This window comes from Hemiscyllium ocellatum, chromosome 27 (genome assembly GCF_020745735.1).
Source record: "Hemiscyllium ocellatum isolate sHemOce1 chromosome 27, sHemOce1.pat.X.cur, whole genome shotgun sequence".
Classification (NCBI taxonomy): Eukaryota; Metazoa; Chordata; class Chondrichthyes; order Orectolobiformes; family Hemiscylliidae; genus Hemiscyllium; species Hemiscyllium ocellatum.
The window spans coordinates 582,234-726,412 of record NC_083427.1 but is presented as its reverse complement, the minus strand read 5'-3'; the positions used below and the strand labels follow the sequence as shown (position 1 = coordinate 726,412).

At 46.9% G+C, this 144,179-nt stretch overlaps 3 protein-coding genes across 6 annotated transcripts; 2 read left to right on the top strand and 1 right to left on the bottom strand.

Moving 5' to 3' along the window:
- Positions 1–26,540: 26,540 nt before the first annotated feature.
- On the top strand, positions 26,541–54,502 carry LOC132828673 (zinc finger protein 239-like). Of its 2 annotated transcripts, XR_009646139.1 has the most exons (3): positions 26,541–26,627; positions 27,710–30,528; positions 54,478–54,502. XR_009646139.1 is itself a non-coding variant. In XM_060845737.1 (2 exons), exon 2 carries the CDS (start codon positions 27,838–27,840, stop codon positions 28,771–28,773), a length of 936 nt encoding a protein of 311 aa, XP_060701720.1. In that variant the 5' UTR covers positions 26,541–26,627; positions 27,710–27,837; the 3' UTR covers positions 28,774–31,787. The 2 variants fall into 2 exon arrangements, 1 of the variants encoding a protein (XP_060701720.1); XM_060845737.1 differs by lacking the exon at positions 54,478–54,502 and having other exon boundaries at positions 27,710–31,787.
- On the bottom strand, positions 45,366–48,515 carry LOC132828672 (zinc finger protein OZF-like). The gene has a single exon (XM_060845736.1). The coding sequence runs from the start codon at positions 48,411–48,413 to the stop codon at positions 46,995–46,997; it is 1,419 nt and encodes a 472-aa protein (XP_060701719.1). The 5' UTR covers positions 48,414–48,515; the 3' UTR covers positions 45,366–46,994.
- A 15,236-nt stretch (positions 54,503–69,738) lies between the features above and the next one.
- On the top strand, positions 69,739–143,236 carry LOC132828674 (zinc finger protein 154-like). Of its 3 annotated transcripts, XM_060845739.1 has the most exons (3): positions 69,739–69,773; positions 84,949–85,656; positions 140,552–143,236. In XM_060845739.1, the coding sequence occupies exon 3, from the start codon at positions 140,858–140,860 to the stop codon at positions 141,530–141,532; it is 675 nt and encodes a 224-aa protein (XP_060701722.1). In that variant the 5' UTR covers positions 69,739–69,773; positions 84,949–85,656; positions 140,552–140,857; the 3' UTR covers positions 141,533–143,236. The 3 variants fall into 3 exon arrangements, with proteins under 3 accessions (XP_060701722.1, XP_060701723.1, XP_060701724.1); XM_060845740.1 differs by lacking the exons at positions 69,739–69,773; positions 84,949–85,656 and adding an exon at positions 130,462–130,503; XM_060845741.1 differs by lacking the exons at positions 69,739–69,773; positions 84,949–85,656 and adding an exon at positions 130,781–130,867.
- Positions 143,237–144,179: the final 943 nt, after the last annotated feature.

Sequence of the window (144,179 nt, the reverse complement as noted above, 5' to 3'; positions counted from 1 at the left end):
TAACATCAGTTTTCATGGTGGAAGTCATGAGTAATATTCTAAAAATTCAAGAGGGTCGGGTGCAGAGCTGAATATGGTGGTCACCACCAAGGAGAAGGTGCTAGAAAGACGGGAGGGTCTGAAACTGGATAAATCACCTGAACCAGAAGCACTAAAGGATAGATAGTGAAGAGATAGTGGAGGAATCACTAGAGTGAGGGACGGTCCCAGAGGACTGGAAAATTGTTAACGTGACTCTGCTGTTTAAAAAGGGAGTAAGTTGAAAGATAGAAAATTACATGCTGATTCATCTAACCTCCATCAGGGTAAATTTTTAGAGTCTATTGTGAAGGATAAGATTTCTGAAGACTTGGAAGTGTATGGTAAATAGGGCAAAGTCAGCATGGCTCCATCAAGGGGAAGTCATGCCTGACAAGTCTTCTAGAATGCTTTCAGGGATGTACAAAGCAGGTTAGACCAAGAAGAGCCAATAGATAATATCTACCTGGGCTTCAAGAAGGCCTTGACAAGTTGCCTCCGTGACAAGGAGGCTGCTGAGTAAGATAAGGGCCCATGATGTTAGAGACAAAGTATTCCATGAATAGAAGATTGGCTGTCTGGCAGAAAGCAGAGCCTGGTTTTGGATGGCAGCTGCTGACAAGTACTGTTCCGCAAGGGTCACAACTTTTCAATTTATACATTAATAATCTAGATGAAGGAACTGAGGGCATTCTGGCTAAGGTTGCAGATGACACAATGATAGGTGGAGGCACAGGCAGCATCGAGGAGGGGGCGGGAGGCTGCAGAAGGTTTTGAACAGGTCAGGTGAGTGGCTAAAAAAGTGGCAGATGGAGTACAATGTGAGAAAGTGCGAAGTCATGCACCTTGGTAAGAAGAATAGAGGCGTGGACCATTTTCTAAATGGTGAGAAAATTCAGAAGTCTGAAGTGCAGAGACTTGGGAATTCTAGTCCAGGATTCTCTCAAGGTCAACTTACAGGTTGAGTCAGTAGTTCAGAAGGCAAATGCAATGTTGGCATTTATTTTGAGAGGATTTGAGTATAAAAGCAGGGACGTATTTCCAAGGCTCTAAAAGACTCTGGTCAGGCCACATTTTGGGAATTGTGCGCAGTTTGGAGCCCCATATCTCTGGAAGAATATATTGGCCCTGGAGCAGAGGAGGTTCACCAGAATAATCCCAAGAAATGAAAAGTTCAACATGTGAGCAACATTTGAGGACTTTGGGACTATATTCGATGGAGTTAGAATGATGGGGGTAATCTAATTGAAACCTACTGAATACTGAATGGCCTGGACAAAGTGGACGTTGGGAAGGGGTTTCCATTGGTTGGAGAGACTAGAACCCGAGGGCACAGCCTTAGAATAAAGGGAAGACCATTTAGAACAGAGATGAAGAGAAGCTTCTTCAGCCAGAGAGCGGTGAATCTATGGAATTCACGGCCACAGAAGGCTGCGGAGGCCAGGTCATTGAGGATATTTAAGACAGAGATAGATACGTTTTTGATTGTCAAGGGGATCAAAGGTTATGGAGAGAAAACAGGAGCATGGGGTTGAAAAACTTATCAGCCATGATTGAATGGTGGAACGGACTCGACTGGCTGAATGGCCTAATTTCTGCTCCTATGTCTTATGGTTTTGTGATAGGGTGAATAGCTAAAGTCTTTATCCTAGGGTAAGGGAGTCCATAACTCGAGGACATTGGTTTAAGCTGAGAGGGGTAAGATCTAAAAGGGACCTAAGGGGCAACGTTTCCACACAGAGAGTGTTGCATATATGTAATTAGTTGCCTGAGAAAGTGATGGAGCCTGGTAGAATTACAAAATGTAAAAAGCATCCGGATGGGTACATGATTAGAAAGGATTTAGAAATATACGGGCCAAATGCTGGCAAATGAGTCTAGATTAATTTATGATAATTGGGTGGAATGGATGAGTTGGACTGTTTCCTTGCTATTCAACTCGATGACGCTATTTCAAAATAAAATGAGTCACACCTCCAATCAGTCACTTCGGAATATTGGAATTTTCCACCCCATAGAATTCTGATGCTCTGTCGTTGAGTACATTCAAGACAGAGGTTAACAATGCTTGGATACTGTCAGAAATAAGAAATATGAGGCTGATGCAAAAAAATTGGTGCTGAGATACCCAGATCAGCGATTGTTGCACTGAATCATGGAGAATGTTAGAGGTGTTGAATGATCCATACTGTCCCTATTCCTTATATTCTTACTTTCTTGATTAAAGATTTTCAACATGAATGAGGGAGGAAGGCAACTATGTTTATGGAATTATGTGGAACATGCTGCAGTAGGGTGGCATTTAGGGAACACTGATCATGATATCATCAGGTACTACAGTGCCAGAAGAATGTGAATGAGAAGCTCAAGCCTTAAGATACTTAATCCAAGAGGGCTAACAGTGGTGAACTGGAAACAGGTCTTACCTGAGAGAATCAGAATGAATAATTTGGAGGCAAAACCATAATTAGACAGTAAAAGCTCTTCAAAGAGGAGATTTTTCAGCTAAATAGTAGGACAATCACCTGATGAAGGAGCGGCGCTCCAAGACCTAGTGTGCTTCCAATTAAACCTGTTGGACTATAACCTGGCATTGTGTGATTTTTAACTTTAAGGAAGAGGATGACAACCAAGTCTGGTAATCACCAGATAGCCAAAGGGATGCAGTGAAAAATAAGAAAGATACTAATGTTCAAAAAAAACGCAGAATGCAGTGGGGAATCGAACTGAATGCAGAAAAGAAGTGGAGATCTTCAAATCTTTGACTAACTCGATTTTAATTGTGTGTAAGGACAGAATCGGAGGACTGAAAAAAAACAGATGCATTTTATTGAAGGACATCAGGAAATTTCACAAGTTCCAAATCAAGGGGAAAACCAACACTTGTAATGAATGAAAGGAAAATACTGATTGTTTGGCTACGGGACTTTGACTGATCGATGCAGACAATACACACACTGATGGCGATTGACAGTTAAAGGACAGGCTTTGCTAAATTTCAAACCAGACCAGTTGACTCTGATCATTGAGGCCATTGCCCTCAGCAATGAACAAGCAAATGGCTGTCTCTTCTGTCGAATTGAAACACATTCAGTGCATCCATGTGTCCTTTTTGTCTGCAACGAACAGCTATCTGTGTGTTATTTTACAGACCATCCAGCACACCCATTTGCATTAGACAGTGAACCCAACTGTTCCTTAATTGGTTGTCAACATAATTCCTCATACACTCAGATATCTCTTGAGCTGTTTATAATAAACAAGGTAAAGTACTCAACCAGCCAGTGCTTGTGAAACTTGAAATACTGTTGTTGGCATCAGATGTCATTCTGCAACTTGACAGCGTTTTCTGGACATGAGAATGTGAGAAGAATTACACTGACAGCCAAGTTAGCATTGAATTCCATGAAATGAAGAAGACAGTGCCAGCAGTTACATTAAATGGCTGAAAGAACAGAAAACAGAAAGATTGCTGGATAAGCTCAACAGGTTCTGGGAGTAAATGTGGGAGAAAACGCTGATTCAAAGTTTCGAGTACAAGGTGGAAATGTGATGGCACTTATGCTGAAAAGGGTGAGTGCATGTGAAAAGAAATGCAAGGTCAAGGAAAGGTCATTTAGTGAAGGGAATTATAGATCAAAGTTGGTGTAGAACAAAGTCAAAGGGAATGATAATGGCTGTGGACAAGGAATAAACTATTGATCGAAAGTAGGTGTTAATAATCGAACTAATTCCCTCAGTTATGCTCTCACGCCTTCTTCTCCCTCCCACAGTACTGATACGGTCCCCTTGGTCCTCACTTCCCATCCACCAGCATCCGAATTGGGAAGATCAGAAGCCAGCATTTCTACAACTTCCAACTGGGTGCTAACATCAGACACTCTTCCCTTCCCTCCCAGTCAGCCTTCTGCAAGGATCTTTCCCTCCTGGGTACCCTAGCCCACTCAAACCCCACTCCCAACATCTTCCCACAACCCTGCGGTACCGTCCCTTGCAATCTCAAAAGATGAAGTACCTCACCTTTTACATCTATCCTCTACACGTTTACGTTGATCAACTTACGTTCTTGGAAGTATTTTGTTGAACGTTTTCAAGATCACTTTGCACACTGTAGATGAATGCATTCTAAAAACTTGATCAACTTATTATTTTGGCTTTAAACAAATGTGTCCTTTTGGGGAGCACACTCTCTTTGTAAATCCTTCGATAGGATAACTAGTTTTCCTCTATTTTGTATCTCAGTGTGCACACATCTTCTACAGTTCTCCACCCTTTATTGGTTTACGTCTTTTATCAACGTATCTTGCAACTTGTTCATTGCTGATAAATGTCACAATCACGGGTGGAGAATGCATGAGCTTCAGACAAATCAAAAGTAAGATGTTGACCTAGTGAAGCTAAGAAACATCTCTCATGCCAAACAGCATAAGCAGCAAGAGGTAGACAGGGCTAAGCAATTCCACAACTAATAGACTAAAGTTAAGATCTTCAGTGCTGCCACGTCCACCAGTGAGTGGTGATAGACAATTGTCACAAAGCTAGTCCCTTTTTTCCTAAAAGCTGTCTCCTTTTAGAGATTCTGTCCTTGATTTTTCCCAGAGGGGCAATAAACCGGGCCATACTCTGATCAGTCTGGGTTGGTACAGAGATAAAAAGGACTTCGACAGGCCTTTTGTTTATATGTAAACAGATCAGACTTCAGGCCAAAGTGGTCATGTTTTAGAAGTGACCTGTATAATGACAGAGGAGTGGTCAGTTTTCTAGCTAGCTGAGCTGAGCTGTTTTTAGTTGAGTCTTGAACTGGGGTGTTTAACAGGGAGCTGTGTGGAAACTCTCTCTCTTTTCTACCCTTCAACCTTAACCTGTCAGCATGTATTCCATTTATACTGTTTTGTAAAGGGATTTTGCTTATTAGGACTGTTGTGTATATTTGGAACAACATAATCAAGTCTAGTTGGATAGGTTGAGTTCTGCAGGAGTTCTTTATTCTGTTCTTTCTGTTCCATTGTGTAATTTTGTGAATAACTTTTTTGCCTGTTTTAAAATCTAGTAGTCAACCTAGCTATCTTACTATGGGTAATTTTCATTGTACACTTACTGAAACAAATTGCAAAGTTAGATCTAGGGCTGCCTGCTTAAGAATGTTTTGAATGGTCTGGCCTAGTCCATAATACAGTCAATCAGTTTTGGAGAAGGCTCCAAATATCGTTACCCTCAATAATAGAAGAGTCAATTACATCAGTGCACACAATAAGGCTGATGCATTTGTAATTCTATCTCAGCCTCTTCCTGAGATCCATGATATCACAGATGCCAGTCCACAACAAATTCACTTCACTCCACACTGAAAGTTGTATGTGCCCTGACACCAGTATTACTGAAGATGTGCATCTCAGAAGTGGCTGCTCCCCCTCGCAAGGCTGTTCCAATACAGATCCTGATATTTCCCTGAAACTGTAGAAGATTGTCCAAGTAGGTCCTGTACACAAAAGATAAAATCTCAGGACAAATCCAATCTGCCCATTTTGCGACCTGCGTGTCAACCTTCCATCATCTGTAAAGTGATAGAATGTGTCATCAAAGGTGCAATAAAGCAGTGATACAACAAGTGAGTCGTAGAGGTTAATAGCACAGAAATAGACCCTCCAGCCCAACTCGCTCATGCTAACCAGCTTTCCTAAACTTTAATAACCCTCTGCTCCGGTGTTTGCCCCACATCCCTACCAACTTTTCCAATCTATGTGTGTGTCCAAATGTCTTTCAAATGTTGCAATTGCACCCGTCCCTACCACTTACTCAGGTAGATTCTTGCATTTACAGATCACCCTTCATGTGAAAAGTTGCTACTCAGATTACTTTTATATCTTTCTCCTCACATCATGAAACTATGTTCTCTAATTGTAGATTCCCCTAGCCTGGGAAAAACGCCTTAACTAGTCACCTTATCTACGCCCCTCATATTTATAACTCTCTGTAAGGTCATCCCTCGACCTCTTGTGCTCCAAGAAGGAAGATACCAGCCTATCCAACCTCTCCTTATAACTCAAAACCTTCCATTCCGGTAATGTCCTAGTAAATTTTTGTTGCACTCTTTGAAGTTTAATAGCATCTTTCCTATAAGCAGGGCAACCAGCTTTGCACGCAGTACTCCAAACGTGGCTTGACCAATGTCTTGTACAGCTATACCATAACATCCCAACTCTATACTCAATTCTTTGACTAATGAAGGCAAATTTGCGAAACAATTTCTTCACCAGCCTCTCTACCTGTGACGCCACTTTCAAGGAACTATAAACCTGCACCCCCTAGGTCTCTGTGTTCGACAGCACTCCTTAGGGCTCTATCGTTACCTATGCAAGCCCAGCCCTAGCTTGTCTTACCAAAGTCTTATTGCCTGTCCTGACTGTTTGACTCGCTTCTGTTCTCAATAGTATCAGTCTCATATTGACCTCTTTGCTCACTATCTCCCTGCGTTCCACCCCTAGCTTACTAGTCTAAATCCTCCAGAACAGCTCCAGCAAATCTCCCTGCCAGTATATTAGTCCCCTTCCAATTTAGGTGCAAGTCATCCTTCTTGTACAGGTCACTTCTACCCCAAAAGAAATTCTAATGATCCAAAACTCCTTCTTCCATACACCAGCTCCTCAGTCTTGATTTCATCTGCTGTATCCTCCTATTCTTGCCCTCATTGGCTCGTAGCACCGGGAGTAATCCAGATATTACTATTCTCGAGGATCTCCTTTTTAAATTCCTGCCTAACTCTCTATAATCTCCTACAGACTCTCAATCTTGTCCCTTCTTATGTCGTTGGTTCCAATATCGACAATGACCCCTTGCTGTCCCCCCTCCCCCGTGAGAACATTCTGCACCCTCTCTGAGACATCCTTGATCCTGGCACCAGGGAAGCAACACATCATTCTGATCTTTCGCTGCTGGCCACAGAAACGTCTGTCTATACCTCGAACAAGACAATCCCCGAACACAATTGATCTCTTGGAACCCGACGTTCCTCTCGTTGCATTAGAGCCAGTCTCAATACCAGAAACTTGACTGTTCATGCTACATTCCCCTGAGAATCCGTCCCCCCGCCCCCTACATTTTCCAAAGCAGCGTACTTGTTTGAAATGGGTATAGCCACAAAGCTCCTGCACCAGCTGCCTATCTCTCTTACCTTTCCTGGAATTAACCCATCTATGTGACTGTATCTGAGGCTTTCCCCCATTCGTATAACTGCCATCCATCACATAATGTTGTTGTTTCAAATTCCTCATTGCTTCTAACTGTCTCTCCAACCGATCCATTCGATCTGATAAGATTTGCAACCAACAGCATTTATGGCACATACAATCCGCAGTAACCCTTAAACTCTCTTCAAACTCCCACATTTGACAAGAAGCACATTTTACTCTACTAAAGGCCATTTTTTGCTTCTTCACAATTTACAGACCCAGAAACTAACACCGTCTTATTCCTCTACAAACACTACCCCAGGTTAAATTAATAGTTTTGGCTTATATTTTAAGTTTAATCAAGAGACATATCTCCAAAAACATATAATCAAGAAAGAACTCACTCTACTCACTACTGCAGCCTTTCTGTAGGTCACACTTAAAATAACAATACACTTATCTGTTTCTGTGCTGTGAACTTCACCCAACAGTTCCTGCAAGATCAGTTGTGAATTTCAACGTTTGCTCATTTTCCCAGATGCACTCCGATGTCCAGCGATCCATGAATTCAAACAGCAAAGGCAGTGTCAGTTTCTTTCTTTCTCTCTCTCTCCTGCACTGACCTCAGCACGTGCTTCTTTTGTCTGTTCTTCTCCCTTTCAAAACTGCTGTTGTGTTGAATTTTTTTCCAAAGTTCCAAAACAATGCAACAGCATATAAAACAGTAAGTGCTGCTCCTGGAATTCGAGGAAATCACCTCCAGCACCTAAAATACCTCCAAAAAGGGAGCAGTTGTTACAGCCAGAAATTCTTCCCGTCCTCCATATTGGATTACCCACAATCCTTTATCAATGCAAGGGGCCTAGCAGGGAAGGCAGATGAACTCAATGCATGGTTAGGAACATGTGACTGGGGTATCACAGCAATTACAGAAACATGGCTCAGGGATGGGCAGGACTGGCAACTTAATGTTCCAGGATACAAATGCTACAGGAAGGATAGAAAGGGAGGCAAGAGAGGAGGGAGAGTGTCGTTTTTTATAAGGGATAGCATTACAGCAGTGCTGAGGGTGGATATTCCTGGAAATACATCCAGTGGAGTTATTTGGGTGGAACTGAGAAATAAGAAAGGGATGATCACCTTATTGGAATTGTATGAAAGACCCCCGAAAAGTCAAAGGGAAATTGAGAAACAAATTTGTAAGGAGAGCTCAGCTATCTGTTGAATAGTAGGGTGACTATGGTAGGGGATTTTAACTTTCCAAACTGGGACTGCCATAATGCTAAGGATTTAGATGGAGAGGAATTTGTTAAGTGTGTACAAGAAAATGTTCTGATTCAGTATGTGGATGTACCTACCAGAGAAGGTGCAAAACTTGGAGGAGAAAGTGAGGACTGCAGATGCTGGAGATCAGAGCTGAAAATGAAGGACGGCTCATGCCCGAAACGTCGATTCTCCTGCTCCTTGGATGCTGCCTGACCTGCTGCACTTTTCCAGCAACACATTTTCAGCCAAGGTGGAAAACTTGACCTACTCTTGGGAAATAAGGCAGGGCAGGTGACTGAGGTGTCAGTGGGGGGAGCACTTTGGGGTCCGCGACAATAATTGTAATACATTTAAAATAATGATGGGAAAGGATAGACCAGATCTAAAAATTGAAGTTCTAAATTGGAGAAAGGCCAATTTTGACGGTATTAGGCAAGAACTTTCGAAAGCTGATTGGAGGCAGATGTTCGCAGGTAAAGGGACGGCTGGAAAATGGGAAGCCTTCAGAAATGAGATAACGAGAATCCAGTGAAAGTATATTCCTGTTAGGGTGAAAGAAAAGGCTGGGACTTATGGGAAATGCTGGATGTCTAAAGAAATTGAGGGTTTAGTTAAGAAATAGAAGGAAGCATATATAAGGTATAGACAAGATAGATCGAGTGAATCCTTGGAACAGTATAAAGACAGTAGGAGTATACTTGAGAGGGAAATCAGGAGGGCAAAAAGGGGACATGAGATAGCTTTGGCAAATAGAGTTAAGGAGAATCCAAAGGGTTTTTATAAATATGTTAAGGACAAAAGGGTAACTAGGGAGAGAATAGGGCCCCTCAAGGCGGCCTTTATGCGCAGCTGCAGAAAATGGGGGAGATACTAAACGAGTATTTTGCATCAGTATTTACTGTGGAAAGTGATATGGAAGATATAGAATGTAGGGAAATAGATGGTGACACCTTGCAAAATGTCCAAATTACAGGGTAGAAAGTGCTGGATGTCTTGAAACGCATAAAGGTGAATAAATGCCCAGGACCTGATCAGGTGTACCCAAGAACTCCGTGGGAAGCTAGAGAAATGATTGCTGGGCCTCTTGCTGAGATATTTGTATCATCGATAGTCACAGGTGAGGTGCCGGAAGACTGGAGGTTGGTTAAATGATGCCACTGTTTAAGAAGGGCAGTAAGGACAAGCCAGGGAACTATAAACCGGTGAGCCTGACGTCAATGGTGGGCAAGTTGTTGGAGGGAATCCTGAGGGACAGGATGTACATGTATTTGGAAAGGCAAGGATTGATTAGGGATAGTCAATATGGCTTTGTGCGTGGGAAATCATGTCTCACAAACTTGATTGAGTTTTTCAAAGAAGTAAAAAAGAGAATTGGTGAGGGCAGGTTAGATTGATTAGCAAGGTTAGGTCTCACGAAATACAGGGAGAGCTAGCCATTTGGATACGGAACTAGCTCAAAGGTAGAAGACAGAGGATGGTGGTGGAGGGTTGTTTTTCAGATTGGATGCCTGTGACCAGTGGAGTGCCACAAGGATTGATGCTGGGTCCTCTACTTCTTGTCATTTACATAAATGATTTGGATGTGAGCATAAGAGGTACAGTCAGTAAGTTTGCAGATGATACCAAAATTGGAGGTGTAGTGGACAGCGAAGAGGGTTACCTCAGATTACAACAGGATCTGGACCAGATGGGCCAATGGGCTGAGGAGTGGCAGATGGAGTTTAATTCAGATAAATGCGAGGTGCTGCATTTTGGGAAAGTAAATATTAGCAGGATTTAATGATAAGGTCCTAGGGAGTGTTGCTGAACAAAGAGACCTTGGAGTGCAGGTTCATAGCTCCTTGAAAGTGGAGTCACAGGTGGATAGGATAGAGAATAAAGCGTTTGGTATGCTTTCCTTTATTAGTCAGAGTATTGAGTACAGGAGTTGGGAGGTCATGTTGTGGCTGTACAGGACATTATTTAGGCCACTGTTGGAATAATGCGTGCAATTCTGGTCTCCTTCCTATCAGAAAGATATTGTGAAACTTGAAAGAGTTCAGTAAAGTTTTACAAGGATGTTGCCAGGGTTGGAGGGTTTGAGCTATAGGGAGAGGCTGAACAGGCTGGGGCTGTTTTCCCAGGAGCATCGAAGGCTGAGGGGAGACCTTATAGAGGTTTACAAAATTATGGAGGGGCATGGATAGGGTAAATAGACAAAGTCTTTTCCCTGGGGTTGGGGAGTCCAAAACTAGAGGGCATAGGTTTAGGGTGAGAGGAGAAAGATATAAAAGAGACCTAAGGGGTAATTATTTCACACAGAGGGTGGTACGTGTATGGACTGAGCGGCCAGAAAAAGTGGTGGAGGCTGGTGCAATTGCAACATTTAAGAGGCATCTGGATGGGTATATGAATAGAGGAGTTTGGAGGGATATAGGCTGGATGCTGGCAGGTGGGACTAGATTGGGTTGGGATATCTGGTCGGCGTGGACAGGTTGGACCAAAGGGTCTCCATGCTGTACATCTCTGTGATTCTATAACTCTAATTCTATCTGCTATCCACCAGCCCACTGGCCCAGGTGATCAAGGTCCCATTGTACTCTAAGATGACCTTCTTCCCTATTTCCTATACCATCACTTTTGCTGTTAGTGGCACACGTACTATGTCTTCTATATTGTAACCTGTTCGGTGAAGCTCAGTTTGGGTTTCACAGGGATTATTCAATTTCTGACCTCAGTACAGCCTGCGCTAAAATATAGACAAAAGTGTTCAACTCCAGAGGCGATGTGAAGGTGACTTCCCTTGATGTTAAGAAAGCTTTAGATCTAAAGTGACATCCAGGCCTCCAGCAAACTAGAGAGTCAATTGGGAAAACTCGTCGCATGTTGGAGTCAACCAAGCACAAAAGAAGATGGTTGTTAAGAGATTGGGCAAAATCTTGGCAGATGTAACGTAATGTGGGAAAACATTATGTTATGTTATGTGATTTGGCCGGAAGAATAGAAGATATTAATGTGAGTTAAACGAAGAAATCTGCAACACAGAGCGATTTGGGGCCTTCCAAGTTCATTGGGAAGTTTCACTTTTATCCTTCAGGGGAGGAAGTGTGCTATCCTTACTTGGCCTGACCAATACGTGACTGCAGACCCACAGCAACGTGGCTGACTCTGAACTACCCTCTGAAATGGCCGAAGAAAAACATTCAGTTGTATCAATCGCTACTATGTCTCCAAGAAGACATGAAGTTGGATGGACCACCTGGCATCGACCAATGAATTAGCAAAGACAATTTAAGAGCCTTCAAAGTCCTTCTTATAAACATTTACAGGTTAGTGCCAAAATGACAGAGTTGTTTCACAGACTACTCGAGCAGCAGGCTGACATAGGCACACTCACGGAATCGTACCATACAGACAATGTGCCAGACACTACCATCACCATTCGTGAACATGTCCTGCCCCATCGGAGGGACAAACCACACTTTGGCTTGCAGTCGAGAAGGGGTGCTCTACATTGGACTCTCGACCCCTTGAAATCTCATGGCTTCAGGTTAAATAAGGAATAGTCCTGATGATTACCACATACTGTCCTTCCTCAGCAGAAGAATCAGTACTTCTCCATGATGAAGAAAACTTGGAGGTAGAACTGAGGGTGTCAATGGCGTAAAATATACTCTGGGTGCGGGATTTCAAAGCAGCAACACCAATAGTGGTTGGGCAGCAACAGGACTCATCAAGCTGTTTGGGCCCTCAAGGACAGAGCTGTTTGACTGGGTCTGTGGCAGGTGATGAAGTAATAATATACATTTGACCAGATTCCTACTAATCTGCATTGACAAGAGTGACTATCATGACCATCAAGTTCCATCTTCACATTGACAGGACACTCCATAGACTTGTGAGCTACTAATACCACGTGAATGACCAGATTTCGAACAGATCTAGCAGCTCAAGTCTGGCCGTCTGGGAGCTGCTGTTGGCAATTAATAACTGCACAATCGTACTTCACCACAATGTGCAAACTCATGGCCCAGCATATCGCCCACTCACATATTACCACAAGAAGCAGCACTGGGCATGCTAGAAAATGAGGTGTCAACCTGGGGAAGCCACCAACTACTTCCGTGCCCAATGGCATGAACACCAAATGACAGACAAAGTTAAGGGACCCCACAGCCAATGGGTCAAATCTAAGCTCTTGCCCCATCCATTTCTCAATGGCGATGGGCAATTAAATAAGTCGCTGGAGCAAGATGCTTCACAAATATCCCGGTTTTTAATGATGGAACTGCCCAGCAAATCAGTGCAAAAGATAAGGCTGAAGCAGACATGATATGGTTAATGTAATTTCTGCAGTTTCATGCATTCACACACACACACACACACACACACACACACACACACACACACACACACACACACACACACACACACACACACACCTCACACATAAGCCACACACATACACACACCTACACACACACACACACATACACATACACACACACACACACACACACTCACACACATACATACACACACACTCACTCACACACCTACACACACACTCACTGTACTAAAACTGAGGTTTAATGAATAAAAGCTAAATTATGAAACTAATGATCGACTAGGCCATAATGAAGCATGAACTAGAAGTCACCTCTGTTATGCCAGGAACATGGTAACCTTGGGCAAGAAACCAAGGAATGCTTCAGTTAGACACAGAGGGCAAAATACAATGAAAGCTCTTTTCATGACATCAATAAATGTTATAACTAGTAGCAGAAATTGTAAAATAATATAACATTTTAATTAAAGAAATTGGCAGAGAAAAGCGTGAAATGCTTTAACCAATGGAATTGTCATTAATGATTTTTAATGTAAGAAAAATCCATAGCGTGAGATGTTTAAACCAATGAAATTATCACCAATGTATTTGAATGGAAAAATAATGTATAAGTATTAGTGCTGTAAAATCTCCCGTTGCGACTTCCGAAGTCCTTTTTGGAACTCGCCCAATCTTCGAAGATTGAATAAACATCTGTTGCTCTGTTTGTGTGTGTCTCGCAGTATTTCGATTTGCCACGGGAGAAGTGATAGCTGGTGGGGATAAGGGCTGATACCAGTCAACTTGGAGTTCGCCTTTTTGAACTTAACCTTGCGGACAGTCTCCCTTGATACAAGGGTTAAAGGACAGTCCGCGGTTGGCAGAGTTCGGAGGCAGGACCCGGTTGTTCTGAATCAGATCCCTAGAGTTAGAATAGTTAGCCAAGTGTCAGGAACTATTCTCCGGAGATTCAGAAAGCCTAGACAGAAATCACTTATAACAGACATTAGGGAGGTTTAAGCGGTTCTTGGATAGGCACATGGAAGTGAGTATAATGAAGGATATGTAGGTTAGTCTGATCTCAGAGTAGGATAAAAGGCTGGTACAACATCGAGGGCCGAAGGGCCTGTACTGTGCTGTATTGTCCAATGTTCTATGTTCACACGTGGCAATCTTCAGCTGGAAGTGTCAAGTGGAAAATTCATCCAGCGGTCCTCAGTGTCACAGCCTTCAGCCAATTCGATTCACCCCATGCGAAATCAAGAAATGGTTGGACGCTCTGCATACGGCAAAGAGTTTGGACCCCTGGCAAGATTTCAGCAATAATACTGAAGACTTGTGCTCCAGAGCCTGCATCTCTTCTCGCCAAGCCATTCCATGGCAGCTACAACTGACATCTGCAGGACAACGTGAACAATGGCCCAGGTATGTCCTGTACACAAAAAACAGACGAATTTAATCCAGTCTATTATGGAATTACAAATCAGCAGCAAAGTGATGGAAGGTATCAGCAGTGCCAACGAGCAGCACCCGCTCAGCAATAACTTGGTCACTGACACCGCATTTTGGGTCTGCCAGTCCACACAGTTCCTGACCTCATTCCAGACTTGGTTCAAACATGGTCAAATGAGTTGAATTATAGAGGTGAGATGAGGGTGCTGGCCTTTGACATCAGACTGTATTCAACCAAACGTAGCATCAAGGAGCAAAACTGAAGTCAGTGGGAAATGAGGAGGCAAACTACTGGGAGTTAAATCTAGCACATAGGAAGGTGGTTATGGTTGCTGGATTCGATCATCTACAGGTTCCAGGATATCTCAGCAGGAGTTCCTGAAGCTCAATCATCTTCAGCTTCTTCACAAATGACCTTTCACCATCATAAGGCTAGAAGTATGGATGCTCACCAATAATTGCATTGCATTCAGGATCTTTGGGAAGATTTCACATGCTAAAGCTGTACATGTTCAAATACAACAAATCCTCGCCAATATCCAGGCTTGGGTTGACAAGGTGACAAGTAACATATGCGTCACACAAATGCAAGGCTATGACCATCTGTAATAAGAGACAATCTAGCCAGTGTCCCTTGGCACTCAACTGTGTTACCAAAACTGAATCCCTCAATATCAATATCCTGGGCATGACCATTGATCAGAAACTAAATTTAGAATAGCCCTATAATTACAATGGCTACAAAAGTAGATCAGAGGCAACGAGTACTTCAGCAAAAACTTCACCTTCTGAACTCTCAAAGCCTGTCTTAGAGTCATGGAATCCTACAGCATGGAGACAGAGTCTTTGGACAAAACTGGTCCATGCCAACCAAACTGTTCATCCACACTTACCCCATTCCCGACACTAGCCCCATATCCTTCTCATCCTTTCCTATCCAAGTATGTGTCCAATGGCCTTTTAAGCGTTGTTAATGTGCCCACATCTCCGCTGGCAGCTCATTCCAGGTGGGCAGCACCCTCTGTGCAAAACAGTTGCCCCTCAGGTTGCCTTTTAATCATTCCCCATTCATCAGGAGTGAGAAGGAATACTCTCTCCTTCCCTAAAGCTTCACACCATCCAGGCCAAAGCAGCCCACTTCATTGGCACCACAGCCACATGCAACTGTTCCTTCTACTACTGATACTCAGTAGTATCAGATAGTAATATCTGCAAGACATGAAACAGATATTTACCAAAGATCCTTAGACTCTTTCCAAATCCACGACCATTTCCATCTAGAAGGACAAGCGTGCAGCATTTATATGGGAACATCACCATCTGCATGATCCCTTCTGAGCACCATTCTGGCTTGGAAATATAGTGCCTTCAATGTCACTGGATCAAAAGTATGGAATTCATTCGCTTCTAGGATTGAGAGTCCCTACGCCTACTTCATGTACATGAAGTACGCCTACATGAGTCCTCCTCATCGGATTCTTACATATGCCCTTATACTACAGTAAAAAAATCTTTCAACTGCATCTATGCTCCGGAGCCAGATAGCTTACTCACCTATCCTGCTACTCAAGGACTTCTTCATTTTTTCATCTATTTTGGGGCACATCAAAATCCACATCAGCTGGATTTGATTCCTCGCTCAATAACTAACGCCTGTTTCTCCCGTTCTTTCTCTCTTATGTAATGCAGTTTCAACATGTTCACATGACAGACCCAATACCATTTCTTTTTCTATCTGGCATCATTACTAAGTAGTTCACCCGACTCAACTTTTTCTAAATTTGATAGGGACCACAAAACCTGGCTTTGAAGGGATCTCCTATCACTTGTACCAGTACTAACACGTCATCCCTTCAGGAAAACGTCAGAGTCTCCGAATTTTTATCTGTCACCTGCTTCATTCTACACTGTGCTCTCTTTAGGTGCTGTTTAGCTAACTCACCTACTCGATTTAGTCTCTCCCTCGCCTTCAATACAAAATCTAAGTGTGAGCTCTCCGACTTTGGTCCGGTCAATTTTTCTTTAATTAATTTCAAAGGGGCGCTCATGACCGAAAATTAACTCAAAGGGAGTGAACTAAGTAGATTCATCTGGGGTGCCTCTAATGACAAACAATACGAATGGGATAACTTTATCCCAACCATTCAGGTAGTGCTGACAATGTGCTCTCAACATGGTCTTCAAGATCTGATGCCACCATCTTTCGAAAGCTCCCTGGGATTCAGAATGATACGCACTGGATTCAAAGTGCTGTATACCTAAGCTATCCATAACCTCCTTAAACAGCCTAGCAGTAAAATGTGACCCTTGGTCCGACTGAATCTCTCTGGGTAGCCCATACCGTGTGAAGAAAGCTACTAAATTCTTTACTACCCTTTTTGCCTTGCTACTGCGTAATGGAATTGCCTCCGGAAATCTGGTAGACGCATCCATTATAGTTAACAAGTACTGGTTCCCACTTTTAGTTCTCGGGAGAGTACCTGTACAATCAATTATAACCTGTGTGACAGCTTCTTCAAATGCAGGAATTGGCCACAAAGGGGCTGGTTTTAATACCGCCTGTGGCTTATCTACCATTGGCATGTATAACACATACAGCAAATGTGAATGACATCCTTGTGCATTCCAGGCCAATAAAAACGTTTTTGTACCTTAGCCCGAGTTTTTTTATACCTCTAGGTGACCTCACGTACTACCCATAACACTTCCTATCTCTATGCTGCTGGCAACACAATCTGGTGCACTTCTGCCCATTTCTTTTCCGCACTAACCTGCTGTGGTCTCCATTTCTGCCTTAGGATTCTATCTTTCAATAACAACCCTCCTGAATGTTGTGGACTTTTTTTTCAAAATACGCATCCACTTACTTACATTCACTAAAAAATATAAATCTTTTATTGTCTTCTCTTGCTGTTGCAAGTCCCTCAGCCTTTCAGGAGTAAACATTACTGTCTGACCCTCTGCCTTTTCAGGTTTTTCCTATACCATTACGCTAAACAGGGTATCCGCTAACTGAACCTCAACCCCTTCATCTTTCTCTTTACGTTTCACTTCGTGCCATGACTTATGACAGTGGGATCTGGTTACCACGCAGTTTCTTGGTCTTCCTTTGGCTTCTCCACAACAAAGGGTGTCACTCCCACCTTGTATCCTGCCAAATCATTCCCAAGAACAAACTGAATCTCTGAAACTGACACTCTGTCGATCACTCCCATTGTAACTTCCCCAGTCTTAAGTTGGCACTCCAACCTGATCTTACGTAGGGGAACGCTAAATTTATCCCACAAATATCTATCTCACAAATCACCACACTCTGGGGTAACAGATCAGAAAGAGAGCATATTTGGTCATCTCTTACTATCAGCGACTGGTGAGATGCTGTATCTCTCAAAATTATAACTCTGTGTCCTTCTCCCCCTGTAAATGTTACCCACAGGGGTGAATTCTTTGTAGAGATCAGGTACTAACTCCATACCCAGCCCCTGCCTAGGCTGTGCATTCTCCTGCAGCTTCTCAGCTCTTTTTGGGGTCTCCTTTACTACCTTCACTAATTGGCTGATCTTCTTTTACCACATCTTTTTCCTACAGCACCTTTCTTTAACGATGAGCGCTGTGACTTTACGTGTCCCACCTTCTGGCAGTAAAAACACCTTTTGCCAGTGCCCTTCTGAAACCAGCAGCACTGTAATTTTCTGTGTCCCACTCCATTACAGTGAAAACACCCGAGGCCTTTCACCTCCTTTCCACCCTCTTCTTTTTTTTTACATATAGCCATTTAATTTATTAAGATGTAGTGATGATTTCTGCCTCGACCACTTTTATCATGCCATGAATTCAAGACCTCAACCACTCTGACTGAGTAAGGTTCTCAATTCTTCTCTCATCCTTCTACCATTTAGTTAAAATGTAACTCTCTGCTTAATGAGTTTCCCCTTCCTATCCACTCTATCTAAAGGGGGAATGTGTGTGGATGTCAGAAGAGGTCAGGGTAATGGCTAGTGGAGAACAAGTATAAATATGATGGGTCAAACGGCCTTCGTCTGGACTGTCATGATGCAGACTTCTAATTTTATGTACCACAATTAAATCCTCCTGCAATCTTTGCTATTCTAAAGAAAACAGCCTCTGCCTACTATAAGGGAATGGAATTAATGTTCTTTGTTTTAAGATTAGATTCCCTACAGCGTGGAAACAGGCCTTTCAGCCCAAGCAGTCCACACCGACCCTCTGAAGAGTAACCCCCCCAGACCCATTTCCCTCTGACTAATGCACCTAACACTATGGGCAATTTAGCATGGTCAATTCACCTGACCTGCACATCTTTGGACTGTGGGAGGAAACCCACACAGAAACAGGGAGAATGTGCAACCTCCACACAGACACTCTTCTTTTTTTTATCCTGCGGTAAATCCTTACCAGTGCTCTCAACTCTTGGTTTAGGATCTCCCCTTCTCCCAACTTCTATCCCTCACAGGATGGAATTCTGGCCGGAAGCTTGTCTTATGCAGCAGCATGTACTCATCTGCTAATTCTGCTGCCCTTCTCACTTCCTGAACCCTGTGTTCCTCCGCGTGAATTCTTACCATCCTCTGGAAGTGAGTTTTTAAACTCCTCCAGCAGAATAATGTCTCTTCGAACCTCAACGGCCTTATCTATTTTCAAACCACGTACCCATTGATCAAAATGACTGTGTTGAATTCTTTAAAACTCAACATATGTCTGACCTGGCTCCTTCTTTGTGTCTGAACCGCTGTCTGTATGTTTATAAACACATAAATCAGCTTGTTTTACCTCTTCATAATCCCTTAACACTTCATCTGACGTGCAGCAAATACCTCACTAGCAAAAACAATGACTGCAGATGCTGGAAACCAGATATCTGGATTAGTGGTGCTGGAAGAGCACAGCAATTCAGGCAGCATCGGAGGAGCAGTAAACTCGACATTTCGGGCAAAAGTCCTTCATCAGGAATAAAGCTGCCTACTAGTTTAGTTTGAACTCACATTACCATAAATCCTCGGACCACACCATCTGCCTAGGCAATTTTTCAAATTAAATAAAGAAGGCATCAGCATCTTTCTCATCAAAATGTGGCGGCATTTTGACATATTTATACATAAAACATATATCACTATCTTCTTTTTTAATTTCCGTCCTGTTAACTTGACTTTGCTGACTAAGTCGCAACTTCTCAAGTTGAAATTCTCTCCGTTTTGGCTCAGCTAAGAACTTTCTCTCTCTTTCTTTTTCCTCTCTCTCTCTTTCTCTCTCCTCTCTTTTCTCTCTCCCTTTCTTCTCTCTCTCTTTACTCTGCCAAAAACATTCTCTCTCTCTTTTTCCTTCTTCTCCCTCTGTTCTCACTCTTTCTCTTTCTCTCTCCCTCTCTCTCTCTCTCTGTTTATCTTCTAACTCCATTTTCATCAATTGTAATTTAAGTTTTTCTACCTCAACTACACTTGTCTGTTTCTCTGACACACCTAAGCGTTTGAGTAATTTCCTGACAATTTCAGTTTTACTTTTGTCCTTGATTAAACCCAAATCTAACTTATTTGCTGATTCTAAAAGTATGGCCTTTATCTTTCCTTCTAAACTTTCTTGGCAAATTTGAGATACATCTTCAAATCCCAGAACCTCCTGAGCAATTTTAAGAGCCATTTCTCTCACTTTTAATTTACTCAACCACAAGTCACCGAAAGTCAATAAATTGCCTCACCTATATTTTATTTAAAGATCTATGACACTAACCTGCAAGGGTATAAAATGCTGGGATTTTTCGTACCCCCAAATCTATTCAATTCTGTCTAAACCTGGTCAAATGATGGTGCCGAAATCCCCCCCCCCCCCCCCCAAACTGTAATGACGTGGGATAAACTCTCCTGCTTAATTTAAAACCAGCAACACAGAAAAGATTTGTCCCATGCAGTAATCGGTCATGAACTAGTTATAGTAAAAATTAACAACTTTACAAGTATAACAGAGAATAAGTAACTAACCACTATCTACAATTGCTTCATCTACGTTATCTTTTACCTTCCCTTCTATAATTCTAGTCCAATAAAACTCCCAATTAAGATTTACAAAACAACACTTATCTCAAAATCAGGCAGCTTTCGCTTCTCCTCTGCATTTCGGTCTTCTTTTCTTCTGCATGGGGATTCTGCTTCACAGTTACTTATCGATAAAGGTACCTTTTAAGAGAGCTATTTTTCTGGGAAGTGTGCAGATGCTGCTGGCTCGGCAGTTCTCCTCTCAACTGTTCAAATTTTCCCCAGTCTTATACCCCCTAAAGCATCGGATTGTGTCATTAGCTTTTAAGATTATCAATATGTTAAATTCAAACTGATTTGGAGTTTGGTATTTTTCGGGGTATAATTTAACCTGATTGGCCTAATTTGAATTTTTTTTTGATTCCAGGTAACCAGCGATCCCAGTAGCTGGAGCACATGTTACATTGCATCTTCTTGAGAACACTGGGTGCTGCAACTGCTAGCTTTTACTCTCTTAAAGGTACAATACACCCACATCTTCATACCAGGCTCGGGAAGGCAGCTCAACAGTCCCTTCTCAAGCAGTAGCTAGGGATGTGCCATAAATGCTGGCCCAGTCAGCCATGTCCATGAGTGAATAGAATGAAAGGCAAATGAACAGGTAGCATTTATTTCAATGGGAATGGATCATAAAGATGGAGAGGTTTTGCTAAACTGAGTCAAGGCAATAGTCAGACCACAGCTGGAATACTGTGTGCAGGTTTGGTCACTTTCTAGAGAATGATATACAGACATTGGAGGCAGTAGAAAGAAGGTTCTATTGGCGGATCCAGTGTGCGGAGTGTGAGAATGCAAACTTCATAACTTCACTAACTGTTCATGGATTGGAGAAATCAACAAAGTTAAACTATTGCACGCGGATTGAAAGAATCAGCAATAACACTTTTGCCAGTGAACTGTTTCTTGAGGTGAAAGGGGTAATGAGAAACTGTCACACAGGACTTCCAGCAACATGTGAAGTTACCACTTCCTGGGAGAGTGGGAGGGAACACTGCTTGATAATCTGCTGCCTCATGACAAATGGACAATTAAGACCTGCCTGCAGAAGCAATGTTCTGAGGTAAAGGGGTTTAATTGCAGGGGAAAGCTGTGTTTAAAACAGGCAACTAACACCGAATGCAAGAAGGATCAAAGGAGTGATACCGGACGAGAAGACAAGTTACAGATTTGAGGTCTCCAAAGGTGTAACCAACATTGGGGATGAAAGGAACTACTGGATCGTCAATAATGTCACACTGCAGTCTTGAAAAAGAGAAAATTGTGTAAGAATCCAACAGCAGAATAACTCAACACCAGAACAAAACTGCACAAAAACTGAGCACTGGGCATTTCCAGAGACAGATCACCGTCGGTTGAAATCACTATGAATCAGATAATAGCTACGTTGGCTTGCAGGTTTATACTTACTTACTTGAGGAGTCTGAAAAAAAATACTTTACGTCAGTGTTTCAGTGCTTGATTGTCTGTGAGAATCCTTAATAAGTCGGCAAATTAAAGGTAACTTGTGGTGATTCACCCACAACAGGAAGGATCATCATACGAGAAAAGGTTGGGTAGGCTATGCCTCTACTTATTGGAGTTGAGAAGCCTGAAAGATGGCTTTATTAAACCGGGTGGATGTGAAAAGGGTGTTTCCTCTTATGGGAGAGTCTAGGTCCAGGGGCATCATCTCAGAGTAAGCAATTGCTGATTTAAAACAGAGATGAGGAGGAATTGCTTCTCTCAGAGGATGGTAATTCATTGGAAATCTTTACCACAGGGTGCCATCAAGACTGGGTTGCTCAGTACATACAAGGCTGGGATTGGCTGATTTTTAAATGGTCAAGGGTTATGGGGCAGAAGCAGGAAAGTCAAGTTAATGATTATACAATCGACTATGATCTCATTGAATGGTGGAGGCCGGAGGGACCGAATGGCCCAGTTCTATTCCTGTCCCTAATTGGCCAGAGGACAGTTAAGAGTCAATCACTTTGCTGTGGGTCTGGAGTCACATGTAGGCCAGACCAGGTAAGCTTGGCAGCTTCCTTCCCTAAAGGGCATTCATGACCCACATGTTCTTTTTTCAACAATGGATTCAAGGTCATCATTAAACTTTCAATTTCAGATGTTTTTCATAGAATTCAAATTCCAACATCTGCTGTGGTGAGATTCGAACAAAGGTCTCCAGCAGGTTATCTGGGTCGCTGCATTAACAGTCTGGTGAAAACGCCGCTAGGCATGCCATCTGCCAGACCTTTCCCCACTCACTTTACCTCTCCTAGTACCATTCACGTGTTTTGCATGCTCCTCACCACTCATGTGCCTACCTCATTTTGTGTCATCTGCAAACTTCGAAATGCTACATTTGAACTCCACATCCATACCATTATTACATGTTATGAATAACTGGGAATCCTTGCAATATCCAACTCGTCAGATCATGCCTATTTAAAACTGATTGATTTATTGCTACTTCCTGTGTTCTGTCTGTTAATAAATTGTCAATTCATGCTAGAATATTTCTCATGGTCCTATGTACTCATAATTTGCTTCTTAATCTACTGCATGGAAATTTATCAAAAGGTTTCTGAACATTTCAGTATACCAGATCCTTCTATTTTTCCTTACATATATAGCACATTTACACCCACAATAAAATATGATTATGAAAGAACCGAAACCAACATGGTCATTCTAAACGCTGAGAGACTTAACAAAAAATTCAGGTCTTTTTCAATATATAATTTCAGTTACATCACGCTGTATACTTTTGCTATGAATTCTGTGTCTTACAATCTTATTCTCTACAACTTCCTGATGAAGAAGCAGTGCTCCAAAAGCTAGTGCTTCCAAATAAACCTGTTGGACTATATAACCTGGTGTTGTGTGATTTTTTTAACACAATGAAATAAATATATCAAACATGCATTTCTTTATGTATATTATACAGAGAGAGAGTTGACTCTACCCAGTCCTGTTCTTATTTTTCCATTGTCCTGCTATTGCTTCTTATATGATAGATTCTAACATCTCTCTATGAATAACATTAGTGAACAGTTCTGCAGTTGCCCATTTTATTTCCTCCTCCTTTCTTTAACAATGTGATTACATTTGCCACCTTTTAATCTGCAAAAACCATTCCACGGTTTGTCGAGTGAAGATAGGGAGTAGAGTTTTGAATTCAAATTTATAGAGGGTGCAATGTGCCAGTCTGACTCGGAGTATGTTAAAATGGTTGTGATATTAAAGGTTTCAATGAGGTTTCCAGCAGGAACTGGAAAGTGGCAATGACATCTGGTCAGAAGCTTTCAAGTTCGCCGTGACAGCAAGATACCAATCAGTTGGCTTCAACACTGGAGAGTTGCCATGGCCATTTCTTCATCAAGAACAGTCTAATCTTGACTATCTTTTCCTTATAATGAAACGCCCTCATCCCAGAAGATATCTGAGTTTTGGCAGGGTGGAAATTTCATTGGATCAATAATCTGGAAAACCAAGTGACAGTTTTGGGCTTGGATTTCACAATGGTGAATGGTGAAGCTTGACCTCAATTTATTAAGGTAATCTGGACGAAATAGCCAGCCTAATGGCATCTGTGTAACCACTGCTGATTGCTGTAACAACCCATATGATTTGCCTGCCTTCCAGAGAAGGGAAATCTGCCATCTTCAACTATTTCGCCTACACTTGGCTCCAGACAAACAGCAATGCAGTTTTACTCCTAAGTGCCCTCTAAATAATGAGGGATGGGCATAACAAAAAGAAGGGTGAGAGGGGAAAGATATAAAAGAGACCTCGGGGCAACATTTTCACACAGAGGGTGGTACGTGTATGGAATGAGCTGCCAGAGGAAGTGGTGGAGGCTGGTACAATTGCAACATTTAAATGGAATTTGGATTGGTATATGAACAGGAAGGGTTTGGAGGGATATGGGCCAGGTGTTGGCAAGTGCAACTAGATTGGGTTGGGATATCTGGTCAGCATGGACGAGTTGGACCAAAGGGTCTGTTTCCGTGCTGTACATCTCTATGACTCTATATACACCCAACAACTTAATATCTTCCTCCTTATATAGAGAAAATAAAATGGCAGAGACCAAACTAGTGATTTATAAAGCTTTGGTATGAACTCTTGACTTTAATATTTTATTAAGACACCAGTAAACCCAGATACATTTTTGACCACCATATCAACTTCCTTGAAATATTTAAGGCTTAGTGTATATAAATACTAAGATTGCACTGCATGTCTGTGTGAAATCATTTCAGTTAGAAGATCTTTTTAATCTAATTTCTCCCACTTACTACCGATATTTACCACTTCACCAAATGTTAGATTACCTGCAATCTTTGGTGTGCCGTTTCCTATCTTAGTGGAGGCCATTCATAAAAAAATATTTCAAAGACTATTGAATAAAGAAACAAATCACCACAAGATCAAAAGACATAAGAACAGAAGTAGGTCATTCAGTCCATTGGTCTGCTGTACCATTCCTTTAGACTATAGCTGATATAATAACCCCACTCCACTTTCCTACCTTTTCCCTCTAACCATTATATGTTAAAAACAATCTATCTCTCTATGCCTTGAATATGCTGAATGATGCATCTTCGACAGCCCTCTGTAGTAGAGAATTTCACAGATTCATTACCTTCTGAGAGAAGAAATTGCTCATTATCTCCGCCTTAACTGGGTGAGTCCTTATTCTGAAATAATGGCATCTGGTTCTACACTCCCCAAACGGGCAGCACAGTGGCTCAATGGTTAGTACTGCTGCTTCACAGTGCCAGGCACTTGGGTCTGATTTCAGCCTTGGGCGATTGTCTGGAGTTTGCAATTCTCTCTCTCCATGTTGGAGCGGGTTTCATCCCACATTCCAAAAATGTGCAGATTAGGTGGATTGGCGATGTTACATTGGCCCAAGATGCAGGGAAGTATACGTTAGGTTAGCTAGTCATGGAAATGTAGAGCAATAGGGTAAGGGAATGGGGCTGCATGGGATACTCTTTGGAGGGTCTGTGTGGACTTATTGTGCCAAAATGGCATGTTTCCATGCCGAAGGGATTCTGTAAGTCATATGGGGAAACAACCTTTCTGCATTTACCCTGTCAAACCCTTTAACAATTTTGTATGTTGCAATGAGGTCACATCTCGTTCTTCTATATTGCAAAGAGGAGTCAATCTGCTCAACCTCAAACTCACGTTACCACTACCATGCATCTGCGACCGCTCTGCTTCCAGACGCTGACATCTATCCCACAGGTTTCCTCGCTCCCAAGTTGCACAAGTTAGTCATGGGAAAGTGACAGACCCGTCCTTTGCTGCCTGAAGGAGCAGTGTTCTGACAGCTCGTACTTCCAAATAAATCTGTTGGACTAAAACCTGGTGCTGTCTGATTTTTAACTTTGCAACATGGTTAAAGGATGGGAGTGGGGGGGGGGGTTGTAGGCGGGGAGAGGGGCGGAGGTGGATTAAGGGAGCAAGGAGGGATCCAGAGCAATTTAGTTCTGTGTTTCATGTATTGCATTTCCACCAGCAGCACAGTGGCTCAGTGGTTAGCACCGCTGCCTCACAGCGACATGGACCCGGGTTCCATTCAGATGATTGTCTGTATGGAGTTTGCATATTCTCCCCATGTCTGTGTGGGTTTCCTCCGGGTTCTCAGGTTTCCTCCCACAATGCAAAGATGTGCAGGTTAGGGTGAATAGGCCGTGCTAAATTTGCCATAGTGGCCAGGGATGTGTAGATTAGTGGATTCGTCAGGGGTAAATATAGGAAAAGAGGGTCTCTCTGTGTTGGATTAGGTGGATTGGCGATGTTACATCGCCCCATGTTCAGGGATGTGTAGGTTGGGTGAGTTAGTCACGGAAATGTACAGCAATAGGGTAGGGGAATGGGACTGGGTGGGATACACTTTGGAGGGTCAGTGTGGACTTTTTGGGCCGAAGGGCATGTTTCCACACTGTAGGGATTCTGTGATTCTGTGCTTTCAACCTCAATGGATTTTTTTTTTCAGATAAAACAAAATCCAGAAAGCCTGTCGCATCTTTCAATGCCAAACACTTGACTCAGAGTCTCTCCAGAAGTGGCAAAGTGCTCTATCAATGACAACAGGCGCCCAGTGCGCCTGCGCCGGCTCTGGCCGCCTTCTCCGCATGCGCGGGCCTGGCCGTCGGGGCGGCCTAAGCAAGAAGCGGTGAGTCGGGAAGTTGTCGGCGTTTGTGAGAGGAGGGGCGGGAGCGGACCGATTGCACGGTGCCGAAGGGGGTTTATGAAGATCATCTCGACCTGAATTTTCGAGTGACGGCCGACGGGACTCGTCTCCGTCACCGCCGTGGCCAGGCCTGGTTCGCCGCCGGCCGTGACCGAGGGTGACCTGTCGCCATCTTGGTAAGGGAATGACGGGTGCGGGGGCAGCCATCTTGGTAAAGGGAGCAGACCTGTCCCATTCGTGCCCTTGTCGTAATGGGCAGGTCCTTGGAATGGAACCCAGCCAGAGGACAGTGGGAGACAACAGATAAGCAGCACTGGCAGCATTGGTGGAGCAGGAAACATAACTTAAGGTTTAATCCAATATCACCGACAAGTCCACTGTTGCAAAGGACTGCCATCATCTCACTCAAAACGTCAACGATGTTCCTCTCTTGATGGATGCTGCCGAGTTTCTCCACCACTTTCAGATCATAATTCAGGTTTCCGCCACCTGCACTATTTTGCGTTAAGTGTCATATAGTCATAGAGATGTACAGCACAGAAGCAGACCCTTCGGACCAACTCATGGGCAGCACGGTGGCACAGTGGTTAGCACTGCTGCCTTACAGCGCCAGAGACCCGGGTTCATTTCCCACCTCATGGGGACTGACTGTGTGGAGTTTGCACATTCTCCCTGCGTCTGCGTGGGTTTCCTCCGGGTGCTCCGGTTTCCTCCCACAGTCCAAAAACGTGCAGGTTAGGTGAATTGGCCATGCTAAATTGCCCGTAGTGTTAGGTGTAGGGGAATGCATCTGGGTGGGTTGTGCTTTGGCAGGTCGGTGTGGACTTGTTGGGCCAAAGGGCCTGTTTCCACACTGTAAGTAATCTAATCATCCACGCCGACCAGATATCCTAAATTTATCTGGTCCTATTTGTCAGCACTTGGTACTTATCCCTCTGAACCCTTCTATTCATGTACCCATCTAGACACCTTTTAAATGTTGTAACTGTACTAGCCTCCACCACTTCCTCTGGCAGCTCATTCCATACATGCACCACACTCTGCGTGAAACAAGTTGCCCCTTAGGTTTCTTTTAAATCTTTCCTTCTCATCCTAAACCTATGCCCTCTAGTTCTGGACTCCCCAATCCCAGGGAAAAGACATTGTTCAAGAAAAGGTGGAGATGGTGCCACGGTTCAGATTTCATGGTGGGGAGGGGTGTGGGTGATGGGATTTACAGCTCTGCATATGAACAGTGATGACTTTTGTCTTTTCACAGAGTACCAGAAAGAGCTTTAACCTGTTAACACATCCTGGAAAGAAATCACAGCAAGGAGAGGCCATACATGTGTTCCATATGTGGACAGGGCTTACGTTGGTCATCAAACCTCCAGAGAACACGCGCACATGCTCACCATGGAGAAACCGTGTAAATGTGGTGATTGCGGGAAGGGATTCAGTTACCCATCCCAACTAGAAACTCATCGACGCAGTCACACAGGGGAGAGGCCGTTTACCTGTACCCTGTGTAGGAAAGGATTTGCTTTATCATCCAGCCTGCAGTTACACCAGCGAGTTCACAGCGATGAGCGACCTTTCAGATGCACTTACTGTGGGGACTGCTTTAAAATCTCTGCCGACCTCATTAAACACCAGCTCGTTCACACCGACGAGAGGCCATTTGGGTGCTCTTACTGCGAGAAGAGATTCAGACAGTCATCTCACCTCATTCAGCACCAGCGGGTTCACACAGGCGAGAGGCCTTACACCTGCTCCGTGTGCGGGAAGGGATTCACCCACGCCTCGAACCTCCGGACGCACCAGCGGGTTCACACCGGGGAGAAGCTGTTCACTTGCTCGGTGTGCGGGAAGGGATTCACGCAATCGTCCAACCTCCGGACCCACCAGCGGGTTCACACAGGGGAAAGGCCGTACACCTGCTCGCGGTGTGGGAAAGGGTTCACTAATTCATCCCACCTTCTGACGCACCAACTCGTTCACTTCGACAAGAGAGCCTTCAAGTGCCCCGACTGCGAGAAGAGCTTCAAAAGCAAAAAGGATCTGCTGATACACCAGCGGATTCACACCGGGGAGAGGCCGTTTATGTGCTCGGTGTGCGGAAAAGGATTCACTCTGTCGTCCAACCTTCTGACCCACCAGCGCACCCACAGCGGGGAGAAGCCGTTCACCTGCTCCATGTGTGGGAAGGGATTCAACCGATCGTCGAACTTGCTGAGACATCACCGGGTCCACACCAGCGAGAGGCCATTCAACTGCTCGGTGTGTGGGAAGGGATTCACTCGATCGTCTCACCTGCTCAGGCACCAGCAAGTCCATGAATGACTTTAGAATGTTATAATCTGTTCTGAATTATATTCTTGATTTCCTTTTTGTTATTCCTTCATGGGATGTGCATGTTACTGGCTAGGCCAGCACTTATTGCCCATCCCGTGTTGTCCTGGAGAAGCTGCCTTTTTATGAACCATGTGCTGCAGGAACACCTACGATACCGTTATGGAGGGAGTTGCGGTTTCTGAGCGACAACACTGAGGGAGCCACAATGCGGGCAGTGATGTAGAGGAAAACTTGCAGAGGGTGGTGTTCGCTTGTAGATGCTCGTCTTGTCTATCTAGCTGGAAGTGGTCATGGATTTGGAAAGTACTGTCTATGGCACTTCTGCAGTGCGCCTTGTATATGGTACATACTTTTGCTACTGCACATTGGTAGTGGAGGAACTGGCACCTGTTGGGTACCTGGGTATTGCACATGAGTATCAGTGGTGGAGGGTGTGATGTCAAGCGGGCTGCTTTGTAGATAGAGATAGAGGGCATGGAACAGACCCTTCAGTTGAGCTCATCCATGCCAACCAGATATCCTCTATATATCTAGTCCCATCTCCCTCTAAACCTTTCCTATTAATATACCAATGCAGATGCCTTTCAAATGTTGTAACTGTACCAGACCGAGCTCCTCGAGTGTTGTTGGAGCTGCGCTCATCCAGACAGGAGTGGAGTATCTCACCACTCTCCTGAACTGTGTCGTTTAGAAGCTGAACAGGTTTTGAGGAGTCAGGAGCTGAGTCACTCACTGCAGGATTCCAAGTCTCTGACCTGCCCTTCGAGCTGCAGTGTTTCTATGGCTGGTCCAGTTCAGTGTGATTCTGTTCAATGCTAACCCCAAAGCTATTGATGGTGGGACATTCAGTGATGGGTGGTGCCACTCAAGGTCAAGAGGTGAGGGTTAGATTCTATCTAGTCGACTAACATGTGTGTGGCCCAAAGATTATTTGCCGCTTCTCAACTCAAGCCTGGATTTGATCCAAGTCTTGCTGCATTTGTCCATGGACTGCTCCAGCCATCCGAGGATATCCAAAAGGTGCTGAGTACTTTTCGATCATCAGCAAACATCCCCATTTCTGACCACCTGATGGAGGCAAGGTCATTGATGAAGCAGCTTAAGATTGTTGGGCCGAGGACACCGGCCTGAGTTTCTGCTGGATTTGTTAACCACGGTAACGGGACTGCAGTTCAAAATCCACGGCCAGGCAGGTGGTCTGTTGGGCGTGCGGCACGTGGGAGTTTGTAGAGAACATGGTGATCGTCGACAACATATCTGTGGTGACTGTCTACAGTTCGAGGAACATCGGCTCCGCATGCAGTGGGCTGATCAGGAGTTCCTGATGAAGAGCTTATGCCCAAAAATGTCGATTCTCCTGCTCCTTGGATGCCGCCTGAGCGGCTGTGCTTTTCTCCAGCGCCACACTTTTCGACCCTGATACTCCAGCATCTACAGTCCTCGCTTTCTCCTGGGTATAACTTCAGAAATGGCAGATGGTTAGGGACACATCGCAGTCTCTAAAAGAAATTAGTTTTACTGCAAGCACAACGTTGTAATGTTTTGGAGCTCTCCCAAGTTAATCGGTGTGCTGTTGCTTCATCTTAGGGCCCTTTCTTGGGATATGGACATCGCTGGTGAAGCCAGTGTTTGGGACCCATCTCTAATTGCCTTTAAACTGAATGGCTTGCTGTGCTACCTCAGAGAGCAGTTAAGAATCCACCCCATTGCTGTGGGTCTGGAGTCAAACATAGCTCAGATCAGGTAAGGACAACAGATTTCTTTTTCGAAGTGAGCCTGAATGATTGTTAGAGCAATCAACGTTCACTGAGACAATTTTTATAATTCCAGATTTTATTACTGGAGTTTAAATCCCACCAGCAAGATGGCTAGGGCTTGAACCCATGTCCCACAGGCGTAAGTCACAGACTCAAACAGTACTGAAACGGACCCTTCAGTTCAACTCATCCGTGCTGACCAGACATTTCAATCTGACCTCCTCCTACTTGTCAGCAATTTGCCCGTATTGCTCTAACCCCTTCCCATTTATATTCCTATCCACATCGCTTTTAAATGTAATCGTTCCCACTTCTGCCACTTTCTCTGGTAATTCGTTCTCTGAAACAGTTACCTCTCGAGTCCTTTTTAAATCTTTCCGCACTCACCTCAAACCCACGCCCTGCAGTTTTGGACTTCCCCATCGTGGGGAAAAGACCTGTCTCAAAGTTGCCACCCATGTTGATCGGGTTGTTCAGAAGGCATATGGTGTGCTGGCTTTTATTAGCAGGGGGATGGAGTTTAAGAGCCCACAAAGTAATGCTGCAACTCTGTAAAGTCCTGGTTAGCCCACGCTTGGAAGAAAGTGTTCCGTTCTTTATTTTTTAGATTACTTACAGTGTGGAAACAGGCCCTTCGGCCCAACAAGTCCACACCGACCCGCCGAAGCGCAACCCACCTCTACCCCTACACCTAACACCATGGGCAATTTAGCATGGCCAATTCACCTCACCTGCACATCTTTGGACTGTGGGAGGAAACCGGAGCACCCGGAGGAAACCCACGCAGACACGGGGAGAATGTGCAAACTCCACACAGTCAGTCGCCTGAGGCGGGAATTGAACCCGGGTCTCAGGCGCTGTGAGGCAGCAGTGCTAACCACTGTGCCACCATGCCGCCCACAAGTGTTCCGTTCTAGTCGCCTCATTATAGGAAGGATGTGGAAGCTTTGGAGAGGGTGCAAATGAGATTTACCAGGACGCTGCCTGGACTGAAGGGCATGTCTTATGAAGAAAGGTTGAGGGAGCTAGGGCTTTTCTCATTAGAGTGAAGGAGGATGAGAGGTGACTGGATAGATGATGATGATGAGAGGCATTGATAGGGTAGACAGCCCGAGACTTTTTCCCAGGGTGGAAATGTCTGTCACAAGGGGACATAATTTTAAGGTGATTGGAGGAAGGTTTAGAGGAGATGTCAGAGGGAGATTATTTACACAGAGAGTACTGGATGTGTGGAACGCAGTGGTAGTAGAGTCAGATACATTAGGGTCGAGAGTGTGGTGCTGGAAAAGCGCAGCAGGTCAGACAGCATCCGAGGAGCAGGAGAATCAGAAGGGCTATCGCCCGAAACATCGATTCTCCTGCTCCTCGGATGCTGTCTAACCTGCTGCGCTTTTCCAGCACCACACTCTCGACTGTAATCTCCAGCATCTGCAGTCCTCACCATTGTTTCAGATACATTCGGGACCTTTAAGCGACTCTTGGATAGGCACATGGATGATAGTAAAAAAAAGGTATATAGGTTAGTCTGATCTTAAAAGTAGGTTAAAAGGTCAGAACAACACGGAGGGCCAAAGGGCTGTGCTCTACTGTTCTATTCGCCCTATCCCTCAATGTAATAAACTTCCAGAAGATCACCCCCTCTGCCTCCTGCCCTGAAGGGAAACCTTCCCAGGCCTATTCAGTCTCCCCCTATAACTCAAACCCACCCCCCCCAGTCCCAGCAACATCCTTATCAACTTTTTCTGCACCCTCTCAAGTGTAACAACATCATTCCTACAGAAGGCAACCAAAATTGTATGCAGTACTCCAAATGTGGCCTTACCAATGTTGTGTACACCTGCAACGCGACATCCCAACTCCTATTCTCAACTACTGAAGGCAAGCATGCCAAATGCCTTCTTCGCCACCCTGTCCACTCCACTTTCAAGGAACTGTGCACCTGCACCCCTCAGTCTCTTAGTTCAGCAACACTTCCCAGCGCCCTAACATTAACTGTCCAAGTCCCGCCCTGGTTTGTCTCACTGAAATGCAACACCTCACATTTATCTAAATTAAACTCCATCTGCCACTCCTATATCCATTGGTCCATCTGATCCAGGTCCTCTGTGACAATCATCTTCACTACGCACAGCACCACATATTTTGGTGTCATCAGCAACCTTCCTAACCATACCTCATAAATTCACAGCCAAATCATTTATATAAATGAGAGAAAGCAGCAGACCCAGCACCAATCCTTGTGGTACAGCGCTGGTCACAGGCCGCAACGATATCACCCCACACCCTAGCTCGCCCCCTGGTGCTCCCCTTTCTAACTCCAGATTATTTCCATTTTAAAGACGTTTGTTCACCCTCATGGACGAGTCTCAGCTCCCTCTACTGTTCAGCCTTGGGAGCTGGGGAAGGTGTTGTGATCAAACCGGAGATTATGAAACACAAAGTCATGGCTGTTTATCAGACTCAATGACTAGACTCAGGGCGAGTCCCACTGCGTCTCTCCCACCTTTGACGTGTGAATAGAACATCCTGCCTGCAAGCCTGTAATTCCATTCAGTCCATACACGAGGAGGTTGATAAGTCTGGTACCTGGAGTCAGTGAATCATAAAATCCCTACAGTGTGCACACAGGCCCTTCAGCCTGGCAAGTCCACACCGACCCTCTGAAGATTATCCCACCCAGGCCCATTCCCCTATTACGCTCCATTTCCTCTGACTAATGCTCCTAACCTTCACATCCCTGAACACTATAGACAGTTTAGCACAGCCAATCCATCCCAATCTGTACATCTTTGGACTGTGGGAGCAAATCCATGCAGACACGGGCAGAATGTGCAAACTCCACACAGACAGTCGCCCGAGGCAGGAATCGAACCCGGGTTCCTGGTGCTGTGAGGCAGCAGTGCTAACCGCTGTGGTGACCTATTAGGGTAGATAGGGTATAGAATGCTTTGTCTGGAAATGATGAAGGCAGGTTCAGTTGAGGCATTCAGACTGTGATGGTAGATCACAGCACCCCGTACAGTGTGTGATACAGGCCATTTGGCCCAACAAGTCCACACCAACCCTCCAAAGAGTATCCCACCATTCTCCTACCACTCTAATTTTCCCTGACTAATGCACTTAACCTACACACCCCTGAGTACAATGGGGCAATTTAGCATGGCCACTCCGCCCTAACCTGCAAATCCTTTGGACTGTGGGAGGAAACCGGAGCGCCCGGAGGAAACCCACACACACAAGGGGGAGGGGAATGTGCAAACTCCACACTCTCCAAACTCCCGGGTCTCTGGCGCTGTGAGGTAGTAGTGCTAACCGCTGAGCCACCGTGCCACCCTGGTGAGTTGGGTGATGTGGCTGGGTTGGACAGACTGGGTCTGTTTCCACTGGAGCCTCGGAGGGGGAGGGGTGACTCGACGGAGGTCTGCGAGGTTTGGGACAAAAGGGTAAGAACGGAAGTGAACTCCCTCCGAGGGGTGTGCATCTTTGCACCTCGCTGCCTCAGGGAGGTGGTGGAATCATCGAACACCTTTAAAGACAGAGGAGTACAAATTCTTGTGGGGGGGGGGGGTGAGCACAGGTTTATCGGGGGGGAATTGGAACGTGGAATTCGAAACGCAGATACATCAGCCAAAATCTGATCGGATTGGCAGAGCCGAATGGTCTACTGATCCTATTTAATGTGTCTGTGTGAGACAAAGTGGTCAGTGAGACCAGTGTCAGTTTGCTGCTGTAACGCACTGCCAGCCTGTTTCATTGGGTCACGGTCTCATCTGGACCGAGAGATTGTGGAGGGGTGTCCCACTCCAGATTCAGGGGTGCAAAGACCCTCCAGTGCAGGACTGAAGGAGTATTGTATCTCCATAGGTGCCCTCTTTAATGTATGACATTATACCAAGACCCGATCCATCGCTCTGGTGGATGTGATTCACCCCCTAGCCATTATTTAAAAGAGCAATGCCGTGATCTCCACCACCCTGGTAAATATTTATCCCTCAATCACCAACGTGCGCACCTAATCATTGCTGCTTGTTGTGCCTTGCTGTGCACAAATTGGCCGCTGCATTTCTTCGGGTAAAAAGTGAGGTCTGCAGATGCTGGAGATCACAGCTGAAAATGTGTTGCTGGTTAAAGCACAGGCTGATGAAGGGCTTATGCCTGAAACGTCGAATTTCCTATTCCTTGGATGCTGCCTGACCTGCTGTGCTTTAACCAGCAACACATTTTCCGCTGCATTTCTTGCAGTCTGACAGTGACTTTATTTCAAAAGTACCTAATCGTCGTAGAACACTTGGGGGTGTCCCAAAGTTGTGAAAGGTGCTCTGTCAATTCGAAACCCTCTTATTCTGAGTATTTCGACCACGATGAGAAAGCTCTGACGCTTTCTCCAAGTGGGACCTGTAGGTGTTATGAAATGTGGGTGTAGATTAACCAATCTCATGTCTTTGCTCACTGTACGGGAAGGGGATGTGGAATGGACTGATCTGTGGAGAAGGGTAACAAATAATTGTGTGCGAGAGAGACAGCCTTGTGGCTGACATCAGAACATTGTACAGATATCCTTGTGGTTATGATTAGAGAGGGCCAGATCACAAACATAATGAACAAATTAAACATAAAACTCTCTACTGCAGCCACAGTCTGTTAAAAGTGTCTTCTCGTCCCTGATCTGAATCCATTGAATTATCTGTGTTCTCTCATTGGGTAATTATCCTCTCTCTGTGTTATTAACAGCGCTCAGAATTCACTGTATAATCCCTGTTCACTGGAGGGGGGAGCAATGCTGTCTCTCATTACAGAGCCCAAAGCTCTGAATCCCCTGTATTATCCCCGTTCCCTGGCTGGGTAACTGTCCTCTATTATTGTGTTGCTGTTAATAAAGTCAGTAAAAGACAGTCTGTTGTTGGGAGTTTGATTATCTGGTGTGTGAAACCACAAGATTCAACGTTTCGAGTCAAAAAGACGAAGAATGAAACACATCACGGCCCAACTCGATACTCTCAGGAGAGAGTCTGTTGTCTAACACCTCGAGAGGACAGAATAGAGGAAGGTCCCTGATTCCGTCCACAGTCACTGTGGCTTCTTAGACAGCACCTTCCAAAGTCGAGACCTCCACCTACCTGTAAATAAGAGGCTTCAGACATACGAGAGCGTCACAACTTTCAAACCACGCGCCATCCTAACTTGGAAGGCTATCACTGTTACTTCACTGTGCTGCAACTGCTCAGTAGTACTGAGTGTGTAACTACACCACATGGAGTGCAGGGGTTCAAAAGGGTGACTCATCTCAACACTGCTCTCTTGAGGGCAACGAGGAAGAGGCAACAAACACTCAAATCTCAGGTGCGAGCAGGTATCCGCCGACCGAGCAGGTGTACTTTGTCCTCCAACCAATGCGAGTGCCTGTTGGTTGGGCGGGGATGTGTAGGGAGCTGGGCCCTGAGGTCCCTCTGTCTGATCTTACCTGCATCAACATGAACCTGATTGGTGTCAAATGCCAGGAGGAAACTGGACCTGCTTGTGGATTGAAACAGAGGAAATCTGTCGTGGTTATAATGCAGCCAGCCAGGTCGCCCTCATACAGTATTAGTCTCCTGACTGGGGCTGTTAATCTGGTCCAAACAGGGAGCCCCAGATCTAAACAGGCGTTCTGTTCACCCTGAGAGCTGACTCTAAGGGAGCTCGATCAATGTCAAGGTCGGTCCACCTGTAAGTAAAGGACAACTAGGTGACGGGACTCTGGACCGGGTCACCATGAACACTGGAGACGCCAGCCAAATGTGTCAGTGGACAAGCAAATGCACAGAACCGAGAGTTCACCAACTTTGGATCCAAGAAAGTTAGATCAGAATGCAGGTACACTATACTCAAAACGAGCTGCTTCAGAGTTGAGGCCATGCCATACCTTGAGTTCTGATTGATTTGTTTCAGTCAGGTACATTGGACCAGGGGCCAATCAGGGGTGGGTGAGGTCACAGCTCACTTGAAGCACAGGATTAGACCAAGACCCAACTAGTGAAATAAATAACAAGTCAGACGCTCAGCAAGATCTACCCAAATAGTCCAGCTAAGTTCATTTTAATTGAGTTAATTGTACGCACTTTGATACATGTACAAACGATGCAGTTTTAGGGTCACTCTAGATTTTACACAGCCAACTTGACAGAGTGTGCCTACATTCTCCAAATGTGGAGCTTTGAAACGAGAGTGGTCAGTGATGAGTATCAAGGTCGAAATATGGTAGTCAGTAAAATCCAGTGCAGAAGCATCAAAACTATTGAACAGAACAGTAAATCAACTGTTGAACATTCTCTCCATGACCTGGAGAACAAAGGAAGTTGATGTCTTTGTCCAGAATGTTCAGTAGAGGGGCATTGCACTCGGAAAGAATATGTTAGCCTTGGAGTGGATGCAGAACAGATTCAACAGTATGGAGCCAAATGTATAATAGGGTCAGTTACGGAGATGGTTTGCATAGTCTTGAATTTAATGGGGCAATCTAATCAAAGGGTTGCATGCAACTGGGAGTAGGAGTAAGCCTCTTCTGGGCTCCACCACTCCCTCAAATTATTTGATGAGTTCTGATTGCAGCCAGGACTCCACTTTCCTGCGAACCTCAGGAAGCTCTCGACTCCCCCCCCCCCCCCCATGACTTGGTCAAAAGGGAGCTGATGATGATCAGGGCAGTTTGAAAGGTAGACTAATGCTTGGGGCATTGACAACAACTTTACAACTGGAGTCCGGTGGTTCAAAGGTCAAAGCAAAGTAGATGATCAGTCAGAATCTGAAATTCTAATTCCCCTCAAAGCTGCTGAAGCAAGGGATTACAGAACCAAGTCAAGGTGATGATGCAGTGATCCAACTTGATGGTGACATTAGCTCCAGGGATGACATGCTTCTCCACCTCTTTGTGTTTCCAGTGTCACGAGCAGATATTTTCCTTAAAGATTCCAATTGAAATAGTAAGTATAAAAATGTCCACAGATGTGGCTTGTATTTATTTCCAGAAGGTATTTGATATTTGTTATCCACAAGAGACTCCCAGTTTAAATGAAATTAGATTTAAGGAAAAGCTGGATAAGTTCAGATTGTTTTCTTTGGAGCAAAACAGGCTGGGGGGATGTGATCGAGATGTACAAGATTATTAGGGCCACGGACAGAATGGATAGAAAGCAGCTTAAATTGAAGGAATCACTATCAAAGAGACGTAACTGTGGCACAATGGCTCGGTGCTTAGCACTCATACCTCACAGCATCAGGGACCCGTGTTTGACGCCACCCTTGGGTGACTGTACAGAGATTGCACGTTCTTCCCATGCGTGTGTGGGTTTCCTCTGGGTGCTCCAGTTTCCTCCCACAGTCCAAAGGAGTGCAGGTGAGGTGGTCTGTGTATGTTAGGTTGTTCAGGGTTGTAGCGGTTAGGTGGATTAGCCGTGGGAAGTGCAGGGTGACAGAGATAGTGTAGGGACCTGGGTCTTGGCGTGATGCTCTTCGGAGGATGAATGGCCTGCTATAATTTTAAGGTGAAAGGCAGGAGGTTTAGAGAGGGGTTGAGGAAATTATAATCCCCCGAGGGAGTTGGCAATCTGGAATGCACTGCCTGGGAGGTTGGCTGAGGCAGGAATCTCACAACCTTAAAAAAGGTACCTGAATGTTATATCATTTCAAGTGCTCAGTCAAGGCTATGGGAGTTGTGGTGGAGGGCGGGACGAGTGTAGTTTTGGTAGGACAGACAAGATGGGGCAAAGGGTCTTTTCTGTGCTCGATAACTCAATGATTCTATGACAGTCATAGAAATGAGAGCATGATATTGGTGTACTGGAGATGTAATTGGACTCATAATGCAAAACCCCAGGCTAAAAAGGGAGGGGCACGGATTCAAATCCCACCATGGCAGATGCTGGAACTCAAATTCAAGAAAAATATGGAATAGAAAAGATAGCCATGCAACCACTGTTTGTTCCCATTGAAAACCAATTGGGTTCACTCATGCCCTTGAGTGAAGGACATCTGCTATCCCTACCTGGCCTATACATGACTCTCAGCAATGTGGTTAACTCTGAACTGTCCTGAGCAATGACGGATAGGCAATTAATGCTGCCCCAGTCAACAAAATTCCATGACTGAATTGCTAAAAACAAATACCCAGATTGCATTGATTGTGGTTTAGTGCTGGGCCAAGACTAGAGTCAGGGAACTTGACTGGTGTCTGAGAAGCTACCAGGTCACATACGGGCCTATCTCCTCCAAACTGTCAACTCGCTGGTGTGTCAGAGGGCTCAGATACATCAGTCAGTCTTTGCCCACACGAAGAGCATGCAAAGGGCCTCTTCCCCAGTTGCCCCAGAAACTGAGAAAGCTGAATAAATCCCTGCCCATGCAGGAAACAGGTCCACAGTTCCTCAACAATCTGCACAGTCTGATGTTTGAACAGAGATGATCATCAATAAGTTACAACGATAGAAAGGACATTGCAGCTGGGGGAGCTCACAGAGATATTGGAGGTTCAGTATGCGTGAAGACACAACACAGATGTTGGACGGTTCCAGGGCTCAAAGACATTAGAGAAAATTACATGCGACAACCCACATTGCCTCCAGTGACACACTCACCGTAACTCACTCCCGTTTCCTTCATTGACACACGCTCCCTGACCCACTCCCCACGTTTCCTCCACTGACACACGCTCCCTGACCCACTCCCCACGTTTCCTCCATTGGCACACTCTCCCTGACCCACTCCCCACATTTCCTCCATTGACACCTACTCCCTGACCCACTCCCCACATTTCCTCCATTCACACCTATTCCCTGACCCACTCCCCACATTTCCTCCATTGACACACGCTCCCTGACCCACTCCCCACATTTCCTCCATTGACACACGCTCCCTGACCGACCCTAACACAGCCCATCCACCAGGGCGTCTCCCGCTCGTTTGGCCTCTGGGGAGGGGAAAGGGAAAACGCTCCCCTTCCAGTCAGGTGGATGGTGGCCACTGTCTCGTTCGCACTCAGGACCATGTCCCCACTCGGCAGTTGTAATCTGTGCACAAACCCACCTCGTTCCGGCACTGACCCTTACCTGGCTCCACTGCACCTGAGGCCATGAATTGAGCATGCGCCTCGATCTTCCCCCGGCGAATGAACGGTGCGGGGCTGGAGGACCAATTGCGGGGAGAGGCGGGTACGGGTGTTGAAAGAGACGGCTGCAAATGTGTTGCTGGTCAAAGCACAGCAGGTTAGGCAGCATCTCAGGAATAGAGAATTCGACGTTTCGAGCATAAGCCCTTCATCAGGCTTATGCTCGAAACGTCGAATTCTCTATTCCTGAGATGCTGCCTAACCTGCTGTGCTTTGACCAGCAACACATTTGCAGCTGTGATCTCCAGCATCTGCAGACCTCATTTTTTAGTTGAAAGAGACGGAGCTGGAGGACCAGGCTGGTCCGACCAATGGAAATGAATGAGAAGGAGCTGGAGGACCAATCTGGTCCTCCAACCAATGGGAGTGAAAGAGAGGGAGCTGGAGGACGGAGCTGGTCCTCCAACCAATGGGAGTGAATGAGACGGAGCTGGAGGACGGAGCTGGTCCTCCAACCAATGGGAGTGAAAGAGAGGGAGCTGGAGGACCAAGCTGGTCCTCCAACCAATGGGAGTGAACGAGACGGAGCTGGAGGACCAATCAATGGGAGTGAAAGAGAGGGAGCTGGAGGACCGAGCTGGTCCTCCAACCAATGGGAGTGAGTGAGACGGAGCTAGAGGACCAATCTGGTCCTCCAACCAATGGGAGTGAAAGAGACGGAGCTGGAGGACCAAGCTGGTCCTCCAACCAATGGTTGTGAAAGAGACGGAGCTGGATGACCAAACTGGTCCTCCAACCAATGGTTGTGAAAGAGACGGAGCTAGATGACCAAGCTGGTCCTCCAACCAATGGGAGTGAAAGAGACGGAGCTGGAGGACTGAAATGGTCCTCCAACCAATGGGAGTGAAAGAGAGGGCGCTGGAGGTCCGAAATGGTCCTCCAACCAATGGGGGTGCAGGACGGGGAGCTGGAGGACAGAGCTGGTCCTCCAACCAATGAGAGTGAAAGCGACGGATCTGGATGACCAAAATGGTCCTCCAACCAATGGCAGTGAAAGAGAGTGAGCTGGAGGACTGAAATGGTCCTCCAACCAATGGCAGTGAAAGAGAGTGAGCTGGACGACTGAAATGGTCCTTCAACCAATGGGAGTGAAAGAGATGGAACTGGAGGACCGAAATGGTCCTCCAACCATTGGGAGTGAAGAGAGGGAGCTGGAGGACAGAGCTGGTCCTCCAACCAATGGGAGTGAAGAGAGGGAGCTGGAGGACAGAGGTGGTCCTCCAGCCAATGGTAGTGAAAGAGACGGATCTGGATGACCAAAATGGTCCTCCAACCAATGGCAGTGAAAGAGAGTGAGCTGGAGGACTGAAATGGTCCTCCAACCAATGGGAGTGCAAGAAATGGAGCTGGAGGACCGATCTGGTCCTCCAATCAATGGGAGTGAAAGAGATGGATCTGGAAGACCGAAATGGTCCTCCAACCAATGGGAGTGAAAGAGAGGGAGCTGGAGGACGAAAAATGATCCTCCAACCAATGGGAACGAACGTGGGGCAGAGCTAATCCTGGAACTCCTTCATTGTCTGAGAGTCTGCTTCATTGAGAGAAAGTGGAAAGGCGTAGATTAGATTAGGTTAGATTACTTACAGTGTGGAAACAGGCCCTTCGGCCCAACAAGTCCACACCGACCCGCCGAAGCGCAACCCACCCATACCCCTACAGTTACCCCTTACCTAACACTACGGGCAATTTAGCATGGCCAATTCACCTGACCCGCACATCTTTGGACTGTGGGAGGAAACCGGAGCACCCGGAGGAAATCCACGCAGACACGGGGAGAACATGCAAACTCCACACAGTCAGTCGCCTGAGTCGCGAATTGAACCCGGGTCTCAGGCGCAGTGAGGCAGCAGTGCTAACCACAGTGCCACCATGCCGCCCATGTACTTTTCTGTTTCTGGGTTCATCCAGAGGAAACCGTGTCGGGCTGGAGCAAAAATATCAGAAACATCTGTAACTGAGATACATTATTTTATGACATATTGGAGGAATTGTCTGATGGAGCCCTTCATCAGAAACATCGATTTTCCTGCTTCTCGGATGCTGCCTGACCTGCTGTGCTTTTCCAGCAACACACTCTCAACTCTGATCTCCAGCATCTGCAGACCTCACTGTCTCCTCCCTGATAGAATAGCACAGTCTTGTGATTGCTTCCCTTGTAGAGAATTACTGAATGAGCACAGTATACTATAGGTACAAAATCAGTGTCTGTGGAGAGAAAGCAGACAGCGGATCCGAAACGTTAACTTTATTTTCTGTCCACAAGTGCTGCCTGACCTGCTGCGTTTCTGATTTTGTTTCTGATGTGCAGCATCCACAGTTCTTTATTTTCCCAAAGTACTGAAGGTGGCCGCTCAGCCCAATGCCTGTGCTGACTCCCCAAAGGATCAGTTCACTTCAGCCTATTCACCCGTCTTGTCCCCCTAACTCTACACATTGCTCATTTCAGATAATTATTCAATCCCCTCTTGACTGCTGAGGGGTAATCTTATGCAGGTTTATAAAATCCATGAGGGGCATGGATAGGATGAATAGCCAAGGTTTTCTTCCCAGAATAGAAGAGTCCTAAACTAGATGGCATAGGTTTAAGGTGGGAGGAGAAGGATTTAGCAGGAACCTAAGGGTCACGTTTTTCACACAGAGGGTGGTGTGTGTATGGAACGAGCTACCAGAGGAAATGGTGGAGGCTGGTGCAATTACAACATTTAAAAGGATGGGTATATGAACAGTACTGATTTAGAGAGATATGGGCCAAATGCTGGCAAATGAGTCCAAGTCAGATTGAGAAGTCTGATCAGCATGGACGAGATGGACCAAAGGACGTTCTGTGCTGTATAACTGTGTGACTCCATTTCATTCACAGTTAACAGATTTCAAATCCTTTCAACTCACTGCATGAGAAAGAGTTTTTCATCACGTTGCCATTTCTTATTTTGCCAATTCCTCTCAATCTGTTCCTAACTGACTCCAACGCTGGTTGGAAAGATGGTGCCGGAGGATCAGCGATGTTCACATTTGTTGGGTCTGGCAGGATGGTGTGGTTCTGAGCTGGCTCAGAGCTTGAACATAGATGGACTTCTCTTTAAGCTGTATTTTTTTCATTTTCTCTTATTCTCAAACTAACAATATGGTGCTGGATTATGACAACAAATGAAAGTTTTTCGCTGTATTTTATTGTATTTCACTATAAAATATACTTATAAGTAAAGCCATTCATTCATAATTTTTCTCGATCTTTGTACTAATGGGAACAAAATCTCCCCTATCTGTTCCATCCAGAACCCCCCATTAATATTAAATGTATTTTGTTTTATTCATTTCTGGAACATGGGTGTCATTGGCTGCACAACATAATTAGCCTTCATCAAGCTCAATATTATTGTTTGTAAATAATTGACACCCAGCACCAAATCTTGTGGCATTCCACTCATTACAGCTTGATAAACCAAAAAAAAAGCTACTCACTGTTTCATGTTAGCCAACTAATTCTTTGCCTCCACTAATGTGTTAGCCCTCTGCATTGTGTGCTCTTATGTTGTAGCCTTTCATGTAACTGTTTATCAAATGCCTTTTGCGACGCCCCGTACACTTCATCTACAGGTTTAACTTTATCCACTATTTCCTCAAGAACTCTAATAAACCCCAATTAGTCAAATATGATTATGATTTACTAAGTATTCTGCAATAACCTGCTTAATGATGTTAGAATACCAAACTGACAGTTTTCTGCTTTCTATCTCCCTCTTTTCTTGATAAAACATATTACATTTGTCACTTGTCAATCTGCTGAAATCTCTCCTAAATCTAAGTGATTTTATAACATATAACCAATGCCCCTAGTATGTTTGCAGTCACTTGCTTAAAGATCCTAGGATGCAGGCCACCTGGTCCTAAGGTCCCCACACTGGACTCAAAATGTAAACTCTTTCACTACAGATGCTGTCAGACCTGCTGTGTTCTCTAGCATTTTTTTTTGTGTGTTTGGAGCTGCTCCTGGTGACTTGTCAGCATTTACATCTTTCCTAGCCCCTTCCTGGTCATGGTGACTACGATATGTTCTTTCTCTTTCATTTCTTGACACTCAGGTATCTTTGGACAGTTTTTCAAGCCTGCTGCAATGAAAACAGAAACAAAATACCTGTTTAAAAAATGTGCTTGTTCTATATTATCAGGTCGCAAGTCTCACTCTCTAGAGAACCAACACTAGCTTCAGTTCCTATTTTCCTACCTCAATGTTTGCAGAAATGCTTACTGTTATTATAGCTAGCCAGCCTTCTCTCATACTCTGCTTCCTGCCTCTCTCTGTCCTGTCATTCTTCACTGTCTCTTCAAATCCAACCAGTAATCTGTGCAAATTTGTAAAGTGTTTAACACTAGCATAATTTCCTTAGTCATTCTCAAAAGATTCTTTCTTCTTCTTACTGGGCTAAATGTTTGCTAAGTTATGAAATGTCTCCGAAATGCTGTGCTGCCTTATGAAGCCACAGATGGAACATTTGTCTTATGAAGAGAGATTGAACAGTTTAGGCCTTTTCTCTCTGGGATTTAGAAGAGTGAGAGGTATATAAGAAACCAATTAGCAAAGTAGCTATAAAGATGATGTTTATATCATGTGAGACAATCTGGATGCAGGATTTAAAACAGAGCCAAGGAGAAATTACATCCCGCAAATGGTAGTCAATCTGTGTAACTCATTTGCCCAGACTATGATGGATGCTGAGACGCTGAATAAATTTAAGGAGAAGATAGGCAAATTTATAATTTGTACTGATTTTAAGGGTTTTGGAGAGCAGGCAGGAAAGTGGAGTTGAAGCTGAGATGAGATCAACTATCATTGTATCATGTGGCAGAGCAAGATGGAGTTGCTGAATTGCCCACTTGTGCTCCAATCAGTGACCTCTCACCTTTATTATCTTATTTCTACCCAAACAGATTCTACATCTTGTTGTTGTGAAGTCAGGCCATCTTTTCCTATTATGCTCAATCTTAATTATGAGAGTTATGTCACCAATTTTTCCTAGCTTCTTGGCTTTTCAGAATGTCTGAAAATGCTTGAATCTCCAGGTCTTAGCTTTGGTCACCTTGCAACCAAGTTCCCATAATAGCCATCAAGTCATACTCATTTATATCCATCTCTGATAACAGGTGCCTTTTCATGATGAATGCTGAATGCATTGCTCAGAGACAGAAAAGTGGGCAGGACTGAGGACATCTTTATGGGATTGCCTTGCATCTCTTCTGTGGATTTTCTTTTTCTGCATTCAGATGTCCCTGCTGAGAAAGCTTTAAGGTCCCCTACAACCACTGAACATCAGAGGCAGCACATTTGGGAAAGTTAGTATGACAATGTTTCATTTGCAGTTTTAGTGTTATTCATTTTAGTTTATTGAGGAGACACCATTCAAAGTGGGGCCACTAATACATACTTCTGTTGAAAAGAAACAAAGAGGCAAATGGGAAAGCTGTGTGAAAACAATTTGAAGAACAGCAACTGCATAAGCCCTGAGATGCTCACACCCAAATGACTGTTCCACTGGACCAAGAGATGGAATGTTTAATTAGGCTAATGATTCTCTTTAGGCTAGTCCAGAAACAACGGGCCCAAAGGACTATATTTCCACGATTTCAATGAGGCTAGTGCCAGGATTAAAGATTACAGGCAATCAAGCTCACAAGAACAGGATTTATTTAGAATATTTGGAAGTACACTGTATTCATACACACTTAGAGTCATAGAGTCACAGAGATGTGCTGCACAGAAACAGATCCTTCGGTCCAACCAGTCCATGCCGACCAGATATCCCAACCCAATCTAGTCCCACTTGCCAGCACCTGGCCCATTTCTCTCCAAACCCTTCCTATTCATATAACCATCCAGATGCCTTTTAAATGTTGCGATTGTACTAGCCTCCTCTAGCAGCTCATTCCATACACACATTACCTCTCTGCGTGAAAATATTGCCCCTTAGGTCCCTTTTATATCGTTCCCCTCTCACCCTAAACCTATGCCCTCTAGTTCTGGACTCCCCCACCCCAGGGAAAAGACTATGTCAACTTATCCTATCCATGCCCTTCATGTCTCGAGTCTGTTTCAGTTGATCAGAGCTGAAGTGGACTGTTCTGATGAAAAAGCTCAGACCCGGCTCAAAACATGGGAGTATTTGGGCTCATCTGTTGCCTACCATCTGTGGTCATGTTCTTTTTTTTAAGGGGTGGAGAAGGAAGGGGGTGGTTGTAAAATTTCATCTCGGTCTGGGATTATAACTACGAGCCTATCCAGTTGACACAGCTACGCAGTCTGCAAGATCATTGTTGGGTTTGCACTCATATATTGAATCTGTAATTGTCTGGCACGTTGCCCGTGAATACAAATACGCTTCAGTGTCAGAAAAAGAACTACTGAAACACACTGGTCAGCTCCACAGAATCTCATTAGGTGAGATTCTAGGTGAAAATGTGTAGAACATGCTATCCCAGGGAGTGGTGCAGAGGTTAACATAGTTGGGTTTGAGGAGGAAGGAGGGAGTGAAATGAATAAGAAGATGTAATGATGGATTGAAGTTGGCGGGGGGAGGGTGGAGGCTTTTTTTGCAGCATGAACAGGGAATTTCAAGGATATTGCCAGGGCTGGAGAGTTTTAATAATGAAGAGAGGTTAAATAGACTAGAGTTGCTTTCTTTGGAGTACAGCAGAATGAGAGGGGACATGACTGAGATGTATACAATTGTGACAGACATAGACAGGCAGACAAGAAGAAACTTCTTCACGAGGTGGAGGGATCAATGTCTGGGGTACAGATTTAACGTCAGGAAAAGAAGGTTTCGAGGTGATGATTTGGAGATGCTGGTGTTGGACTGGGGTGTACAAAGTTACAAATCACGCAACACCAGGTTATCATCCAACAGGTTTAATTGGAAGCACACTATCTTTCGGAGCGCCGCTCTTGTGATTTTCACCCAGAGGTTGGGAGGAATCTTGAACTCAGTGCCTGTAAAGGGTGGGAGAGGCAGAAACATTTGAAGAACTATTTAGATGTACACTTGCAAAGCCAAGGCAGACAAGGCGATGGGCCAAGTGCTGAACAAAAGGATTCAAACAGTTAGGCGCTTGATTTTGACTGGTGCATACTCAATCGACTGAAGGGCCTTCTTCTGCACTGGAGACCACTTAGGACTCGAATTCAGTTGGGTCAAACCTCCTCTTTCAATGTTATATATTTGAACTACTTCATTGATCAACAAGCAAGGATCAAATAAAGGAAATCATCAGCACAACAGTGTGACAGTTTAAGCAGCAGCACACGATACCGAAAGCCTTCACTTCATTCCAGACATCGGTCTGTGTGCAGTGTGAGATAACTGATGCTTTACCAGGTTTCTGGCTCTTTTAAAGCTCTTACCACAATCAGAACACTTGAATGGCGTAGTCATGTGAACACGCCGGTGGCTCTGCAGGGTCGATGACTGAGCGAAGCCTTTCCCACACAAGGTGCAAATGAATGGCCTCTCACCCGAGTGAACCCGCTGGTGTGTCACCAACAGCCACTGCCTTTTAAAGCCCTTCCCACAGTCCGGGCATTTGAACGGTCTTTCGGCCGTGTGAACCCGTTGGTGCATCAGCAGGTTAGACGACCGAGCAAACACCTTCCCGCACTCAGAGCAGCTGAACGGCTTCTCCCCAGTGTGGACCCGCTGGTGTGTCCGCAGGTTGGACGACTGCGTGAATCCCTTCCCGCACACAGAGCAGGTGAATGGCCTCTCCCCGGTGTGAACTCGCTGGTGTATCATCAGAGGTGTTGACTGAGCAAATCCCTTCCCACACTCGGGGCATGTGAACGGGCTTTTGCCTGTGTGACTATGTTGGTGCCTTTTCAAACACTTGAAGGTTCTGAACGTCTCCCCACATTCGGAACACTTAAAGGGTCTCTCATCCAGGTGAACTCGCTGGTGTGTCAGCAGAGCGGATGATCGTGTGAACCCCTTCCCGCACACAGAGCAGATGAATGTCTGTTCTCCGGTGTGCTCACGCTGGTGCCCCTTCAACTTCTGGGAGCTATTAAAGCTCATCCCACAGTCAGAGCATCTAAGAGGTCTCTCTTCACTGTGGATTTGCTTATGCTTCACCAGGTGGGTTAGCCGACTGTAGCCCTTCCCACAAATGGAGCAGATGAACGGCTTCTCCCCGGTGTGAACTCTCTGGTGTGCCAGCAGGTTGAAGGACCGAGCGAATGCTTTCCCACACACGGAGCAAGTGAACGGCCTCAGCCCACTGTGCAGGTGCCGGTGTCGCCGCAGTTCCTGGAAGCTTTTAAAACACTTGCCACAGTCAGAACATTGAAATGGCCTCTCCTCCGTGTGAGCCATCTTATGCCTCATCAGATCCCGGGAGCTTTTAAAGGTCTTCCTACAGTCGGAACACTGAAATGGTCTTTCCTCTGAGTGAACAAGCTGGTGTGCCTGCAAATGGGACAGATAAGCAAATACCTTTCCACATACGGAGCAGGTGAATGGGCTACTCTTGGTTGGACTGTGCTGATGAACCCCCAAAGATGGCAGGGAACTGCAGCTCTTCCCATCACTTCCAATTTCACCATGGGCCTCTTCATTGTAACAATCCACATGATTCCCTGAGACGGGGATACAGCTGAAGGAGAGGCCATATGCAGAAAGCATCTTTGCCTGGTCCACCGTACGATCACTGTTTTCTTCTTCCATCAGCAAGGTCAACGACAGCATTCAAGATCCTGATAAAGCCAGCTGACCTATCCAAGGTGCAGAACGCTTGAGATGTTGGGAGTAAGTGACTTCCTGCTGTTCCCTGCGACGTGATCCCACCCCCCTCCCCACCCCCCGCCAACTTTTGGCCTTCCTCACCAACTTGAACTGAAAAAAAGAAAGGCTTCCGGGTCCAGGATAAAAGCAGAGTAACACTGACGAGAATGCAAATCCTGAGACTGAAAAGGGAAATGCTGGATGTGAGCGGTGGAATCTGTGGAGACAGGGAGTGACAAAGAAAGAAAACAAAATAGAATTAACAATAGAGCAGGAGCGATCCTCACCACGGCGAGTTCGGGGGGGGTCAAGGCTGACCGGACCTCCCAGTCACCGCCTATTTTAATTCCCCTTCCACTCCCTTTCCAACATGACCATCCTTGGCCTCCTCCCTTGCCACAATGAACCAAACTGCAAATCGGAGGAACAACACCTCATATTCTGCCTGGGCAGCCTACAGCCCGGAGGACTCAACATTGAGTTTTCCAATTTCAAATAACCTCGCTCCCTCTTCCCTTACTCCCTACCCAGCCCCTCTCCCTCCCTTCCACTCCTCCCAGCCACCTACCAGACTCATTCCTCCCATTGACCAACCAGGTCGTACCCTCATCCTGTCTTCACCCATCTCCACTTCACCACCCTGCCCCCGAGACTCCCTTTGTCTGCCACTTCCCATACACCCACTCCCAATCCTGAAGAAGGGTTACACCCGATACGTCGACTTCTCCATCTCCTGATGCTGCCTGGGTTGCTGTGTTCTTCCAGCTTCCTCCTTGTCAAGCTTGGGACAAATGGCATCTGTCCTTACCCAGAGTGCTCAGCGCGCTAGAAACCGCTCTATATCGGACAGCGCCCAGCGTTGGCGGCACCGGCAGAAAGCGAGCTCGGTGACGAGCTGGGCGGCGAAAAATAAAATGAATGCATCCAACCCAGAGCACCCGAGAGATCCTGCGCTCATCCCACACCTTCCATAGTCAACAGAGCCTCCACTCCCCTTTCCGCAGCCGCGACTGGGACAGTAATGGCGACCGCAGCGATGATTGACGAGCGCAGCGACCAATAGGAAAGCTTAGAGGTCTCAGGGCATCATGGGTCCTCCAACCAATAGAGGAAGTTGGAGGACCTGGCGGCAATGGGTCCTCCAACCAATGGGAAGTCTTGGAGTCAGAAGGCGGGTGTTGTGGGTGTATCAGCATAAGGAGGCTGGAATGGGACTGAACAGAGAGGCTTGGAATTCTCAGCATTGACCCTGGATCCCAAATGTCTCTTGGCTTCAGGTTAAACATGGGTCCTAGTGATTACCACCCCTACCGTCGTCCATTGGCTGATAAGACAGTACTAGGCAAAAGTGAGGACTGCAGATGCTGGAAACCAGAGTCTAGATCAGAGTTTTGCTGGAAAAGCACGGCAGGGGGTCAGGCAGCATCCGAGGAGCAGGAAAAATCGACGTTTTGGGCAAAAGCCCTTTATCAGGAATAAGACAGTGCTGTTCCATGTTGAGCACCTCATGGAGGAAGCACCTTTGGTTGGTGAGGTTGCAGATGTAGGTACTCTGGTGTGGGAGATTTCAATATCCATCATCTAGAGCAGCTGGACGACAGTACGGGTGGTTCGATCCTGAAGGTAATTTATTTTGATAGGACTTGAATATAAAAGTAGGCATATACTTCTGAGGCTTCACATCTGCGCACACACACACACACACCATGGGTGCTGGGGAAAAATAAGCACTACCGCAGTTAGGCGGTAGTGTGGGGGTTAATTTAAAGAAAAAAGAAAAATAAATAAATAAAATGGTGCCCTTTGATGTAAAAAATATATACTTCTGAGGCATGAGATTGATAGATTCTTGATTGCCAAAGGTTAAGGGGAAAGGTAAGAGAATGGAGATGAGAAACGTATCAGCCATGATTGAATAATGGAGCAGACTCAATGGGCTGAATGGCCTAACTTATGCTGCTATGTCTTATGGTAATAGATGCCAGGATGGGTCTGCTGTAGGTGATGAAGAAACGTGAAGAGAAAAGCATCCTTGACATCTTCCTGACCAATCTGCCTAATGCTGATGCATCTGTACATGATAGTATCGTTAAGAGTGACCACTGCTCAGTCAGTCATTGTGGAGACAAATTCATTGAAAATGTTGTCCATCGGGTTACATAGCAACAGGAGTAGGCCAGTCAGCCCTTCGAGGCTGTTCCACCAGTCGGTGAGATCATAGCTAATCTTCAGCCTGACTCCACATATCTGCCTTAACAGGTATAAAATTAACAGCTGATCCAGAACACACTGCCATTTGTAGAAGAGAGTTCCAAATCGCTACCATCGCCTGTATGAAGAAATGCTTCCTAAAATCTCTGCTGAACAGTCTGCACCTAATTCTCAGACTATGCCCACTTGTTCTAGAATCCCCAAATAGCGGAAATAGATTACCTTTATCTAGCTTGTCCTCTACTGTTCATTTCTTGAAGACTTCAGTCTGATCATCCTTTAACCTTCTGAGTTCTCGATAAAAATGGCCAACTTTATGTAATCTCTCATAACTTTACACCGAAAGTCCAGGTGTCATTCTTGTAACCGTACAGTGCAGTCCCTCCAAGGCCAGTATATCCTTCCTAAGGTGTGGTGCCGGTATGCCCACAGAACTCCAAGTGGGGCCTAACCTGGGATTTGTATAACAGCAGCATAACATCTGAATCATTGCCCTTAAATGGAACATGAAGCTGTTTAGTCCTATGCTTACTGGACAGTAACAGTGATCTCACTGAAACATATATTGTTCCGATGGGTACTGAAAGGCTTGTCAGGGAATCTAGAAAATAAAATGCAGCATTGTTTGAAAATAAAGTTTCCTTTTAAGAGGCATTTCTTCTTGCTCGTGTTTGGAATTCTCTCCTCCAGCGAGCTATGATATCTGGGTCATTGAATACAAATCAGGGCTAAGTTAAACAACTGTTGACAACAAGGGAGCTAAAGATTATGATAGACAGGCAGACAAGTGCATTTCATAGAATCGTCAAATCCCTAGTGTGGAAACAGGCCATTTGGCCCAACAAGTCAACAACCCTCCGAAGAGTATCCCACCCAGATCCATTCCCCTACCTTATTGCATGCATTTCCCCTGATTAATGCACCTAACCAACATATCCCTGAACACTGTGGGGCAATCTAGCATGGTCAGCTCACCTAACCTGAACACTATGGGCAATTTAGCACGGCCAATCCACCCTAACCAGTACATCTTTGGACTGTGGGAGGAAACCGGAGCACCCGGAGGAAACCCATGCGGACACGGGTGGAACGTGCAAACTCTACACAGACGGTCGTCCGAGGGTAAGTCTGAGAACCACACGTCAACAGTGGGCAGGGGAGAATCACGAGTACACTTTGTGAGAAACCAGCAGTATAAGGATACATGGAAGAGCTGTTCTCCTTCCATCACCATTTAGGGGGGGGCAATGACCAAGTGGTATTATTATAACTGTCCACATCCAGAGATGGTGGAATTTAAGTTCAATAAGACTCTGGAATTAAGAGTTTAAATGATAACTATGAGTCCATTGTTCATTGGGAAGAAAAGCCCATCAGGTTAATAAGATATAGGAGCAGACCTAGGCCATTTGGCCAATGGGGTGGCATGATGGCTCAGTGGTTAGCACTGCTGCTTCACAGCACTAGGGTCCCGGATTTGATTCCTGCCTTGGGTGACTGTCTGTGTGGAGTTTGCACATTCTCCCCGTGTCTGCGTGGGTTTCCTCCGGGTGCTCCAGTTTCCTCCCACAGTCACAAAGATGTGCAGGTGAGGGTGAATTGGCCGTGTTAAATTGCCCATAGTGTTAGGTGCATTAGTCAGAGGGAAATGGGTCTGGGTGGGTTACTCTTCGGAGGGACGGTGTGGACTTGTTGGGCCAAAGGGCCTGTTTCCACACTAGGAAATCTAAAGTAAAGAGTCTGATACGCTCCTCACCCCTATTTTCATGCCTTCTCTCCACATGCCCTCAAACTGTGACCAACTGAAAAATCCAACTCCTCCTCAAATTTACTCACTGTCTCAGCATCCACTCTACTGTGGGGTCGCGAATCGTACAGATTCACAACCCTTTGGGGGAAGTAGTTTCTCCTCAACTCTCTTTTTAAATTTGCTGTCCCTTATCCTGAGGTTATGACCTTTCGTCTAGAATGCCCTACAACAGGAAGCAACCGCTCCTCATCCTTTTTTCCACACCCTTTTACCATCTTGAATCTCACCTCATTCTTCTAAATTGCAGAGGGTATAGGCCTGAACTGTTCATTCTCTCTGCAGACGCTCATCTCTAGCAGCAATCTGGTGGGCCTCCTCTGAATATCGTTTAGGAAGTCATCTGCCATCCGTTACCTGGTCCACCCTTGCCTACCTGCGACTGCAGACCCACACAACACAGTTGACTTTAACTGCTCTCTGGGCAATTAGTGACAGGGCAATGAATGCTGGGCCTGCCCAGTGACACCCTCATTCCCATGAATGAACGATTTTTTTTTTAAAAGCCTGCTAGCTGTTGGCAGAACAGGCTCAAAGGGCCTACTCCCACTCCTAGTATCTATGTTTCTGAATGCAGTTGTGTGCAAGGTTTCCGTGCTTTTGGCAACAGCCTGTCAAACCCCCATGTGCAGACTGACTGCAGTCATACCATAAATAGATAAATAATCCATGCAGTCTGTTCTCAACGTATGCATTTCAGTAAAAAGTGTTGAAATGTTTGTTCCAGCCCCACAGTTTCCTTCGTTTAAAAGTCACAATCAGAAAGATCCAGTTTTTCCTATAGTTTGAAACGAATGACTCAATCGATTAGACTCTCATGATGGAGGAGACGCCGGTGTTGGACAGGGGTTGGACAGAGTTAAAAATCACAAACCTGTTGCACCATAACCTGGTGTATGTGGAAGCACTAGCTTTCAGAGCGCTGCTCCTTCATCCTGATGGGGCAGGATCATAAGACATAGGATTTATAGCAAAAGATCACAGTGTCATGCAACTGAAACGATAAACTGTGATCTTTTGCTATAAATTCTGCATCTTATGATCCTGCCCCACCAGTTACCTGATGAAGGAGCAGTGCTCTGAAAGCTAGTGCTTCCAAATAAACCTGTTGCACCATAAGCTGATGTTGTGATTTTGTTTTAAGATTAGACACAGATTATGGGTTGGGGGGGTGGAGTTCTGGGATCAGCCCCACCCCTCATTCATTCCCATTGGTTGGAGGACCACCCGCCTCAGCTCAGTCCTCCAGCCCCGCCCACTCACCTCCTATTGACCCAAAGGCGCCGTCAATCAACGCCTCCCCAAGCCATGATCTGAGCATACTCAGACGACCAGGGGGCAAATGAAGGGAGAGGTTAAAAAATACTTGGAAGAAGCCCAGAGGAGGAGGTGAAGAGAGGGACTCGACAGAGGCACAGAGACAGGAAATATGATCTTGGTGCAGGAATGAGGGCAGGTTCAGGGAGCGTCTGTCAATTGGAGCAGAAATTGGGCTTGAGTAAGGGAGCGTCTGCAAATGGAATAGGAATGGGTTCAGAAAGCACCTAGGCGAAAGGACTGCAGATGTTGGCGATCAGAGTGGTGCTGGAAAAGTACAGCAGGTCAGGCAGCATCTGAGGAGCAGGGAATCGACGCAAAAGCCCTTCGTCAGAAAGCATCTGTCAGCTGAAGGGAAAATGTGAGCCACTTCTCTGAATGGAGGATAAATAATTGAGCTTTTTTTTCCCCCCATGAATGAAATATGTATAGATTTCAATGAGACTTTGTTCCCCCATCCCGAGCAACTGTTGCAAAATACTGGGGTAGTTCCCCATTGCTAGTTGCCCCGATTGGAAATGATCTACCAGATAAATGGCCTCATGCTGTGTTTGTCAGGGGGTGCTAACAAAATGTCGAATACCTGCCACAATGGGTAGGGAGCCTGTGTCTGAAACTCAGCACCCAGAACGGTCTTCTGAATGTCAATACCGTTCTAGCGGCGTTGATTTTTTTTGTAATTCCATTTTACAGGGTGACAGAAGGGAGATTTGCAATCACCACATTCGAAACAAGCATCACTTCAAGAACGTCATATGATTTATCAAGCGCTGGATGTGGAATGGGAAGATTTTGTCTGCACTGTCCTGAAGAAGGGTTACACCCGAAACGTTGACTTCTCCACCTCCTGATGCTGCCTGGCTTGCTGTGTTCTTCTAGCCTCCTGCCTGCCTGAGAGAAATGCACACAGACTCAGGTGAACAATCCTGTGAATTGACTGTGGGAAGACCTTTTACCGAGTTACACAGACTGGGTGAGAGTGTTCCATGAATTGATGGTGGAGAGAGCTTTAACCGGTCACACAACCTGAAGGGTTTTGGATTAGTGGTGCTGGCAGAGCACAGCAGTTCAGGCAGCATCCAGTCTGGAGAAAGTGGGAGGATTTGAAGGAGAAATTGTTATGGGTGAGGACCAGTTCAGCCAAACGAATGAGAGTATCGGTGGAAGGGTACTGCTGGGGACGTCGGGAGAGGAAAAAACAGAGGGCTTGGAGGCCCTGGCCATGGTGAATGGAAGTGTAGAGGGATTGGATATCCATGGTGAAGATGAGGCATTGGGGTCTGGGTAAACGGAAGTCTTGGAGGAAGTGGAAGGCGTGGGTGGTGTCTCGAACATACATGGGGAGTTCCTGGGCTGAGGGGATAGGACAGTGTTGAGGTAGGTAGAGATGAGTTCAGTGGGGCAGGAGCATGCTGAGACAATGGGTCGGCCAGGGTGGTCAGGCTTGTGGATCTTGGGAAGGAGGTAGAACTGGGCAGTGCGGGGTTCCTGGACTATGAGGTCGGAAGCTGTGGGTGGGAGATCTCATTGCATCATTCACAGTGGGATGAAACCGAATGCGCGTTTTTCTGTCTGAGAGTGATGGCTAACAAACTAAACCACAGGATTGTTACAAGTGCGAGTCAGGCCTGCACGCAGATTGCACCCCAGAGGACACATAACGCATGGAGAAACCCTGTAAGTGCTCCAACTGAGGGAAGGAATACAATTACCCGTCACACTGGGGAGAGGCTGTTCGCCTGCCCCGTCTGCAGGAACATTAGGCCTGTGGCTGCACCAGAGGGTCCACACGGACGAGAGGCCGTTCGTCTGCTCACAGTGCGGCAAGAAATTCTGGCAGTCACCCACCCTGGCCGAGCACCGGCGCACCCACACCAGGGAAAGGCCCTTCCCCAGCCCGGTGTGTGGGAAGGGGTTCACCTCGTCCCCCCACCTCACCACCCACAAGCGGGTGCACACCCGCGAGCGACCTGTCGTCCGCTCGGTGTGCAGCAAGGACTTCACATCATCCTCCAGCCTGCTGCGGCAGGCCTACGTGTGTTCGTCCCAGCTCACCGTCCACTGACTCGTCCGCTCTGACAAAAGGCCCTTTCGATGTTCAGAATGCCAGAAGGGTTTCAAAAGGACGTAGTCACACTGGGGAGAGGCCGTACGACGACTCCGCGCGCGGGAAGCGATTCGCTTTCTCGTCCCACCTGATCGCACACCAGCGGGTTCACAACTGACGCCCCAGGATTGTCGGGGTGGGATGGGACTCACCTTTGCAGATCGTATCGGCACCAGCTGTTTCTATGGGGGTGGCTCAACCGGATTGCAATGCAGAGTGACACTAATAGAACGGGTTCAATTCCCGCACCGGCTGAGGTTACCGTGTCCTTCTCAACCTCTTCCCCCATCTGTGATGGGGTAGACCTCAGGTTAACTTCACCATTAGTCATCGCTCTGATGAGAAAGCAACCCTAAAGTCCTCTGGAACTACGCTGATTTTACTTAAGTGTGTAGCCACTTTTAATGTGTGCGTTAATCCAAGACTAGGTGGGAAGGTGGATTTCAGGCATCCTCTTAACCTGCAGGATTCTGACAGAGTTAAATATTCAGCAATTTTGTAACGGTGAAGAGTGTTAACAGCAGCAGTCACTTGTTTGTCGCTTTGTAAATTCTCAAGTCATAGAGCAATGCTCTTTTTGATGGACACTCTGTCAAAGGCACTATTCAGTCCTGAAAATTAATAACCTCAACAGAACCTCAATGTGTCCTCCACGACTTTTCTGTACCCTATGTTTGAATAGAACGTGAATCTGCAAACCTGAGTGTTTAAAAAAAAAAGCCCACCAAACATATTAAACCAAAGATGTACATGTGAACAGTTCATGGCACGGTTTCTTTTTAAAGCTGAAAATGTGCTGCTGGAAAAGCGCAGCAGGTCAGGCAGCATCCAAGGAGCAAGAGAATCGATGTTTCGGGCATGAGCCCTTCTTCAGGAATGAGGAAAGTGTGCCAAGTAGTTTCATTTTAAGCCTAGATTAGATTCCCCAGATTGTGGGAAGAACAAACCACCCAGACCCACTCCCCTACTTTTACCCCTTTGTCTGATTTGACAGGAGAAAGCCATAATGACATTGATTCTGTGACTGGAGGATGAGCCTATATAAACCATAAATGGTTGTAGTCACAATGAGACTTGAACTACTCAGAAGAACAGTGAAAAGGCACCTGGATGGGTAAATGAATAAGAGGAATATGGGTCGGGTGCTGGCAGGTGGGACAAGATTGGATTGGGATATCTGCATGGCGTGGACAAGTTGGACTGAAGGCTCTGTTTCCGTGCTGTACATCTTAGATTAGATTACTTACTTAGATTACTTACAGTGTGGAAACAGGCCCTTCGGCCCAACAAGTCCACACCGACCCGCCGAAGCGCAACCCACCCATTCCCCTACATTTACCCCCTTACCTAACACTACGAGCAATTTACCATGGCCAATTCACCTGACCTGCACATCTTTGGACTGTGGGAGGAAACCGGAGCATCCGGAGGAAACCCATGCAGACACGGGGAGAACGTGCAAACTCCACACAGACAGTCGCCTGAGTAGGGAATCTCTCGGACTCTGAGTCAATTCAAAGTTACAAACATATCAGCTATCAATCAAATTGTCCACAAAGTAATCACACGTCAATAACCTTTAACTCTAGTCCTTGTTGTATTTATTGTCAGATAGTGGCTGAGAAGCACTTAAGTCAGTCCAGGACCAGAGCAATTTATTCAAGGGAGAGAGAGAGGTTCATTTTGAAGGGAAGTGAATTTAGTTAGAGAGGGGACATGGAGAAGAAAAAGTGATGACATAAAATAAACTAACTTTTTTGGAATTCATTGGAAAAGTAACAAAGAATGAATGAAAGTAGTAGATGTAACATATGGATTGTTTTTAAATATATTAGGTAAGTACCACTACGTAATGGACTCATGATTAAGACGTGGGGTCAGATGACAAGCAGAACAGATAGCAAGCTGGCTACACTGGAAAATAGAGTGAGAGTCAGGGCAAAGGATATCAACTTGATTGGCGTAGGGTGGCAAGTAGAGATCATCAGGCATCAGTGCTAGGACTACTGTTGTTTACCATTTCCTTTGACAACGTGGAGGTGGAAATCCTCCACAAAATTGGAGTCTCAGCTAACAATGAGGAAGAGAGGTGTTAATAAAGTGTACGGGCCAGGTTGCGTAAATTGCAAATTAATTTCAAAACGTTTAAGTGTGAAGTGGTGCATTTTGATGGGAAGAACGAGGAAGCTTGATTTCAGTCTTTGGACTTTACCTGGGTAAGGTATCTGTCCAAGGAGTGGCCTACGGTTAACCGAAAAGATTGCTTGTGAGCACAGGGATGGGAAGCTCATCGGGTCATAGAGATGTACAGCACGGAAACAGACCCTTCGGTCCAACCCGTCCATGCCGACCAGATATCCTGACCCAATCTAGTCCCACATCCCTCCAAACCCTTCCTATTCATATACCCATCCAAATGCCTTTTAGATGTTGCAATTGTACCAGCCTCCACCACATCCTCTGGCAGCTCATTCCATACACATACCACCCTCTGCATGAAAAAATTACCCCGTAGGTCTCTTTTACATCTTTCCCCTGTCACCCTAAACCTATGCCCTCTAGTTCTGGACTCCCCCACCCCAGGGAAAAGACTTTGTCTACTAACCCTATCCGTGCCCCTCAATTTTGTAAACCTCTGTAAGGTCACCCCTCAGCCTGAGGCTCCAGGGAAAACAGCCCCAGCCTGTTCAGCCTCTCCCTGTAGCTCAGATCCTCCAACCCTGGCAACATCCTTGTAAATATTTTCTGAACCCTTTCAAGTTTCACAACATCTTTCCAATAGGAAGGAGACCAGAATTGCATGCAATATTCCAACAGTGGCCTAACCAATGTCCTGTACAGCTGCAACATGACCTCCCAACTCCTGTACTCAATACGCTGACCAATAAAGGAAAGCATGCCAAGCGCCTTCTTCACTATCCTATCTACATGCAACTCCACTTTCAAGGAGCTATAAACCTGCACTCCAAGGTCTCTTTGTTCAGCAACACTCCCTAAGACCGTACCATTAAGTGTATAAGTCTTACTAAGATTTGCTTTCCCAAAATGCAACACCTCACATTTATCTGAATTAAACTCCATCTGCCACTTCTCAGCCCATTGGCCCATCTGGTCCAGATCCTGTTGTAATCTGAGGTAACCCTCTTCGCTGTCCACTATACCTCCAATTTTGGTGTCATCTGCAAACTTGCTAACTGTACCTCTTATGCTCACATCCAAATCATTTATATAAATGACAAAAAGTAGTGGACAAACTGGAAACATATTCCTGGAGACCTTCTGCAAGGTTGCCAATATGGAGGCCTCAAACGATTGCAAGTCCATGTAGATACCCAGTAATAGAACATAGAAAAATACAGCGCAGTACAGGCCCTTTGGCCCTCGATGTTGCGCCAATCGAAGCCCACCTAACCTACACTAGCCCACTTTCCTCCATATGCCTATCCAATGCCCGTTTAAATGCCCATAAAGAGGGAGAGTCCACCACTGCTACTGGCAGGGCATTCCATGAACTCACGACTCGCTGAGTAAAGAATCTACCCCTAACATCTGTCCTATATCTACCACCCCTTAATTTAAAGCCATGCCCCCTCGTAATAGCTGACTCCATATGTGGAAAAAGGTTCTCATGTTCAACCCTATCTAAACCCCTAATCATCTTGTACACCTCTATCAAGTCACCCCTACCCTTCTTTTCTTCAATGAAAACAGCCCCAAGTGCCTCAGCCTTTCCTCAGACGATCTTCCTACTATACCAGGCAACATCCTGGTAAACCTCCTCTGCACCCGTTCCAGTGCCTCCACATCCTTCCTATAGTATGGCGACCAAAACTGCACACAATACTCCAGATGAGGCCACACCAGAGTCTTGTACAACTGAAACATGACCTCAGGACTCCGGAACTCAATTCCTCTACCAATAAAAACCAGTACGCCATATGCCTTCTTCACAGCACTATTTACCTGGGTGGCAACTTTCAGAGATCTGTGTACATGGACACCAAGATCCCTCTGCTCATCCACACTACCAAGTATCCGACCATTAGCCCAGTACCCCATCTTCTTGTTACTCTTACCAAAGTGAATCACTTCACACTTACCTACATTGAACTCCGTTTGCCAAATTTCTGCCCAGCTCTGCAGCTTATCTATATCCCACTGTAACCTGCCACATCCTTCCTCACTGTCAACAACTCCACCGACTTTTGTATCATCCGCAAACTTGCTCACCCAACCTTCTAGCCCCTCCTCCAGGTCATTTATAAAAATGACAAACAGAAATGGTCCAAAAACAGATCCTGAGGTAATGTTTTGTTGCAGCAGTCAGGGCAAGCAAAAGAGTGGGAAACGCAAAGAGAACTTGTTATTCCCACCACAATTACAAGACATGTCAGTAAGATTGAGCAGAGCTTGACAGAAACTTAAGTACAAGACACTGTTAAAGTACAGGTTTGAGACGGCCCAGGGAATCCCTTGTGGACTCGAACCAAGAGAGAGGCTTTACAGGTCTGTCTCGGAAATTGTACTCTTTGGAAATCTGGAATAAAAACCTCTTACAGACAGTTTAATATAATTTTAGTCATCCCCTTTATTCACTAATAGCATCACTGTTACAATATAACACTGACACCTATACGCTAAACTAGCTAGGTTCTAATAACCTAGGAGAGTAGGGTACCGGTCCTCAGTGCCCCAACAGACTACTCCGATGTACTGATACTAAGTGGCTTCCTTTATACAAAGTTCACAAAAACATTGTACGTTCTTAATTAGACAGAGAACAGTGAAAGACAATAATTCGCAAGGAAGAAAAGTTAACTGACAGATCTGTGCGCGCTTGACAGATCACTCCTACAGGCCTTGAGCTATCCATCAGGTGGGAAAAACATACCCAGCTTGCTAGCGAGATAAACTCCTATCATAAAGAGGTCCAGTCTGAGCTAATTGGAGAGCTCATAGTCACCTTGCACAGCTCACATGTCTGATATCATTGTTTTATGAAATGGTTTCTGAGCAAGGAGGGCAAACTTTCGACAATAAAATGGCTTCCTGACAGATTGTTCAGAATCTCTTCAATGTTAGGTTCAGAATATTTTTAAGCTTGGAGCAGATTCCTGCTTTTTATCTTAAGCACAGAATCATTCTGTACCTGAGGCTGAAATGCTACTGCGAGGTTGTATTTCAAATGATTAATTAGTCTTGAATTAAACATGCCTTCCTATCAAGTTTGTGATTCAAATTCAAGTAAGACATAAGATCTGGCGAGTTAGAATTTACAGTGGGGCAGTCTTGGTCTGTAAAAACAGCAAGTTGTTTTTCTCTCTCTCTGTGTCTGCCTCACTTACAAGGAGTAATGAGAGTCCATGATAGTGAACATGATCCAACCGTTATTTACAAAGCTTTTGATACCACAGAGTTTCGTTTCAGGGTCAGATTCAAACACTGTCATTAATTTCACAAGGGAATGGCTGTGAATGTTATCACTTGGTGTCCTGTTCACACAGGTTCACCGATGCTGAGGCAAACCTTCTTCATGGTTTTACAGCATCCATTATCACTTGGTGAGCCCAAGTGTCCCAATCTTTAAGTTCCCCCTCTTTTTCTGAGCCTTCCTGCCAGTCTATTTTCTAGTGCAGTAAATGTGTTCTATAATTCAGCGTTACATTTTAGTCTGAATGTTTAAAGGCAAGTTTTAAGGCTATAGACTTTCAAGACCAGAACCCAATGGATTGTTAATTCTTAACGTCCAGGATTTGGACGGTGTTAAACTTTCAGAAGTCATTTTACGAGGGCAAAGGGTGTATTCACAATAAGAAAACTTACCCTTACGCTAACAGGATAAGACCTGTATGCCCCAGAGGCCTGGACAATACGTAAAGAAGCGTGGAATAAAATAGTGACCTTTGAAGTGTAAATGTTGAGATGTATGCTAAAAATTCCACGTGCAGGTGATGTATTTGAAATTGCTGGGGCGTAGTGAACTCTAAATGGTGACGTCCAGGAGAGAAAATGTCAATATCTTGGCCATTCGGTCAGAGCAACCTGGAAGGGGAGATCTGCAGGAATAGGGGTCTGCGTGGTTATATTTTGATTTTGGCTGTCACAAAATGATTGCAGATGCGCCGCAGCGGATATTTGAAAACGGTGAAAGACAGGCGAGAGTGGAAGACCCATGGTCCTGAGCAGTTTGCGAAACAAGAACAGCCGTCCACCTGAGCTTGGACTTCACGACTGATCTGACAATTGTGTGCTCTTTTAATCTGCGTAAACTCACAACAAAACCCAACGGCGACAAATTTGGTCTAATTTGACGCTCCCTAGAAGGAGAAGGTGTGACTGCAAGACTGGGAAGGTGAACACTTCCTGCAGAGTCTGGGATGGGTGAAGGAGGAGATGTCTTGCGCCTCTTTGCTCACAGGGAGTTCAGTAAAAAGCTGTTAGCTGCTGTGCGAGCAGTTGCACCTCCATTTTGCTGCTGAGCTTCCCAAACCAGGCCAAGCAACCACTGCTCCATTTCAACCAGGCGACACTGACAGCCTGATTGACATATAGGACATCCTCACTTACAATCCAGGTTGCAGTCTGAAGAAGTGCAACTTTCAGCGAGACAGCTATGCCAGTCACACTGCTCCTATTACATCCAATGGAAAAGCTGTATTTAGGTTCTGGAGTTCCTTCCTTGTCAGAAAGTGAAATGAATATCACAATGCCCTATATGGGGCAGCTCAGTGGCTAGCACTCGCCTCAACTCCCGGGATCTGGGTTCCATTCCACCTGTCTGTGTGGAGACTGCACGATCGCCCCATTCTTCGAGGTGAACCAGTTTCCAGCCACAGTCCAAAGAATATGTTGGTTGGGTGGATCAGCCATCCATAGTGCCCAGGCGAGGTGGATTAGCTGTGGGAAATGTAGGGTTATGAGGATAGGCGGTGGGTCTGGGTCTGGATGGGATGTTCAGTTGGTGCTCGGTGTGGACTCGATGGGTCAAATTGTCTGTATCTGCTCTGGAGGGGTTCTATGATACATTGAAATACCTTACACAGCAAAATTAGATTACATTAGATTCCCTACAGTGTGGAAACAGGCCCTTCGGCCCAACCAGTCCACACCGACCCTCTGAAGAGTAAACCACCCAGTCCCATTTGCCTCTAACTAATGCACCTAACACTATGGGCAATTTAGCATGGCTAATTCACCCTGAGCTGCACATCTTTGGGTGGGATGTTCTTCAGTGATCGGTGTGGACTCGATAAGTCGAATTGCCTGTTTCCGCGTTTATAGGGTTTCGATGATACACCTTACATGGCTAAATTACTGTATTGGTAATTTTTTTGTATTCATTCATGGATTATTACCCATTTGTAATTGCCCTGGAGAAGATAGTAATGAGCTTCCTTCTACAAACAAAGTAACCACTGTACTGTTGGAGAGGGACTTTGGGTTTTGACCCAGCCATAGTGAAGGACCAGTGATACATTACCAAGTCAGGATGGCGTGTGTTTTTAAGGTGAATTTCATGCTGATGGCATTTCCATGCACCTGCTGCCCTTGACTTCCTGGATGGTAGTGGTCGTGGCTTTGAAAGATGCTGTCTGAGGGACCCTTGACAATTTCTCCAATGCAATATGGTAAATGGTACACACTGCTGCAACCGGGCAAACTCGGTGAGAGACAAAAGAACAGCAGACTCAGGAATACAAAGTAGACAAGCAGGAGGCTGGGCGAACGCAGTAGGCCAAGCAGCACCAGGAGGTGGAGAAGTCGACATTTCAGGTGGAGTCAGTCTTCAGGACTGTGGGTGGGTGTAAGGGGGAGCTGCAGATAAAGGGTGTGCTGGGGGCAGGGTGGTGAAATGGGGATAGGTGAAGGGTACAACCTGGCTGGTCAACGGAGGAATGAATCCAGTTGGGGGCCAGGAGCAATGGTGGTGGTGGGGTAGCTGGGAAGGGAGTCAGGGGGATGGGGGAGGGGGGGGGGGTGGGGGAGGGTTATTTGAAATTGGAGAACTCAGTGTGGGTTCCTCTGGGCTGTAAGCTGCCCAGGGGGAAGGTGAGGTGTTGTTCCTCTGATTTGCGGTGTTGTTTGTTGTGGCAACAGAGGAGGCCAAGGATGGTCATGTCAGAAAGGGAGTGGGAAGGGGAATTAAAATAGGCGGTGACTGGCTAAGATGCATGGCAATATGAACCACCCCCTAAGTTTACATCCGTTTCGCCGACGTACAGAAGACCACCATTGGGAATGCCTGATGCAATAAACTAGGTTGGAAGACAGGCTGGTGAATTTCTGTTTCACCTGGAAGGACTGTTTGGACCCTGGATGGATGAGAGTGGGGTGGGGTGCCAGCAAGTTTTGCATCTTTCCTGGTTGGAGGAAGGTACCTGTGGAAGGCGGGGGTTTGGTGGTGAAAGCGGTACAAACCAAAGTCTGTCGGAGGAAACGGTCCTTGTGGAAGCCAGAGAGGGGTGTGGAGGGAGAGACGTTCTTCATGGCGGGGTCCAATTGGAGTTGGTACAAGTGTTTGAGGATGATGCATTGGATGCGGAGATAGGTGCGGCATTAGGTGAGGACAAGGGGTCCCCGTCTTTATTCCATTCGGAGGGGGTGGGGTATAAATCAGTGGAATGGGGAATGAAGATGGTGCAGTGGAGGGCTGTCTGGATGACAGAGGAGGTAAAAGCATGTTTGAAATAGGTGCACATCAGGGATGCTTGGGAGTGGAATGTCTCCTCGTCCAAGCAGATGTGGCAGAGGAATTAGGAAAACAGGATGGCGTTCTTGCAGGATATTGGGTGGGAGGTGGGAGTCTCTGGATTTGTAATAAAGGTCCGTCTGGAGACTGTCGCCGGGGATGGAAATGGCGAGGTCGCATAATGGCAGGGACGTGTCCGAGATGGGCCCAAGTGAATGAGGGCAGTTGAGGGTGAAGTCGATGAACCGCTCCAGTTCAGCCTGGGTGCAGGACGCTACACCGATGCAGTCATCGACATAACAGCGGAAGAGTTGGGACACAGTGCCTGTGTAGGTATTGAAGATGGACTGTGCGACGTAGCCGACAAAGAGGCAGGCGTAGCTGGGGTCCATCCGGGTGCCCATGGCCACCCGCTGGATTTGGAGGAAACGAGAAGAGTTCAAAGGTAAAAGTTATTGAGGGTGAGGACCAGTTCGGCCAGGTGGGTATTCGTGGAGAGGGACTGGATGGATCTGTTGGGGAGGAAGAAGCCGAGGACCTGAAGGCCATCCTTGTCTGTATGGACATGTACAAGGGAAGGTAAAGTGCTGAATGCCAGGGAACTGGAAGTTACTGAAGAGATGGGAGGGTGGGAGGGGAGGGGGGCAGCCCTGGTGTCACAGACGTAGATGGGAAGTGCCTGAACCAAGAGGGAGAGGATGGAGTCGAGGTAGGACGAGAGGAGTTCAGTGTGGCAGGTGCGTGCCGAGACAATGGGTCGGCCCGGGGTAGTTGTGCTGGTGGGTCTTGGGGAGCAGTAGTACTGGGCCGTGCGGGGCTGGTGGAATGAGGTTGGAGGCAGCGCAGGGCAGATCACCGGAAGCAGTCAGGGCATGGGCAGAGCGAGTGATTTTGCCTGATAGGTTGCGGTGGGGTCGTGGGCAAGGGGAAGGTCGGGAGTTTGCTGCTGTCCAAAGGCAGTGGAGGTAATGGTATTCGTGGATGTAGTACCAAACACTTGGGTTGCTCTGTCCTGGCTGATCTCGAGCTTCTTAAATATTGTTGGAGCTGCACTCATCCAAGCAAGACACATGAGGCATACAGCACAGAAACAGACCCGTCACTCCAACTTATCCATGCCAATAAAGTTTCCCAAACTCAACTCATCCCACTCGCTTGTGTTTGCCCCATGGAGTCATAGAGATGTACAGCACGGAAACCGACCCTTCGGTCCAACCCGTCCATGCCGACCAGATATCCCAACCCAAACTAGTCCCACCTGCCAGCCCATATCCCTTTAAACCCTCCCTATTCCTATATCCATCCAGATGCCTCTTAAATGTTGCAATTGTACCAGCCTCCACCACTTCCTCTGGCAACTCATTCCATACACGTACCACCCTCTGTGTGAAAAAGTTGCCCCCTTAGCTCCCTTTTATATCTTTTCCCTCTCACCTTAAACCTATGCCCTCTAGTTCTGAACTTCCCCCACCCCAGGGGAAGGACTCTGTCTATTTATCCTTTCCATGCCCCTCATGATTTTGTAAACCTCAGCCTATGACTGTCCAGGGAAAACAGCCCCAGCCTGTTCAGCCTTTCCCTATATCTCAAATCCTTCAACCCTGGCAACATCCTTGTAAATCTTTTCTGAACCTTTCCTATCTCTCTAAACCTTTCCTATTCATGTAACCATCCAAATGTCTTTTAAATGCTGTTAACTGTACCGGCACCTCTGGCAGTTCATTCCACATCCTCTGTGTAGAAAAGTTGCCCCTCAGGTCCCTTTTAAATCTTTCTCCTCTCACTTTAAAATGATACCCTCTAGTTTTAGATTAGATTAGATTTCCTACAGTGTGGAAACAGGCCCTTCCTGAGGGTAACCCACCCAGACCCATTTCCCTCTGACTAATGTACCTAACACTATTGGCAATTTTCCGTGGGCAATTCACCCTGACCTGCACATCTTTGGACTGTGGGAGGAAACCTAAGCACCCGGAGAAAACCCACGCAGACACGGGGAGAATGTCTGCGTGGAGGTTGCACAGTCGCCCGAGGCTGGAATCGAACCCAGGTCCCTGGCGCTGTGAGGCAGCAGTGCTAACCACTGAGCCGCCCCTAATCTGAACTCCCTAATCCCAGGGAAAAGACCTTTGTTGTTCACCTTATCTATGCGTCTTGATTTTATTCATCTACACAAGGTCACTCCTCAGCTTGCCACGTTCCAATGAAAAAATTCTCAGCCTATCCGGCCTCTCCCTATAACTCTTCCATCACATTCCTGACTCTTATCTGGTAGATGTGGATAGGCTTTGGGGAATCAGGCGATACGATAACTTTTAAAGTAAGGTTTTAAATTATGAAAGAAATATTGTAACCTTCAACTTAACCTCCTCCTTGCTGTTTAAATCTATACCTCCTGCATCTAGCTGCTAATGTATCGCGGTTGAGAGTGTGCTGCTGGAAAAGCACAGCAGGTCAGGCAGCATCCAAGGAGCAAGAGAATCAACGTTTTGGGCATAAGCACTTCATCGGGAGTTGAGGAAGGGCTTTTGCCCAAAACGTTGACTCTCTTACTCCTCGGATGCTGCCTGACCTCTGTGCTTTTCCAGCACCACACTCTCGACTCCAATCTCCAGCATCTGCTGTTCCTCACTTGCGCCTCAGATACATTAGGGACATTTAAGCGACTCTTGGATGGGCACAAGGATGATAGTGAAATGAAGGCTATGTCGGTTAGTCTGATGAAAGTTTGCCAAGAGAGTGAGTCAGGGAGAACCAGAGGTCGCAAATCAGAGGCAGCAAAGAAAAGGGTCAACGCAGTGGGAGTGGCTGTTACAAAAGAGCATTGATCAGATCTCACAGCCATCGGTGAGACCAGTAGGAAGCCACAGTAAGACTAAAGCTGTAGGCCAGGTGAGAATGTAGGCTTCACTAACAGTCCAATGTAACACTGGTGCAAAGTAAAAAGAGCCAATGACTAACATGGCTTTACCTTAGGAAATGCAAAGTGACTCGCTTTTTCAAGACGGAACACTCACATGGCTTCAAACCGGCTAACTTAAACAGGAAAGGCACATATAGTGCTGATTTGGGATACAATTCCTGTTTCTTGTTGTCCTGCCCACTTCCTGATTAGATTGGATTAGATTAGACTCCCTGCAGTGTGGAAACAAGTCCACACCAACCCTCCGAACAGTAACCCACCCAGACCCATTTCCTTCTGATGAATGCACCTCACTCTACAGGCAATTCTAGCATGGCCAATCCACCCTGACCTGCACAACTTTGGACTGTGGAAGGAAACCGCAGCACCACAGGAAGAATGTGCAAACTCCACATAGACAGTTGCCCGAGGCTGGAATCGAATCTGGGATCCCGGTGCTGTGAGGCAGCAGTGCTATCCACTGAGCCGTCCTGCTGAGGTTGCTGTTTCTTTAGTACACTATCTCATCTCAAAGGAAAGCAGAGGTGAAGAGAGAGCGACAGAGGAAGGGATGAATATTAATAGATAAAGCAGTTGCAGAGTGAAACTGGAAGAAATTCGGCTGGAGTGTATCAGATGTGATTTAGCAGCCAACACTCTTGGCTCCTGAGTCGGGAACTTGCAACCCATTCAATCAGCCCGAGGACAGGTACAGCACCAGGTCACATACAAACTAAAGCATCTTGTAAACTGAAAGTAAAGCTTCTTTTACTCTATTAAACTGAACTGAATTAAAATTCCCTCGAGATTGTCACCATCAGGGTCAGCACGGAATTGGACAGAGTAGATTTCCCTCTACTCTGTTAAACTAAAAGGGAGGTGAAAATTTTGAGGGGAATACACACAGCAAATACTTCACACAGAGGGTGGTGGATGTCTGGATAACCTTGCCAGCAAAGGTGGTAGAGGCAGGTAGAGGTGGTAGACAGATTCAGTATGCGTCTGGACAGATTTGTGAGCAGGTAGGGAGCAGAGGCATACAGATCCTTAGGAACTGGACATCAGGTGTAGACAGTATATTTGGATCGGCTCAGGCTTGGAAGGCCGAACGGCCTGTTACTGGGCTGGAAATTTTCTTCGTTCTTCGTAAACACAAAATAAAGCCAGGTCAACATCATTGGCATCAAACATGACAGGGACAGCACGGGGTTATTTGTAAAGTAAAACTCCTTCTACGCTATCCCCATCAAATGTTCCCATGATAGGCAAAGCAGGGGGGAGTAGATAAAGAGTAAGTTACCACTTGGAAGGGAATTCAGGAGAAACTTCTTCAGCCAGAGAGTAGTGAGTGTGTGGAATTCATTGCCACAGAAGGCTGTGAAGGCCACTTCACTGAGTATATTTAAAACAGATACAGAGATTCTTGATTGCCATGGGGATTAAAAGGTCACTGGACAAAACAGAAGAATGGGATTGAAAACATTATCAGCCATGATTGAATGGTGGAGCAGCCTTGATGGGTCACGTCACCTACTTCCTGCACCTCTATTTTAAGATCATAATCGCCTCGACGCTGTTCCCACCATACAGTCCCTGGACAGGTACAGCACAGGGTCAGATACACAGCAATGCTCCTCTACACTGTTCCCATCATACAGTCCCTGGACAGGTACAGCACAGGGTCAGACACACAGCAATGCTCCTCTACACTGTTCCCATCATACAGTCCCTGGACAGGTACAGCACAGGGTCAGACACACAGCAATGCTCCTCTACACTGTTCCCATCATACAGTCCCTGGACAGGTACAGCACAGGATCAGATACACGGCAATGCTCCTCTACACTGTTCCCACCATACAGTCCCTGGACAGGTACAGCACAGGATCAGATACACAGCAATGCTCCTCTACACTGTTCCCATCATACAGTCCCTGGACAGGTACAGCACTGGGTCAGATACAGAGTCCCTGGAAGGCCGCGGGGTTGAGGGGGAACTCGGCGCGCGGGGGGCCGTTGGTGCGCGCGGGGCTGGGCCGGGGTCTCGGCGCGCGGGGGGGCCGTTGGTGCGCGCGGGTCAAGGTCGGGGTAACGGCGCGCGGGGGGCCGTTGGTGCGCGCGGGTCACGGTCGGGGTATCGGCGCGCGGGGGGCCGTTGGTGCGCGCGGGGCGCCGTTGGTGCGCGCGGGGCTGGGCTGGACCAGTCCGGGATCTCGGCGCGCGGCGGTGGCTGCGCTGGGAGCATGCGCCGCGTCGCCGGGCATCCGGAGGGGGGAGAGGACGCACCTGCGGGTAGGAATGTTGATCGCGGAACGGAAGCCCTCGGGATGTTTGGGGGCTCGCCAGCTTTACAACGACTTTGTGCGGGGAGTGGAGAGAAGGGGGAGGGGGGAAGAACAGATCTCTGTTGTTTTAATATGTACTTACCCCACCTTTTGGGGCGGGAACGGGCCAGCCCGTTGGAGAGGAGCAGCCGCCATTTTCACGAGTTGGGATCGAAGGCCGTTGATCGGTCGCCGCCATCTTAGGAAGGGGGCGCCTACGCGGCTGTCTCGTGAGGGGTGGTTGGTGTGGGCTCCTCGCTGGTAATAGGCGGGGCCAGCATAGTGGGCGGGGCCCATGTGGGGTGGGCGGGGCTGCAGTCAGGGCCCTTGCCGCTTGGAGTGGGCGGGGCTTCAGTCAGGGCCCTTGACACTGGGAGTGGGCGGGGCTCGCATGGAGAGGGCGGGGCTTCAGTCAGGGCCCTTGCCGCTGGGCGTGGGCCGTGAGAAGTGGGCGGGGTAATAGCGTGAGAGGGCGGGGCATCGCCTCTTGCTCGGGGCGGGACTCAGCGAAAATTCTGAATGAATTGAATGAGCTTTAATGTCACATGTACTCACATGGGAACAGCGAAAAGTTTTAAAATTTGTCCAGGGACGTGTCAGGTTTGTTTTTTTTTAATTAGAACTGGTTTTGTTGCTAACTCATGTCTGTTGTCTCTTACCACTTTGAATGCAGTGGCTCTTGAAGTTGTTGCTTTCCTGATGTGTGGTGGCTTTGAGTTTATTGGGGCAATGATTACTGTTGAGTACATTGCAGAATTCTTCAAATTCTGCTTCTGCGGGTGAGAAACAAAACTCACATATTAATAAATTTCAGTCCGAGTCAAATTCTGAAGCAGTGAATTTTATTGATACATACTTGCAAGAACGGGTGCCTAACAAGTAAGCACCCCAATCTGAGGGTTATATTCTGATTTGTGCTGTTCAGCTGCATCTCTCGGTCCTCCCCTTTCACCTCATTTACTGTAGCACATAGCCTATCACAAGCTCTAGCTTCGCTCCACCTTTGTCTAGCTTCTCTCAGCCTCTGTTTACTTCTCCCATTACTCTAAGCCTGTTGCTCCTTACTCTTATTTATCTCGTTCCTTATATGTGACTATCCTGGCATAGTTTGCTGTCTTCGTGCGATCATCCTGCCAAACTAAATTCCATCCGTTGGCCACATCCCTCCTGAGGCTGGCACACTATTCTCCTGTTACAGGTACATTCTGCTACATGGTCGCTCTGCCCTATTAGTCAGAGATAATTGTACCTGTTTTCGCTTCTTCTGTTTTCCTCTGCCTGGTACGTCCCGCTCCACGATTGCTCTGCCTTATTAGTCATAGATAATTCTATTTGTTTTCGCTTCTCACTGTTTAGTATTTGCATGTGCAGCTTAATAGTATAATGTAAGCTTTTGCAGAAGTAACACCTATTCCCTTATTCTGCACAATTTTAACCCTATACCTTACAATCCCCCCTTTTTTCTTCTTGGCTACTAAATGTTGTCTTTTGCATTTGTCTCACATGTTGTCTTCCAGTTTGCTAGCATCATCCCTGAGACTTCATTTATAGTGGCTAATTCCTTAAGGTCACCCATCCCCTCATTGTTCAGGAGGTAGAGTTCCTCTGCCTGATTACCTTTTAGAGGCATTTGTTTTGCCAAGGCCGTCTCAATGAGCCCGTGGGTTAACCCCCGTACACAAGGTATGATACAACAGCCAATTGTTGTCAGTACCCTGCTACCACTATCAGGGAGGTGAGGATAGAGACTACCACGACTTTCCACTTCCCAAACCATGATTCTAGCCATCCCGTGAGTGATGAGTCCACTCCTGAGTTCTCAGCCAATTCTTCTGCCAAGGTGGTCACTCCTCGCAAGGCACGAGCGATTGACCCATCAGGTGCTGTATTATTTGGAATAAAAGTACAACAGCTACCCCCTAACATCACAGATACACTCCCTTTTTTGGCTAGGATCATATCTAGGTCCAGTCTGTTTTCCCAGGCCATTCTGCTGGTTGCATCAAGTTGCTCGGAAATACCCTTGACTGCATCTCTAGTGTAATTGATTAATCTTTGCTGGTTGTAAAAAATATAGTTTATCCAGTCCACATTCTTGTTGACCGTTACCCACCAAAATAGGGCTGATTCAAAACCTGTTGCAATCTGGTTGCAGGCCTTGAACTGATCAGGGACCCCTCTAGGAACTCCTATAGAGTCGAGATAAATCCTATCATCAAAGGAAGTATCTAATAATAACCTTTTACTCCTCTCATTCTTTATTACTACTACCTTCTCCTTCTCAAATGCCAAGGTGAATGGGATTGCCAATTGCATAATTGTACATATCCCTCTCCAGTCAGGAAGTAGGGTAGGTCGCAATATTCTGTCTCCACAGCAACACCAGAGATCCGCCCGGGGAACCCTGAGTGCTGAGTAGTTCCCTCGTTTGGCTGTTTCGGTGTCATTCTGAGTTTCTATACATAACCTCAGCTCCCCAAAGTCTCTGGACCGATTTGACCTCGTTGGCTTATACACGATGTGTGATTCCTGAACGTGGTCAAAAACTGGGGGGGAGCTTTCAAATCTGTCTTCCTCAAGGGAGGGAACATTAGAGATAGGAATATACAATTCCTATCATTCCATGCAGTCTTATCCTGATACAGGGCTATCATACATTCCATGCCCTTCCTGTTTTGGTTCCACCCAAGCGGAAAGGGCACTATGTAGGCAACTGGTCTACCAGAGCCACATGCATAGCAATTGCTTTTATTCAGAGTTTTAACAGTGAACTCTACCCATTCAACCCAGGCGTTTGCGTCCCAGTATCCTGTTTCTATTTCAATGGTCTGCTTCAAGTCCTTCACCTCTATAATTTTTATTGGGAGGGGCAAAAGGATGTATCTTATTATCAAGTCGTTCAGCTCATTTTCTGTTTGCTATGGCTATTCAGAAACAGCAGTCCGAAAAACACTTCCCAGTGGCAGCTATTACTATCTTTAAATCGTTACTAAGGAGTTGAGACACATTTTTACGGGGAAAGGATTCTCCAGAGGAGGTATTTTTGATGGTGAGATATATCGGGTGGCACTTTCTGTCAGAATAGTCTACGGCTGGGGGAAAGGGGGCTCTATGGATAGTGATGCCAGCTGGCGGTTTTTGCGAACCATACCTTGTGTCCAGTAGGTCTTAAGAAGGATTTCGGAGGAAATATACTCCCTCTGATATCTTACATCTGTGCATTCTACTAGACTGCAAGCATCGACCTCTATTACTTGCAGATATTCAGATTCGGGGACCATTAATAACACCTATGGAAATGACAGCATCGTATGACAAAATCCCAATACTAAGTAGGCTAATATGGTAACCCTAAGCATCCCCAGCATCCTACAATAGCATAATAGTATTGAAGGACCGAGAGATTTAACATGCAATACAATATACAGATATCAAAAAGAAACTATCCCGTGTCCGCATAAAAATCAGTTACTTAAAGTCTTTTGAGTCTGAGTTTCAGTGGTTCTTCCGTCGATTCGGCTGTCCAGACTTCTTTCTTAACCGGGGATTCCACTGGTCCTTTAATCCTGGTGTCGTGAGTGCAGCCTTTCTCCGCCGTGCGTATCACCGTTTCAGTAGGCAAAAGAGCCTGGTACAGTCCCTCCCAATCCGATTGCAATATAGTTTCTGTCTATGATTTAATTAGGACCCAATCTCCCAGCCGGATGGGATGAACGGCGAATTCAAGGGACGGAGTCTGTGCCAGTAATCCTTGTTTCCTAAGAAAAGACAAAGATGAGGATAAGCCCAGTACATACTTTTTAAAGAACAGATCTTTAGTTTCCAGGGTTGACAGTTCCCCTTTCGTTCCCAGATAGGGCAGGCCAAACAATATCTCATAAGGGGACAGCCCCAAATCTTTCCTTGGAGCCATTCGCACTCGCAAAAGGGCTATAGGTAAACACTTAGTCCAAGGGAGTCTAGTTTCTACTACTAATTTCGATAACTGCTTCTTGAGTGTCTGGCTCGCTCTCTCAACCTTTCTTGATGAAGGTGGGTGCCACAGGGTGTGGAACTCCCAGGAGATACCTAACCCTCATTACTCCCTGGAGTACCCTGGAAGTAAAGTGAGTTCCCTGATCTGAATCTATACATTCCACTATCCCGTATCTGGGAATTATGTGTTCAAGTATTATCTTGGACATCCCACTTGCAGTGGCAGTGGCTGAAGGGTACGCCTCCACCCATCCAGATCGATGATCAACCATTACCAGCATCTACCTCAGTCTTCCCACTCGGGGTAATTCGGTATAATCTACCTGAATGCTCTGAAATGATCGGAGCCCAGGTTCTCTCCTCCTGAGACTTGTTTCCTCAATACCTTCTTGTCGATTTTCTTGCATGATACACATCCCTCACATATCTGTTTGGCTATTGTATAGATCCCTTTACATCCATATTTCCTTAAGACCAAATGACACATTGCTTGCACTCCCCAGTGACTCCCCTGGTATAAGACAGCCATAATCTCTCGCATCATCATCTTATTTAGCATCTCCTGGCCATCGGGTAGCATCCAGTGCCCTTCTACTGTCTGCATAGCTCCCAGTTCTTCTAACTCTCTCTTTTCCTTAGCGCTAAATATCGGTCTCCCCCCAGGTTCCTGCACCATCGATACTAAAATCTATATTGTAGCGAGCTGAGGGTTCAGAGCTGCCTCCTTAGCGACTTCATCCGCCAATCTATTTCCCTTTGCTTCGGGATCATTTCCCTGCTGATGTCTATTTATGTGGACTATCACTATTTCCTTTGGCACTGAAAGGGATTCCAATACTTGCTTTACCAATTCCCCATGAACCAGTTCTTTACTGTTTATCACTCCCCTCTCCTGCCACATCTTCCCAAATGTGTGTGCCACCCTGAAGGCAGACTTAGAATCTGTATATACAGTTCCTTCTTTGCCTTCCAAGGCCCTAAGGGCCCTTTCTGGTGCATAAAGTTTGCAAGTCTGTGCCAACCAATCATTGGGTAGTCAACTAGCCTCAATAACACTCCCCTCTATTCCATCTACTAATGCATATCCATTGTGTCTTTTACCTTCAATCATTCTGGAGGATCCATCAATGAACAGCCTGGCCCCTGCATGTGAAGGGATGTCTCTAAGGTCCATTCTTACTTTTGTCTGATATTCTATAATGTTGAGGCAGTCATGTTCTGGGTCTGAGGGAGCTTCATCCTCCCCTTTCCAGAGAAAGGTAGCTGGATTCAGACAAATGTCTGTGATCAATGTATGGTCATCCCTCTCTATGAGAATTGCTTCATATTTTAGAATTCTAGAATCCATAAGCCACCACCCTACTTTCTGATTTAATATGGTCCGTACCTGATGTGGGGTGCTGATTATTAAGGCTCCCCCAAAAGTAAGTTTCCGACTCTCCTCTACCAATAAGGCTGTTGCTGCCAGTGCCTGCACACACTCTGGCCAGTAACGTAGCTTTCCATTCTTTAATTAACAATGAATTAATGCTGCCATGTTTTAAATTAGCTATGAATCAATTTGACAGGTCTCTGAGAGTGTGTGAAGGAATCCTGCCAATTAATATTGAGTCAGGCTAATACAATTGATATATTATAATTATTAATTATATATATAATATAAATAAAATAATCATTATCTGTAATTCAGGGTGGAAACGCAACAAGTGGCTAAAACATTTTAGAAACTGTAATTGCGTAGTTCTGTTTGTTTACCAGTCACTTGTGACTTCTCATTCTGTTTCTGTAATTGTTTTGCTCGAGCGCGTTCATTTTTAAAAACCTCAACAGATTCCATAGCACCATTTGCAGTTAATTCAATCCCCAATTTTCGTGGCAGTATCTTGTCATGAGCGCAAAACTGATTCTTCGTGACTCTCATCACAAAACTGTCGCCATAGTCCAATTAACTCTTTCATTCCCGCTCCCACATTACATTGCCAGATCAATTGCTGAGCTGATTTAACCAACTAAACAGCTTTAGGGCCACCTAATGACCATTCTTCATCACCCAATGTTTTGTTTAAACCTTTATTTTTGTTTTAAGAAATATTGCAATATTTCTTGCTCCTTATAGTTTCAAATACCAGTTTATCAATTTATGCTTGTCTAACTTTAAAGCCTGTTCCTAACTATACATTTTGGAATCTTACTTGTAAATATATATTTATATATTATAAATTCATTTATTCAGTATTTAATATTTAAAATGTAAAATGCATACAGTTCCGAATTTTGAAATCCACTGTTATTACCTGGTTTTAGTCCCTTAATTTAAATCCAAAATTAGTTTTCTTAAGTAGTCCTGACCAGTCATTGCTCAATTACAATTTCCGGTCGTGAAATAACCAGAGCTGTCTTAAAAGGATTTGTCTGTTCAAGTTAAAAAAAAAACTTATAATGCATGAATAATGGCCAAATCCAAGGTCACAGATATTAACCATAGGATTGATTTATTACAATCTAATGCTGAACTGAAACTTCAACTGTCAATAAGGGAGGGACTTTCTGAATAAAGCTACGGCTTAAAATTAAGTGAAAACAAACGAGTCTGAAACACAAAAAAAAAGGTGATCATGTTGTTTTCCTCCATATTCAGCCGATTTGAAATGTTTTTTTATGTAAGGATAAAAGAGATAAGTTAGAAACTGATAGGCAGTCATGACCTGTAAAAAGAACGGGAGTTAACATTTTATTTCACAATCACTGTAAAATCCTTAACCTTAAAAGAAATCATGTTAAATTTCCATAATAGAAATCAGATTGAGAAACAGTCCCTGATCTCAAGCTCCAGGGAACAAAGCACAAACATTCAATCACCAACAAACAAATGTGCATTCAAACCGAATCACAAAGAGTTAAAATTTCTATTAGCTGTAGAGCTCTTTTCTCTCTCTCTCACACACTCTCTCTCTCACACACACACACACACACACAACCATATCTCACAGACACTTTTTGAGCTTCCTGCAACAACAACTCTAGAGGCTTCTCACTCCACCCCTCTATCTTTTGAATTTTTTTTCTGGATCTAACACCCTGCTTGTTGGGGTCTCCACCTCTGAACTTGTCCCTGTTGACTGGACCCTACGAAAGGTCCTCCTCGTCCTCTACCCCTTCCTCTATGTTCTACGTGCTGCCACCCTCCACTCCGGTTGCTAGTCACTGATTTGATTATTTTCTTGACTACTTGGTCAACTGTGGCTACCATCATTTTTGCCTTCTGCTTTTGCTTCTCATCCTCTCTCTTTACAAACACTTTCTGTGCATCTCTTAACAATTCAAGTAATTTCTCACTCCACCCATCTATTTTCAGAAATTTCTTTTGATGTCTGGCCATGATTTAGTTACAAAGTGTACTCTCAGTAGCCCTTCAGCTACTAGCCCTTCCAACACTTTGCCTTTCAGTCAGGAGGGATCTGATTATGCTGTTTTCTGTTGACATATAAACTCAAATATTTACAAACACAGTCTTCATCCAACCCGTACTTTGGCCAGAAGACGGCAGGACGAAGAATGGATTCCTTAGTCCATACAAAGCAACAATATTTAATCATCTTTTTGCTATCTCTTCCCATTGTGCAAGTATTATTTTTCCAATTCCACAACATCCTGCCCAACGGACTTTCTGGAGGCATGTTGTCAGGCACCCCAATTCCATTTCCATTTTTTTTTATCGGAGGCTTATACTTTACCCTCGGCACAGCCCATATTGAGTTGTGTTGTTAGACACTTATTAACTACTAGAACTCAATCCCAGCCGCCAAGGCAGTACTTAAAAGTCAATTTCCCTACCTTATTCCATGCACGGAGTTGCCTGGCTCCTGTGTCTACTTACAACCTTTCGCCTGGTTTGGATAGACTCTCATCGGATCTCAATCAGTCAACCAGTAGGGGGAACCCACTGTTGAGGAATACGGGACCGTTCTAAAAAGAACGGGACGCGTCTTCCCAGCCGTCGACGGTGCCCACCCTGCTGGTGATGACGGACATCCTGGACACGAGCTCCCAAATTGTGAGAAACAAAACTCGCATATTAATAAATTTCAGTCCGAGTCAAATTCTGAAGCAGTGAATTTTATTGATACGTACTTGCAAGAACGGGTGCCTAATGAGTAAGCACCCCAATCTGAGGGTTACATTCTGATTAATGCTGTTCAGCTGCATCCCTCGGTCCTCTCCTTTCAACCCATAGGCTACTTTTACTGTAGCACATAGCCTATCACAAGCTCTAGCTTCGCTCCACCTTTGTCTAGCTTCTCTCCGCCTCTGTTTACTTCTCCCATTACTCTAAGCCTGTTGACCCTTACTCTTATTTATCTCGTTCCTTATATGTGACTATCCTGGCATAGTTTGCTGTCTTCGTGCGATCATGAGACTGGCGCACTATTCTCCTGTTACTGGTACATCCTGCTATACGGTCGCTCTGCCCTATTAGTCATAGATAATTCTATCTGTTTTCGCTTCTCACTGTTTAGTATTTGCATGCGCAACCTAATTTTATAATCTAAGCTTTTGCAGAAACAACACCTATTCCCTTATTCTGCACAATTTTAACTCTATACCTTACATGGGGAAGTCCAACCACTCTGCTCAGCTGCACAGGTATGGTGGCAATGTTGTTATGAGACTGCATCGTCTGGTAAAGATAGATTCGTTAAATTCCCTACAGTGTGGAAGCAGGCCCTTCGGCCTTACAAGTCCACACTGACCCTCCAAAGAGTAACCTACGTAGACCTGTTTCCATCTGACTAATGCACCTAAGACTATGGGCAATTTAGCGTAGCCAATTCACCTGGCCTGCACATGTTTGGACTGTGGGAGGAAACCGGAGCACCCACCCACACAGACACCGGGAGAATGTGCAAACTTCACACAAACAGTTGCCCAAGGCTGGAATCGAACCTGGGTCTCTGGCGCTGTGAGGCAGCAGTGCTTACCATTGAGCCATTGTGCTGCCTGACACGGTGACAGAAAATGGAATCCCTGAAACAAAAAGGTTTACAAGTCGCCATTTAAGGTGCCATCTTAGGAACAAGGTATCCAGGTATGGATAGTTCAGTGCAAGTTCTTCGGGAAAAAGATTAAGACAAATCAAGAAACAAAACGTCCAGCATTGCATATCGGAGGAATAAGTTGGAAAATATGGAAAATGAAAAGTTCAGAACGCAAGTCTTTCCAACCCAGTCCACACTGGCAGCTAGCCTTCAGACCACGCTGGGCTTCAACTAGAGGCCGAGAGACCACACTGGAATCACCTTGAGGTGGAAGTCTACACTGAGGTTACAACGGGGCAAAAGACTGCTATGGGCCACCAAGAGACCACCATGCTGGGCTGGGAGACCGTCGTGCCAGGACAAAAGCCACACTGTGATGGGCCAGACCGGAAGGAAACCCGCACAGACCCTGGGAAAACATGCAAACTGCCTGAAGATGGAATTAAACCTGGGTCCCTGGTGGCATCTGAGGAGAGAGGGAAATAAACCACGATACAGTGTTTTGGGTTCAGAGAGACTCTTCTTGAGTAAATTAAGAGGAAAATAGTACAGATCTGGAATTCTGAAACAAACATGGAAAATGCTAGAGAACTCAGCAGGTCTGGCCACATCAGCAGAGGGAGAAGCAGAGTTAATGTTTCAAGTCCAGTGTGATTCTACTCTGGGGGAGGGAGTGGGAATAAAAAAGGAAATATTGATGGAAATCTGAAACAGTCACAGAAGTGGGCGGCACGGTGGCACAGTGGTTAGCACTGCTGCTTCACAGCGCCAGAGACCGGGTTCAATTCCCGCCTTAGGCGACTGACTGTGTGGAGTTTGCACATTCTCCCCGTGTCTGCATGGGTTTCCTTCGGGTGCTCCGGTTTCCTCCCACAGTCCAAAGATGTGCAGGTCAGGTGAATTGGCCATGCTAAATTGGCCGTAGTGTTAGGTAAGGGGTAAATGGAGGGGTATGGGTGGGTTGCGCTTTGGCGGGTCAGGGTGGACTTGTTGGGCCGAAGGGCCTGTTTCCACACTGTAAGTAATCTAATCTAATCTAATCTAATCTAATCTAAGATGTTGGAGAAACTCAGCAGGTTCTGTTACATCTGTGGGGAGAAGGAAAGTGACCCAGAGTTAATGTTTTGTGTTTGCTATGTTTCTTATTGGTGGGGTTGGGGTTGGGGTTGGGGGTGGGGCATGAAACAAGCAAAACACTGTGGATGTCGGAAATCTGAAACAAATGCTGGAAATGGGTCAATGGGTCTGGCAGCATCTGTGGAGAGAGGGGAAAAGACCCAGAAGCAACGTGTCGACTCTCATATGACTCTTCCATGATCAATGAAAGCAAAATATTGTGAAGCCTGGCAATCTGAAAGAAGCACCGGGTATGCTGCAACAAAATCAGCAACAGCTGGCAACATTCAGCGGGTCGAGCAGCATCTGCAGATAGAGAAACAGAGTTAACCTTTGGAGTCTGGTGCGATTCTCTTTTTAGTGGGGGGGTAAGAATAAAAGGAAAATACTGTGGGATGCTGGAAATCTGAACCAAATGCAGAAAATGCTGGAGAAACGGACTGAGCCTGGCAGCATCTGTGGAAGGAGCCCCAGCCATAATGTTTTGACTCCAATATGATTCTGCTTCAATAAATAAAAGCAAAATACTGAAGAAATCTGAAACAAGCATAGTACATAGAAGCTCAGCTCTGTGGAGAGAGAAGCAGAATTACCACCTCGAGTCCAGCCTGACTCCTCTTCACTCAATCAAAGGCCAAATGCTGTGATTGCTGGAAATCTGAAATAAACACCGGAAATGCTGGAGTCAGACAGCAGGTTCGAGCAACGTCTGCCAAAAGAGAGAAGCAGTGAATTCAATGCTCAAATTAAACCTAGATAATGATGATGCAAGCTTCTTTTAGTTCCAGAGAAAAGTCATACTTGACTCAAGCACTAACTCTCCCTCCACAAATGGTGAGATAGAATATAAAACATTACAGCGCAGTACAGGCCCTTCGGCCCTCGATGTTGCACCAACCTGTCATACCAATCTGAAGTCCATCTAACCTACACTATTCTATGTACATCCATATGCTTGTACAATGATAACTTAAATGTATTTAAAGTAGGCAAATCTACTACCATTGCAGGCAAAGCATTACTACTCTCTGAGTAAAGAAACTACCTCTGACATCTGTCCTATAGCTATCACCATTTCCAAAGCTTCCATATCCATTCCACACACACGGACAAACACAGACATGAATACAGGAGCAAACAGACACACACACGGACAAACACAGACATGAATACAGGAACAAACAGACACACACAGAGACAAACACAGACACGCATACAGGAGCAAACAGACACACACACGGACAAACACAGACATGAATACAGGAGCAAACAGACACACACAGGGACAAACACAGACATGAATACAGGAGCAAACAGACACACACGGACAAACACAGACATGAATACAGGAGCAAACAGACACACACAGAGACAAACACAGACACGCATACAGAGCCAACAGACACACACACGGACAAACACAGACATGAATACAGGAGCAAACAGACACACACACGGACAAACACAGACATGAATACAGGAGCAAACAGACACACACAGGGACAAACACAGACACGCATACAGGAGCAAACAGACACACACACACGGACAAACACAGACATGAATACAGGAACAAACGGCCATAAATGCAGACATGAATACAGGGGCAAACAGACACACACAGGGACAAACACAGACATGCATACAGGGGCAAACAGACACACACAGGGACAAACACAGACACGCATACAGGGGCAAACACACACAGGGACAAACATAGACATGCATACATGAGCAGACACACACACGGACAAACACAGACGTGAATACAGGAGCAAACAGACACACACAGGGACAAACACAGACATGAATACAGGAGCAAACAGACACACACAGGGACAAACACAGACATGAATACAGGAGCAAATAGACACACACAGGGACAAACACAGACATGAATACAGGAACAAACGGCCATAAATGCAGACATGAATACAGGGGCAAACAGACACACACAGGAACAAACACAGACACGCATACAGGGGCAAACAGACACACAGGGACAAACACAGACATGAATACAGGAGCAAACAGACACACACAGGGACAAACACAGACATGAATACAGGAGCAAACAGATACACAGAGGGATAAATACAGACATGCATTAAAGAGCAAACAGACGGATAAACACAGATACACAGAGGGATAAACAGACATGCATAAAGGAGCAAACAGACACACACGGACAAACACAGACACGGATACAGGAATAAACAGATGTAAACACAGACATGCATAGAGGAACAAACAGACACAGGGAAAAACACAGACACACATGCAGGAGCAAACAGACACACAGGGATAAACACAGACACGAATGCGGGAGCAAACAGACACACAGAGGGATAAACAGACACGCATCCATAGAACATTACAGCGCAGTACAGGCCCTTCAGCGCTCGATGTTGTGCCATCCTGTCATACTAATCTGAAGCTCAAAATGTGTTGCTGGAAAAGCACAGCAGGTCAGGCAGCATCCAAGGAACAGGAGGTTCGACATTTCAGGCATAAGCCCTTCTTCAGGAATGAGGAAAGTGTGTCCAGCAGGCTAAGATAAAAGGTAGGGAGGAGGGACTTGGGGGAGGGGCGATGGAGATGCGACAGGTGAAAGGAGGTCAAGGTGAGGGTGATAGGCCGGAGTGGGGTGGGGGCGGAGAGGTCAGGAAGAGATTGCAGGTTAGGAGGGCGGTGCTGAGTTCGAGGGATTTGACTGAGACAAGGTGGGGGGAGGGGAAATGAGGAAACTGGAGAAATCTGAGTTCATCCCTTGTGGTTGGAGGGTTCCCAGGCGGAAGATGAGGCGCTCTTCCTCCAACCGTCATGTTGTTATGTTCTGGCAATGGAGGAGTCCAAGAACCTGCATGTCCTCGGTGGAGTGGGAGGGGGAGTTAAAGTGTTGAGCCACGGGGTGGTTGGGTTGGTTGGTCCGGGTGTCCCAGAGGTGTTCTCTGAAACGTTCCGCAAACCAGTACCCTTCCACTGACACCCTCCTTCGACTGACTGAACTGGTCCTCACCCTGAACAACTTCTCTTTCCAATCCTCCCACTTCCTCCAAACCAAAGGAGTTGCCATGGGCACCCGCATGGGCCCCAGCTATGCCTGTCTCTTCGTAGGATATGTGGAACAGTCCATCTTCCGCAACTACACTGGCACCGCCCCCCACCTTTGCCTCCGCTATATCGATGACTGTATCGGCGCTGCCTCGTGCTCCCACGAGGAGGTTGAACAGTTCATCCACTTTACCAACACCTTCCACTGTTGTCTCCCCACTATAGAGGAGGCCACGTCGGGTGCAGCGGATGCAATAGATGATGTGTGTGGAGGTGCAGGTGAATTTGTGGTGGATATGGAAGGATCCTTTGGGGCCTTAGAGGGAAGTGAGGGAAGAGGTGTGGGCGCAAGTTTTGCATTTCCTGCGGTTGCAGGGGAAGGTACCGGGAGTGGAGGTTGGGTTGGTGGGGGGTGTGGACCTGACGAGGGAGTCACGGAGGGAGTGTTCTTTTCGGAACGCTGATAGGGGAGGGGAGGGAAATATATCCCTGGGGGTGGGGTCTGTTTGGAGGTGGCGGAAATGACGGCGGATGATACGCTGTATATGGAGGTTGGTGGGGTGGTAGGTGAGAACCAGTGGGGTTCTGTCCTGGTGGCGGTTGGAGGGGCGGGGCTCAAGGGCGGAGGAGCGGGAAGTGGAGGAGATGCAGTGGAGGGCATCGTCGATCATGTCTGGGGGGAATCTGCAGTCCTTGAAGGAGGAGGCCATCTGGGCTGTGCGGTGTTGGAACTGGTCCTCCTGGGAGCAGATGCGGCGGAGACGAAGGAATTGGGAATATGAGATGGCGTTTTTACAGGGGGCAGGGTGGGAGGAGGTGTAGTCTAGGTAGCTGTGGGAGTCAGTCCGTTTATAGTATATGTCCGTGTTGATTCGGTCGCCTGAGATAGAAATGGAAAGGTGTAGGAAGGGGAGGGAGGAGTTTGAGAAGGTCCAGGTGAATTTGAGGTCGGGGTGGAAGGTGTTGGTAAAGTTGATGAACTGTTCAACCTCCTCGTGGGAGCACGAGGCAGCGCCGATACAGTCATCGATGTAGCGGAGGAAAAGGTGGGGGGTGGTGCCAGTGTAGTTGCGGAAGATGGACTGTTCCACATATCCTACGAAGAGACAGGCATAGCTGGGGCCCATGCGGGTGCCCATGGCAACTCCTTTGGTTTGGAGGAAGTGGGAGGATTGGAAAGAGAAGTTATTCAGGGTGAGGACCAGTTCAGTCAGTCGAAGGAGGGTGTCAGTGGTAGGGTACTGGTTGGTGCGGCGGGAAAGGAAGAAGCGGAGGGCTTTGAGTCCTTCGTGATGGGGGATGGAGGTGTACAGGGACTGGATGTCCATGGTGAAGATAAGGCGTTGGGGACTGGGGAAGCGAAAATCCTGGAGGTGGTGGAGGGCGTGGGTGGTGTCCCGAACCTAGGTGGGGAGTTCTTGGACTAAAGGGGACAGGACCGTGTCGAGGTATTGGGAGATGAGTTCGGTGGGGCAGGAACAGGCTGAGACAATGGGTCGGCCGGGGCAGGCAGGTTTGTGGATTTTGGGCAGGAGGTAGAAACGGGCGGTGCAGGGTTGTGGGACTGTGAGGTTGGAGGCGGTGGATGGGAGATCCCCTGAGGAACAGCCCAGATGGCCTCCTTCTTCAAGGACCGCAGTTTCTTGGGGAGGGAACAGGGTGGGCAGAGCTTGGGGATCCCACTGGCCAGGAGAGGAAATGATTGCCTCTCATTCTTGATCTGCCAGAAGGGGCTGGAGAACTGAAGCCGACCAGAGCGGAGGGAGGGAGAAAACTGGAAAGGGAGGAAAGGGTTGATGGAGACAGTGCATTTCAGCCCAGGGAGGACGTGAGCGTATGTGTGTGTGAGAGGCAGGGATTTACAGCTTTTAGGGAGTGCTGAAGTCCACAGAAACGAGAAATGTCTGTTCTGATTTCTATCCCGGACTGACACTGATGACTTTTTGTATTCTCCTTCTGCAGGGTATTCAAAGGGGAAGGTCTTCAGGCAGAATTCCACAGCATCATGTCAAGACCTGGGAGACGCTCAACACAGCCTCTGACTAATGTTTACCTGGTCAGTCTGCTTCAGAAGATTTTAAACATCGGTGTAACTGGAGAAAGCACCAAGACATGCACCTAAGTGAGAGTGTTCCAGTGAACTAACTGTGGAAAGAGCTTTAACCAATTACACAGCTTGAAGAGAACAATGCACCGTCCATAGTGGGGAGAAAAGTACATGTGGAAGAGGCTTCAGCTAACCGTCAACCTGGAGGGATGCAAGGACGTGAGCACCACAGAGAGAGACCATGTAGGTATTCTTATTGTGGGAAGGGATTCAATTCTCCCTCCCAGCTGGAAACCCACCTCCGCAGTCACACACAGTTGACAGACCTTTCCGGTGTGACAAGAGCTTGAAGAGCCCGCGGGGTCTGCTGACACGCCAGGGCAGCCACACCGGGGAGCGTCTGTTCACCTGTTCCCCCTGTGTGCCAAGGGCTTTGTTCGGTCACTTCACCTGCTGAGGCACCAGCAAGTTCACACACGACTGGGCCTTCGCTGTTATTGCTGCTGCTCATCACCTTCCTGACCGAACCACCAGTGTCGTTTCAATGCTTCGAGCTTGCTGCTGAGGGATGTTACTGATTTCAATTACTGGACCTGCAGTTGACTACTCTGGATAAATCTCAAGTGAGTCAGCTTTAATTTAAACACTTTTTCTGTCTTTTCCACCCAAGTCTAGATTAAAGTGGTGATGGAAAAGCATTGCAGGTCAGGCAGCATCCGAGGAGCAGGAAAATTGATATTTCAGGCAAAAGCCCTTCATCAGGAATAGGGGTTCCTACTCCTCGGATGCTGCCTGATCTGCTGTGCTTTTCCAGCACCACTCTAATCTAGAGTCTGGTTCCCAGCATCTGCAGTCCTTGTTTTTCCACCCAAGTGTTGACCATCGCTTGGCTGGAGCTCAGGAAGGACAGTCTGGGGGTGAGGGAGGTGGGGGGGGGGTTTCACAAAGCAGAAACACACATTCAGGCCTTGGGAGTGCTCCTCCAGGGTCACACTGAGAGGAACAAATGGCACTGTGGTCTTTCTCACCTCTCTTCACTGGCAGCACAATCCCGTGAGGGTTAATCCTAAGGTGCGTAAGAAACATGTCCACACCGCGCTCTCCCATGGGTCAGAGCTCCCAGAAAGGGTCTAAAAGGATGTAGGATGTTGGTGAGGCCTCCTCTAGAGTACAGTGTGTAATTCTGGCCGCCCTCTCATAGGAAGGATATTATTAAACTGGAGAGGGTTCAGAAGAGATTTACCAGGACGTCGGGAATGGAGGGTTTGAGATTAAAAAAAAAGGTAGACTGAAAAGGCTGGGACTTCTTTCACCCCTGCCCTTGAAGATTGTAGGCTTAAGGAATAGGCCTGCTAGGAGCGTAGCAGCTTGAGGGGTGACTCTATTGAGGTTTATAAAACCATGAGGGCCATAGGTAAGGTGAATGACTAGGGTCTTTTCCCAGGGGTGGGGGAGGTCAAAAACAGTGGGCACATTTTTAAGGTGAGAGGAGAAAGATTTAAAAAGGGCAAGAGAGTGGTTCACGTGTGGAATGAACTGCTAAAGCAAGTGGTGAATGCAGGTTCAGTTAGTCCATTTAAAAGACATTTGGATAAGTTCATGAATAGGAAAGGTTTGGAAGGATATGGGCCTAGTGCAGGCAGATGGGACTAGTTTAGTTTGGCGAGGACTAGGTGGACCAAAGGGTCTGTTTTCATGCCGACTGACTCGATAACACAAACCCCTTTACAAGCAGATTTCGAGACTCTAAGAACAATGGTGAATGCTGGAAACTTGCTGTTAAATCAGAGATTGGTCTCAAACTGGGATCTGTTCCTGATGAAAGTGAGATGGCAGGTTTAAGTGTCCGGTCTAAAATTAACCTTGTAATTATCCTGTGGCAGTTTGGCATGCTTTGCGATGCTCCTGAGTCTACCGTCTTAAGACAGACACTTGAAAAAAGGCATCTAAGATGAATCTTTTGAAGTTCACTTTAAAGTAGGAGATGGGCAAGCTTGCTTGAGCCTGTTAACTGCCGGGACAATTGGTGTGTGTGTGTGTGTGTGTGTGTGTGTGTGTGTAGTATGTTGTATGTGTGACAGTACTCGGGCTCGACAACCCCTGCTATTGAAGATTGTAGGCCTGAGGAGTCGGCCCTCCAGGAGTGGACTGTCGGAAGGCTGGGTTTTGGGGAATGATGAGATTTTGTGTGGAACAAAGACGTCTCATGGGCATGTCTGTTTAATATCAGCAGCCTTTGTGTCAACGACTCCTCTCCACTGAACAATCACATCAGACTGGCAAATTATCCCCTTCGCTGTGGCTTCTTGCCAACAGAGTTAGCAGAGCCAAGAATTCTGCTTCAAACCTGTTCACCATCCATTGGGATTACCTCCCTCCATAGAACACCATTGCCTCTCCCCAATTTTACCCCATATACCTCGGGATAACAAAAATCTCTTTCTGTCAGCGTTAAAACACAGAATTGATCACCAATGAACTTGTCTTTGTAGAAGAGAGTTCCAAAGCCTAACCATTCTCTGGGTATGGAAGTCTCTCCTCTTTTTTCCTCCGGAAAAGTCTGGCTGTAATCCTCAGGCTGTGCCCCATCATCACAAAGATCCTTCGGCCAGTGGGCACAACGTTGCCTGTTGGAACGGCTCCTCTTCATGTCCGAATAAGGAAGAGGGATTGGCCATTCGGTCCCTCGCACCTGCTCTGACCTTCAGTGCAGGCATAGCTGATCACATCGTAACCTCAAGTCCATCTTCCCACATCCCCTTTCCACACCCTTTCTCATCAAGAATGTATCCACCTCTGCCTTAAACTTTTCAAGACTCTGCTTCCACTGGAAGAGAGTTCCAAATAACCTTGTGAGAAGAAATTTCAACTTATCTCTGTTTTAATTGGGAATCCCCTGATTTTTAAACAGTGCTCCAAAGTTCTAAGTTCTCCCAGGAGTGAAAACATCCCCTCCGTGTCTACCCTGTCAAAGACTCCTCAGGATCTTCTATGTTTCAAGAGGTTTCAAGGCTGCTCTTACTGTTTGAAACTCGAACTGACACAAGCCTAGCCTGTCGAACCTTTCCTCAGAAGACTACATGGCGAAAGTGAGGACTGCAGATGCTGGACAGTCAGAGTCGAGAGTGTGGTGCTGGAAAAGCACAGCAGGTCAGGCAGCATCCGAGGAGCAGGAGAATCGACGTTTCGGGCAAAAGCCCTACATCAGGAAGGAGGCCCTTGTAGAGAGAGGAGGAGAACGTCTTCAAGATACTTGTAGAGAGAGGAGGAGGCCTCATTCCTGAAGAAGGGCTTTTGCCCAAAACATCGACTCTCCTGCTCTTCGGGTGCTGCCTGACCTGCTGTGCTTTTCCAACACCACATTCCCAACTCATAAGACAATCTGGCCATTTAAGGTATTAGGTCTGGTAAAGTTTCTGTGACCCACATCCAACATATTTCCATCCATCCTGGAATAAGGTGACCAGTAATGTGCACGGCTGTGCACATGTGGTCTCACCACTGCCCAATAACCTCATTTCACAGATTTTGATGAATTCACGCTTTTCTAAATTCCTGGAAATGCACCACTGATTTCTGTAACGTCTCCTGGTACTTTCATCCCTGATGTTCAGGTATCATTCCAATACATACGCTGCACCCCCACCCCTCCCTACGCGAGCATTGCCTGGACAGCCTTGACATGAGAGGCTTTGGATAATGTTGATGTTGGAGTGAGTGCTTCCCTTGTAAAAGGGCAGGAACTGGTTCATTTTACGTTCGACCGATGCCGAGGTAATCTCAGTTGCCATTTTGAAAGAATCCCTCATCGACTCGTGCCTCCCAAGTTTCATGAGGCTCACAGATGTCATAACAATGTTAGAAAAATAGGAACAGAAGTGCGTCAAACCTACCCTGCCATTCAGCAAGATCACAGCTGATCTGTCCCAAGCCTCAACCCCCCCCCCCCCCCCTTTCATGCAAACTCCTCATCGCCCTCAACTTCTCATAAATCCGTAAGATACAGGAGCAAAATTAGGCCATTCAGCCCATCGAGTCTGCTCCACCATTCAATAGTGTCTGTTATAATCCCTCACATTCCCACCCCTGCTCCCATTTATCTCTCAACTCCCCCCAGACTCATTCCTGATGAAGGACTGATGCTCGAAACGTTGATTTGTCCTCGGATGCTGCTTGACCTGCTGTGCTTTTTCCAGCACCCCACCCTCGACTCTGACCTCCAGAATCTGCAGTCCTCACTGTCTCCCTGGTATGCACCTCACCCCCGTTTTCCTGCCTTCTCTCTTATCCCTTCCCACCATTACCAGTCAAAAATCTGTCTAACTCCTCCTCAAACTTCCTCACTTTCCCAGCATCCACCGCACCTTGGGGTAGTGAATTCCCCAGATTCACAACCCTCTGGTAGAAGTCATTTCTCCTCAATTCTGAGAAAAGTTCATAAAATGTAGGAGCAGAATTCTCAATACTTTAAAAATGATCAGCAAGTTTGCAGATGACACCAAGCTTGGTGGTACAGTGGACAGTGAAGAAGGTTAATTGGGAATGCAGGGAGAACTTGATCAACTCAGCCAGTGGGCTGAGGAATGGCAGATGAAGTTTAATTTAGATAAATGCAAGGTGTTGCGTCAAACCAGGGCAGGACGTACACAATGGAAGGGCCCTGCAGAGTGTTATAGAACATAGAGATGTCAGGGTACAGGTTCATAGCTTCTTGAAAGTGGAGTCTCAGTAGACCAGATGGAGAAGAAGGCTTGCTTCCATCAGTCAGAATATTGAGTATAGGATTGGGACAAGTTGTTGAAACTGTACAAGGTGTTGGTGAGGCCTGATTTGGAGTACTGTATGCAGTTCTGATCTTCATACTAGAGAGAGGATGTTATTAAACTAGAAACAGTGTAGAAAAGATTCACCAGGATGCTACTTGGACTGGAAGGTTTGAGTTATAAGGAGAGGTTGAATAGTCTGGGAAGTTTTTCCCCGGAGCGTTGGAGGCTGAAGAATAACCTTACAGAGGTCTATAAAACCATGAGGGGCACAGATGAGGTAGATAGCCAACAGCTTTTCCCCATGGTACGGGAGTCTAAAACAAGAGGGCACTGGTTGAAAGTGAGAGAGGAGAGGTACAAAAGTGTCTAGGTGAGCAATGTTTTTCACACAGAGAGAGAGTGGTGAGTGTCTGGAACGGGCTGCCAGAGCCAGTACAATTGTGTCATTTGAGAAACATTTAGACAGGTACGTGGGCTTGGTAGGTATGGAGGGATATGGACCAAATGCAGCAAATGGAATTAGATAAATTGGGCAACAGAGCCTGTTTTCATGCTGTGGACCTCTCTAACTCTAAACATCTAAATCACTCCTCTTGAAACTGCCTCCATAACACTCGGGGGTAGAGCAGTCCAGACCTTCACCCTTTAGGAGAAAAGAACTCCATCACATCTCAGGTTTAAATTAATGCAGCCTTATTCAGGAACTATGTCCCCGAGTTTGAGACTTACCCCACATGTCAACTGACAAGGCTGACAGAATATTGTATGTTTCAACAAGATCACCCCTCATTCCTCAAAACTGTAATGAATAAAGGCCTAAGCTGTCCAGCCATTCTTGATAAATCAACCCCTCCACCTCAAAGCAACAGCTCAAATGTCCTGTGTTATCAGGTACAATGTGATGGAGCGATTATTCCGAAGACTTACAATCCTGGACAGGTGAAGCACAAAAAAGTGATCTTTGACTTCCAGCTTGAGAATGTGTATAAGTTTTGAGCAGGAAGGGAGAGAGTTAAGTTAGGGTTGCGTAACACAGGCTCAGCTAGCATGACTTTAACCAGATAAGAATCCACAGGAAACACTAAGGTACTGGAGGCAAAGGCAGTGGTTTAACAAGGTGAGGGACATCCATTGTGTAATACCAGATGTCTAAATAGAGTCATCGAATCATAGAGATGTACAGCACGGAAACAGACCCTTCAGTCCATCCCGTCCATGCCGACCAGATATCCTGACCCAATCTAGTCCCACCTGCCAGCACCCGGCCCATAATCCCTCCAAACCCTTCCTATTCATATACCCATCCAAATACCTTTTAAATGCTGTCATTCTACACTTCCTCTGGCAGCTCATTCTATACATGCGCCACCCTCTGTACGAAAACGTTGCCCCTTAGGTCGCTTTTATATCTTTCCCCTCTCACCCAAAACCAATGCCCTCTAGTTCTGGACTCCCCGACCCCAGGGAAAAGACTTTGTCTATTGATCCTATCCATGCCCTTATAATTTTGTCGGTTACCCCTCAGCCTCCGAAGCTCCAGGGAAAACAGTCCCAGTCTGTTCAGCCTCTCCTTATAGCTCAAACCCTCCAATCCTGCCAACATTCTTGTAAACCATTCCTGAACCCTTTCAAGTTTCACAAAATTTTCCTGATAAGAAGGAGACCAGAATTGCACGCAGTATTGCAACAGTGGCCTAACCAATGTCCTGTACAGCCGCAACATGACCTTCCAACTCCTGTACTCCATACTCTGACCAATAAAGGAAAGCATACCAAACGCCTTCTTCACGATCCTGTCTACCTGTGACTCCACTTTCAAGGAGCTATGAACCTGCACTCCAAGGTCTCTTTGTCCAGCAACACTCCCTAGGACCTTACCATTAAGTGTATAAGTCCTGCTAAGATTTGCTTTCCCAAAATGTAGCACCTCACATTTATCTGAATTAAACTCCATCTGCCACTTCTCAGCCCATCAGCCCAGCTGGTCCAGATCCTGTTGTAATCTGAGGTAACCCTCTTCGCTGTCCACTACACCTCCAATTTTGGTGTCATCTGCAAACTTACTAACTGTACCTCTTATGCTTGCATCCAAATCATTTATCTAAATGAAAACAAGGAGAGGACCCAGCACTGATCCTTGTGGCACTTGTTTGGTCACAGGCCCCCAGTCTGAAAAACAACCCTCCCACCACCACCCTCCATCTTCTACCTTTGAGCCAGTTCTGTATCCAAATGGCTAGTGCTCCCTGTATTCCGTGAGATCAAACCTTGCTAATCAGTCTCCCATGGGAAACCTTGTAGAATGCCTTACTGAAGTCCATATAGGTCACATCTACCGCTCTGCCCGCATCAATCCTCTTTATTACTTCTTCAAAAAATTAAATCGAGTTTGTGAGACATGATTTCCCACTCACTTCTTTACTGGTGATGCTCACTGATTGTAACGGTCACACAATCAATATAAATGTTCCCTTGTTTGGAGGCTGCTCCCTGAAAGAGACGATATAATTCCTCAAAAATCAGCTGTTTGAAAGAAGATGAGGAACTCGAGCGTACATGGGCGATCGTGCTCTGTCCATGGCTGGGAATAATAGTAAATACGGTACAGCCACACTGTGTCTCTGAGTGGTTTCTTCAAGAGATGCAGGAATACGGAAACAGAATGACAAGCTGACTGGTGAAGAGATGCAAATATTAATGGAATACATGAAATCTGATATACAACTCTGGAAGAGTTTATTGATACCCCAAATATCCATTCCATGATGAATATTAATCAGATTTGCAAGTAATGGGATGTCTCAATGGTGCAACGTTCCTAACTGGATATATTGAGAGCAAAAACTGAAATATCCTGGAGAAAATATGTTCACAGAAATACAGTAAAATCTGCATATTATGAGAAAGAAATTCATTCACCTCAGGCGAAGGGCATGAAACCAATTGGAAAATGTAATGTGAAGGTGATGTTCAGTGTCTGGATCTGGGCATTACCATGTGAAATGTAGTACACAAGTGGTGTTATTGTTAAATACACGAAGTAATCATAAAATCTTATTCATGCTGGTTTCAATGGGTGAACCATTGCCTTGTCGGGGAGTGTCAAATCTCACAACGATTAGAAGTGAATTCAGTATGAGAGGCATGGCAGATTGGTGTCAGTGACTGTGGGGCTGGTGTATATCAGACAGGAGGGGATTGGTGTCAGTGACTGTGGGGCTGGTTTATATCAGACAGGAGGGGATTGGTGTCAGTGACTGTGGGGCTGGTTTATATCAGACAGGAGTGGATTGGTGTCAGTGACTGTGGGACTCGTTTATATCAGACAGGAGGGGATTGGTGTCAGTGACTGTGGGGCTGGTTTATATCACACAGGAGGGGATTGGTGTCAGTGATTGTGGGATTGGTTTATATCAGACAGGAGGGGATTGGTGTCGGTGACTGTGGGGCTGGTGTATATCAAACAGGAGGGGATTGGTGTCAGTGACTGTAGGGCTGGTGTATATCAGACAGGAGGGGATTGGTGTCAGTGACTGTGGGACTGGTTTATATCAGACAGGTGGGGATTGGTGTCAGTGACTGTGGGACTGGTTTATATCAGACAGGAGGGGATTGGTGTCAGTGACTGTGGGGCTGGTTTTTTTCAGACAGGAGGGGATTGGTGTCAGTGACTGTGGGACTGGTTTATATCACACAGGAGGGGATTGGTTTCAGTGACTGTGGGACCGGTTTATATCAGACAGGAGGGGATCGGTGTCAGTGACTGTGGGACTGGTTTATATCAGACAGGAGGGGATTGGGGTCAGTGACTGTGGGACTGGTGTATATCAGACAGGAGGGGATTGGTGTCAGTGACTGTGGGACTGGTGTATATCAGACAGGAGGGGATTGGTGTCAGTGACTGTGGGGCTGGTTTATATCAGACAGGAGGGGATTGGTGTCAGTGACTGTGGGACTGGTATATATCAGACAGGAGGGGATTGGTGTCAGTGACTGTGTGGCTGGTTTATATCAGACAGGAGAGGATTGGTGTCAGTGACTGTGGGACAGGTGCATATCAGACAGTAGGGGATTGGTGTCAGTGACTGTCGGACTGGTTTATATCAGACAGGAGGGGATTGGTGTCAGTGACTGTGAAGCTGGTTTATATCAGAGAGGAGGGGATTGGTGTCAGTGAATGTGGGACTGGTGTATATCAGACAGGAGGGGATTGGTGTCAGTGACTGTGGGGCTGGTTTATATCAGACAGGAGAGGATTGGTGTCATTGACTGTGGGACTGGTTTATATCAGACAGGAGGGGATTGGTGTCAGTGACTGTGGGACTGGTTTATGTCAGACAGGAGGGGATTGGTGTCAGTGACTGTAGGGCTGGTGTATATCAGACAGGAGGGGATTGGTGTCAGTGACTGTGGGACCGGTTTATATCAGACAGGAGGGGATTGGTGTCAGTGACTGTGGGACTGGTTTATATCAGACAGGAGGGGATGGGTGTCAGTGACTGTGGGACTGGTTTATATCAGACAGGAGGGGATTGGTGTCAGTGACTGTGGGCTGGTTTATATCAGACAGGAGGGGATTGGTGTCAGTGACTGTGGGACTGGTTTATATCGGAGAGGAGGGGATTGGTGTCCGTGACTGTGGGACTGGTTTATATCAGACAGGAGGGGATTGGTGTCAGTGACTGTGGGGCTGGTTTATATCAGACAGGAGGGGATCGGTGTCAGTGACTGTGGGGCTGGTTTATATCGGAGAGGAGGGGATTGGTGTCAGTGACTGTGGGACTGGTTTATATCAGACAGGAGGGGATTGGTGTCAGTGACTGTGGGACTGGTTTATATGAGACAGGAGGGGATTGGTGTCAGTGACTGTGGGGCTGGTTTATATCAGACTGGAGGGGATTGGTGTCAGTGACTGTGGGGCTGGTTTATATCAGACAGGAGGGGATTTGTGTCACTGACTTTGGGACTGGTTTATATCAGACAGGAGGGGATTGGTGTCAGTGACTGTGGGACTGGTTTATATCAGACAGGAGGGGATTGGTGTCAGTGACTGTGAGGCTGGTTTATATCAGACAGGAGGGGATTGGTGTCAGTGACTGTGGGGCTGGTTTATATCAGACAGGAGGGGATTTGTGTCACTGACTTTGGGACTGGTTTATATCAGACAGGAGGGGATTGGTGTCAGTGACTGTGGGGCTGGTGTATATCAGACAGGAGGGGATTGGTGTCAGTGACTGTGGGACTGGTTTATATCGGACAGGAGGGGGTTGGTGTCAGTGATTGTGGGACTGGTTTATATCAGACAGGAGGGGATTGGTGTCAGTGACTGTGGGGCTGGTTTATATCAGACAGGAGGGGGTTGGTGTCAGTGACTGTGGGACTGGTTTATATCAGACAGGAGGGGGTTGGTGTCAGTGACTGTGGGGCTGGTTTATATCAGACAGGAGGGGATTGGTGTCAGTGACTGTGGGGCTCGTTTATATCAGACAGGAGGGGATTGGTGTCAGTGACTGTGGGACTGGTTTAGATCAGACAGGGGGGGATTGGTGTCAGTGACTGTGGGGCTGGTGTATATCAGACAGGAGGGGATCGGTGTCAGTGACTGTGGGGCTGGTTTATATCAGACAGGAGGGGATCGGTGTCAGTGACTGTGGGGCTGGTTTATATCAGACAGGAGGGGATCGGTGTCAGTGACTGTGGGGCTGGTTTATATCAGACAGGAGGGGATCGGTGTCAGTGACTGTGGGGCTGGTTTATATCAGACAGGAGGGGATTGGTGTCAGTGACTGTGAGGCTGGTTTATATCAGACAGGAGGGGATTTGTGTCACTGACTTTGCGACTGGTTTATATCAGACAGGAGAGGATTGGTGTCAGTGACTGTGGGACTGGTTTATATCAGACAGGAGGGGATTGGTGTCAGTGACTGTGGGACTGGTGTATATCAGACAGGAGGGGATTGGTGTCAGTGACTGTGGGACTGGTTTATATCAGACAGGAGGGGATTGGTGTCAGTGACTGTGGGGCTGGTTTATATCGGAGAGGAGGGGATTGGTGTCAGTGACTTTGCGACTGGTTTATATCAGACAGGAGAGGATTGGTGTCAGTGACTGTGGGACTGGTTTATATCAGACAGGAGGGGATTGTGTCAGTGACTGTGGGACTGGTTTATATCAGACAGGAGGGGATTGGTGTCAGTGACTGTGGGGCTGGTTTATATCAGACAGGAGGGGATTGGTGTCAGTGACTGTGGGACTGGTTTATATCAGACAGGAGGGGATTGGTGTCAGTGACTGTGGGACTGGTTTATATCAGACAGGAGGGCATTGGTGTCAGTGACTGTGGGATTGGTTATTATTAGACAGGAGGGGATTGGTGTCAGTGCCTGTGGGGCTGGTTTATATCAGACAGGAGGGCATTGGTGTCAGTGACTGTGGGATTGGTTATTATTAGACAGGAGGGGATTGGTGTCAGTGCCTGTGGGACTGGTTTATATCAGTTGGAGGGCATTGGTGTCAGTGACTGTGGGACTTATTATTATCAGACAGGAGGGGATTTGTGTCAGTGACTATGGGGCTGGTTTATATCAGACAGGAGGGGATTGGTGTCAGTGACTGTGGGGCTGGTGTATATTAGACAGGAGGGGATTGGTGTCAGTGACTGTGAGGCTGGTTTATATCAGACAGGAGGGGATTGGTGTCAGTGACTGTGGGACTGGTGTATATCAGACAGGAGGGGATTGGTGTCAGTGACTGTGGGACTGGTTTATATCAGACAGGAGGGGATTGGTGTCAGTGACTGTGGGGCTGGTTTATATCAGACAGGAGGGGATTGGTGTCAGTGACTGTGGGACTGCTTTATATCAGACAGGAGGGGATTGGTGTCAGTGACTGTGGGACTGGTTTATATCTGCCTGGCCTGCTGTGCTTTGACCACCAACACATTTTCAGCTGTGATCTCCAGCATCTGCACACCTCATTTTTTACTCCAAGATTTTAACCTACTGCGAATCCTCTTGCATGGATGCCTTCCTTGAAGAAGCTCTCTTCCTCCCCCTACAAAGATTTCAGTGAGTCTCTCTCTCACTGCACCCCCCAGGTCATCTCCTCTTCACAGAAACTCTTCAGCTACGTTCTCAAACAGACTCGTTCCTCATTTCCCCTCCCCCCACCTTGTCTCAGTCGGTTCCCTCAACTCAGCACCGCCCTCCTAACCTGCAATCTCCTTACTGACCTCTCCGCCCCCACCCCACTCCGGCCTATCACCCTCACCTTGACCTCCTTCCACCTATCCCACCTCCATCGCCCCTCCCCCAAGTCTCTCCTCCCTACCTTTTATCTTAGCCTGCATGGCTACTCTCTCTCATTGCTGATGAAGGGCTTATGCTCGAAACGTCGAATTCCCTTTTCCTGAGGTGCTGCCTGGCCTGCTGTGCTTTCACCAGCAACACATTTTCAACTGGTTTATATCAGACAGGAGGGAATTGGTTTCAGTGACTGTGGGGCTGGTTTATATCAGACAGGAGGGGATTGGTGTCAGTGACTGTGGGGCTGGTTTATATCAGACAGGAGGGGGTTGGTGTCAGTGACTGTGGGACTGGTTTATATCAGACAGGAGGGGGTTGGTGTCAGTGACTGTGGGGCTGGTTTATATCAGACAGGAGGGGATTGGTGTCATTGACTGTGGGACTGGTTTATATCAGACAGGAGGGGATTGGTGTCAGTGACTGTGGGACTGGTTTATGTCAGACAGGAGGGGATTGGTGTCAGTGACTGTAGGGCTGGTGTATATCAGACAGGAGGGGATTGGTGTCAGTGACTGTGGGACCGGTTTATATCAGACAGGAGGGGATTGGTGTCAGTGACTGTGGGACTGGTTTATATCAGACAGGAGGGGATGGGTGTCAGTGACTGTGGGACTGGTTTATATCAGACAGGAGGGGATTGGTGTCAGTGACTGTGGGGCTGGTTTATATCAGACAGGAGGGGATTGGTGTCAGTGACTGTGGGACTGGTTTATATCGGAGAGGAGGGGATTGGTGTCCGTGACTGTGGGACTGGTTTATATCAGACAGGAGGGGATTGGTGTCAGTGACTGTGGGGCTGGTTTATATCGGACAGGAGGGGATCGGTGTCAGTGACTGTGGGGCTGGTTTATATCGGAGAGGAGGGGATTGGTGTCAGTGACTGTGGGACTGGTTTATATCAGACAGGAGGGGATTGGTGTCAGTGACTGTGGGACTGGTTTATATGAGACAGGAGGGGATTGGTGTCAGTGACTGTGGGGCTGGTTTATATCAGACTGGAGGGGATTGGTGTCAGTGACTGTGGGGCTGGTTTATATCAGACAGGAGGGGATTTGTGTCACTGACTTTGGGACTGGTTTATATCAGACAGGAGGGGATTGGTGTCAGTGACTGTGGGACTGGTTTATATCAGACAGGAGGGGATTGGTGTCAGTGACTGTGAGGCTGGTTTATATCAGACAGGAGGGATTGGTGTCAGTGACTGTGGGGCTGGTTTATATCAGACAGGAGGGGATTTGTGTCACTGACTTTGGGACTGGTTTATATCAGACAGGAGAGGATTGGTGTCAGTGACTGTGGGACAGGTGTATATCAGGCAGTAGGGGATTGGTATCAGTGACTGTAGGACTGGTTTATATCAGACAGGAGGGGATTGGTGTCAGTGACTGTGGGACTGGTGTATATCAGACAGGAGGGGATTGGTGTCAGTGACTGTGGGACTGGTTTATATCAGACAGGAGGGGATTGGTGTCAGTGACTGTGGGGCTGGTTTATATCGGACAGGAGGGGATTGGTGTCAGTGACTGTGGGACTGGTTTATATCAGACAGGAGGGGATTGGTGTCAGTGACTGTGGGGCTGGTTTATATCAGACAGGGGATTGGTGTCAGTGACTGTGGGGCTGGTTTATATCAGACAGGAGGGGATTGGTGTCAGTGACTGTGGGACTGGTTTATATCGGACAGGAGGGGGTTGGTGTCAGTGACTGTGGGACTGGTTTATATCAGACAGGAGGGGATTGGTGTCAGTGACTGTGGGGCTGGTTTATATCAGACAGGAGGGGGTTGGTGTCAGTGACTGTGGGACTGGTTTATATCAGACAGGAGGGGGTTGGTGTCAGTGACTGTGGGGCTGGTTTATATCAGACAGGAGGGGATTGGTGTCAGTGACTGTGGGACTGGTTTATATCAGACAGGAGGGGATTGGTGTCAGTGACTGTGGGGCTCGTTTATATCAGACAGGAGGGGATTGGTGTCAGTGACTGTGGGACTGGTTTAGATCAGACAGGAGGGGATTGGTGTCAGTGACTGTGGGGCTCGTTTATATCAGACAGGAGGGGATTGGTGTCAGTGACTGTGGGGCTGGTTTATATCAGACAGGAGGGGATTGGTGTCAGTGACTGTGGGGCTGGTTTATATCAGACAGGAGGGGATTGGTGTCAGTGACTGTGAGGCTGGTTTATATCAGACAGGAGGGGATTTGTGTCACTGACTTTGCGACTGGTTTATATCAGACAGGAGAGGATTGGTGTCAGTGACTGTGGGACTGGTTTATATCAGACAGGAGGGGATTGGTGTCAGTGACTGTGGGACTGGTTTATATCAGACAGGAGGGGATTGGTGTCAGTGACTGTGGGGCTGGTTTATATCGGACAGGAGGGGATTGGTGTCAGTGACTGTGGGACTGGTTTATATCAGACAGGAGGGGATTGGTGTCAGTGACTGTGGGACTGGTGTATATCAGACAGGAGGGGATTGGTGTCAGTGACTGTGGGACTGGTTTATATCAGACAGGAGGGATTGGTGTCAGTGACTGTGGGGCTGGTTTATATCGGAGAGGAGGGGATTGGTGTCAGTGACTTTGCGACTGGTTTATATCAGACAGGAGAGGATTGGTGTCAGTGACTGTGGGACTGGTTTATATCAGACAGGAGGGGATTGGTGTCAGTGACTGTGGGACTGGTGTATATCAGACAGGAGGGGATTGGTGTCAGTGACTGTGGGGCTGGTTTATATCAGACAGGAGGGGATTGGTGTCAGTGACTGTGGGGCTGGTGTATATCAGACAGGAGGGGATTGGTGTCAGTGACTGTGGGGCTGGTGTATATCAGACAGGAGGGGATTGGTGTCAGTGACTGTGGGGCTGGTTTATATCACACAGGAGGGGTTTGGTGTCAGTGACTGTGGGACTGGTTTATATTAGACAGGAGGGGATTGGTGTCAGTGACTGTGGGCTGGTTTATATCAGACAGGAGGGGATTGGTGTCAGTGACTGTGGGGCTGGTTTATATCAGACAGGAGGGGATTGGTGTCAGTGACTGTGGGGCTGGTGTAGATCAGACAGGAGGGGATTGGTGTCAGTGACTGTGGGGCTGGTGTATATCAGACAGGAGGGGATTGGTGTCAGTGACTGTGGGGCTGGTTTATATCAGACAGGAGGGGATTGGTGTCAGTGACTGTGGGGCTGGTTTATATAAGACAGGAGGGGATTGGTGTCAGTGACTGTGGGACTGGTTTATATCAGACAGGAGGGCATTGGTGTCAGTGACTGTGGGAGTGGTTATTATTAGACAGGAGGGGTTTGGTGTCAGTGACTGTGGGATTGGCATATATCAGACAGGAGGGGATTGGTGTCAGTGACTGTGGGGCTGGTTTATGTCAGACAGGAGGGGATTGGTGTCAGTGACTGTGGGGCTGGTTTATATCAGACAGGAGGGGATTGGTGTCAGTGACTGTGGGACTGGTTTATATCAGACAGGAGGGGATTAACGCATACTTGTATTATCGCTGGAGTGTTCATATTTTGGTCCAGTTACTGTTCTGGGCATGTGTTAGTCAACTCGAATCGTTAACTCCCAGAGAAGCTTCGCGAATTGCTGAACTGTGCCAGAAATTTCTTTCTTATGTTGTTGTTGTTAATGCCCTGGTGTCCTGAGTTCAAATCCTTCCATGGCAGGTTTTAGTATTGCAATTAAATTAAAATCTGAATTCAGAATATAATGACGACCATGTCTGTCAGAAAAAGCTCGTCTGATTCACTGATGTACTTTTGGGAAGGAAATCTGCCATCCTGACCTGGTCTGGCCTCCATCTCAGTCCAGACCCAGATCAATGTGGTTGACTCTTAAGTGCATCCTGATCAATTAGGGATGGCCAGTAAATTCTGGCCTGGCTAATGGTTCCCAAGTCCTTGGACTGAATGAAAAAGGAGATTTTGGCATCAATGAGTGTGCAGCTGCTTTGTATTTGACAGGGCAGGTTATTCTGCATCTAATCCAGCTGTATCTCTCCCGAAGCTGTTTTTTTGTGGTCTGTAGAAGTTCTTATCCTCAATTACTTGAGGGGGTGGTGGCACAGTGGCTCAGTGGTTCACACTGTTGCCTCACAGCAACAGAGGCTTGGGTTCACTTCCCACACAGGCCAACTGTCTGTGTGGAGTTTGCACATTCTCACCCCCCTGTCTGCGTTAGTTTCCTCCGGGTGCTCCGGTTTCCTCCCACAGTCCGAAGATGTGCAGGTCAGATGAATTGGCCATGCTAAATTGCCCGTAGTATTAGGTGCATTAGTCAGGGGTAAATATAGTGTAGGGGGAATTGGTCTGGGTGGGTTACTCTTCAGAGGGTCGGTGTGGACTTGTTGGGCCAAATGGCCTGTTTCCACCCTGTAGAGAATCTCATCTAATCTATTTAATATTAAAAGTTGCCCATTTAGAACATAGAACAGTACAGCACAGAACAGGCCCTTCTGCCCACGATGTTCTGCCGACCATTGATCCTCATGTGAGGTAAACCTAATGTATGAACTCTCAAATTTCTGTGACCATATGCATGTCTCTTAAACATCCCCAATGACCTCGCTTCCAGAACTGCTGCTGGCAACGCATTCCATGCTCTCACAACTCTCTGCATAAAGAACCCGCCTCTGACATTCCCTCTGTACTTTCCGCCAAACAGCTTAAAACTATGACCCCTCATGTTCACAATTTCTGCCCTGGGAAAAGGTTTCTAGCGCTCAATTCTACCTATGCCTCTCATTATCTTGTACACCTCAATTAGGTCCCCTCTCTTCCTTCTTTTTTCCAATGAGGAAAGTCCGAGCGCAGTCAATCTCTCTTCATAAGATGAGCCCTCCATTCCAGGCAGCATCCTGGTAAACCTCCTCTGAACCCTCTCCAAAGCATCCACATCTTTCCTATAATAGGGCGACCAGAACTGGACACAGTATTCCAAGTGCAGTCGAACCAAAGTTTTATAGATCTGCAACAAGATCTCACGGCTCTTAAACTCAATCCCCCGTTAATGAAAGCCAAAACACCATATGCTTTCCTAACAACCCTGTCCACCTGGGTGGCCATTTTAAGGGATCTATGTACCTCCACACCAAGATCCCTCTGTTCCTCCACACTGCCAAGAATCCTGTCTTTAATCCTGTACTCAACTTTCAAATTCGACCTTCCAAAATGCATCACCTTGCATTTATCCAGGTTGAACTCCATCTGCCACCTCTCAGCCCATCTCTGCATCCTGTCAATGTCACACTGCAGCCTACAACAGTCCTCTATACTGTCAACAACACCTCCAACCTTTGTGTCGTCTGCAAACTTGCTAACCCATCCTTCAATCTCCTTATCCAGGTCATTAATAAAAATTACAAAGAGTAGAGGCCCAAGACAGAGCCCTGTGGAACACCACTCACCACTGACTTCCAGGCAGAATATTTTCCTTCCACTACCACTCACTGTCTTCTGTCGACCAGCCAATTCTGTATCCAGACAACTAAATTTCCCTGTATCCCATTCCTCCTGACCTTCTGAACGAGCCAACCATGGGGAACCTTATCAAATGCCTTACTGAAGTCCATAAACACAACATCCACCGCTCAACCCTCATCAACTTGTCTAGTAACATCCTCAAAGAACTCAATAAGGTTTGTGAGGCATGACCTGCCCCTCACAAAGCTGTGCTGTCTGCCTTTAATCAAGCCATGCTCTTCCAGATGGTCATAAATCCTCTCCCTCAGAATCCTTTCTTACACCTTGCAGACGACAGACGTGAGACTTACTGGTCTGTAATTGCCAGGGATTTCCCTTTTTCCTTTCTTGAACAGAGGAATTACACTTGCCTCCCTCCAGTCCTCCAGTACAACTCCGGTGGAGAGTGAGGATGCAAAGATCTTTGCAAGCGGTGAAGCAATCACATTTCTCACTTCCCAAAGCAGCCGAGGACAAATCTGGTCTGGCCCTGGCGACTTGTCAATCTTAATGTTTGTCAAAATTTTCAACACATCAGCTTCCTCAATCTCTATCTGTTCCAGCATGCTTTCCTGCTCCTCAGTGGTTTCATTCACTACAAGATCCTTTTCTTTAGTAAAGACAGAAGCAAAAAACTCATATAGGGCTTCCCCTACCTCCTCAGACTCTATACACAAGTTCCCTATGCTATCTCTGATAGGCCCTACTCTTTCTTTGATCATTCTCTTATTCCTCACATACGTGTAAAATGCCTTTGGATTCTCCCTAATCCTGGCCCGCTCCTGGCTCTCCTCAGACCATTTTTGAGCTCCTTCGCCGCCTGCCTGTAATCCTCTAGAGCTGAGCAAGACCCTTGCTTCCTCCACCTTACGTAAACTACCTTCTTCCTTTTGACAAGAAGCTCCTCCGCTCTCGTCCTCCAAGGTTCCTTTATCTTACCCTTCTTGCCTGTCTCAGAGGAACACATTTGTGCATCACTCGCAACAACTGTTCCTTAAACAGTCTCCACATGTCTATCGTGCTCTTTCCATGGAACAATTGCTCCCAGTCCATGCTTCCCAACTCACGTCTGATAGCATCATAGTTTCCTTTTCCCCAATTAGATATCCTCCCATTGTGCCTGCTTCTCTCCTTCTCCATAGCTACGTAGCCATATTTGTGAGGAATTTCTCAGCTTGTTCATTAAGTGTGTTAAGAAATAGAAGTTTTGATATGTGAGTTAACTAAAATAAAGTTCACAACCATGAAACTTGTGCTAGTTCCCTGATACCAGCGGATGAACAGGCTGTTGGATTGCAAAATGTGTCCCCTTCCTGAAGGCAGTATCCTGCTCTCACCTGCTTCACCCTGAAGCCTTTGGGGATCTGTCCCTGGCTCTTCTCTCAATCTCTTCTGAGCCATCGGAAGGAAACCTGAAGAGTGAGAGACTTTGGAGTTCCTTGGTGGTGATGGGGGGGTCCAAGTCCTTATGTCTATCTGATTTGATTTATTTATTATTGTCACATGCACCGAAAAACAGTGAAAACTATTACGTCTGAGATAGATTCTTGATCAATTGGGGAATCATGGATTACAGGGAAAGGACAGAAAGTGGACACCAGATTGTTAGGTTCTTTTTCTTGAGATTCCTACACACTTGATGCAACTGCAAAATGCCAACTTCTGTGAGCAACAACCAAATGTTATTCAGTCAACACAGTCCAAACTTTCTGGAGGAACCTTTAACACACACTTCACAGGCCTTGCAGAGTCGTGTCAAAGGTCTCCCTGAACAAAGGAGACAGTCCTTCCTTTATACAGTACAAGGGTTTCACCTTGCAGTCAGTAACACCCTTCCTGATGAAGGGCTTTTGCCCAAAACATCGGTTTTCCTGCTCCTCGGATGCTGCCTGACCTGCTGTGCTTTTCCAGCCCCACTCTAATCTAGACTCTAATCTCGAGCATCTGCTGTCCTTACGTTTGCCTAGTAACATCCGCAAGACAGCCCTTCGCTATTCCCCCACAGTCACATGCTACTCCAGATCCAATGCACTGATCACATCATTTTCCAGGAACAATGTAATGCAAACAATAGATAATAGGTGCAGGAGTAGGCCATTCTGCCCTTCAAGCCTGCACCACCATTCAATATGATCATGGTTGATCATCCTTAATCAATATCCTGTTCCTGCCTTATCTCCATAACCCTTGATTCCACTATCCTTGAGAGCTCTACCCAACTCTTTCTTAAATGAATCCAGAGACTGGGCCTCCACTGCCCTCTGAGGCAAAGCATTCCACACAGCCACCACTCTCTGGGTGAAGAGGTTTCTCCTCATCTCTGTCCTAAATGGTCTACCCTGTATTTTTAAGCTGTGTCCTCTGGTTCAGCACTCACCCATCAGCGGAAACATGTTTCCTGCCTCCAGAGTGTCCAATCCTTTAATAATCTCATATCTCTCAATCAGATCCCTCTCAGTCTTCTAAACTCAAGGGTATACAAGCCCAGTCGCTCCAGTCTTTCAGTGTAAGGTAGTCCTGTCATTCCAGGAATTGACCTTGTGAACCTACGCTGCACTCCCTCAATAGCCAGAATGTCTTTCCTCAAATTTGGAGACAAGAACTGCACACAATATTCCAGGTGCTGTCTCACCAGGGCCCTGTACAGCTGCAGAAGAACCTCTTTGCTTCTATACTCAATCCCTCTTGTTTTGAAGGCCAGCATGCTATTAGTCTTCTTCCCTACCTACTGTACCTGCATGCTTACCTTCATTGACTGGTGTACAAGAACACCCAGATCTCTTTGTACTGCCCCTTTACCTAAATTGATTCCATTTAGGTAGTAATCTGCCTTCCTGTTCTTGCCGCCAAAGTGGATAACCATACATTTATCCACATTAAGCTGCATCTGCCATGCATCTGACCACTCACCTAACCTGTCCAGGTCACCCTGTAATCTCCTAACATCCTCCTCACATTTCACACGCCACCCAACTTAGCCGAGATGGCCAGATCTGTTGTGAATCGTGTTTTTAATGTCAGGATATGATCTGAATTTTAATTGCAGAGTTGTTCTTGATTTCTGAATCGGAGGGGGGGGTGAAGATGTCAATTTGTTTACTCTGAATAATTAGGAAATGACCATGCAAATGGCAGTGAATGGTAAGGGATGGGAATGTGAATTCCTTACATTCTACCTGGAAGACAGAACCATCCTAGCCTAAGGCAGAGGCATACCACCCTACCCTCAGGACATCTAGTTTCCTGCAAGTCGGCAGAGCAAATTAACCCTTTAATAGCTTACGATCAGCCATGATCCTACTGAATGGCAGAGCAGGCTGGAGTGGCTCAACAGCTTGCTCCTGCATCTGTTGCTTATGGTTTTTCCATTGTGAATCTGTGGAATTCTTTACCGCAGAGGGCTGTCAGGCCGGGGGTCAGAAAGTACGTTCCATGCTGGGATCGACAGATTCTTAACTCCGAAAGGAATCGAGAGTCTTACGAGAAGGGTAGAGATGAGGATGATCAGATCAGCTACGATCTCACTGAATAGCCTACTTCTCCTCCTACCATTTTTACGGTTGGATGGTCTCACAGAAATCGAGTCTGCGTTTTCTTTGAACCTGGATGCATCTGACAGTTAATTGGAGATTTTGCGTCCTTTTGTAAAACATTTTAACTTCTCTCATGGCTGGGGAAATAGCGGCACTCGATTTTCAACACATTCCTCCAATGAGCTTCTGAACTTTTGATGTATTGTTGTCACATGAACCTAAGTAGAGTGAAAAGTTTTGTTCAGTGAGCAGTACAGGCAGATCACAACAACCAAGGACACACAGACCCTAGGGTACTTAGTCAGAGTCAAAACGTGTGGTGCTGGCAAAGCACAGCCGATCAGGCAGCATCTGAGGAGCAGGAGAGTCAATGTTTTAAGCATAAGTTCTTCATCAGGAAAGTAGGGGAGGCCCAAGAGGGCTGAGAGATTAATGGGAGGGGGCTGGGGGAAGGTAGCAGGGATTACAATAGGTAGATGGAGGTGGGGGGGGCGGTGATGGTGAGAGGTTAGAGAGGTGGGAAGGAAGACAGACATGTAGGATAGTTCAAGAGGGCAGTGCTGATTTCGAGGGATGGATTTGGGATAAGGTGGAGGGAGGGGAGATGAGGAAACTCGTTATGGCTGCACAGGAGGTGATTTTTTTTACAGAGTCAGGAACAGTAATCTGAAACGTGAGAAAAGGATCTACTGTAGAGAGCTCGCAAAGGGTCACCCAGTGTCTATGCCATCTTGAATCCAAGTCGTGGCAACACTCCCTTGAGTGCCTCAAGAGGTTTCATTATACTGACAAAAGTATCCTCACTGAGGACCAAGTGTGTCAGGAGCTAAGATGCACACACTGCTTGCTTAATGTAAAGGTTCTTGCGGCACCCATTCTTCCCAAGCTGGGTTTCCCTTGGGTCACCCTGGCGATCAGAAATGACAAGATCTCAAAAGAAGATCACGCTGCGTGAGGGGTAAGACTGCGTTTCCACGTTCCACCACCTCCGGAGAAAGGACAAGTCGAAAGGTGAAGATCAGAGGAGGGTAGCAAGTGGGCTTTGGAACTTCAAGAGCCACCCGGGGGGGGGGGCAATTAAAGGTAATGTCCTCGTTTGAAAGAAAAGGGAAGACCTGCATTTATAAAGCACTTTCCAGGGCCAAAGCCAACCCAATAGCACCTCAGGTGCGATAAAGTTGTTTTGCACAATGTTCACGGTCAGCGTGTATGAAATGTGGCAGTGGGTCTGCGCACAGCAAGCTTTCAGAAATACAACAACCTGTTTATGAGAGGACAGGTTGGGGACAGCAGGCCGTTCAGCCACACCAGAGATTGCCCCGTCATCTGATGAGATCGTGACTGAATTGATAATGGCCTCACCTCCACCCTCCTTCCTGCCCACACTCCTACCTGCTGCTTTTCACTCCTTGTCAGTCGGGGAGTCGTCTCAACCTTGAAAGAAAAGGTATTCAATGATCTCACTTTCAGGGCTGCCCAGGGAAGAGAGTTCCTCAGATTAACAACCCTCTGGCAGGTTAAATTTCTCCAGAGCTCTGCCTTAAAGGGGACATCCCTTATTTTCAAAGCATGATGCTTTAGTTCTCATCTCAAGTGCAAGAGAAAACATCTTTCAGCATCTATTCGGTCAAATCCCTGCAGGATCTGCGATGTTTCATTAAAATCAGCATGCCTTCTAAACGCCAATGGATTCAGGCCCTTGACTTACCATGAATGAGTGCCTTTACACTTTCTCCATTTTGCTTCTAATGCACTAATACATACTTCAGTCACCCTGTTTGGAAGTGCTGTGACACCTCCGGGCCAGGTGGAATTTGAACCTGGAACGTCCAGCCTGGAATTAAGGACCCAACCGCTGCACCACAACACTCGTCTAATGTGTCTACAGTATATCCTTTCTTGAATAAGGGATCAGTATTGAGGTATGAGGAACAGTCATGATTCCAGTCCTGATCCCCTCCCCCATCTCTTTCTTCAGACACCTGTATCATTGCTGCCTCCTGCTTTCGCTGTGAACTGGAAAAAGCGATTTATTTCACTGCTAATTCTCACCTCCACCCACTCCACCTCCAATCGTCCCTGTCCCTTGGCTCCATTTCTGAGAGTCACATGGACGTGAAAACCCAGAGGCTCTCACAGCCAGCTTGAATCCACTTCCATGCCCCTTGCTTCCCATTATGACATGGCGGTGAACCCTTCTGTTAATTAAACCAAACACCAGAAATGCTCACCTCACCGTTTATTCTGGTACAATATGAGTGACTGAGAACTCACAAATTCCACTCTTTAGTGAAAATAACATCAATTTATTTTCTCACTTTTTTTTAACTTTAAACAACTATTCCCAATTCTAAGCCCCTCTTTCCCTTAACTGCTTATTATCTGCCTCCATCTCTATAACAATATGCTGTTCCAATAAGACACTTATTGAAATTACATCAATTTAATTTCAAAACCACACAGCCACTGTCGTCTTCTGTCTTCCCTCTTCCAGCTGAGGATCTCCCTGGGTCATCATCTTTCTTTTTACTGCGAGTATCTTTCATATGAAAAGGTCCCTTTGATAGAGAGGGTTTCCTCATTTCTTGGGGAGCAAGACGTTAGCTCTTCCTACATTGCTGTCTTGATAGCATTTGCTCTCTTATCAATTTTGAAAATGTCCGCATTTTTATCCCCACAACTTCAGATTGTCTCATTGGTTTGAAACTGGCAAAACAAGACAGCAGTTCCTAGTTACTACGCGGGCCTGGAGTCACATGCAGGCCAGCCACTTATGGCAAAGGTCTTTCCCCGAAGGTAATTAGTGAGCACGGGTGGGTTTTGACAAGAATCAAGGTAGCTTCAAGGTTATTATCACTGCAATTGTGTTTTTGGGCCTTGAATTATCAATTCTTCAAAGACATTAGCGTTAACCTTTGGGTTATTAGTCATAATGACATTGTCACGACACGGTGACATGGTGGCTCAGTGGTTAGGTCAAAAGGTGTGGTGCTGGAAAAGCACAGCCAGTCAGGCAGCATCCAAGGCGCAGGAGAGTCTCCGTCTGACTGGCTGTGTTTTTCCAGCACCACACTTTTTGACTCTGATCTCCAACATCTGCAGTCCTCACTTTCTCCTGGCTCAGTGCTGCCTCATAGCACCAGGGACCTGGGTTTGATTACAGCTATCTAATGACTATGTGTACGGCATTTGCACGTTCTCCCCGCGTCGGCGTGGGTGTTATGCGGTTTCCTCCCACAGTTCAAAGATGTGCAGGTTAGGTGGATTGGCTGTGGTAAATCGTCCATCGTGTCCAGGGATATGCTGGCCAGGATTAGCCATGGGAAACGCAGGATTACAGGGATAGAGTAGCAATGAGATGCTTTTCGGAGGGTCGATGCAGACTTGATGGGCCAAATGACCTGCTTCCACACTGTAGAGATTCTATCACCCCTCCCCAGCAGGCAATTCTACCTTCCAAAGTGGCACTTCCAATATGTCTTGATCTTTCTTCACTGAGGATTCAGACCCCTCACAGAAACCTCCACTGGGCTCACCACATCTTGTGTACTCCAACAACCACCTCTTCCTCTCTCGTCCAGAATCATGGGTTCCGTTTATCCTTACTTTCCACCCCACCCACCTCCGTATGCAGCAGATTGTCCTCCATCTAATAAATCACCTCCAGTTTAATGTGAAACAAATTAGAAAATAGAAAGAGGAGTAGGCCGTTCGGCCCTAAATTGCCAGCTCTGCCATTCAGTATGATCATGGCTGAAAATCCAATTCAGTTCCCTGTTCCTGCTTTCTCCCCCTACCCTTTGATCCCTTTAGTCCTAAGGGGCAGCACAGTGGCTCAGTGGTGAGCACTGCTGCCTCACAGCACCAGGGTCCCAGGTTTAATTTCAGCCTCGGGTGACTGTCTGTGTGGCGTTTGCACATTCTCTCCATGTCTGCATGGGTTTTTTCCTACAGTCCAAAGATGTGCAGGTTAGGGAGAATTGGCTGTGCTAAATTGCCCATGTGTTCATGGATGTATAGGTTAGGTGCAATAGTCAGGGGTAAATGTAGAGTAAGTGGGAAGGGGTATGGGTTTGGGTGGGTTACTCTTTGCAGGGTCGGTGTGGACTTGTCGGATCAAAGGGCCTGTTTCCACACTGTAGGGATTCTAGGAATCATATCTATTTCCTTCATGGAAACATTTAATGATTCGGCCTGAACCACTTCCTGTCGTAGTGAATTCCACAGGCTCACCCTGTGTGAAGTCATTTCTCCCTATCTCAGTCCTCATCCTCAGACGGTGACCTCTGGTTCCAGACTCCACAGTCATCAGGAACATCCTGCTTTGACCCTGTCTAATCCTGTCAGAATTTTATCAATTTCGATGAGATCATTCCCATTCTTCTGAATTCTCGTGAACATAGTCCAAACCAATCCAGTCTCACTTCGGTCCTGCAGTCTCAGAAATCAGTCTGGTAAATGTTTGTTGCACTCCCTCCATCACCAGAATCTTCTTCCTCAGATAAGGAGACCACAACTGCGCCCCATCCTCACCCAGTGATGTAGTCTCACCAAAGCCCTGTACAATGGCAATAAGACAACCCTGTTCCTCTCGCTGAAAAGGCCAATGTAACATTTGGCTCCTCCACTGCCCACTGCATCTGCGTGCTTACGTTCAACAACAAGGGCACACCCAGGTCTTGTAGCACCTCCCCATTCCAGCCTCGGGCAACCGTCAGTGTGGAGTTTGCATATTCTCTCAGTGTCTGCATGGGTTTCCTCCCACAGTCCAAAGATGTGCAGGTCAGGGTGAATTGGCTTTGCTAAATTGTCCATGGTGTTAGTTACATTTGTCAGTGGGAAATAGGTCTGGGTGGGTTACTCTTCGGAGGGTCGATGTGGACTTGTTGGGCCGAAGGGCCTGTTTCCACACTAGGGCATCTAATCTAATCTTTCCCAATCTACTGCCATGCGGAGAGGAAGCTGCCTTCCCAATTTCCCAACCAAATCTCACATTCCCACTCATTATACTTCATCTGCCATGCGTTTGCCCGCTCGCATCACACTGGAGCATCGCTGTACCCCTGCCTCACAGTTCACCCAGCTTTTCCTGGGCTGAAGATGGTCTCCCTGCTATAGGAAACGTGTTGTGAAACTTGAAAGGGTTACATTGTTTTTACCTACATTCATGATAATCAGAGGGTTCGATAGGGTGGACAGTGAGAGCTTTTTTCCTCAGATGGTGATGGCTAGCATGAGGGGGCATAGCTTTAAATCGAGGGGTGATAGATATAGGACAAATGTCAGAGGTAGTTTCTTTACTCAGTGAGTAGTAGGGGTGTGCAACACACTACCTGCTGTAGTGTAGACTCGCCAACTTTTAAGGGCATTGAAATAGTCATTGAAAAGGCATATGAATGAAAATGAAATAGTGTAGGTTAGATACGCTTCAGATTTGTTCCTCAGGTCGGCACATCAAGGGCCAACGGGCCTGTACTGCGCTGGAATGTTCTCTGTTCTAAAAGATTTACAAGGATGTTTCCGGGTTTGGAGGGCTTGAAGGTATAGGGTGAGGCTGAACAGGCTGGGGCTGTTTTCCCTGGAGTGTCGTAGACTGAGGGGTGACTTCATAGAAGTTTATAAAATCATGTGGTGCATGGATAGCCAGGCTGGGGAAGTTCAAAACTAGAGGGCATAGGTTTAAGGTGAGAGGGGAAAGATTCGAAAGGGATGTAAGGGGCAACTTTTTCACACAGAGGGCGGTGAGTGAATGGAATGAGCTGCCAGAGGAAGTGGTGGAGGCTGGTACAATTGCAACATTTAAGAGGTATCCACTTGGGTATCTGTGAAGGAGGGGTTTGGAGGGATAGGGCCAATTGCTGGCAAATGGGACTAGATTAATTTCGGATATCGGGTCGACATGGACGATTTGGACCAAAGGATTTCTTCCCATGCTGTACAACTTCATGACTGTTGCCCTCTGCAGTGTGGCAAAGTGAAGGGGTTAACAACTTCACTCCTGTCAGAGGAAAAGGGGCTGAGATGGGGGTGCGGTTTGAAGATACGCAGCAGAACAAAACAAACCTTATTTGTTATCGGATTTATAATTAACCGGAGTAGGCCTTTCACGACAAATATCAAACGTTGAAACAACCCCCCCCCACACACACACACACAGCGTGGCGGTTTCAGACAGCAACTGGGCGGTTCCACAACGCGGCCTTCCTCATTCTTTCAACCGAAGAGTCACGGAGGTGAAATCTCAAATTACAGTGCAATCGGGCGGCTTCCCGATCGGAGACAGAATCAAACTGGATTGAAATTCGGAATCGGGGACAGGAAAGAGAGAGGGGGGGGAAATCCTCAAAGGAGCAGTAACTTTCACAAACAAATACCGTGCCGCTGCCAACATCCGTCCTGTACCCAAAAGCTTTCCCTTTTGCAAAACGACCGAAAGCTGCAGGATCTCAGCCTCCCGGCAGAGAGGGGGAATCGTGGTTGTTTTTTTGGAGTGGTGGGGCTGGGGGAAAGAAAGGGAGTGAGACAGAGATGGAGGTGCCCAGAGAGAGATGATCTGAAGCAGACAAAGAGATGTTGGCTGAGAGAGACAGAGAGGGGTAAATGCTGAATTGGTGCTAGTGGGAGATGTGAAGGGTTGATCATGATCCCTGAGGGGGTGGGGCAGCGAACATGGAGGAAGGTATTCAAGCTTTGAAGCTCCATAAAAATGACTTGGAGGTACCGGTGTTGGACTGGGGTGGACAAAGTTAAAATCACACCAGGTTATAGTCCAACAGGTTTATTTAGAAGCACTCGGTGATTCTTTATCAGGTGGTTGTGGAGTATAAGATCATAAGCCACAGAATTTACAGCGAAAGTTTACAGTGTGATGTGACTGAAATTATAGATTGAAAAAGACCTGTTTGTTAAGTCTCTCATCTTTTAGAATGAACACGTTGGTTTCAGTTCTTTCATATGTAAATCGGAGAACTTATTTAAAAGTTAGATTCACAAGTGAATTTTAACAATAGGCGTCATGTTGCCTCAGGCAATGCACTGAAGGTGTGACATGGCCCATGTGAGTCTGTCTGTGCCCCAATGGTCAGACTGATTCTAATCAAAAAAACAGATTGACAGAATCTGACATGGATTCCAGCAGTTTTGAAGAAAACAAAATGTGATTACTGCGCCCAAACCCACTCCTGTCCTTTGGAGAGGGACGTACACTGACCACCTGTCTACACGTGATTCCAGGCTCACTCCCGTCCTTTGGGGAGGGACATACACTGACCACCTGTCTACACGTGATTCCAGGCTCACTCCTGTCCTTTGGGGAGGGACGTACACTGACCGCCTGTCTACACGTGATTCCAGGCTCACTCCCGTCCTTTGGGGAGGGACGTACACTGACCACCTGTCTACACGTGATTCCAGGCTCACTCCTGTCCTTTGGGGAGGGACGTACACTGACCGCCTGTCTACACGTGACTCCAGGCCCACTCCTGTCCTTTGGGGAGGGACGTACACTGACCGCCTGTCTACACGTGACTCCAGGCCCACTCCTGTCCTTTGGGGAGGGACATACACTGACCACCTGTCTACACGTGACTGCAGGCCCACTCCTATCCTTTGGGGAGGGACATACACTGACCACCTGTCTACACGTGACTCCAGGCCCACGACAATGTCCTTAAGTCTCAACTACTCTGCAAAAGAACCCAGCAACCCACCCCGATCAGAGGCAGCTTGAAACGTGCGTTGAATAGCCTCTGAGAAGTCTTTCCATTGCCCATCCTGGTTTCATTGGGACTGTATAAACAGAGAGAGGCAGTCCCCTTGCACTGGCTGTGGGGATGGTTTTGCTCTTTCATCAGACCCCCGGGGACATCACAGAATCCCCACAGAATGGAAGCAGGCCGCTCGGCTCATCGAGTGCCACAGCAACCCTCCAAAGAGCATCCCACCCAGACCCATTTCCTTACCCTCTCACTGTAATTGTTTGACCAGCTTTTCATTCGAATTTCACCATGGTAGGATTCATACAACCCTGAGTGCGGAAAGAGGCCATTCGGCCCACCAAGTTCCCACCCTCACTCTCCAGTATTTCCCAGACCTAGCACCCAACACAATCCCTGTATACACCATGGCCAATTCACCCTAGCCTGCACATCCCTGGGCACTATGGATAATTTAGCACGGCCAATCCACCCTAGCCTGCACATCCCTGTGCACTATGGATAATTTAGCATGGCTAATCCACCCTAACCTGCACATTCCTGGATACTATGGGTAATTTAGCACAGCCAATCCACCCTAGCCTGCACATTCCTGTGCACTATGGATAATTTAGCATGGCCAATCCACCCAAGCCTGCACATCCCTGTGCACTATGGATAATTTAGCATGGCCAATCCACCCTAACCTGCACACCCCTGTGCACTATAGGTAATTTAGCACTACCAATCCACCCTAACCTGCACATCCCTGGATACTATGGGTAATTTAGCACAGCCAATCCACCCTAGCCTGCACATCCCTGTGCACTATGGGTAATTTAGCATGGCTAATCCACCCGAGCCTGCACATCCCTGTGCACTATGGGTAATTTAGCATGGCCAATCCATCCGAGCCTACACCGATCTTTGAGCTGTCCTTTCAACTCTTTGATCTTAATTACCCTAGACTCATTGCTCAGGTATTAATTGACGCTTGGTTTTGTCCTTGGTGGTTCTTACTTATTATAGAATCCCCACAGTGTGGAAACAGCCCATTCGGCCTATCAAAGAACATCCCACTCCCCTCCCCCTTCTCTGTCCCTATAACCCTGCATTTGCCCTGGCCAATCCACAAAGCCTGTACATTGCTGGACATGACAACACGGCCAATTCCACCACCCCCACCGTAACCCGCATGTCTTTGGAGTGTGGGAGGAAACCGGACCACCCAGGGGGAAACCCACGCAGACATGAGATGAGAATGTTCAAACTCCACACAGACAGTCACCCTGAGGGTGGAATCGAACCCGGGTCCCTGGCACCGTGAGACAGCAGCGCTGAGCTGCCATGGCTGTATTGCGAGAAGCCATTCAGTTGCTCTCTGTCTGTCGGCGCGGGTTCATACCAACCCATTGAGCACCCAAAGGCAAAGGCAGTGGCACAGTGACAGTCTCATTGGGCAGGTCACAATCCTGCTCACGTTGGGGAATGAGGCTTCCAAAGTGGCTTCACCCTGTGGTCACGGCCAGATGGCTAAGGGTGTGGAAATCCATGATGGGAAATATAAGTATGTAACTGCAAAGTAAGAGGGAGTGCATTGCATGAAATCTCCGCTGAGATGATGGGTTAGTGTAAGGCCTAATTTGTGCGCTAGAGTCAGCCTTGCATAACTGCGGCCCATCAGGGCGAGAAAAGGGGAAGGAAGATGACCACAGCACAACGTGATGAACTACAGCAATCCAGAAGACCATTGTGGTAGAGTCGGATTGGTGAAGGGGATTTCATGTAGGTTTAGTGTAATTGGTTATGTTAATGTAATGGGGATAGGGTGTGGCTCTTAGCAAAACATAAACAATAGAGTACTCTCTCCACTCAGGGACCATCACGGATGACCTCTCTGGTGGTCACAGCTTTTGTTTGCAAATAAAGGCTTCTCATCTTTGAGGAATTCTCTGTGTCTCCTAATCAGTGCAGTTAACCACAACAGGGTCACCTTGCACAGGTTCAACCCCTGCCAACGCAAAGGGTAGCGCAGTGGCTCATAGCACCAGGGACCCTGGAATGAGGTTCGATCCCACCCTTGGGCACCCGTCTGCGTGGAGTTCGCCCATTCTCCCCATGTCTACATAGGTTTCCTCCCACAGGGCGCAGGTTAGAGTGGTTTGGCCTTGCTGAAATTGTCCATAGTATCCAGGGATGTGCAGGCTAGGTGGATAATCCATGGTGTATTCAAGGATTGGGTTGGGTGTTAGCTCTGGATTGTTCTTCAGAGTATCAGTGTGGACTTGATGGGCCAAATGGCCTCTTTTCCCATTGTAGGGATTACACAAATCTTACCATGGCCAACTTTTTGAATTCAAGAATGAAAAGCTCGTCAAACAATTGTTGTAAAAAAAAACACTACCTAATGTCCTTTAGGGAAGGAAATCTGCTGTCCTTACCAGGTCTGGCCAACATGTGACTCCAGACCCACAGCAATGTAGCTGACTCTTAACTGTCCTTTGGACAATTCGGAATGCAGAATAAATGCTGGGCTGAGCCAATCATACTCACACCCAATAATCCAATAAATACAAAAAGCACATACTGGGCCAAAGGCAGTAGACGAGGTTCGATCACAGAACAGCCATGATCTCGCCGAATGGTGGAACAGGCTCAAGGGGTTGAATGGCCTACCCGTGTTCCTATGGGCGAGGCTGCTTTAAAAAAGCAGAGCAAATCAGCGGGTTCACACTGTGGAGGGCTCAGAGGCTCAGTGTGCAGGAATTGAACTACTCTACGCTCAGACAGCAATTCACCCGAACACAAGATCCCCTACCCACCATGGGCAAGACTAACCTCATCTGCAAGGTTCCATACAACACCATATAGGACAAACAGGCAGCTAACCAGCAAGCAGCAAACACCAACTAGCCACTCAACGCCACGACCAGCTGTCCCTAGTAGCCATCCACACAGATGACAGGGACCACTAATTTGACTGGGACAACACGATCACAGGACAAGCTAAACAGAGGACAGCCAGAGAATTTCTAGAAGCATGGAACTCATCCACAGACTCTGTCAACAAGCACCTTGATCTAGAGCCAATATACCGGTCACTACAACGAACAACCAAACCAACAACTGGAAGCAAGCAGGAACGGAACCAAATAAATTCCAGAAGACACAGTACAGCCGCGCTTCACAGGACGCTCATAAACACTGAAGATACCACCAAAGCAGGGGACAGAAATATCAGCAAATCAACTTCCCAGCTCGGCGAACATAGCCACAACCGCAGCAACCAGCACCCGAGCTCCAAATCTTTCTGTGTGGGAGAATTTGACCAGAGTTGACACAAACGCGTGTGGAAGCCATTTTTGTCAGAAAGCAATGTTTTACAGTAAGATGTAGTCTGCTAGCATAGGGCTGTTCAAGCTCTGGCTGAGGAAGCCTGTTTTGCTAGCCTGACCTTGCAGCTGCAGGCTGCCTCTGCTCCTCTGGCCCCTTAGACATTTCTGCTTCATAGAATGATGTCTTGTTTCTCTGTGTCCCTTATCAGTTGTTTTTGCCTCGCTGAACCTGATAACATTCAGTTTTGTGGACATTAAGAAATGTAGGTCTGGACAATGTGTGTGGGCCTTACGACTTGCCCCTAGGTTGCGGAATGAATGGGCAGTGGGCTTGTGTTACACTATGTTACTTGTAACATTCTGTATTCCATTGGACGACTTTGAAAGAACAGATATTCCCCATGGCTGAATAAAAGCTCGTGAATCAAGGTCTCTTCTCCTGACTACTTGTTTTGGCATAAGATTTACTCTCACCCACAATTGGCATAGTCAGCAGGATCTCTACTTTTTGAACCTCCCCAACGTCACGCAAGCCTTCCATTACTCAGTCATCCTGCCCTCTAATGGACCAGTGTGTTGACACAGTGGGGGAGTGGCCACTTAGGAAAAGTAGGACCAGTCTTAAACCAGGAATCAAGCGAGCTAAAAGGGGTCATGAAATAGCTTTAGCGAGCAGAATTAAGGAAAATCCCAAAGCATTTTATTCTTATATAAGAAGCAAGCAGGTAACTATGAAAGTATTGGTCCACTAAAGGATAATGAAGGAAGGCTGTGTGTCGAACCTGAGAGAATGGATGAGATTCTGAATGATTACTTTGCATCAGTGTTCACTGAGGAGAGGAACACGATGAATCTTGAGATTAGAGATAGAAGTTTGATTAGTCTGGATCACGTTGGCATAAGTAGGGAAGATGTGTTGGGTAGGCTAGAGGTTATTAAGGTGGACAAATCCCCAGGACCGGATCAGATCTATCCCAGGTTGCTGAGGAAGGCAAGAGAGGAAAAAGCTGGGGCCCTGACAGATATCTTTGTGGCATCCTTAAATACAGGTGAGGTGCCGGAGGATTGGAAGATTGCTTATGTTGTCCCCCTGTACAAGAAGGGTAGTAGGGATATTCCAGGTAACTACAGACCAGTGAGCCTGACGTCAGTGGTGGGGAAGTTGCTGGAGAGGGTACTGAGAGATAGGATCTATTTATATTTAGAAAAGAATGAGCTTACCAGTGATAGGCAGCATGGTTTTGTGCGGGGGAAATCGTGCCTTACCAACTTTATAGAGTTCTTCGAGGAAGTGACCAAGTCGATAGATGAAGGAAGGGCTGTTGACGCCATATACATGGGACTTTAGTAAGGCGTTTGATAAGGCTCCCCATGGTAGACGAATGGAGAAAGTGAAATCACGTGATGTGCAGGGTGTTCTAGCTAGGTGGATAAAGAACTGGTTGAGCAACAGGAGACAGAGTAGTAGTTGAAGGGAGTTCCTCGAAATGGAGAAAGGTGACCAGTGGTGTTCCACAGGGGTCAGTATTGGGGTCACTGTTGTTTGTAATATTCATAAATGATCTAGAAGAGAGCACTGTTGGTATGATCAGCAAGTTTGCAGATGACACAAAGATTGGTGGAGTAGCAGAAAGCATAAGGGACTGTCAGAGAATGCAGGAGGATTTAGATAGACTGGAGAGTTGGGCGGAAAAGTGGCAGATGGATTTCAATCCAAACAAATGTGAGGTGATGCATTTAAGTAAGTCTAATTCCAGAGTGAATTATACAATGAATGGAAGAGGGTAAAAAATGAGGTCTGCAGATTCCTGATGAAGGGCTTAAGCCCGAAATGTCGAATTTCCTATTCCTTGGATGCTGCCTAACCTGCTGTGCTTTAACCAGCAACACATTTTCAGCAATGAATGGAAGAGCCTTGGGAACAGTTGATGAACAGAGAGATCTGGGAGTTCAGGTCCATTGTACCCTGAAGGTTGCTGCACAGGTGGACAGAGTGGTCAAGGAGGCATATAGTATGCTTGCCTTCATCGGACAGGGTATTGAGTATAAGAGCTGGCAGGTCATGTTAATATTGTACAAGACATTGGTTCGGCCGCATTTAGGATCCTGTGTACAGTTCTGGTCGTCACATTACCAAAAGGATGTGGACGCTTTGGAGAGGGTGCGGAGAAGGTTTACGAGGATGTTGTCTGGTATGGAAGGGAAGTTGAGTAGGTTAGGTTTATTTTCACTAGAAAAAAGGAGATTGAGGGGGGACCTGATCGAGGTTTACAAAATCAAGAAGGGTATAGACAGAGTGGGTAGAGACAAGCTTTTTCCCAGAGTGAAGGATTCAATAACGAGAGCTCATGCTTTCAAGGTGAGAGGTGGAAAGCTTAAGGGGGTCACACGCGTTAAGTACTTCACACAGAGGGTGGTGGGTGTCTGGAAGGCGTTGCCAGCAGAGGTGAGAGAGGCAGGTACGGTAGATTCATTTAAGATGCATCTGGACAGATGCATGAGTAGGTGGAGAGCAGAGGGATACAGAGGCTGAGGAATTGGGCGACAGGTTTAGACAGTACATTTGGATCGGCTCAGGCTTGGAGGGCCGAAGGGCCTGTTCCTGGGCTGGAAATTCTCTGGGTTCTTTGTTCTCTTTGTTCCCATTCGACTCTTGTGAATGGGAAGGGATTGGCTGCAGCTTCCAGCTTGTTGACAGACCAGCCAGTTTACAAGTGAGGATAGGGGCTGGACCATTGAGATCTCTTCTAGGGTAGAAGTGACCTGTACAACAAGGATGGAGGTTGCACCTGAATTGGAAGAGGACCAATATCCTGCTGGGGAAATTTGCTAGTGCAACCCAGGAGGCTTTAAACTAATAAAGTCGGGGGAGGGGGGCAATGGAGTGATCCCAAAGAGACATTGAGAAAAGAGATGGCTCTGAGGCCGGTACTGTCAATAAGGGAAGCATGTTAATTAGTCAAGGCAGGCAGGACTAAGGCAGAGATCACAGTAAGACTGATAAATTAAGCTGCATTTATTTCAATGCAAGAGGCCTGACAGGTAAGGCAGATGAATCATAGAATTTCTACAGTGTGGAAACAGGCTCTTCGACCCAACAAGTCCACACCGACTCTCTGAAGAGTAACCCACTCAGGCCCATTCCCCTCCCCTATTACTCGACATTGACCCCTGACTAATGCACTTCCTTGAATGCTATGAGCAATTTAGCATGGCCAATTCACCTCGCCTGCACAGCGTCGGACTGTGGGAGGAACCCGGAGCACCCAGAGGAAACCCTTGCTGACACGGGGGCTGGGCAAGCTCCACACAGACAGTTGCCTGAGACTGGAATCAACCAAGGTCCCTGGCACTGTGAGGCAGCAGTGCTAGTCACTGAGCCACCATGCCACCCTGGAAACTTAGGGCATGGTTGGGAACATGGGACTGGGATATCTTAGGAGTTACAGAAATGTAGCTGAGAAAAGGACAGGTCTGCGGTATAGATACTATAGAAAGGACAGAAAAGGGGGGCAAGACGGGAGAGGAGAGGGCGTTTTTGATAAATGATAACATTGCGGCTGTATTTAGGGAAGATATTCCTGGGAGAGCATCCAGTGAAGTTATCAGGGAGGAGCTAAGAAACAAGAAAGGGACAATCACCTGATTGGTATTATAGTATAGGCCCCCTCAATAGTCAACAGGCTGTTGAGAAGCAAATTTGTAAGGAGATTGCACAGATCTGTTAGAACTATAGGGTTGCAATGGAAGGGAATTTTAACTTTCCAAGCATAGACTAGGATTGCAAGTGTTAAGAACAAAGAATATTCCAGCACAGGAACAGGCCCATTGGCCCTCCAAGCCTACACCAATCCAGATCCTCTATCTAAACCTGCTGCCTATTTTCTCAGGATCTGTATCCCTCTGCTCCCTGCCCTTTCATGTATCTGTCGAGATACCTCTTAAATGACGCCATTGTTCCCGTCCCTACCATCTCCGCTGGCAACACATTCCAGGTACCCAGCACCCTCTGCGTAAAGAACTTTCCATACATATCTCCCTTAAATCTTTCCCCTCTCACTTTGAACTCATGACCCTGAGTAACTCAGTCCCCCACTCTGGGGAAAAACATTTCTTGCTATCCACCCTGTCTATACTTCTCATGATTTTGTTGGCCTCAATCAGGTCCCCCCTTAACCTCCGTCTTTCCAATGAAAATAATCCTGATCTATTCAAACTCTCTTCATAGTTAGCATCCTCCATACCAGGTAACAACCTGGTGTACCTCCTCTGCACCCTCTCCAAAGCATCCACATCCATTTGGTAATGTGGCGACCAGAACTGTACGTGGTATTCCAAATCTGGCCGAAACAAAGTCTTCTATAACTGTAACATGACCTGCCAACTCTTGTACTCAATACTCTGTCCGATGAAGGAAAGCGTGCCATAAGCCTTCTTGACCACTCTACTGACCTGCATTGCCATCTTCAGGGAACAATGGGCCTGAACACACAGATCTCTCTCTACATCAGTTTTCCCCAGGACTTTTCCATTTACTGTATAGTTCGCTCTTGAATTGGATCTTCCAAAATGCATCACCTCACATTTGTCCGGATTGAACTCCATCTGCCATTTCTCTGCCCAACTCTCCAGTCTATTATCCATTCTGCTGTATTCTCTGACAGTCCTCTTCACTATCTGCTACTCCACCAATCTTAGTGTCAACTGCAAACTTGCTAATGAGGCCACCTACACCTTCCTCCAAATCATTTAGATATATCACAAACAACAGTGCTCCCAGCACGGAGCCCTGTGGAACACCACTGGTCACAGTCTCAGTTTTGAGAAACTCCCTTCCAATACTACTCCCTGTCTCCTGTTTCCCAACCAGTTCTCTATCCATCTAGCTAGAATACCCTGGACCCCATGTGATTTCACCTTTTCCATCAGCCGACCATGGGGAACCTTGTCAAATGCCCAAGTAAAGTCCATGTCTATGACATCTGCAGCCCTTCCCTCATCAATCAATTGTGTAATTTCCTCGTAGAATTCTATTAAGTTGCTAAGACATGACCTTCCCTGAACAAAACCATGCTGCCTATCACTCATAAGCTCATCTTCTTCCAAATGTAAATAGATCTTATCCCTCAGTATCTTCTCCAGCAGCTTCCCTACCACTGACATCCAGCTCACAGGTCTGTAATTACCTGGATTATCCCTGCGACCCTTCTGAAACAAGGGGAAAACAAGAGCAACTCTCCAGTCCTCTGGGACCTCACCTGTGTTCAAGGAAGCTGCAAAGATATCTGTTAAGGCCCAAGCTGTTTCCTCTCTTGCTTCCCTCAGTAACCTGGGATAGATCCCATCTGGACCTGGCGACTTTGACCACCTTAATGCCTTTTTAGAATACACATCACTTCCTCCTCCTAATGCCGACTTGCCCTAGAGTATTCAAAGATCTATCCCTAACGTCAAAATCCACCATGTCCCTCTCCTCAGTGAATCCTGACACAAAGTACTCATTAAGAATCTTGCCCATTTTCTCTGACTCCACACACACCTTTCCTCCTTTGTCCTTGAGTGGACCCACCCTTTCTCTAGTTACCTTCTTGCTCCTTCTATATGAATAAAAGGCTTTGGGGTTGTCCTTAACCTTGCTCGCTAAGGATATCTCATTGCCCCTTTTAACCCTCTTAATTCCTCATTTCAGATTGGTCCTACTTTCCCAATATTCTTCCAAAGCTTTGTCTGTCTTCAGTCGCCTAGACCTTATGTATGCTTCCTTTTTCCTCTCAGCAAGTCTCACAATTTCACCTGTCATCCATGGTTCCCTAATCTTGCCAATTCTATTCCTCATTTTCACAGAGACATCTCTCTCCTGAACTCGAATCAACCTCTCTATAAGAGCCTCCCACATATCGAATACGGATTTTCCTTCAAAAAGCTGCTCCCAATCCACACTTCCCCAGCTCCTGCTGAATTTGGGTATAGTTGGCCTTTCCCCAGTGTAGCACTCTTCCTTTCGGACCACTCTTGTCTTTGTCCATGAGCATTCTAAACCTTAAGGAATTGTGATCCCTATCCCCAACGTAATCCCCTCCTGAAACTTCAACCACCTGGCCGGGTTCATTCCCCAACACCAGGTCCAATATGGCCCCTTCCCGAGTTGAACTATTTACATACTACTCTGGAAAGCCCTCCTGGATAACTCCTTACAAATTCTGCTCCTCTAACAGTAAGTGAATCCCAGTCAATGTTGGGAAAATTAAAATCTCCTCTCACCACCACCTATCCTACATCTTTCCATGATCTGTTTACATATTTGTACCTCTATCTCACGCTCACTATTGGGAGGCCTGTAGTTCAGCCCCAACATTGTTACTGCAGCCTTCCTATTTCTGAGCTCTGCCCATATTGCCTCACTGCTCCAGTCCTTCATAGTGCCCTCCTTCAGCACAGCTGTGATAGCCTCTCTGACCATTAATACAACTCCTCCACCTCTTTTACATCCCTCTCTATCCCACCTGAAGCATCAATATCCTGGGATATTTAGTTGCCAATCTTGCTCTTCCCTTAACCAAGTTTCAGTATTAGCAATAACATCATCCTCCCAGGTACGACTCCAAGCCCTAAGTCCATCTGCCTTACCTACTACACTTATTGCATTAAAACAAATGCACCTCAGACCACCTGTCCCTTTGTGTTCATCATCTGTTCCCTGTGACTCTTCCCCTTTGTCACACTGACTTTATTATCTCGCTCCTCACAGGCTTTAGTTACTACCTCCTTCCTGACCACGAACCTCCTCATTTGTTTCCCATCCCCCGCCACATTAGTTTAAACCCTCCCCAGCAGCGTTAGCAAAAGCACCCCCAAGGATATTGGTTCCAGTCTGGCCCGGGTGTAGCTCGTCAGATTTGTAATAGTCCCACCACCCCCAGAACTGGTCCCAATGTCCCAAAAATCTGAACCCCTCTGTCCTGCACCATCTCTCAAGCATTCCAAACACCCACCACCCTCTGTGTGAAGTACTTACCGCGTGTGACCCCCTTAAACTTTCCACCTCTCACCTTGAAAGCATGACCTTCGTTATTGAATCCTTCACCCTGGGAAAAGCTTGTCTCTATCCACCCTGTCTATACCCTTCATGAGTTTGTAAACCTCAATCAGGTCCCCTCTCAATCTCCTTTTTTCTAATGAAAATAAACCTAACCTACTCAACCTCTCTTCATAGCTAGCACCTTCCATACCAGGCAATATCCTCGTAAACCTTCTCCCACCCTCTCTAAAGCGTCCACATCCTTTTGGTAATGTGGTGACCGGAACTGTACACAGGATTCTAAATGCGGCTGAACCAATGTCTTGTACAATATTAACATGACCTGCCAGCTCTTATACTCAGCACCCTGTCCGATGAAGACAAGCATACTATATGCCTTCTTGACCACTCTATCCACCTGTGCAGCAACCTTCAGGGTACAATGGACCTGCACTCCCAGATCTCTCTGCCCATCAACTTTTCCCAAGGCTCTTCCATTCATTGTATAATTCGCTCTAGAATTAGTCTTGCCTAAATGCATTACCCAAGGAGGAGAATCAACGTTTCAGGCATGAGCCTTTCTTCAGGAGCTCATGCCCGAAACGTCGATTCTCCTGCTCCTTGGATGCTGCCTGACCCGGCGCTCTTTTCCAGCAACACATTTTCAGCTCCGATCTCCAGCATCTGCAGTCCTCACTTTCTCCTAAATGCATCACCTCACATTTGTTTGGATTGAAAGCCATCTGCCACTTTTCCGCCCAACTCTCCAGATCTATCTATATTCTCCTGTATTTTTTGACAGTCCCTTATGCTTTCTGCTACTCCACCAATCTTTGTGAGATCTGCAAACTTGTTGATCTTACCAACAGTGCCCTCTTCTAGATCATTTATGTGTATCACAAACAACAGTGGCCCCAACACTGACCCCTGTGGAACACCACTGGTCACCTTTCTCCATTTCGAGGAACTCTCTTCAACTACTACTCTCTGTATCCTGTTGCTCAACCAATTCTTTATCCACCTAGATAGAACACCCTGCACATCATGTGACTTCACTTTCTCCATTAGTCTACCATGGGGAACCTTATCAAACTCTTTAAAGTTCATGTATATGGTATCAACAGCCCTTCCTTCATCTATCAACTTGGTCACTTCCTCGAAGAACTCTTTCAAGTTGGTAAGGCACGATCTCCCCTGCACAAAACCATGTTGCCTATCACTGAAAAGGGCTAGTTGGAAAGTGGGAGGCCTTCAAAAATGAAAAAGAACAAGAGTTCAGAGACAGTATGTTCCTGTTAGTGTAAAGGGCAAGGCTGGTAGGTGTAGGGAATGCTGAATGACTACAGAAATTGAGACTCTGGTCAGAAAATAGGAAGCATTTCAGTCTTGGAATCAAGTTAATTCCTAGAGGAGAATAAGTGCAGTAGGAGTATACTTAAGAGGGAAAACAAGAGGGTCAAAAGGGGACATAAGATAGCTTTGGCAAATAGAGTTAAGGAGAATCTAAAGAGATTTTACAAATACATTAAGAGCAGAAGTGTAACTGGGGAGATAATAGAGTCATAGATATGTACGGCGTGGAAACAGACCCTTCGGTCCAACCCGTCCATGCCGACCAGATATCCCAACCCAATCTAGTCCCACCTGCCAGCACCCGGCCCATATCCCTCCAAACCCTTCCTATTCATATACCCATCCAAATGCCTCTTAAATGTTGCAATCGTACCAGCCTCCACCACATCCTCTGGCCGCTCATTCCATACACACACCACCCTCTGTGTGAAAAAGTTGCCCCTTAGGTCTCTTTTATATCTTTCCCCTCTCACCCTAAACCTATGCCCTCTAATTCTAGACTCCCTGACCCCAGGGAAAAGACTTTGTCTATTTATCCTGTCCATGCCCCTCATAATTTTATAAACCTCTATAAGGTCATCCCTCAGCCTCTGACCCTGGCAACATCCTTGTAAATCCTTTCTGAACCCTTTCAAGTTTCACAACATCTTTCCGATAGGAAGGAGACCAGAATTGCACGCAATATTCCAACAGTGGCTTTACCAATGTCCTGTACAGCGGCAACATGACCTCCCAACTCCTGTACTCAGTACTCTGACCAATAAAGGAAAACATACCAAATGCCGCCTTCACTATCCGATCTACTTGCAACTCCACTTTCAAGGAACTGTGAACCTGCACTCCAAGGTCTCTTTGTTCAGCAACACTCCCTCGGACCTTACCATTAAGTGTATAAGTCCTGCTAAGATTTGCTTTCCCAAAATGCAGCTCCTCACATTTATCTGAATTAAACTCCATCTGCCACTCCTCAGCCCATTGGCCCATCTGATCAAGATCCCATTGTGATCTGAGGTAACCCTCTTCACTGTCCACTCCACCTCCAATTTTGGTGTCATCTGCAAACTTACCAACTATACTTATGCTCGCATCCAAATCATTTATATAAATGACAAAAAGTAGAGGACCTAGCACTGATCCCTGTGGTACTCCACTGGTCACAGGCCTCCAGTCTGAAAAACAACCCTCTACCACCACCCTCTGTCTTCTACCTTTGAGCCAGTTCTGTATCCAAATGGCTAGTTCTCCCTGTATTCCGTGAGATCGAACCTTGCTAATCAGTCTCCCATGGGGAACCTTGTCAAACGTCTTACTAAAGTCCATATAGATCACATCTACTGCTCTGCCCTCATCAATCTTCTTTGTTACTTCCTCAAAAAACTCAATCAAGTTTGCGAGACATGATTTTCTACGCACAAAGCCATGCTATCCCTAATCAGCCCTTGCCTTTCCAAATATATGTACATCCTGTCCGTCAGGATTGCCTCCAACAACTTGCCCACCACTGACGTTGGGCTCACTGGTCTATAGTTCCCCGGCTTGTCCTTACCACCCTTCTTAAACAGTGGCACCACGTTTGCCAACCTCCAGTCTTCCGGCACCTCACCTGTCACTATCAATGATACAAATATCTCAGCAAGGGGCCCAGCAATCACTTCTCTAGCGTCTCACAGATAGCGGCCCTTAAAGGTCAATGAGGGTGCCTCAGTGTGGAGCCACAAGAGATGGATGAGATACCAAATGGACATTTCATTTCCCTGTATTTAGTGAAGAAAAGATGTGGAGCGAAGGAATTCAGGGAAGTAAATAGTGATGTCTTGAGAAGTGTCTATCTTGCAGAAGAGGAGGCGCTGGAAGTCTTATAATGCACAAATGTAGCGAAGTCCCAGATACCTGATCAGGTGTTTCCCAGAACTCTGTGGGAAGCTGGAGAGGAGATTGCTCGGGCCCCTTGCTGAGATATTTGTATCATCAATAGCATCAATCAGAAGTCTGGAGGATTGTCAATGTGGTGCCACTATTTAAGAAAGGTGGTAAGGAAAAGCCAGAGAACTGCAGACTGGTGAGCCTGACGTCAGGTGGTGGATAAGTTGCTGGAGGGTAGTGTGCGGGACAGGATTTACATATATTTCAAAAGGCAAGAACTGATTAAGAATAGTCAACGTGGCTTTGTGCGTGGGAGATCTTTGCCCACCAAGTGATTGAGTTTTTCGAAGAGGTGACAAAGAAGATTAATGAAGGCAGAGCAATAGACATTGTCTGTACAGACCTCAGCAAGGCCTTTGACAAGATTCCACATGATAGATTGGTTAGCAAGGTGCGATCACATGGGGTCCAAGGAGAGCTAGCCAACTAGATACAAATTTGGCTTGAAGACAGAAGGTGGTGGTGGAGGGTTCTTTTTCAGACTGAAGGCCTGTGACCAACAGTGTGCCGCAAGGATCAGTGCTGGGTCCACTGCTTTTCTTCATTTATATAAAAGCTTTGGATATGAAGACAGAAGATATAGTTAGTAAGTTTGCAGATGACACCAAAATTGGAGGTGTAGTGGACAGCGAAGAAGGTTAGCTCAGAGTACAACAGGATCTCAATCAGATGGGCCAATGGGCTGAGGAGTGGGAAATGGAATTTAATTTAGATAAATGTGAGGTGCTGCATTTTGGAAAAGCAAATCAGGGAAGGATTTGTACAGTTAATGGTAAGATCCTAGGGAGTGTTGCTGAACAATGAGATCTTGGAGTGCAGGTTCATCTCTTTGAAAGTGGAGTTGAAGGTAGATAGGGTGGTGAAGAAAGTATTTGGCGCACTTGCCATCATTGGTCACTGCATTAACTTGGGGCATCATGTTGCGGATGTACAGGACAGTGGTGAGAAGACATTTAGAATGCTGTATACAGTTCTGGTCTCCCTGCTATAGGAAGGATGTTGTGAAACTTGAAAGGGTTCAGACAAGATTTACAAGTATGTTGCCAGGGTTGGAGAATTTGAGCTACAGGGAGACACAACAGGCTGGGACTGCTTTCCATGGAGCGTCAGAGGCTGAGGGTGACCTTATAGAGGTTTATAAAATCATGAGGGGCATGAATAAGGTAAATAGACAAAGTCCTTTCCCTGGGGTCAGGGAGTCCAGAACTAGAGGGCATAGGTTTAGGATGAGAGAGGAAAGATATAAAAGGGACCTAAGGGCCAACTTTTCCATACAGAGGGTGGTACATGTATGGAATGAACTGCCAGAGAGGTTGGTGGAGGCTGGTACAATTGCAACATTTAAAAGGCATCTGGATGGGTATATGAATTGGAAGGACGTGAGCCGGGTGCTGGCAGGTGGGACTAGATTGGGTTGGGATATCTGATTGGCATGGATGAGTTGGACCAAAGGATCTGTTTACGTGCTGTATGTCTCTATGACTCGAAATTGGACTAGATTAGGTTAGGATATCGAGTCGGCATGGATGGGTTGGACGAAAGGGTCTGTTTCCATGATATCTGACTCTATGACTTTGATATGAAGCAAATTTATTAGCTTAATCTACTTAATATATATTGGAGACATATGCAAACTAGTGAGTGGAGTGGTAGGATTAAGAACGATACCTGCAAACCAGACCATTACAGGTTAATCATTACGGGCTAATGGGACTTGACAGTGAGCAATTGGAGCAAGTGGAAAAGCATGTCGAAAGCAGGCCTAACACAAAATCAGCCAGTTTTCATTGGGAGGTAACGTTGTGACACTAAACTGTCTGTGAGAACTGTCGTGTCGGGCTCCTGCAAGGTGAAGTCATGCATTCAGTCGATAACAAGTCTCACTGTCTTCTTACAACCACAAATCCCAGCCTGAGGTGAAGTCCACTGAATGGAGCATAGTCCCTGACATTAGGATAATTAGATTAGATTAGATTACTTACAGTGTGGAAACAGGCCCTTTGGCCCAACAAGTCCACACCGACCTGCCGAAGCGCAACACCCCCAGACCCATTTCCCTACATTTACCCCTTCACCTAACACTACGGGCAATTTAGCATGGCCAATTCACCTAACCTGCACATTTTTTTGGACTGTGGGAGGAAACCGGAGCACCCGGAGAAAACCCACGCAGGCACGGGGAGAATGTGCACATTCCACACAGTCAATCGCCCATTACATGCTGCATCTCCACGTTGTAGTACTTTCAGTACTTTCCCAGACATTCCGTTCCGCAGAAAACAAGTTTAAAACATCTCCAGGTGGCTCCATGTTAACTCAACAGAAGACTGGTTCCCACAGTCGATCAAGGTTGAGCGGTTATCCCACAGCCAAAACAAATGTTTTTTTTGATATCAGGCCTAGTTCATGTGGTTTCCCACTTGATTTAATTGCTCATTGACATGAGTACCTTCTACCCTCTCTGCAAAACTTGTTTCACACATCTAAAATTTATTGACTCACGGAGATGTACAGCATGGATACGGACCCTACAGTCCAACACATCTGTGCCGACCCTGTATCCACAATTAATCCAGTCCCATTTGCCAGCACTTGGCCCATATCTCTCCAAACCTTTCCTGTTCCTGTACCCATCCACGTGCCTTTTAAATGGTGTAATTTTACCAGCCTCCAGCAGCTCATCCCATACTCTGTGTGAAAATGTTACCCCTTAGGTCCCTTTTAAATCTTTCGCCTTTCACCCGAAACCAATACACTCTAGTTCACCACAGGGAAAAGACCTTGTCTTTTATCCTATCCATGCCTCTCAAGATTTGTAACCACTATAAGGCCGGTCGGGCAGTATCGGGAGCAGGAGAAGAGTCAATGTTTCAGGCTAGAGCCCTTAAACAGCGCTTGCAGCAACACACTCTTCACTCTGGTTCTGCAGCCTGTCAATCACAGAGGCCAGCGACGCGCATGCGCGGTACAGAGCGGCTGGGGGAGAGAGAGATGCTAAAGGAGCATGCGCGATATGTAGATGAGGCGGGGAGGGGGAGAGGCGGAGCTTAGCTGCGGAGGAGGAGGGGAGGAGAAGGTGGGTGCAAATGTATTCATAGTCGCGGCTGGGAAACAGACAAACACATGGCGGGGGGGGGGGTCATAAAGGGAAAAAATGCAATGAGAGAAGACAAAGGTTAGCCACGCTGTCCGTCCACCGAAAAAAAAACCCCGGGTCCGCCGAGGCAGGGCAGCGCATGCGCGTGCTGACACTGTGGGGGAAAGTAGGGGATAAAAAGAGGAGTAAAAAATGAGGTCTGCAGATGCTGGAGATCACAGCTGCAAATGTGTTGCTGGTCAAAGCACAGCAGGCCAGGCAGCATCTCAGGAATAGAGAATTCGACGTTTCGAGCATAAGCCCTTCATCAGGAATAAGAGAGCCAAGCAGGCTAAGATAAAAGGTAGGGAGGAGGGACTAGGGGGAGGGGCGATGGAGGTGGGATAGGTGGAAGGAGGTCAAGGTGAGGGTGATAGGCCGGAGTGGGGTGGGGGGGCGGAGAGGTCAGGAAGAGATTGCAGGTTAGGAGGGCGGTGCTGAGTTGAGGGAACCGACTGAGACAAGGTGGGGGGAGGGGAAATGAGGAAACTGGAGAAATCTGAATTCATCCCTTGTGGTTGGAGGGTTCCCAGGCGGAAGATGAGGCGCTCCTCCTCCAGCCGTCGTGTTGTTGTGTTCTGCCAGTGGAGGAGTCCAAGGACCTGCATGTCCTCGGTGGAGTGGGAGGGAGAGTTAAAGTGTTGAGCCACAGGGTGATTGGGTTGGTTGGTTCGGGCGGCCCGGAGGTGTTCTCTGAAGTGTTCCGCAAGTAAGCGGCCTGTCTCACCAATAACAGTTTCCAGGGAACACTGGCAGCAGCGGGTTCAGGATGAGGGGGAGGGATTTCAGAGGGACACCGGGAGGAGAGCTGGGTCAGACAATGGGAGTGACGTCATAAAGACACTAAACAGGGCCCGAGGGGGGGAGAGGGGTTACTGAGGGACAGTGTGAGGGAGCTGGATTAACATCAGTACAGATACAGTCAGTAACACAGGGCCCTGGGGGGGGGGGGGGGGGGGAGGGAGAGGGGTTACTGAGGGACAGTGTGAGGGAGCTGGATTAACGTCAGTACAGATACAGTCAGTAACACAGGGCCCTGGGGGGGAGAGGGGTTACTGAGGGACAGTGTGAGGGAGCTGGATTAACATCAGTACAGATACAGTCAGTAACACGGCCCTGGGGGGGAGAGGGGTTACTGAGAGACAGTGTGAGGGAGCTGGATTAACATCAGTACAGATACAGTCAGTAACACGGCCCTGGGGGGGAGAGGGGTTACTGAGGGACAGTGTGAGGGAGCTGGATTAACATCAGTACAGATACAGTCAGTAACACAGGGCCCTGGGGGGGAGAGGGGTTACTGAGGGACAGTGTGAGGGAGCTGGATTAACATCAGTAGGGATACAGTCAGTAACACAGGGCCCTGGGGGGGAGAGGGGTTACTGAGGGACAGTGTGAGGGAGCTGGATTAACATCAGTACAGATACAGTCAGTAACACAGGGCCCTGGGGGGGGGAGAGGGGTTACTGAGGGACAGTGTGAGGGAGCTGGATTAACATCAGTAGGGATACAGTCAGTAACACAGGGCCCTTGGGGGGGGGGGGAAGAGGGGTTACTGAGGGACAGTGTGAGGGAGCTGGATTAACATCAGTACAGATACAGTCAGTAACACAGGGCGCTGGGGGGGGAGAGGGGTTACTGAGTGAGAGTGTGAGGGAGCTGGATTAACATCAGTACAGATACAGTCAGTAACACAGGGCGCTGGGGGGGAGAGGGGTTACTGAGGGACAGTGTGAGGGTGCTGGATTAACATCAGTAGGGATACAGTCAGTAACACAGGGCGCTGGGGGAGAGAGAGGGGTGACTGAGGGACAGTGTGAGGGAGCTGGATTAACATCAGTACAGATACAGTCAGTAACACAGGGCCCTGGGGGGGAGAGGGGTTACTGAGGGACAGTGTGAGGGAGCTGGATTAACATCAGTACAGATACAGTCAGTAACACAGGGCCCTGGGGGGGAGAGGGGTTACTGAGGGACAGTGTGAGGGAGCTGGATTAACATCAGTACAGATACAGTCAGTAACACAGGGCCCTGGGGGGGGGAGAGGGGTTACTGAGGGACAGTGTGAGGGAGCTGGATTAACATCAGTACAGATACAGTCAGTAACACAGGGCCCTGGGGGGGGGAGAGGGGTTACTGAGGGACAGTGTGAGGGAGCTGGATTAACATCAGTAGGGATACAGTCAGTAACACAGGGCCCTTGGGGGGGGGGGGGAAGAGGGGTTACTGAGGGACAGTGTGAGGGAGCTGGATTAACATCAGTACAGATACAGTCAGTAACACAGGGCGCTGGGGGGGGGAGAGGGGTTACTGAGTGAGAGTGTGAGGGAGCTGGATTAACATCAGTACAGATACAGTCAGTAACACAGGGCGCTGGGGGGGAGAGGGGTTACTGAGGGACAGTGTGAGGGAGCTGGATTAACATCAGTAGGGATACAGTCAGTAACACAGGGCGCTGGGGGAGAGAGAGGGGTGACTGAGGGACAGTGTGAGGGAGCTGGATTAACATCAGTACAGATACAGTCAGTAACACAGGGCCCTGGGGGGGAGAGGGCTTACTGAGTGAGAGTGTGAGGGAGCTGGATTGACATCAGTAGACAATAGCTGCAGGAGTAGGCCATTCTGCCCTTTGAGCCTGCACCACCATTCATTACGATCATGGCTGATCATCCTTAATCAGTGTCCTGTTCCTGACTTATCTCCATAACCGTTGATTCCGCTATCCTTGAGACCTCTATCCAACTCTTTCTTCAATGAATCCAGAGACTGAGCCTCCACTGCCCTCTGGGGCAGAGCATTCCACACAGCCATCACTCTCTGGGTGAAGAAGTTTCTCTTCATCTCTGTCCTAAATGGTCTACCCTGTATTTTTAAGCTGTGTCCTCTGGTTCAGCACTCACCCATCAGCGGAAACATGTTTCCTGCCTCTAGAGTGTCCAATCCTTCAATAATCTCATATGTCTCAATCAGATCCCTCTCAGTCTTCTAAACTCAAGGGTATACAAGCCCAGTCGCTCCAGTCTTTCTGCGTAAGGTAGTCCCGCCATTCCAGGAATTGACCTCGTGAACCTACGCTGCACTCCCTCAATAGCCAGAATGTCTTTCCTCAAATTTGGAGACCAGAACTGCACACAATATTCCAGGTGCTGTCTCACCAGGGCCCTGTCCTGCTGCAGAAGAAACTCTTTGCTTCTATACTCAATCCCTCTTGTTATGAAGGCCAGCATGCTATTAGCCTTCTTCCCTACCTACTGTACCTGCATGCTTACCTTCATTGACTGGTATACAAGATGACCCTGATCTCTTTGTACTGCCCCTTTACCTAAATTGATTCCATTTAGGTAGTAATCTGCCTTCCTGTTCTTGCCACCAAAGTGGATAACCATACATTTATCCACATTAAGCTGCATCTGCCCACTCACCTAACCTGTCCAGGTCACCCTGTAATCTCCTAACATCCTCCTCACATTTCACCCTGCCACCTAGCTTAGTACCATCAGCAAGTTTGCTCAGGTTATTTCTAATACCATCTTCTATATCATTAATATATATTGCAAAAAGCTGCGGTCCCAGTACTGATCCCTGCGGTACCCCACTGGTCACTGCCTGCCATTCCGAAATGCAGTCGTTTATCACTATTCTTTGTTTCCTATCAGCCAACTAACTTTCAGTCCAAGTTAGTACTTTGCCCCAATACCATGCGCCCTAATTTTGCTCACTAACCTCCTATGTGGGACTTTATCAAAAGCTTTCTGTAAGTCCAGGTTCTCTGCATCTACTGGATCTCCCTCGTCCATCTTCAAAGTTCCATCCTCAAAAAATTCCTGAAGATTAGTCAAGCATGATTTCCCCTTCATAAATCCATGCTGACTCTGACCTATCCTGTTCCTAATATTCAGATGTGTCTTAATTTCATCCTTTGTAATAGATTCCCGCATCTTTCCCACCACTGAGGTCAGACTAACTGGTCTATAATTTCCTGCTTTCTCTCTCCCACCTTGCTTAAAAAGTGGTACAACATTAGCCACCCTCCAATCCGCAGGAACTGATCCCGAATCTTTCGAACTCTGGAAAATAATCACCAACGTATCCACGATTTCTCAAGCCACCTCCTTCAGCACCCTGGAGTGGAGACCATCAGGCCCTGGGGACTTATCAATCTTTAGACCTAACAGTCTCTCCAACACCACTTCCTGCCTAATATAAATTCCCTTCAGTTCAGGTCCTTCAGCCACTGTTACCTCAGGGAGATTGCTTATGTCTTCCCCAGTGAACACAGATCTGAAGTACCAATTCAATTCTTCTGCCATTTCTTTGTTCCCCGTAATATATTCCCCTGTTTCTGGCTTCAAGGGCCCAATTTTAGTCTTAACCATTTTTTTCCCTTTCACATACCTAAAAAAGCTTTTACTAAGGTCCTTTATATTTTTGGCCAGTTTACCTTTCATTTTTTCTCTGCGTATTTCCTTCTTAGTAATCCTCTGTTGTTCTTTAAAAGCTTCCCAGTCCTCCGTTTTCCCACTGATCTTTGCTATGTTATACTTCTTCTCTTTTAACTTTAGATGTTTCTTAACTTCCCTCGTCAGCCACGGCCACCCATGCCGCCTCCTAGGATCTTTCTTCCTTTTTGGAATGAACTGATCCTGCATCTTCTGCATTATACACAGAAATATCTGCCATTGTTCCCCAACTGTCATCCCTGCTAAGGTATTGCACCATTGAACTTTGGCCAGCTCCTCCCTCTGAGCTCCATAGTTCCCTTTATTCAACAGAAGTACTGTCACTTCCGATTGTACCCTCTCCCTCTCACATTGCAGATTGAAGCTTATTGTGTTATGGTCACTACTTCCTAATGGCTCCTTCACTTCGAGGTCCCTGATCAATTCTGGTTCGTTGCATAATACCAGATCCAGAATTGCCTTCTCCCTGGTAGGCTCCAGCACCAGCTGTTCTAAGAATCTCGGAGGCACTCCACAAAGTCTCTTTCTTGAGGTCCAATACCATCCTGATTCTCCCAGTCAACCTGCATGTTAAAATCCCCCTTAACAACTGTAGTAACATCTTTACCACAGGCCAATTTCAGCACCTGATTCAACTTGCATCCGACATCCAGACTACTGTTAAGGGGTCTGTAGATAACTCCCAAGAGGATCTTTTTACCCTTAGAATTTTTCAACTCTATCCATAGTGACTCTACATCCCCTAATTGTAGGTCCCCCCGCACAAGGGACTGAATATCATCCCTTACCAATGTAGTCATCCCCACCCCCTCTGCCCGTCGGTCTGTCCTTACGATAACATCAGTAGAGCTACAGTCAGTAACACAAGGCTTTAGGGGTGAGAGGGATTACTGAGTGATGGTGTGAGAGAGCTGGATTAATATCTGTAGAGATACAGTCAGTAACACAGGGCTTTGGGGGGGGAGAGGGGTTACTGAGTGACAGTGTGAGGGAGCTGGATTAACATCAGTACAGATACAGTCAGTAACACAGGGCCCTGGGTGGTGGGGGAGAGGGGTCACTGAGTGACAGTGTGAGGGAGCTGGATTAACATCAGTACAGATACAGTCAGTAACACAGGGCTCTGGGGTGGAGAGGGGTTACTGAGTGACAGTGTGAGGGAGCTGGATTAACATCAGTACAGATACAGTCAGTAACACAGGGCCCTGGGTGGTGGGGGAGAGGGGTCACTGAGTGACAGTGTGAGGGAGCTGGATTAACATCAGTCGAGATACAGTCGGTAACACAGGTTGCTGGAGGTGGGAGAGGGGTTACTGTGTGACAGTGTGATGGAGGGGGATTAACATCAGTGGAGATACAGTCAATAACACAGGGTGCTGGAAGGAAGAGGGGTTACTGAGAGACAGTGTGAGGGAACATCGGTAGGGATACAGTCAGTAACACAGAGTGCTCGGGGGGGGGAGGGGTTACTGAGTGACAGTGTGAGGGAGCTCGATTAACATCTGTAGAGATACAGTCAGTAACACAGGGCCCTGGGGTGGAGAGGGGTTACTGAGGGACACCGTGTGGGAGTTGGATTAACATCAGTACAGATACAGTCAGTAACACAGGGTGCTGGGGGAGAGAGGGGTTACTGAGTGACAGTGTGAGGGAGTTGGATACAGTCAGTAACACAGGGCCCTGGGTGGTGGGGGAGAGGGGTCACTGAGTGACAGTGTGAGGGAGTTGGATTAACATCAGTACAGATACAGTCAGTAACACATGGCACAGGGTGGGGAGAGGTGTTACTTAGTGACAGTGTGAGGGAGTTGGATTAATATCAGTAGATATAGTCAGTAAGACGTGGTTCTGGGAGAGACAGGGTTGACTGAATGACAGGTTGAGGGAGCAGAATTAACATCGGTAGCGATACACTCAGTAACACAGGGTGCAGTGTGGGAGAGGGGCTACTGAGTGACAGTGTGCGGGAGCTGGATTAACATCAGTACAGATACAGTCAGTAACACAGGGCACTGTGGGGAGAGAGGGGTTATTGAGTGAGTGTGAGGGAGCTTGATTAACATCAGTACAGATACAGTCAGTAACACAGGGCACTGGGGGGAGAGGGGTTATTGAGTGAGTGTGAGGGAGCTGGATTAACATCAGTACAGATACAGTCAGTAACACAGGGCTTGGGGCAGGGGGTGCAGAGGGGTTACTGAGGGACAGTGTGAGGTAATTGGATTAACATGTGTAGAGATACATTCAGTAACGCAGAGGTCTGGGGAGCAGAGGGGTTACTGAGTGATGGTGTGAGGGAGCTGGATAAACATCAGTACAGATACAGTCAGTAACGCAGGGGCCTGGGGGGGGGGCGAGGGGTTACTGAGTGACAGTGTGAGGGAGCTAGATCAACAGCATTAGAGATACATTCAGTAACACAGGGCTGTGGCGGGGAGAGGGGTTACTGAGTGACAGTGCGAGGGAGCTTGATTAACATCAGTGGAGATTCAGTCAGTAACACAGGGTACTGGAGGAAAGAGGGGTTACTGGGAGACAGTGTGAAGGAGCTGGATAAACATCAGTAGAGATACAGTCAATAACACAGGCCTGTGGGGGGGAGAGGGGTTAGTGAGTAACAGTGTGAGGGAGCTGCATTAACATCAGTACAGATACAGTCAGTAATACAGGGCTCTGAGAGGGCTTACTGAGTGACAGTGTGAGGGAGCTGGATTAACATCAGTACAGATACAGTCAGTAACACAGGGCACTGGAGGGGGGAGAGGGGTTACTGAGTGACAGTGTGAGGGAGCTGGATTAACATCAGTACAGATACAGTCGGTAACACAGGGCACCGGGGGGGAGAGGGGTTACTGAGTGACCGTGTGAGGGAGCTCGATTAACATCAGTAGAGATATGATAAGTAACACAGGGCTCTGGGAGGGAGAGAGGGGTTACTGAGTGACAGTGTGAGGGAGCTCGATTAACATCAGTAGAGATACAATCAGTAACACAGGGTGCTAGAGGAAGAGGTTTTTACTGAGTGATGGTGTGAAGGAGCTGCATTAACATCAGTACAGATACAGTCAGTAACACAGGATGCTGGGAGGGGAGAGGGGTTACTGAGGGACAGTGTATGGTAGCTGGATTAACATCAGTAAAAATACAGTCAGTAACACAGGGCTGTGGGGGGGAGACAGGTATTTACTGAGTGACAGTGTGAGGGAGTTGGATTAACATCCGCAGAGATACAGTCAGTAACACAGGGTGCTGGGGGGAAAGGTTTTTACTGAGTGACAGTGTGAGGGAGCTAGATTAACATTAGTAGAGATACATTCAATAGCTCAGGGGACTGGAGGGAGATGGGTTACTGAGCGACAGTGTGAGGGACCTGGGTTAACATCAGTACAGATACAGTCAGTAATGCAGGGGTCTGGGCAGGAGAGGGGATATTGAGTGACAGTGTGAGGGAGCTGGATTAACATCAGTACAGATACAGTCAGTAACACAGGGCCCTGGGGGGGGAGAGGGGTTACTGAGGGACAGTGTGAGGGAGCTGGATTAACATCAATACAGATACAGTCAGTAACACAGGGCCCTGGGGGGGATAGGGGTTACTGAGGGACAGTGTGAGGGAGCTGGATTAACATCAGTAGGGATACAGTCAGTAACACAGGGCGCTGGGGGGGCTAGGGGTTACTGAGGGACAGTGTGAGGGAGCTGGATTAACATCAGTACAGATACAGTCAGTAACACAGGGCCCTGGGGGGGAGAGGGGTTACTGAGGGACAGTGTGAGGGACCTGGATTAACATCAATACAGATACAGTCAGTAACACAGGGCTCTTGGGGGGTGGGGGGTGGTATGGGGCTTACTAAGGGACAGTGTGTTGGAGCTGGATTAACATCACAGAAGAAAAGCAATTTACATCCCAGGAACAGGCCCTTCGGCCTTTCAAACCTCAGCCGATGCAAATGTACTGTCTAAACCTGACGCCCAACTCCTAAGCCTCTGTATCCCTCTGCTCCCCACATACTCATGCATCTGTTCAGGCACATCTTAAATGAATCTACCGTACCTGCCTCTACCACCTCTGCTGGTAACGTGTTCCAAACGCCTACCACCTTCTGTGTGAAGTACTTGCCCCATATATCCCCCTTAAACTTTTCACCTCTCACCTTGAAAGCGTGACCTCTGGTTATTGAATCCTTCACCCTGGGAAAAAGCTTATGTCTATCTACCTTGACTATACTCTTCATGATTTTGTAAACATCATTCAGAGTCCCTCCCATCTCCTTTTTTCTAGTGAAAACAATCCTTACCTCCTCAACCTCTCTTCATAGCTAGCACCTTCCATACCAGGCAACCTCCTCGTCAATCTTCTCCCACCCTCTCCAAAGCATCTACATCCTTTCGGTAATGTGGTGACCAGAACTGTACACAGTATTCTAAATGCGGCCGAACCAATGCCTTGTACAATATTAACATGACCTGCCAGCTCTTATACTCAATATCCTGTCCGATGAACGCAAGCGTACTATGTGCCTTCTTGACCACTCTATCCACCTGTGCAGCAACCTTCAGGGTACAAAGGGCCTGCACTCCCAGATCTCTCTGCCCATCAACTTTCCCCAAGGCTCTTCCATTTACAGTATAGTTCGCTCTCGGATTAGACTTCCCAAAACGCATCACCTCACTTTGCCCAGATTGAACTCCATCTGTCACTCCTCTGCCCAACTCTCCAGTCTATCTCTATCCTCCTTGTCTACTGGTCTTGCTTTCCTCCTTGCTTCGAGCGCATAATGCAATTGATGGACCCCAAACAACCTCCGTACCTTCGAGTTGGTGACTCTGTGGTTAGTACCTCTGCCTCACAGCACCAGGGAGCCGGGTTCAATTCCACCCTTGAAGTGGCTGTCTGTGTGGAGTTTGCACATTCTTCCCCTCTGTGATTGCGAGGGTTTCCATCGAGTGCTCCAGTTTCCTTCCCCCGGTCCAAATATGTTTAGGTTAGGGTGGATTGGCCATGCTAAATTACCCATAGTGCCCAGGGATATGCAGGTTAGGGTGGATTGGCCATGCTAAATTACCCATAGTGCCCAGGGATATGCAGGTTAGGGTGGATTGTCCATGCTCAATTACCCAGAGTGCCCAGGGATGTGCAGGTTAGGGTGGATTGTCCATGCTCAATTACCCATAGTGCCCAGGGATGTGCAGGTTAGGGTGGATTGTCCATGCTCAATTACCCGTAGTGCCCAGGGATATGCAGGTTAGGGTGGATTGTCCATGCTAAATTACCTGTAGTGCCCAGGGATGTGCAGGTTAGGGTGGATTGTCCATGCTAATGGGGGCGGAGAGGCGAGTCGAGGACAGAACCACAACAAATCTGGGTGAGTGTGATGGAACGGAGAGTGGGACTCGGGACTCTGCTTTCGGCACAATGGACTGGGGTGGGGGAGGCGTCTGGTCGACAGGAACTCAGAACAAAATGTCTGTCATTGTCCATTCTGTTTCCACCCTGTGCTTTGTTTTTCTGTCGACTCCTTTCCCAGGGCCTTCGACCAGGAGAGAGACACTTGAGGAGAGACATCTCAAAGTAGACGCCCACCTCAGACTCTGACTGGCCATCGAGTGGATTCGCCCACGCATGCCCGCCCTTGCCTGTTGAGAGAAATGAGTGCCTGTGGAAGGGTAGACGGGACTGAGCGAGCATACCCAAGTGACAGCGCTCGACAGAGTTGACTGCGGATGAGGGCTTCCCCTCTCCGTGACGTGGACTGAGCGAGCGCTCGCCAGGAGACGGTGTCGCTGGCCCGGTTTGTGGTTGAGGCAGTGACTGGCCTGGTCCTGAAGGCCCCATGGAGAAACCGTGGCAGTGTGGCGACTGCGGGAAGGGCTTCGACTACCCCTACCAGCTGGAGGCTCACCGGCGCGGTCACACCGGGGAGCGGCCGTTCACCTGCTCCGCCTGCGGCAAGGGCTTCACCCAGTCCTCCCACCTCCTGACCCACCGGCGGGTCCACACCGGAGAGCGGCCCTTCAGCTGCCCCGAGTGCGGCAAGGCTTTCACCCACTCCTCCCCGCTGCGCACCCACCGCCTCATCCACACGGGTGAGCGGCCCTTCAAGTGCGCCGAGTGCGGGGACAGTTTCAAGAGCTCGGCGGAGCTGCTGAGGCACCGGCGGGTGCACACGGGCGAGAGGCCCTTCGCCTGCCCCGAGTGCGGCAAGGCCTTCACCCAGTCGTCAGACCTGCTGACCCACCGGCGGGTGCACACCGGCGAGCGGCCCTTCTCCTGCCCCGAGTGCGGCAAGGCCTTCACCCTGGCGGGGAACCTGGCGAGGCACCGGCGGGTCCACACCGGGGAGCGGCCCTTCGCCTGCTCTGAGTGTGGCAAGGCCTTCAGCCAGCGCTCCAGCCTGCTGGCCCACCGGCGGCTCCATACCGGCGAGCGGCCCTTCGCCTGCCCTGTCTGCAGCAAGGCCTTCGCCCAGTCGTCCAACCTGCTGATCCACCAGCGGGTTCACAACTGACTGCAGGGTTCAGGTGGCGGGGAGCAGGAGTTCAGCTCATGGCGCCAGGGACCCATGACTGTGCGTTCCCTCCTCCACCCCACTCAGTGGGTGTTCTCCAGTTTCCTCCCGCAGTCCAAAGATGTACAGGTTGCGGTCGATTGGCTGTGCTAAATTACCCATAGTGCTCAGGGATGTGCAGGTTAGGGTGGATTGTCCATGCTAAATTACCCATAGTGCCCTGGGGTGTGCAGGTTAGGGTGGATTGGCCATGCTAAATTACCCATAGTGCCCAGGGATGTGCAGGTTAGGGTTGGATTGGCCATGCTAAATTACCCATAGTGCCCAGGGATGTGCAGGTTAGGGTTGGATTGGCCATGCTAAATTACCCATAGTGCCCAGGGATGTGCAGGTTAGGGTTGGATTGGCCATGCTAAATTACCCATAGTGCCCAGGGACGTGCAGGTTAGGGTGGATTGACCATGCTAATTTGCCCAGGGATGTGCAGGTTAGGCTGGGTTAGTCATGGGGAATTCAGGGCTACAGGGCTAGGATAGGATAGGAGGCTGGGCCGAGGGGCACGATCTTGTTCAGAGGGTAGGTGTGGACTACTTGGGCCGAATGGACTGCTTTCACACTCTAGGGGTCCTATGAATCTCTGGTTCAAGTCCACTTGGAGTATAGTGAGCAAATTGTGTTTTTGTAAAATTCATCGAGGAGACGAGGGCATCACTGGCCAGGTCCAACATTTATTGCCCCATCCCTAATTGCCTGGGGGCAGAGCAGAGTCAACCACATTGCTGTAGGTCTGGAGTCACATATAGGCTAGAACAGGTAAGGACAGTAGTTTCCTTCCGCAAAGGGATATGAGTGAACCAGATAGGTATTTCCGACAATGTTTTATCATGCGACTCTGAAATTCCAGAGTTTCATTGAATTCAGATTCCACCATCTGCTGTAGCTGGATTCGAACCCACAACTACAGAACCCCCTGGGGTGCCTGGATTAACAGTCCCATGGAAGTACCACAAGGCCATCCCTACCGAGCCCTCCCCCAGATCTGGGCACCACACCTGAGGAAGGATATCTTGGCCTTGAAGGGAGTACACTGTAAGTTTACAAGAACAACGCCTGGACTTTAGAAGTGACATGATGGACGGATATTAGACAAGTTAGGCTCATTTTCTCCAGAATTTCGAAGCTTAAGGGCCGTTCTGATCAAAAGCTTCGAGATATTAATAGGAAAGGGCAGGGTGGATAAAGATAGACAATGACCTCTGGTTGGAGATTTCAGAACTGAGGAAGTAGTCTACAAATTAGGGCCAGACCATGCAGGAGTGATGTTAGGCAGTGTTTCCAAGCACACACGAGTGATAGTGGTTTGAAATCCTCCTCCACAAATGGCAGTGAGTGCTGGATTGGTTGTTAGTTTGAAATCTGAAGCAGATTTTTTTTTCTGTTAAGCCAAGGTGTTGAGGGATGTGGGTCAGACATTGGCCATGAGTCCATTGAAATGGCCTCCCTCTGTTCCCTTGTTCCCAAGACAGCAGAGTTTGATTGGAACAGCAAGGAAGTAGGGACTCACAGTTCCTCCAGTCGCAGACTCCGTCTCCTCCTCCCTCGCTGTTCCTCCAGTTGCAGACTTAAGTGATCTACATGATTAGGAGATGCCGGTGTTGGACTGGGATGTATAATGTTAAATATCACACAACACCAGGTTATAGTCCAACAGGTTTAATTGGAAGCACTAGCTTTCGGAGCGACGCTCCTTCATCGGGTGGTTGTGGACCACCCAATGAATGAGCGTCGCTCTGAAAGCTAGTGCTTCCAATTAAACCTGTTGGACTATAACCTGGTGTTGTGTGATTTTTAACTTAAGTGATCTGAAACTACTGAGGTGTGTGTGATCCAAGGATCTCTGGTGTGAATATTATCCACACTGAGGTGTGTTGGGTACTGTGCCTGATGTGTTTTGGGTACGATAGAAAAGTTATTTCTTTTCAGTTAACAGAGGAGGGTTTTGCGATTACAGGGTGCTACTGTTTTGTCAAGAGTTTTAAAATTTTTAGGTTTGGCTGAGGGGTGACCTCGTAGAGGTTTACAAAATTATGAGGGGCATAGATAGGATAAATAGACAAAGTCTTTTCCCTGGGGTGGGGGAGTCCAGAACTAGAGGGCATAGGTTTAGGGTGAGAGGGGAAAGATATAAAAGAGACCGAAGGGGCAACTTTTTTCATGCAGAGAGTGGTACGTGTATGGAATGAGCTGCCAGAGGAAGTGGTGGAGGCTGGTACAATTGCAACATTTAAGAGGCATTTGGATGGGTATATGAATAGGAAGGGTTTGGAGGGATATGGGCCGGGTGCTGGCAGGTGGGACTAGATTGGGTTGGGATATCTGGTCAGCATGGATGGGTTGAATGGAAGGGACTGTTTCCGTGCTGTACATCTCTATGACTCTATTTTGGGGTTTGGCTTTTTACCAGACACTGAGCTAACGGAGCAAGAATGAGTGCAGGGCAAAAACCCATCATGAGACCCTTGAATTTGCCTCTCTGCGCGGATCTCTCTGAAAGTTCCCAGTTAAAATTTAAGTCAGTAGTTACTAAGGAAAAGTGAGGTTGTTAAAATAATGAGGCTGGGTCCTGAGTAACTGTTAAACCAAGACC

Bases quoted from the DNA above. Each gene is read 5' to 3' on its own strand.
- LOC132828673 (XM_060845737.1), top strand. From the start codon at position 27,838: ATGCTCACCATGGAGAAACCGTGTAAATGTGGTGATTGCGGGAAGGGA.
- LOC132828672 (XM_060845736.1), bottom strand. From the start codon at position 48,413: ATGCTGTCGTTGACCTTGCTGATGGAAGAAGAAAACAGTGATCGTACG.
- LOC132828674 (XM_060845739.1), top strand. From the start codon at position 140,858: ATGGAGAAACCGTGGCAGTGTGGCGACTGCGGGAAGGGCTTCGACTAC.